The sequence below is a fragment of the Numida meleagris genome, chromosome 6 (assembly GCF_002078875.1).
Source record: "Numida meleagris isolate 19003 breed g44 Domestic line chromosome 6, NumMel1.0, whole genome shotgun sequence".
NCBI lineage: Eukaryota > Metazoa > Chordata > Aves > Galliformes > Numididae > Numida > Numida meleagris.
Window position 1 is genome coordinate 639,008 of NC_034414.1, and position 121,896 is coordinate 760,903.

At 40.1% G+C, this 121,896-nt stretch overlaps 1 protein-coding gene across 2 annotated transcripts; it reads right to left on the bottom strand.

Moving 5' to 3' along the window:
• KIF18A (kinesin family member 18A) lies at positions 64,166 to 107,951 on the bottom strand. Of its 2 annotated transcripts, none has more exons than XM_021401085.1 (17): positions 107,862 to 107,951; positions 106,883 to 107,279; positions 106,073 to 106,230; positions 105,141 to 105,245; positions 104,318 to 104,428; positions 99,600 to 99,797; positions 96,131 to 96,307; positions 95,320 to 95,394; positions 94,952 to 95,061; positions 89,009 to 89,171; positions 86,038 to 86,202; positions 84,781 to 84,902; positions 83,338 to 83,576; positions 69,469 to 69,952; positions 69,070 to 69,174; positions 66,612 to 66,721; positions 64,166 to 65,111 (listed from the first exon to the last, which is right to left on the bottom strand). In XM_021401085.1, the coding sequence occupies exons 2-17, from the start codon at positions 107,208 to 107,210 to the stop codon at positions 64,963 to 64,965; spliced, it is 2,799 nt and encodes a 932-aa protein (XP_021256760.1). In that variant the 5' UTR covers positions 107,211 to 107,279; positions 107,862 to 107,951; the 3' UTR covers positions 64,166 to 64,962. The 2 variants fall into 2 exon arrangements, with proteins under 2 accessions (XP_021256760.1, XP_021256762.1); XM_021401087.1 differs by having other exon boundaries at positions 107,834 to 107,862.

The window sequence follows — 121,896 nt, forward strand, 5'->3', positions numbered from 1 at the left end:
GCTTAAAACGGTCTAACCAAAATCACTCTTAATCAGGTTTTGTTTCCATGGCACCTTTGATGTCATAAGCCTAATAGCTCCCCAGTGATCCATAGAGTCTTCCAGGAAAAAAAAAATGGCTAGACAACCTGAATGCCAAATGTTCAACACACGCTTAAAAATATCCTTTCCGAAAAGTTTTCAGGCCTCCCTTCTCTTTTAAGAATTAAGGGAAACCAAAAATCAAACCAGGAATTTCCCCACGCACACCCGCCCACCCTGCGCATCGCCGGAAATCTGCGCACGGCAGTTTGAGTGCATGGAGCCCTACAAATATATTATTAAACTGCAAAGGAAATGCATAAAAAGGCTGCTATAAAAATAGCTGTAAAACACTTTTTTTTTTTTTTTTCGTTCTACAGATGCAAAATCTCAAGAAACATCTTTCTGTCAAAACTGAAACAGATTGTGGTGTTCAGCAGCACATTTCTCTGCTAGGGAAACATTCTTGGTACACTGTTTTTGCTCTTTGTCTCATGTTTTTTCCAAGGATTTTCTAATTAATCATGGTGCTGATGGATGATAGCCGCCCTGCTATGGCTGCTATTAACACACACAAGTCTCGCCAGAGGTAAAGTAGATGTAATTTGCTTTTATTTAAAAGCTTTTGCTCAATTATATTTTATGGCTTGAGCTGGCATTTGTGGTCAAGCAACATTCCCAGACCCTTCTGCCATCAGGATCCTTATCCGATTCTTTATGAGCTTTTCTTCTTTTCTGGTTGCTGCCCACTGGCTGAGCAGAGATGCGTTACTCTGCGTGGTGCTTTTGGTATGGATAGCAGAGGGTCTGAAGCTTCAGAGGACAAGACTTGTGGAAAATTGCTGCTGGAGAAGTTAAATGTCACGACTCATACTAGAAAAAAGCAAAATCCTAATCCTGATTGGGGTCTTTGTTTCCTCGATGGTTATGAATGTAATGATTTTGCTGTGGTTATAGTAAAATACACAGAAAGGATCCACTGATTTGAATGGAAAGAAGAGCTTAAAAGTTCAACTTCTTTCAAAATAGAGTTTATAAAACTCTTCTTAAGAGATGCCAAACATGAATGTGAAACAATATGGATATAAAATGTAATATGAACAGCAAGAAAATGCTTCTCCAAAATAAAATCCAGTAAACAAATATCCTTTACTTTTGCTAGAATCGAAAAATGAATCAACGCTCTACCTTTACCAGGACTGAACTCTGCAATGTTCGCAGAGTGAATCTGAATGTTGTCACACGAGCCAACATAGTAGCTGACTATAATATTAACCCAATAAGCTTGTCTTGTCAACCTAGTTATCATATTTTTTAAAGGATACTATGGAATAAAATTTCAAGTGTTACTTAAAAACTGTATGTTACCTCACTCTATAAAAGTATTTGCACTAAAATCACTATACTGGTTAATTACTCTGAACTTTCATGATCTAACACAGTGTAACAGAATTTATTGTGCCTTAAATCACCCGTCTGTGTCAGAATTCGGCCCTGTAACAATTTCTCCAAGAAGGAATATAGTGGCTGGTCTATTTTGGTTTGCAATGGGAAGTTAATGAATGAAAACTTTGGTTCCAAATTAAAAACAAAACCAAAGAAAAACTACAAGGCACATATAATTCCAAGTGCAGTAAATACAGATTTGTTTTCCTGTTTGGGTTACTGGCTTGTTTGCCTGGCTTCTTTGTGAATGAGGAAAGGAAACATACTATAATATAATAAAAATCAGGAAAATAATATTTTATTTTTATGACGCTTTTTTCCTGAGTTGTCTTGTGTGTTCTGTATTTTATGCAATGGGACCGATAGAAATGTATATGCTATTAATTGGAATTCCATTTCGTAACAAACTTCAGAAATTTGATCTCTGGGACCTTTCCCAGGTCAAGTTTTCCAGTGAAACACCCAGCCATCCATATGCAGACCCACGTACAAGTTTTAGTATGTTTCTGTTTGTCCTTCTTCAAAGCAAACATCTCCAGACAGAAGAGACTGACAGGCACATGAAAGACCACTTTAATCTGCGTCCCCAGTCAGAGCAGATATATGAAGTGTGTTATAAACTGGAGGTAAGCCTTGGAACGGTGCTTCCCAGAATACTGCTGGATAGGAGAACATTCCTTATAAATGAGTTTAGAAGAGAAGGACGATGAAAAATAATATTAATCTGCGTGGCTGTTGTTGGGAACAATCGATAGCCGAGCTCGGTGGATGCTGGTTGCTGATAGGCTGACAAGCAGTGCTGGGTTTGGCACTTACAGGTCAAAACCAAGCAGAGCACGCCCCACCAGTCAGCTAATATAAGCGCGTATACCATAGATCTTGTGCAGTTATAGTATCTGTCTTTTGTCTGGAAAATGAGTCACTGATCAAAGACAGGGGCTGGGAACTGTAGGGATCCAGATCCATGACTGGAGCAAGTGGGAACCACAAATTCTTCAGAATCTTTAGGAGCATGTTGTTATAATCACTGTTCACACCCACACATGCACACGCTGCCTTGTACTAACATTTAATTTTTTGAGATTGGAAATTGAACGTAATCTTTTAAAAGAAAAAAGTCTCTTACTGAAAGCTGTTAACTTTTCCGTCCTGAAAATATTCTCCTCCTTTCTTCTTATTAGTCATAATTCCTCCTTCCTCAGATTTGTCCCTCTCACTCCCGTGTTCTTTTCCTCTTGTGACTAATGGGCTTCAGGAATGAACTTCAGACAAGCCTGAAAGAAAAAAAAAATCTCTTCCAGACTGGCTATTTTTCTGTTAACTCCTACAGTTATATACTGCAGGCAGTTCAGAAAATTGGTCTAAGATACACACTGCTCCATGTCCACATTACCCTTTCAGCTGCAGCCCCAGGTAGCGATCAGTGTCAGCGCAGCAGCAGACTTCAGTCAGCACCGCTTCCTTCAGGATCCATCCTCAGGACCGGTTTTTGCAGCACGAGTTCACTTTGGCCGAAAGAGGATGTCCTTAGCCGGCTCACCACTCTTCTCCACTCTTTTATCAGTTAGTTGTTTTGATTCTTTTTTTCCTTACCGGAATATTGCTTTCCCTCTTCATTCAAATTCACTCTTGAACTGAGCCCTCCACCCTCTGTGTTCAAAGCCAACGGTAAGACGCCAGCGTCCGTCCTCTCTTTGCATCGCACGTGTAACGGCTCTATTCTCTACCATAGCGTGTTTCTTCTGAAGAGCCCAGCTCAGCATGTGGCAGTAGGTTACCTTCCAAATACCTCTCCCTGCTTTTGCCCGCTCTCCTCCCTTTCCTCCCCTCCATCCAATCAGCAGAGTCATACCAACGTGAAAGACAAGCAATTTTTTCAAACCCACTCAGCATTTCTGTCCAAGTCAGTTAAAGAATCTAGGTTTCCTATTCTCATTTCATTTTTAATTTTACCTTCAAACTATGGTTTAACCGTCTTTCCCTCTCACAAAAAATTTTGGGGACGCAGTTTCTCGCACATATTGTTCTTCTACTCTGAAGTTCAGTATAAGATCAAATATTCAGAGGTACCAAGTAGCTCCCAATTACTCCAGATTTACCTCATGGTAACAGAGAAAAATCTGGACTCAAAATGAAAGGTTTTATGGGCCTGTGGTGTCTGTGTCACTGGTTTTATTGTTATTTGCATGTGCCGTAGTGTCCCCGATGAAAAGCACGTGTCTCTGATTTACCAAACGGCCTCTAACCTCTGAGTCAGCTTTTTATTCCGCAGACCTGTAAAATGTACCTAAGGAGAAAATACGGGCCAGCGCTGACATAAAAGTGAGCTGAACTGGAGCGCCTTTAGGCTCAGCAGCTCCTGACTGTTTTGCTTTGCAGAGGACTGTAAAACACCCCAAGCTGGAAGAGACCCACAGGGATCTTTTTTTTTTTTTTTGGATCTCTCCTTTGCAGGAGATTGGTGGCACAGCGAGAAGCAGGATGGAAGTCAGAACACATTCATACTTATTGCTTATTTGGAAATTAAACATGAAGAATCTAGAAAACCAGCAGAGTGGAAGATACTCAGCTCAGCACACCCTTCATCAAGTAGATGTATACTAAGCACGGTCCAGATCCCACTGCAGCACCTCACTTCATTTAAAAGTTCCCGTCTAAAGAGCCAAGAAGGATGAGCTGTGATCCTTGAGCTGTGCTCCTGGTTCCGCTCGAAATTCCTCCGCATGCACAGAAAAAAAAGAAAAACCAAAGTTTGGGGAGATTTCCAGCAGGGTACGCCACGGCTCCAGGAGCGTGGTGTGATTTATAGGAGCTAGCGCTCTGGCCAGGACACCGCTGCGTCTGCTGTTTCGAAAGCCCTGCTTTATTTACCTTCTGAGTATGAAGAATCTCTGCTCGTGCTCCTTCACTTAAACTTGCTGCTTGGAGCAGAATGGCTGGTTGGCCTCGTGCAGAGAGATTGCGAATGGCCGTGAGTGCGAAGGCAGCCCGTGGCTGTTTTGGAGATGACCACTCCATCCGGTAAAAGAGAGAAAGAAATAAACATCACAGGGCAGTAGACCGTGGCTGCTGCTTTTAAAGTTTCGCTATACGCAGGATTTCAGCCACGTTCTACCCATTTTAATGGCCTTACGTAATAAAAATCCTTTTTCACAAGTTCGAGCCACTTAAAGCGCTGCAAGATATTTGTGGCACAGTTTGTCCATGCAACAGCTTTTCCCAAAAACACGCTCAGAAGGGGTCTGAATGACGAGAGGGAATGGTTTCTCTTGTGATGGCTTTGTGGTTGCTGCCTCTAGCTGTGCTCGGAGCGCCTCTCTGCAGAGGGGACTCTGTCGCTCATGCTGAATGGCCAGCTTGCAACTCAGAGTGCTGAGGAAACCTCTGCTCAGTGCCTCAAGAGAAACTGGAGGCTGGTGGCAGCTGCTGCACGGCGAGATGAGACACCAGCCTGGCATGGGTGGGAAGAAGGGCAGCGTGGACCTCTGCGTGACAAATCACTGTTTCTCACAGCTGAAGTCATCCCAGCTCACCAGTCACAGCCCCTTGGGTCTCAGTTGTCACTGAAACAACACACTTCTGCACAGCCTCAGCAGTACTTGTTAGCTATAAATATGAATTACGGCTGCCGTAAGGCCCCCTTACCTCGCTAGCAAGGTGAAATGAAGTCTACACTGAATAAACGTTACTGAAATCTTTTCAAAGGAACAGGCTTTGGGATTTTTGACAGTAGATAATCTCAATTAAATGTAGGCGCTTGCGTGGTTTTTTTTTTTTAAATCACATTGTTTTCTGCTGCAAGTGGGAAAGGGGTATGCAAAACATGAGTAGGTCAGAGAATAACAGTAGATCCGGCTGTATTGCTTCTTTGGATTGGTGCCTAAGCAGTCTAAATCACGTATACACATGCTGGCATCACTGGATGCGAGATTACAGAAATGGAGAATTACATATGCCTTTTTAGTAATTAAAATTTCCTTTGTATTTGCTGTCTTTATTAGGAGTCCCTGAGCCCTCTTAATTCCCAGTGTTAGAATCCCCGTTGCCTATTTTTAATATTCTCGCAATGTAAATACATTTTTCACTGTGCTTTAAGGACCTTATATGAATAATATCCAAACAAACACAAAACAGTGAATCATATAACTTTTGGATACTTTACGTGCAAGCTGTATGAATTCAGGTCATGCAGTGCAGTGAATTTATGAGGATGCTATACTAGCTCATAAGACCAATTAAACAACAACAAAAAAAAAGGGGGGGGGGGATTTCTTTAGCTGCTTTGCAACAGAACCTTGAATTTGCTTATTTCATTTGCATTTTGCTCACCGGCGGCTCCCAGCTAGCTCCACTCAGCTGCCATCCCCATGAGCTAGTCCCTCCCGTTTGCATTTTAGCACTACCATAATGCTGTGGCTGTGAGAAGCAGCCAGAAGAGGCCATTTGTCTTAAAAGAGCAAAATTCCGTATTGCCTGGGAGAGGTGGGACATCAGCATTCTGTTTGCTCTGCTGCGAGCCAGGCCCTGCAAGCAGTGCTCATCTCCACTGCTGAAGGCAGGAGAAGGCCATAAATGAAATGACTAATGGAAGGGGTGGGCGATGTAAATACCAGTGTATGTTTCTTACACCCTCTTGCTCTAAGACATCTCGCTAAACTCTCTGTGCACCAGACTGGCTTCGTGATCCTAAAGCAAGGCTACGCTGTAGTGTCAGCCTCGGTGCCCGAGACAAGAGTCCCACCGCTCGGGGCTCGGCGGTGACTACACTGGATGCTAGATTTAACATAACTTCTGGATTTCCAACTAATGTAACAACAAACCCTCATAGTGTTATTGAAAATTGGATGTCCGAATAGACAAGAAAGAAGGAGGATCAAAAGAACTTTGTGTAAGCTGCTGTTACATGTGCAACTATGCTTAACGCTGAGTCTAAGTTAGATGCCATTGCTAATTAATGCAAGTGGAGGAGTTTCACTGATTTTTAGTGTTTAATGTTTTGCTTGGAAGGTGCTTGTACTTTCTATCAGACTGACACGAATCCTGTCTTTGACCTGGACCTTCTTGCTAAAAAAGACCAGTAGTTGCCACAATAAACCAGTCTGGCATTATCTCTGGGAAAAGATCAGTGCCAGTTATTAATCACGGAGCTATTTGCATTTGGCGTACCAAAACCGAGAAGTGTCACGTGAGGCAAGGTGCGACCTGAAACCCTTTGCCCCGTGGTTTTAGAAGCAGATGCACTGCTAAGTCTTAGTCTGCAGTTTGCCATATGTCAGAGCAGGCTCCGTAGTTTTTATCAGCTTCAATATATTACAGACACTTTGTCACAATGAACGGGACATATGTGCAAACGAAGATACAACAACTTCATGCTTTGCTCTTTCAGAAAGTCCCCATTCTTGATGTTCAACTCCTTCAGTCTGAACTAGGGAAGAATATTCCCTAGTGCATAGATTCCAGGAAACATGCTGGGATGGAGCATCCTCAACTTCGCTAGGCAACGCACCAACACACCTGCACATATGTATGCCTTTGTTTGCGTACCATACAAATGCTCTTGGGTCAGGTGTGGGCTCTGAAAACAAAAGCGTTTTCCTGAAAGTGACTCCTCTCAGAATTTCTGCCTCACCTGCGCCTTTCTGCTCTCCTGCTTGTATTTATTTAAATGACTGCCAAGACCAGCAGCCCTCTCGGGCTACCTACGCTCTGATTAAGTTTAGGAGATACATTGTCATGTCCCTCCAGCACTCAAGTATAAGTGGAAAAACAAGCTCCTTATCCAGGAGATTGCCATACAACAGCCAGCTGCCAGGCTTTGGTCACTCCCCCTCGTCAGAGCTGTGCTCAGCACAAAGCCAGCAGTGCCACCAAAACCCCGGTGCCCACGGTTGTGGCTGGCTCCCAGCATGACGCTGCGGGGAGCAGAGCCCAGCTGCCTGCCCAGCGCTGCTCAAAGCACCGACAGAGCTGTCACTGCAGAAACAAGCTGTGCTGACCCGGGTCATCAGATGACTAGGCCGTTAAGATGAACGGAAGCAAGCCTGTTTCCTACACAAATTGCATCACCACCTGCTTATTGAGGTTCAGCAGTGGCTTCCCACGTGTTGATCAAATAGGAAAGGTCAGACCTCAAAGGAGCATCTTCTGAACTGTGGTGGAGGAGAATGTTCTCTTCTCCCCTGCAGCTGCAAGGCAGCGGCGTGTTTGCCTCCTTCCATCTCCTTTTCTCTCTTCACCTCCTGTATTTCTTTCCTGGTGAGTGCTGTGGAAGTGAAGCTGCGCATTAAGAGATTGCACTGCACTCTTGAATGCCATACACATCAGACTTCCAATTCTTCAGATCTCTGGCCAAGGAAGTTCCCTTATTTTCAGATGTTTATCCCTCACTTGTCCCCAGGACATCTGACCAGACAACCCAGAGTGCAAATATGACCCCAGCAACACCTTCCTCTTCCGCAACGTGGGATCACAAACACATATATCTGCACTCAAGCTAATTTAAAAACATGAAAGCAAAACATTCTACATGTGGGATCAAGAATCATCATTTTCTAATGTCAAAGGTCACATGAAATACTTCTTACGTTGTCTCAGCCTATTTCCTGGCATAGAGTTGTAATCTCCGAGAACGCATAAATGTTTCAGTATTAGTACTAAGAAGCCACATGAGGGAGCATTTGGAGAATTGAAATGCTTTCCTTGTATCAGTGTAAATAAGTGAGGGAATCAAACTCGATCCCTCTGGGATATATATAGAATTCAGACAAATCTAGATGTTATTATCCATTTCTTGACTCACGCAGGATTCAGAATTCAAGACTCCCACTGAAGACTGAACCAGACAGGTTTTTTTACTTTTGCCCAGGTACACTTTGACCAGCATACCTGGAAGTGGGGCTGGATGAGTGGGTTTACGTTTCAGCTCAAGGAAAGTATGAGGTACTCTGCACGGGTTATTTCAGGCCGACAGTGGTAGTGGTGCCAACTTTCCCAGGTTATCACCAGCCCCAGCAGCGGTGCTGGTAGCAGGAAGCAATAAGGCCCAGTATCTGCACTCTTCTGACCATGCAGATTGCTCAGCCAACACATTTCTAAGCAAGTTTTACAGCTCATGCTTCTATATCTTAGGCTTGGCTAAAGAGAATAAACCATAAACCCCACAGGTACATAAAATGAAAGCAATCTCAATATTTTTGTAAGCTGACTCACAATTTTTCTTTAATGTTTGAGGTTGGCAATACTGAAGCTAACCAAAACAGAAGATAAAAATGTCAGCATGAACCACAATGGGAAACAGGTATACATTTCTGCTCTGCACTGTTGTCTCAGCAAAAAATCAGTGGCAGCTTGGGCTGAATTCATTGACGGAGTCATCCCCATCAAAGAACAAAATCCAATGAGCGTATCAAAAACAGTTTTGCTGGTAGTGTTTAGCAGGTGTTGAGTGAATAAAAAATTGAGCACTCTGCCTCCAAAAGTCAACATCCATTGTACCTGCTGTCAATGAGAATAGCTCATATTAAATGTCATTTTGAAATCAATGGAAAAGGACTTCACCAAGAGCCTTTTTCCTAATAACTGAGCCTCATTTACATCTAAAATTAACTGAAGAACACGTAATGAAGGAACTGTAGGAGAACTGAGTTGTAGCTGTGATATTACAAGCAGACGTCTCTCTGTACATCTGGCTAAGAAATTTGCAACTGCTTTTAATGGGCAGAAGTTCCAGCAACACCTTCTTTTTTCCTGCAGACTACTTCTCATACTCCAGCTGTTGCAGAAAGGTGGAAGGGGGAGAGAGAAAAGAAAGAAAACCCAGACTTTTACAATGACTACGCTTGCTCAGGCTTCATCAAGAGGATCTGGGATGCTCTTTGCAGTACTGGTGGCAGGAGCTTTCGAGCTGCACCAGCCCTGGAGGACGGCTGTCTCTGAGCCTCCGGACTGCCTGCGGGGCAGCCCTGCAAAACACAGCGTGGAATTTATCCACGTTTGAAATAATCTCGGTTTTTCAAAGGATTAAACTGAACCCAGATGGCTCCTGTGAGCTGGTTTACTGCTCGGTTGCTTGCATCATTGTGTCACCGCCACCAAGAGGGGAACAAACTGTGGCACAGGACCTCCACGGGTCTGCTGTGCTGCCAGAGCCAGAAACTGGGTGGCTTACTGGTCTTGTTTGCATGAAATCATCTGACCGTTCTTATTAAACCAAAGAAGGTCTGAAAGACTGGTGTTTGCCATTATCCTCATCTCTAGAGAACAATTCTTTGCAGCTCCAGTAAATAGGACTTAAAAGGTAAATGGTATTATAGTGTTAATTTCAAAGTGAATTATTCAAAAAGCGCTCCATATGTCAGCAAGCATCATTTTGTGGAACTATATTAATGTCTTCCTTAAATACAGTTCTCCCTTTCTAAAAGCTGCTTTATAGATCCAGGAAATACGTCTGGTATGAAGAAGTGCTTATTGTAAAGGATGTTTTAGCAGTTGTGTTCAATTAATGAGGAAGGCAGGATGTAGTCCTATATAAGAAACAGCATAATAGCAACGATTCCTTGGGGCACGGGAATCTTCGCACTTTCAGGTACTGCACAGTTATCAGTTCTTTCAAGATATCGGGACAGATTTGTTTCTTGTTTTGTATTTCTCATTAAAATAAAGTAATACTTCCTTTTGACACAACTCTGTAAAGAATTGAGAAGCAAAAAAATAAACGCTTGCTTTTCAGCAGAGACGACTGAAAGTAAATCACTTCGGACGGACCCCAAAGCTTCCGCCACCAGCGGGAACAAATAGAAAACTCACAATGCTGACAGCAACTGCGATTCAATAACTAAGGGGCCAGACCACAAAACTGTATTTGATTCCGCTGAATCAACCATCAGCTCCCTTCAGACATTCCTCAAATTCGAAAGATAGCAAGAAGATATATGAGCGGTAGAAGACCTCCCTAGATTTCTCCACATTGACATAATATTGGACATTGCCAAGCAAACAGATAAACAGCAGCCTTGATTTAAGAGAGGACGTACGTGCTTTGAAATTGTGAAGCAATGTGGAAGCACTTAGTAACCCGAGCAGCAGATTGAGTTTTCTGGATTTCTCCCGTTCATTTCAAGGGAACACAACTCTCGTTCTTTTACGTTCCGCATCCGTTTCATGAACTCGGTGGGGCTGAGGATTAAAAACAAACACATGCAAATATTAAGAGGATTAAGAATGTCTGTGAGGTGGCTGTGCCCCTATCATCTTTCGTAAATAACGAAATAAATAACGGCTGCATCTATTTCTACTTGTATTACCAAATTGCTTAGGAGCTCAGCCAGGCTTGGGATCCTGCAGCGAGGACCAGCGCAGATAAAGACACGGAGGTGACAGCAGGCAAGAATTATTCCCATCCTTATTGTACAAGGGATAATTAAAGCTTGGGGAGATTACACACAACTGCAGAAGACTCTCAGAAGGTCTGTGACCATGCTGGGAACTGAGCGACTGCTTTCAGTGGAAATACCAGTGCAAGTGACAGGACAGAAAGCTGCAATCGATGTCTCTCTGGACTTTTTTTCACAATGAGTGTGACTTTCCCTGTGTCTAAATTGACCACCGAGTTAAATGTCCACAGTGACAGTTAATATAAATATTTCTTCAATGTTTTGTTTTCAGCGATGACTTCTGAGTTCCATTTCTTGCTCCTATTAGAAAAAGTTGCTCCCATTCAAAAGATACACTGAAGGCAATACATTTTAAATTGTGAAAAAAAGTCTGCTGGCATAGTAAATTGCCTTAAAACAATTACCCGCTTGGTAAGAGTCCAGAAAAGAACACAAGTCTGGGATGTTTTCTTATGTGTAATTAAAGGATGTGAGCTCAAAATCCAGATCCCACCTCACTGCACATGTTGCCTGTATTAAGACAAACTGGCTCTGACAAGGACAGGTGCCACACATTCGCCATTGAGTTACAGTAGCATTATTGTCTCCTGACAACGTTTTAACTGCTGTATTGTCGAAGCCTCGCCCAAAATTATTGCTCCTATTATTGTTACATCACAGCCCACAACCTTTCATCAGGTCCAGACACCGCCGCGGGAAGTGCAGTACAGGAAACATAAAAGGTAACCACAACTCTCTCATTCTGGACCTACAAGGGGAGAAGCATCAGGAGGAGGAGAACACGGCAGCAGCCTATGAGGGAAACCTGGAGGGCAGCCCACCCAGCCCCCTGCTCACACCGACAGACTCTGCTCACACACTGCACCCAGCTCAGGCAAACAGATTTCTCCGGGATTTACAAGTTGGCCGGGTTTCAGAAGGTTTTCATGAAGATGGCTAAAAGCACATCGCTAACATCAGGCTGACAGACCTGCTTACTTCACCCAAATAAGGCTTAGCCAAGTTTTGAATTCCTGCTCTCAATCGCTATAAATGAGCAAAAGCAAGAACGGCAAAACAATGCATTTTCCACTGGCTTGGCTCCCCAGTTTACACTGCGTGTCACACACTTACACAAATCAGCTTGATGCAGCATTCAGCGTGGAAAACGTTACTCCCAGTAACTGCACCCTGACAAAGGTAAAAGCTAGATAAAATGGGATGTTACTGGGCCACCCTCAGCAGCTTTTATGGTGTTGCTGAGAGTGGAGACAAAAATATTTACACATTTAAGCAGTTTATGAGGGACAATCAGCATGAGAAATTTATCTGAGACAAGTCTTAGGGTGAGATTTGAAATAAAAAAATTGCAATGAGTTCTGAAAAGTAAGGCGTGGGGTGAATGACGTTTGGCGTAACCACACCTTTCTTTTCTCCATTGTAATCCACATATGCTTCTTCTTATGAGTTAACGTCTCTGGAATGAACACAGTTCAAACCATCACTCTGTTTGGTTCAGACGTTCGTAAGTGGCTACTGCGCCCGCACTGCCCACCTCATCTGCTGCTGAAGGGAGAAAGTAGGTGGCTGCTTTGTATGGTAACTGTGTAGGTAAGCAATATACACTGAAGTATCATATACAGAAACCAAACACGGAGATTTATGTTAGAAGTTAGGAAATTCTTTACTCAGAGGTGGTCAGGCCCTGGCATAGGTTTCCCAGAGAGGCTGTGGATGCCCCATCCCTGGCGGCATTGGAGGCCGGGTTGGAAGAGGCCCTGGGCGGCCTGATCCGGTGAGCCTCATGGCACAGAGCTGGAACTAGACAATTTGTAAGGTCCCTTCCAACCCAGGCCATTCTACGACTCCATGATTCTAATCTCAGCTAATTTGTACAAAGACAGTCAAAAAGTTAAGGCTTGGTGGCCTTTGTGTCTAGCAGAGAAAGGGGGGACTTTCTGGCACCGAGACAAAATGGCGGGTGCGGCCAGATCCTGTGCGCTCCAGTGCTATCTCATGTGCCGTTAAGCACATCAGGTGCCAGAAAACCTGTTCTGGAAGGAGAATACATTTCTTCTCAGGATTACTAATAGCCTCCCGGCCCAAATGGTAATATCCAAGTTTTTAGTATCAGCTCTTCCGTCATCACTAAGTGAACACTGTACTGGCCTCGTTAGTCTGTGTCAGAGGCTATATCAATTACTCCTATGACAAACTCTTTTGAATTACAAGAGAAAACAGATAAAAGAAAAGCTCTAAGAAGGAAAATGTGCGCTGCAGACTTCAGTTTCCACAGTCTCCCTTTCTCCCTATGAAATGAATGAGTTACTCTGTGGTCTGTTCAACAGATGGGTCAGCAGAGGCACTGTTTGATGTGGACATTCTACGTGAAATGGGGTGGGTGTTCATGATTGCTGCACTTGGGTGTGAACCTTTGTTTTAAGTGGATTCAGCAATGATCGTATTTACAGTACCAACACCAGCAACAAAAAGTGAACTTCCGTCACAACAGACTGAATACCAGTGTCAAACGCATCATTGCAGTTATTTTCTCAGCTTCCCCCATCTCTTCTTCCAATTCAAGAATTGTTTCCGGCAAACATAGCCTTGTGCTGCACCAGCGGCCTTTCCAAATGCATTATCAAGTATTCAAAGCTGTTGCTATGTCAGTTCTAGGTGAATATATTTCTAAGTGAAAGTCCATCATTTTTCTCCTTCATCCCTAAATCATTTCTACTTTAGCAGTCTCCTTACACGTTTGGTGACAAGGAATAAAAATGGCACTTTCAAAAAAAGGGAATGACTAATTTGTGAAACAGAATAATACTTTTATTCTTTTTCCCATATGATGTGTGTACCTCGTTCTTCTCATCCCTGTCAGTTTCTATTCAATACCAAACCGAATTTTACTGAACTGAGAGTGCATTGATATGTGACTTAATACTATGCTGACACAAGTAAGCAGTAGTAGTTGCGGAGTAGTTGCATTAACTCATTAAGTAAGAGGCCAGTTCCTGTGCGCATTTTACCAGCGGTACCTTCCAGTCATCACTCAGTGTTCCTTGCCTTGTTGAGGTTCTGCGTGTCATTCCACTCTCTCCAGCCAGGGAGCCACGGGTCTGACAGGAGTGCAGAGCTCTCTGGGAGCTTCCCAGCAAGTGAAACACCAACTCTTGGCACCTACAGGTATCGATGTGTCTGGAACGGAGACTGGTGCAGTAAATCCGACTGCGTCCGAGCAAGAAAAAGTTTTGAGTCTTGTAGACAACAGAGAACAAACCTCGTTGGACACTTACACTGGAATTTGCTGCTGCTGTGTGAAGGCTGGCTTGATCCTCTGAGCAACAAGCCTTTCCATGGAAAGGAAACCCTCGCATGGAAGTAAAGCCCTCATCACGAATGCAGCTAGAGGGAACGAGCAAGGGCAGTGGGGAGTGCTTGAACTGCAGTGCAGGACTTGGAGACACCACGGTGCTTCCCTTCTGGGGGAGCTGCGCCTGTGCAGACTCAGGCTTACTCAGCCATGAGCCCCCCAGATCTCCCTCTCAATCTCTTTAAGGGTCATTCCACAGCTAGCACTTCGGCGTGCTTAGATTTAGAGCTTCTTCTATTTTCCATCCACTCTCCTCTGGAAACATGATAGAACTTTATCTTCTGTTTCATACCTTGTCTACTTACTTACCAGTCGTTTGTGAATTAAAAATAAAATCAAGATATTTAAAGAGGTACTGTTTCCCTTCTGAGAAAGGCTTGTTTTGCTCTTTCAGTTCATATCCACTGCCAAGAGTTTTAGACATTTACTTATGACTCTCATTTTAACAGGTTTTCCTAGAAGTAATGAACATGAATCTGTAATTCATAGGGGTCATCTTTCCTTTTAGAGGGTACTGAAAAACACCACTTGGTTTCCATTCTAAATTTATCTACTATAGCCACTGTATCTAATACGGATTAGCTACTTCAAGGGGAATGTTTTAAAATTCTACACCAAAAGGCCTCTGGAATCACAATCAAAGTCCTCCACCTTTTCCATAGTCTAACTTCAAGGTGTTTTGTTATCCTTCAGCCGGTCTGTTTCCTGTCTAACGTACTAACGCAGCACTCCAGCCCTACACAGTGCCATCTTTATTGCCCCAAAAAAGAAGGTACCTCCCATCAGCTTCCCTAGAGAACACAGTATACATCCATCAGCTCCTCAGCAGTGTTCGTTAATTACCTCCCATCTTTATTTTCATTAACCAACTTGTCACCCTGTAGCCTTTGTTTTTAACCCAGGAAATTTATTTTATTTATTTTTTTTCCTCCACGTGCAAATACCTGTGAGGGTCAGTTAATAGGTAAATCATTTTATTGTTCATTCTGTCTCACTCTTTCACTTTTTCTGATTATTTTGCATCTTTAGCATTATCGGTGTCTTTATTTCTGACATCTTCAGCTTCTACTTACACTGGAATTCCTGGTTGATGTCCAAGTTATGAAATGTGACCTGTTTTTACCTGTCCCAACGCTCTGTTTCTTCTCACCCTGATTCTTCCCTTCACGTTTTCCAAAGACGCTCAACATCCAACAACAACACGATAGTCCAAACCCTTCCCACATCTGCTGTTTCAGAGATTCAGGTTTCACACCCAGCGATAAAAATCTTCAAAGGGAGATTAACCCCTCATAACAATCGCTGGAGAACAGGCTGGGCCTAGTCTTTGATCCCTCCCTCCCTCACCATAATGAAATCTTTAAAGCAATGCTAAACTTACGCAGGGGATTAAAAATGAGAAAAAGATTATGTTGTGTATGTGTTGGCTGAACGTATTGCTGAATAAAGAGTAGACATATGGGGTATACTCTGTTAAAATCAAAATCACGGAGGTTTTTTTGTTCATCTTCATAAAAGCTCACCCAAAGTTTCTTCAAGGTGAAGGAAAACTTTCTCTACTTTTAAACATAAAGAGCTCACCAAAATTGATATTGTATCTGAAAAATGAAGGAGTTCCCAAAATACGTTCCAGCCACTATGAATATCCGGTTCTATTCAATGTACATCATAAACAAAAATAATGCCTCAAGATAGACGGAGATGTTGCTGGCTTCCTAAATGTTTTTATCACACAACATTACTAAAAGTGTTCACATCAGACCCAGTAAGAGAGGCCCCAGAATTTAAGATGCATCACTACAGTGAAAGACAATCCAAAATCAGAGTTTGTTTTGTCATCAGGCCAGCCCCAAACTAGCAGAATCGTTTTAGTGCTTTGGCAGTTTCCCCTAACATAATATGATCCATAGGAACTTCTGCAGAGTAAATTGCGTAGGAGGAAGAGTAAATGATCACGCTAATTAAGGGAGACGGGGACACTGAATTGTATCGGCTGCGTCGCCCATCCTAGAGCTGTGTGCAGCCCCTAAAGCACCCACAGCTACCAATAGGTGGCAGAATGTTAAAAAAAAAAAAAAAAAAAAAAAAAACCCTCACCTTTCAGCAGAGATTCAAACACAAGCATCATTGCCTTGTCTCTCGCACATCTGCATGGAATTAGATGCAAAGAGGAAAATATTTGTGAAGGTGACGGATTACTTGCGAGGATTTCCCTTATTTTTTAATAATTTCAGCAATTTCCCCAGAGCGTGTGAAAGCCCACAGTGCAAATTATTTGATCCTTGTCACTGTTTATATAACAAGCCATAAATGCTTCTGACCTATTGGAGGATTTAGTTCACTCTGGGCTCTGAGGACCCTGCTCCCAGACAATAAAGCTCCATTTCGCACGTCCAGAGGTGAGCAAAGCCTGTAAACCTCGAGCTGCTAGCTAAAGAGAGCTGCTCTAGATGGGACAATCAGACGGACAGTGCATTTCTTTAAGATAAAGAGATTCTTAATGTTTCTCAAGAAGGTAAACTTAGATAAAAAAAAAAAATCTGTAGTTAATCAACGTGGATCCCTTAGCATTTATAATGTGTCTGCTTCCCAGAGAGTAATTAGTCACCCCATTCTTCATTTCATTAATGGTATGTCAAAGAAAGTTACTGAAGCTTGTATGGAGGTATTTGATTTGCACAAAAGAGGCAGAGCCAGACGTGCTAGTGAGACTGGCCTGGGATATCCGTTTTCAGATAAAAATGGAAATGCAACCTTTTTAGCAGGAAAATACACACACGAAAGTTCTTTGTGCACCTTTCAGCCTCTTCCCAGCCCAGTGAAATGGACAGAGTTCAAAAGATAAAGAGATTAGAGTTGTGAGTTGAACACTCAAAGCATCATCTAGAAAAGCTGAAAAAATTTACATCCACAAGTATAGCTTTGGGGGTTTGTTTGTGTTCTCTTTCTTTCTTTCTTTTCCTCTCTTTCTGTTTTTTCTTCTCTTTCGTTTTTCCCCAAAGAAAAGATCATTCTGAATTCTACTTAAATTCCCAGTACCTCCTATTTATGGGCAGAAATCAACTCTATGTCTGCATCAGCCAAGGGAAATCTCACTACAGATCCATAAGCTAACACTGGAACGAGGACTGTTCTGGACAAAGTACTCAATACCCTCTGGACTTAGTGTCCAGGATATGAATGAGGCTTTATATTCACTCGGAGGTAATTTGGGTGACTTCACGCTAAGCCATTTTGGGCCGAACAGATCTTCCCTATAGGAGAGCCTGGACTCCAGTATTCCAAACATCTGCAAAGTGCATATCCAGTTATATCTGTGGAAAACTTACCGCTGGAACAGCTCAGAAACCACTGCCTTCATCGTGGGCCCCTTCCTACGTAGCAGCTCAGGGAACTTGTGTTGTGGTAGTAATTTCTTATTACAACTGCTGTGAATGAGCTATGAAATGGAAAAACGTGATTCAGCAGCTGGCCGAGAGGAAGAAAAAGAAGAATTTTTGCATTAAAGAAATTAAAATATTATTTCGTTTCATTCTCAAAATGGTGTAAGAACCCTTTGGTTGGCTAGCTCCTTCCACTCCCAAAGCTGTTCCCACTTCCTACCTAACTGCTCAGCAGCTGACCTGGGAGACGTGGCAGCTGTTAAGGGAACAATGTTTTCGATCCTGCCCCTAAAGCTGCTTTTTAAATATTATTTAACATAGAGTGAGTTTGCTTGCCAGGACTATTTTTCTAAACTCTTGCTGCTCTATTACTCATATGAAAAAGAAAATAAATAGGATAATCTATAACATCACCACGTCTACGATGAAATTATGCCAGAAGGTTTTTCCCTGCCTGGCTTCATGCTCGTTCTAAGACTCAAAGCCAAGTAAATGTCAGGCAGTTAGGACTAAATAACCCCTTAGGAGCAGAGGGGATGAAAGACATGCAGACAGCATCCAAAAGTCTCCAGTGATCACGGAAAGAAGGAAACTAAGAAGGAGAACGCTGCTCAGCTCCAAAAATCTCATAAGCCCCTGCACAGAGACACTGTGATTTTAGATCAGAGCAGAGCCACTCCCCACAGCATGCCACCCCTTTGCCTTCCCTTTCTGAACTTAGCACTGGGCATCCCCCCCAACTGGATTTCTCTGGGAAGCCCTCCCCCTTCAGCACCCAGGCTCTGGCACAACCTGGGCAAAGAGCAGAGCTTAATAGATCTGAGTCAAAACACGACTGTGGCCTCTGTCACCCCCTGCACCCGGGTCCTCTTCTTCCTCAGGGCTGGTTTTGGCCACTCGGGATACCCAGAAAGCTTTCACCAACAGCTTGGGGTGGGAGGTAAACATCTGGGGAACAGCTGGGGGTGGCTGACGTCAGCGCAGGCAGTGCTCACCGAAATGCAGGTGGGGGGAAACATGATACCAGCCAGGTGCCAACATTCTCAGTTCTTAAAATTTCTCTTCAGGCCAGCGGGTGAAGGTAACAATAATTTGTGAATGGACGTATCACAGTTTTACCCTAGGACCTACAGCTTTTCCACCGCTGGAGTTTCCCAAGACGTGCAGAGCTGTTTGGCTATACAGAATTTCTTTGGATATGCTCAGCTGCTTAACCCAGTTCAACAGACTGGGGCATCAGGCATTTCTTACTCATTATTGTCTGAACAGGGTGGTCTTGGGTGGGGGAAAACAGCATCTGCAATCTGCCATGCTAGTAATAGCCGTATTCCTGGGCAGATTCTGAGGCAAAGTGCAGACACACAACACGGCTCTGACGGGAATGAAAGATGAAGGGTGCTGTGGTGCAGCCGCTAACAGCTCTCCACGCATTCGCAATATTAAATTTCCAGATTGTCTTTTTGAGATGTCGTTTTAACTGACAAATCTTTAAACGCACCTAAATTGGATAGGAAAAAAAAAAAAGGAACAACGCACAAGGCAGACTTTTAGCAGCGTTAATAGGAAGTGCATGATCAGTGCACGATCATTTTAGAGAATAAGGTTAAAGCTGCCACAAATGACAACAAGAGGCTGGGAAGAGCTAAATCGGTGTGCTTGATAAAACAACATTGTACCTTGAGGAAGGACATTAATATACTGCATGTAACTTTTTTCTTCTCGAGTTTCTAAAGTTCTACCCCCCAGCTCCTGATGTTCTCATCTAATTTCCAAGTCATGCTCCTCAGGCCTTAGCATCCTTTTGCAAATGTCAGTGTCAGATCTGTCTGCAGAGAAAAAATCCACTGAAACTCTTCCTACCTGCACGCATATTAGTTTCCTGTTTCTTCCTGAGAGCTTGAAGGCAGTGTAATGCATTTTGCTAGTACCCTTGAGGTATGGACTTCATCTGTTGCAGAAAAAGTTACTTTACAGGACCTATAGAACAAAACGTCCATGTATACATGCACCTTACAGTACCAAATCTTTGTTTTGCACTTTTTCAGAGGAGATGACACGTATCCCCAAGGCAATGTTAGGACTGAAGGCAGGAGCACTTAAAATTTAAAACAGGATTTTACAGTGCTCATTACAGTCACCACCATTAAGCGGATCTGGCATATGCAGCCTCTTGTCTGCGCAAAAAAAATTCCGAGATTCTTATCCTTTAACTGGAATTACTGTGCCAGGAGAAGATTCTATTTCACATGTACCTGGTATGTACGAGAAGACACTCGATGTGGCAAGCAGATAGTTGCTAGTCACTGCAGGAAAGCAACAGCAGTGTGTATCCTCTCTGTCTAATCACAACAATAAGCATTCAAGGTCTGCTCACAATATACTTTCTCTTATATTACTCAAAAGCAGTGAGTGGTAGCAACCATTTTATTTCTTTGCAGTGCATAGGCTCGTCTCAGTTTCTGTGTCTATACCCACAAGCTTACACAAAAGTGTCCTAGTTTAATAACAAAAATAAACGTTTCAGGGATCCATTTCCGCAAGTCAGTTTATTTCCCTGTAAAACAAAGAAGCGTAAACAAACATTATCTCACTTCATAACTGACCAACAAAAACACACTGTCTGCAATGCCTCCTTCTCTCTTGGCTACTTGAAATCTGAATTATGACTTTTCTGCTTTGAAATGCGGGGCTCTTTTCTCATCATTCTTCATTGTCATCTGACTTACCATTGAGTATTTAAACCTTGGCTGAAGAAAAAATTAAAATGATCTAGAATTAAGCATGCTAGAATTTTGTCCTTGAATACGGCCTGTCTAAATGGGACAAATAAATAGTTATAGGTGTTCTTTCTTTCTTTTTTTCTTCTTCTTTTTTTTTTTTAAGTCTTAAGCATCGTTTCTCTTATTCGTACAATTTTCTTTCGAGTTCTTTCTCAACCTGCTGTACTGGTGTGATGGCCATCCAGAGAGAAGGATTTCCTACGCAGCAAACGTGGTTGAGTTTCTCTTCCATCCACAGGTCAAAGGGTTGAAAGATAAGAGTAAGACATTTCAAAGCCTCTTCGGCTGGGTCACTGTGTTCTTACCTGACACTTCTGGGAACGATGACTAGCAATGTATCTCCAGGAGCAAGAGGAAAACCCAGACCAAGACAACAGCAAACTTTTCCAGAAGGGGAAAAGAAAATGAAACAAACCACAAAGTAACCTGGAATGCTTAAGTCACAAGGTCCAAATCAAACTCACTTATGTTTAGCACTCCCAAGTTCCTTGAAGACTTGAGAAAATTGGTCAAGTTGTTTTTGAACTGACAGCTTAATCTGCCAGCAGACTAAAACTATATAAACAGGGAAGTCATTAAATAATATGTTTTCATAGTGTATAAACCTCCTTTCCATGCAATTACCACCTCCTATACAGAGTTGTTTAGCAAGTATCATTTATTATTTATATTATGTTACCTGCTTGTTGGCTCTCTTGAACAGCAGCAAGCCTTCGCCGTGCAGAACACCGCACAAATATATATAAATGACACTTCCTGGAGCTACGTGTGGCAGAGACCATCAGTCACAGCACACACATGGACGGGAAATTACAGCCCCACTGAGAGAACAAGGGTTGGTCATCGATTTCAATAGAAGCCGAATTTCACTCACATATTTTAAGCCACATAAAATTAGTTGAGCTGTTTCCCTGAGGTAGGGTAAAAGGAGTCATTCAAAGCGTGGCATTGAGCATTTCATTTTCATTGCTCAAGAAGAGTTTGGTGAACTGTGGATCCGACTAAACCTTTAGTTTTATGTATTCTCCATTTATTGTACAAACACAGAAATTATCCACGTAGGACCAGCGGGTTTTCTACTCAGAAGAAGACGACTCCCTCATATCAGTAGGACACGGAGAACATTTTATGTGCCTACCCTAATTCCACATGTACAAACAAATGCGTACAAAACATAGCTTACGAAATGAACAAATCATTTTTGATGATGAATATATTTATTCTGTATTTGATGGTTGCTAATGAATATATTCATGTTGCCCCTTTGGGATAGCTTTGAAATTCCAACCATTTGATAATTGCATGAAATGTAACTGTGTCACACGCTATATGCTGCACAGCAGCCCAACAAACAAGTCTGATACTACATTAACCCAGTAAATCATATTCTAACATCTGAATAACCTTTGTCTCTTTTTGCTCCGGTGTCCCCTTTCCAGCCCTGTATCTTTATTTCAGTACCTCTCAATTCATGAAAATCAGGATTACCTTCTGCTCTGCCGAGCTGCAGCACCTAGAAGATGGACAACCCACACACTCTACACCGATTATACGAAACTGCTGGTGCGAGCTCAGCCCGCGTTCTCGGTGCCATGCAGGCAGGCAGGAGCAGGGAGCTGAGGTTCAGATTCCTTCCAGGGGATGCTACCAGACAATTAGGCCTGTGGCAGAAGGATCTTAGCGTGTCACTCTGAGTCACAAAGTACAAAGCGTACGTGTAGGAGTCAGTAACCATGCAGCTGGTTCACTACGTTTTGCATCCAGTGCTATGAGACAAATAAGCTTGACAGAAGGGATATGGCCAAGGTTCCACATCCAGAGATCGTGAGAGTTCAGTCTGGGATTCACCTGTGACTGTCGTAGGGGGAAAAAGTGTTACGCTATGAATATTTCATTACGAAAGTGAGAAAATGCTTTCCCCTCGAGCAGATTTCGTTGGTTAGCACTTTTCATCTCTAGCCTTCACAGCAAAATCCCAGGTTGAATTTCATGCTCCCTGAAATATGTGGAAGGAATTCCCCTCTGCTCACCATAAAGGCACTTTCTGTGGTGTAGCATGGAAGGAAGGACGGGAAAAAAAAATCAGAGATAATTAGAAGAGGAAAAAAATGAATAAAATATCACTAAGAAAAGTCCTGCTGTGGTGCATCAGGGAAATCAAGGAGAAAACCAGTACCTCAAAGACCTCTCCTTCAGCCTAGATTTTTTCCTTATGCAGCATATCTAATATGTCGGTTACTGGATGTGTAAGTAAATGACTTTTAGTGCAAAACGTAAATATAAAAATAATATTTAGCCATTCCAACATTCATACCTGAAGACTTCAAATCACCTCCTCGCGTTTTCTCTCCATCTTCCACCTTCACAAAGAGAAGACAACAGCCATTCATGAGATGAATAAATTGTACTGTGTAACTGTGTAAAAATCTTCGTGCACCATTGAGAGCAGATTGAAGACGGTATATAGCCAGTTGCACTCTTCATTTTTGACACACAAATATCCGGTCTTTATGAGCATTAATAATACACATGTGTCCCAGAACAGTTAAAATTCTACACAGAATTCTGTGTAAAAGGAGTGTCTTGAATGCACCAGACTTAAATCTACCATATAATTTATTCTTTGAGACGGTCTTGGCACCTTCGTTTTAAGCACTGAAGTGCACATCAGTTTGCTCATTTTATGTCTGAACTGTGAATTGCTCATATATTTTTTTTTTCCCCAGACACGAGCTTTTTCAATGATCATAAGCCAGCCATTTTTTTTGAAGTTTCATTTGACTTATGTGCAGACCTCAGCTTAGAAAAGTCTTCACGTTGGGAACATAAAATAACTTTATTGGTAGTGAAGGTCAAAACCCCTGAAGGATCTTCTGACTAACTGAAATTAAAAGACTTTTTTTAACTAGAAGAAACAAACGCTCCGAATTATATCTTGAAGTACATAGGGAACATAATGATCTTTGATGTATAGATTTTAGTAATGGACATTGGGATTTATTTTATTTTTTAGCTAAATCCCTGTTTAGATCTTAACACTAAATGCTAAAAATCAATAACATCAAACAGACTAAAATAAAATCGTTCGATTTTAGCGTTTACTAAACAGGAACGAGGTAAGGAGGAACAACAACATTCACGCACTTCAGTTACGATAACCATTGGTGCTTTGTGTAGAACAATAAAATGGATGTAGGTTTTTGGGAGGGGAAACCTCGCTCTGGAAGAGCAGGTGATGTGCAGTCTCACTGCCTGTAATCCCCGTGCGGGAGGAGAGGGAAAGGCTCAGGATGCTCAGACCCAAGGCTGGACCCAGGTTTGCTCCCATCCCTCCCTTCAGCAGCTGTCTGTGCTCTGTCTCTGCCCCAAACGCTGGGGAATCCAGCAAAGGGACTCAGGTGGCAGTAAGAGCATAGAGAATGAATTTAAAAAATAAAAATGAGGACAGCTACTACCATTAAAAATTTTAAAGAGAAAAAAAAATTCAGAAAGGTGTGGCTTCCTTTGAAAATATCCTTATTTAGCTTTCTATATGCATCCTGCATGGGAGAAATAGGAACTCAGAGCTCTCCGTCTTCTAATTTGCAGATGATTATAAAGCTACGGGGAGCTGTCAATTGTTGGAACATCCCTGGTATAATTACATCAACCTCATCTGGTGAAACCTGAGTGTAAATTACTTCTTCACTTAATAAGAAGATTTAATTGAAGCTGTTCTCAGTCACTGTGTGACAGATTTCTTGGGGAGGGTTTGATATTATATATATTTTAACGGTGCTTGAGTTTTGAAAGAATCAATTGAAAAGGAATTTTATATCTCAGTGATTTTTAAGAATGAACTTCAAAGAAAGCAGGAAAAACAACTATTCTTGTTCTCATTGCCTACTATAAATGGCTGCAGCCTTTAGCCACGGTGAGAGCAGGCGCACAGCTTTATGAATTAAGGTATCAGCCAGCCAATTAGCTGTAGAAATAACATCCTTCCCCTCAGGGTGGATTCATCTCTTCCCAGTTACAGCAGCTCAAATGTCAAATGTGTAGTAAATGTTGTGAATGAGAAAGAATCAACACCTCTTTGCTTCGTTTTAAACAAAAGCATTTTTCTTTTTGAGTAATTACAGTATTTGGTCACTCAATGCAATTTCCTGCCTACTCCAGCATTGGTAGAGTTGAGAACAAAGTACTTCCCAAAACAGCTAGAAATTATTTTAATGATTGGATGTTAATTTTTGTCCTATCACATGTTACTTGAGAGAAGAGGCCCGCCCCCTCCTCGCTAGAACCTCCTTCCAGGCCTCAAGTTGCACCAGGGGAGGTTCAGGTTGGATATTAGGAACAAATTATTTCCCGAAAGAATGGCGATGCATTGGCGCAGGCTGCTCAGGGGGGTGGTGGGGTCACCGTCCCCGGAGGTGTTCAAGGAATGTGGGGATGTGGCACAGAGGGATGTGGCCAGTGGGCATGGTGGGGTGGGGTTGGAATGGATGACGTAGGCAGTCTTTTCCAACCTCAGTGATTCTGTGAAAGATGAGAGAGTCAACTGAAACACCAGTTTCTCTAGCTCAGCGTTTGGAAGGCATATCACCTTCTTGATTTATTTTTGAGCTGAACAATGCAGCTCATAACTTTTTTGTGTATTACTTTTTCTCTCTTTTTTTTTTGCTAGAAAATGTGTAACTGTTCTTTTGCATATAAAATATTCTGCCTTTTTTGTTAAATGTTGCAAAGATGAAAGACTTGAGAAGTCACATCTTTTATTGATCTGACTCATAAATAGATAAGCTGTTGATCACGAAAGCCTTCCTCATCTCAGGGAACGCTTCTGATTTTTTTTTTTTCCCCTATCTGTATCAGTTGATCTAGTAAAATATATGACCATACACCGCAGACCTTGTCTCCCTCGTGTCTTTGGAACATCAAAGCTAGATCACCGGCACTATCTTAGAAATTAAATTTTAAAAATCTGTTAATGATTTCAAAATGTTTCCTTACCGTAAAAAGAGGCTTTTGCTGAATGATGAAAAACCATTTCATTGAAAAGACTGATGTTGTTATCTTGAAAATCTTACTGAAGAAAGATTGGTTAATTCCTAGCCCTCTAAATTGAAAATAGCTTTTTGAAAAAAAAAAAAAAAAAACCAACAATGAGATGGTAAGCTATAACTGGAATCTCATGCTAGACACATTTAGGCTAGAAATAAGATGCAAATGCTTAACAGTAAGAGTAATTAACCATGGGAGTAAGTGGTACTAAGAAGAAGACAGGATGTTTCCTAAGAGGTATCTTTTAGTTTTGCCATATTTATGGAACTGGAAGCGGGAATTAATTCAGGGAAGTGCATCCATTAGATGCCACAGATGAGTCAGCAACATCTCAGGGACGGCAGCATCAATCTTTCCATGAAACGATCGTGTAACACTTTGTCTATTACAAGCAGATCGTTGACCACAGACATTAATATCTACCTTGCTCTGTATTGTAAAATGTCCTACAACTAAGCTGATAACAACCTAAGAAATTCAGCTGAAGTCTGAATCATGACACCTTCGCAATCACTTTTCCTAGCTGGGATCACTTATAAAAATCATGTTCCTGACGAGATTGTTAGCATCGGATGATGGTTATATTAACAAGTCTCTCTTATTTACGGGAAGTTTTCTGTTACTCCTCCCAGAGAGAGGGGCATGAGTAATAGCATAGCAAACAAACAAATGAAAATGATGAAAAAAGAGCAACCTCCCCCCCCCTCCCTCCCCCATGTTATACCATCACAAGCAAAGGGCAAACGTTTGTGCACACTGCAGTTTCATGAAGTTTCTGGAGATCATATTTACCCTTCTTGTACCAGAGCAGAGGGAGGGGTGCATCCCAAGTGTAGCAATGTGGAAAGGAGTTTTCCTGATAGAGTTGGAATGTGCTGCCCATGGGACGTGCCATTATTTCCCTCCTGTGCTCTCTCTGTCGATCCAGCTGGTTTTCAGGGCCCACCTGAAATGCAAATACAAATGGTATGGCAGATGTGACCACCACAAGTCGAACTCAGTGAGCTGAAATCTTCAGAAACAGGCACTGACCTCTACCTGATTATCCATGTTGCCATTGCTGGGGGTTTCCTATGATGTATTGCACTGTCACGCTTGCTGGAAACAAATCACTGAAATTTATAAATTAGGGATCTTCAACAAATGAGATGATCAGCTAGACTGCTAGTCTCAATCTGCAAGCACCGAGATTCCTGTAATAGTCATTTATATATCAAGTAACATCTTCCTATCTTTATCTCAGACACTTGGTTGAGCTTGAAGACATGATTGTTGGGGAAATATTGGTGGTAGGTGGATGGTTGGGCTGGACGATCTTGGACATCTTTTCCAACCTTGGTGATTCTGTGATTCTATTATATTGTAAATCAAGACTAAGATGCTATATTCAACTCTAAGCTACTAGTAAGAGAAATCTTGCAGAGCTAATCCTACTATTAAGAATTTAAAATATTTTTCAGCATATACTTCTACATACCAGGATATACTTCTACAAACAGGATGAAATGATTTTCTAGTCTAAACATAAATGACACAGAACAGGTAGTGTCCTCTTTTCCATGTATCCAGGTTCAAGGCCACTGTCTTGCTTCTTAAAGTAGAGGGTAACTTGTTGATGAAAATGTAATGTGGGCTGGTATTCTCAAGCCCGAATCTGAAAGTTCAACTGAGTCAAGAGCTGTCCAGTCATCTACTAGGAAGAGAAATCATCAGACATATATCATTGTTTTTACTGGCCATTGGCACGGAAGCCTGCAAGGCAAGGCTTCATTTTATGGACCCAAATGACAAAAAGTAGAGACAACACCGTAATATGATTCTGTTTTCTCTATATAAGAGTCATTCAGATACAAAAAGTGTCAAATTGAGGCAGTACGTTCAAATTCCTTCTGTTTACTGCACAGAAATTATTCTGATAAAGGAAGCGTACACTCAATATATTCATCTATATCAACAATGCCATTAATTCGGGAATAAAATGACTTTCAGACTTTAGTAATAATATCGATTCTTCCTTTCCGTCTTGTAATCAGACGAGAGTTCTGACTGCAGCAGTATACGTAACTAAGCAAGATTAGGTTTGTCGTCTCTGATGTTATTGATGAGAGTCTGAGTTCCCTTTAGCATGACTCTTGTAACTTTTACTCACATTATTTCATTACCTGTAATGGAGGATAACTGGAAACAGGAACAAATGGTAGATTTTAATTCTTTTTTTGCAACAGACTTTATCATGACAGTCACTTTATTTTAACATCATCTTTTAACATGAAATCATTGTGCTGAACATTACTGAAAAGTGCCTTGTGAAGGAGCAATTACCCAGAGTAAATGGATTTCTAAGCAGATACAAAGAGAAAGATAACAACAAGCAGCAAAATGTACATTAGTGAAATAAAGCCAAATCAAATAAGGATTAGAAGAAGCTGGATGATCTACAAATAACGCAGTATTCTAACTGCTTAATTAAAAAAAGATTTTCATGCCCAGGAGATTGTGTTGTATTATAGCTCAGCCATTGGACACACAAGGTAGCTTAATGGGGTCTTTCTACGTCCAATTCCTCTAGGTGCTACTGTAACACAGATAATGAAGATGAGGGCCATTTCAGCAGCAAGAGAATTTTGCAGGTATAGTCTGTCTGCCAACACTGCCTGGACATGCCGTGGGGGAGCAGGGCCACGCCGGCAGCAGTGCTTGTGGCACTGGGGCGCCAGCCTCGGCACAATCCAGCTAGGGGTTCTGAGCAGGGTTCAAGACCTATCAACTTGGATGTACAGGCTTTTCTTCTAATGAAATCCATCTCCAGACATTATTATCAACTTCAATGTGTTACACAAGTGTCCCAAGCCTTGAAGCTTGATTGGGTGAATTGCAGCTTCAAACAAATGATTGTCAAATTGTCGTACACCTGAGGAAAGGGCTGGAAAGTTTCTTTCAGCCAGTCTAGGACCAGCCTTTCCACTGCACAAGTCATTTCATTTCTTCTCTCCCTCAAAACTGGTCTTACTCCTGATGGAGAGAGCCTTATTTTTGACACTAACCATCATTAGCACACACAGTAACAATATATATACGTTTATGTTTTAAATGGAACAGAAGTGCTTTGTGTAATAGGATCTCCTAAATCCTTTTTATGAGTTTTCATCACACTAGCCCAAAGTGCATAATCCATCTATAATAACCATTGACTCAACTCCAAATCTTGCTTCTGTGCACCACCTGAGAAGCCCCGCTGTCTGAAATGAGAGTAACCTAAGCACTGCACACAGCTTGGGGAGAGAATTATGCTTTGGCAGGGCAGTGAGTGAAATGCAAAGAGGTCAAAATACTGATACCGTGGCTAACTAGATGAGTCTTGTCCCTTTTTGTGCCCCACATATCTGCCCTTCCCTAGCATGGAAAGGTAGAGCTCCAGCCTCCTTTTGCTGTTTTGAAAAAGGGAAAGTTGGGGCGAGGGGTAGGAAGGATTTACAAAGAAAATGGGTCTTATACCATGTAGCATAGTAATACTTTACAGAGTAAATTAATCAGTGTGGGGCAACGAAGATTTATCATTTCTGCGTGAGACTTTTGCCTCACAGGAGAGCGGTGTCTAAGGATTAAGGAGTTCAGTCTCATTAGGCTCGTATCTCAAACACCTACACCTCCCAAAACAAAACATCTGACCAAAGGGCAGGCAGTTGCAAAATTAAGCTCTGACACCAGTAATGAATGAAGCTATAGTTTCTGAGATGTTGTTTTGACTTACCAGCTACTGTAAAAGGTGACGACCAGCTCCCCGGACAGCTCTGTCATGAATTTCTGAAGGAGGTTTTCTTGAAAGACAGCTGGATCTTACTGAAACCACGAGAATCAGCAGAGCACATCATGCCCATGTGACCTCGACCCAAGTTAGCCGAGAAAAAAAATGTCAAGAGACCCCTTACAGACACTTCATTGCAAGATTAAAACAGAGATAGGTATTGGAATCGATGGCCATGAAAGTCCCATTGTGAAGGAGAAGGTTGTGTCCTGAAGGTGAAAGTGGGAAACTGCTAAATGAAAGAACCTCCAGAGATTCATGCAGCTGGCTTAAACTGAGCCAGGTTTTTACACTCGCCATTAAATTACACAAAACAGCTGTTCTACAGTCATAATCAGGAAGTGTTAGTATGTACTTTTTAAATTAGGCTTTGAAATACACTGCAAAGCTTCAGACACTAACACTCAAAACACTAATTATTCAATCACTATGAATTCGTGTTCACTTCCAGCAGAGAACATTTTGTTTGACGTGCCAGCTCTAGGCTTCTGTGTACTTGGCTACGCTGATCCTTGGGAAATTACATACATTGGAGGTTTAAGTAACACACACCAGATTAGCTAGGAATTGGAAAGCATTGTTTGAAAATGAATTTCTGACTACAAAAGGCTGAGCTGCGTTGGCAGGCATCTTTGAATTTGACAAGCGATGTGTGGAGGGTGGAAGCAAAACCATATTTTTTTCTTGGGGAGATTCTCCGAGGGAGCTCCCAAACAGCATTACAAAAATAACAAGAGCAACAAAGAAGTGCGTACAGTTCATTATCAATGTGAAAGCCATAAGACTTTAATTAAAGCCTACTCTCATTGCTGCTTAGGTTACAATGGCTTAAAGACTTCCTTACCAACGTGAATGTATAATGTACGGAGAACTTTTTGCATGTCTGTGGGAAGGAAAGGAGGAAGAGGGTTCGCTGAGGACCTTCTCAGCAGCGCTCAATGTCATGCACGACCAGCTCAACTTATTTACCTGCTTATTGCCTTCCTTCAATAACGTGACGCTCTTTGCTGACTTCTGTATCTCTGACTGCATATACAAGCACTAACGCTAAAATTGCGTTCTAAAATTCATCCATTCATCTGATCAAATTAAATTTTCCATATTGAAATGACATTTCTATAGCTGTTGTGCTAATCGGGAGAAGATGGGAGAGAAAGAGGAAAGGACGATGGGGAACAGGGATAGGTTTGTCTACTGTTACTCAAGATTATTACAACTGTCTTCCTCTTCTCCTTCCCTTACCCCTCCCATAGTACCAATCTAAGTAACTACTCCCCTGAGAGATGAGGATGACTCAGTTGTTTCTGTAACATTTTAAAGGGGTGTATTGAAACCTGCTGAACATCTGAAGTTGAAAACTCAATGAAAGTGCTCTGATCTCCTGAAAGATACTTTCCTCCCTTACTGATCTTCTCAGGTTTTAGCGTAATCATGTCACAAATATGGAGCTTTAACTATTTTTAATTTAGCAGATTGTTGAAACTATAAAGACAGCATTCTGAATTTTTACCTACTTGAATTCTATGCTGAAAATATTTTTTTTCTATACTGTTTCAGGGGACCTTACTAAATTAATCCTTACGTATTCCTTGACATCTCTCTATTGAGCTACTACAGTCAAGTATCACCTCCCGATCAATGGTGCTCACGTGCATGGGCAGTAATTCATCTTCACACCTCATTCCACTACAAAATTTATTCAGAAGTTTGGTAAATAAAGAATTTTTCGAGGTATTAATTCGATACCCTGGTTCTAACAAACTGCGTGAATAAGTTTCAATAAATTCAAACAGAAAACTCCTCTGAAGAAGAGAGTATGAAAGAAATCAATGTTTTAATATGAATAATAAAGGCTTTGCTAGTTATTTGCCATTTAAAAAAAATCTTTTATACATGTATGTCCATTACAGGGACAGGCAATCTGTTCTCCATAGTAAGCTTTAGTAAGCCAGGAAAAATTATTGCCTAGGATAATTCCTCACCGTGTGCCTAACTCATACACAAATAGTAAATTCTGTAATAATATCAGTAGGTAATAATTAAAATAAAAGAAGAAGAGCTCTCAGTTTGGACATTTTAATCCCACTTTAGAATTGTGGATGTTGCTAAACATAAAAAGACAATTCTCAAAAGTCTGATTTTATATCATGAGTGTCAGTCTTTGCCCACTTGTCCTTTTGACTCATTTGTGACTCACAGCTCTGCTTCTGCCTTTCCCCAGAAATACGCTCTTCTGTGTGGAGCTGAGCAGCACCAGCTGAGGAGATGGGGGGCCCTTTCTTGTAAATCTTGACGCTCAGAGCAATCACTGGATGGTAAGGCACGAGAGTAATAGATTTCAGACTATGAATTCCATCCTCTGGGTTCCATGCATTAGCCTAGAGCATCCTCAAAAGGCTGAGAGAGAGCTTCTGTGAAAGAGCAGGATGATCCCTTTCCCTTAAATAAACATGAAGATTACCCGGGAAACAGATTGTACAGGCACAGCTTGGAGCAAAAACTGAGGTGGTCTCAATTCCAGCCATGCTGGAAATAGTTGTTCATGTTATTTTTCCCCTCTGAAAGGTTTTTGTCACTCAAGGGTTGTGTACTATGAAATAGAGGTGGGCTGCTGGGACCCTTCAACAGATTCTGGGCTCCGTCGTTCAGGGAGAAAGTGCCCAGTGTGCTGAACTCCACACATCATTTTTCCAAAGATCTGATATTCAAGGACATCAAAATGGATCCAATGTTGGCATTTTTCATAACGCAAACCATCAGCTGCAGTATTTCTTTTCAAGCATCCTGCCGCTGTTGGTCCTTCTCGAAGTAGTGACTAATAGGCAGCGGCCATCAACATGAATTAACTTGATATTGTGGCAGCTCTCAAGCGGTGCGCCAGAAGGATTCCTTACAGATCGAGCAGCACTAAGAGAAGTCATCCGTTGTTGTAAAGCAGTCTGACATGCCATTTGGACTGCTTATTTACATCACTTTGTGTTGTTTCAGCATACGCCTCTAAATGAGCCAAGAAGAGAAAAAAAAAAAAAAAAAGAGAGAAAGCAATGTTATTTTTAACACAATTTTCTCTGTGCTTCAGAATTTATGTTGGAGATCTTTCTCATGTAACGAGATATTGATTTGCCCTATCAAAAGTCAGTTTCGCAGTCAGATAGAAAACTTGGGGCAAGAGACTTTTCCCTTAAAAGATACCGCTCCAGGAATTTGGGCTGTAGGCATTACATCCCCAAAAATCTTCGTGTTTCTTCGTATGATACTACAGCAATTCCGGACGGGTTTTGCGAACTCTCTGGGTGAAGTGGTATTTTAGTCTTTCTAAAACATAAATACAACTGCTTCAGAGAAATTTACTTTCACAACGTATATCACAACCAAAAAACAGGGCTTTATATTTTATACAATATGAAAGGAATATATTGCCAAAAGCACAGAATCTGCAGTTGGGTTTGATTCCCACCAGAACTCAGTTCTCCATTTGGGTGATGTTTTAAGATCCTTAACACTGTAACTATGTTTTGGCGTCTATTTGGGTTACTGAATGCCCAAGAGCGCAATGCCGAGGAGCAAACACTATGGGACTCGAGTACTGTGTGAAGACAGAGTTGCAGCAGCAGCTGAGTAGAAGAAAGCTCTGTTTAGCTCATTTTTAAGAAGTAAGAACTGATATACATTTTTAGACCGGGCTCGAAGATAAAAAATAGTAACGGGTCAAGAAAAAAATGAAAGCTGAGGCCTACAATCAAAATGATCGTTGTTTGGAGATTGAAAAAACAGAAGAGAGAAGACAGAATGATTAAAGATACGCAAAGAACATTTTAAAAATCATTATTACTTAGAAAAAGATGACATTTCAAAACCAGCAATGGGTCTAAGTTGCGAAATTTCTATTTCATACGGATTGACAGAAGGATCTAAATTAGAGTAGTCAGGAAAACAGCTCCGTAGTTACCTTGCAATGATGCAGTCTGCCTACTTGCATTAGAAAGGCTAAAATGCTTTCGCGTTTCCAATAAATTAGTCCCATGGTCAAGTCCACCTCCAAGCTTCTTTTTCTTTTATACTTTAATATTATTAGAAGTTACATCCCTATCTTAAGCACCTCTCTTTTCAACTAACTTTTGTCTTGGAAAACAGCCATTCAGAGTCAGAGGAGCTGGGAAGAGTTTGGAACTCCTTTGCAGAGTCATCCAGTTTTCTAGAAACGTAGAAGCTTAAAGCTGAGGAGAAAATATGAAAAGGCAGTATTTCCAACAGGATAAATTCCAAAGGTTTTTACATAATTTGGAAATATTCATATTCAAAACAAGAAAAAAGAGATAAGTTGAAGATACAAAGTTAAAGAGATGCCATCTGTTTACTACACAAATGCATAATATTAATACTTTAAAAACATGCATGTCAACAAAACTAAAATAATCTCCCCATGAAAGTTTGTATCAACTATTTAACTGTTCTTTTGCACTACTTTTTATAAATAATTCTGTGATGTAATTATGAAAAACAAATAAGTTTTTCTTCTCCACTGAAAGGAAGCACTGTGAGTCAGAAGATCTGGCTGTGGCCCCAGATATGTCCTATGATTAATTGTCCTGGATTCATTCGTTGTGCATCAGGATACTTTCTTCCTCTAAAATGGGGATATTTATCTAACTCAGAATAGTTTAGGTTTTAGACACCAGTCCAGATTCTTAATGTGCAGTAGCTGAGACATTCCGTGAGCGCTGTTTGGGGGTGCATGGGGGCGAAACCGAATTCATGTATTTTTTTTATATAGCGAGAGATGATTATTGTTAAAACAGTTGTCTCCTTCAAATTAATTCTTTAGGCAGTTTAGTATACATTAGGAGAGTAAGAAAAGAAAGTTTTCAGTTTCCTGCAAATAGAGATGTTAATTTCATTTCCTGAACGCCTCTTGCAGATGCACTTATTGTACATTCAGGTCACAGTTCAGAGCATACCTTTCTGAAAGCCCTTTTTTTCATTATAGCTTTTCACCTGGCTCAAGCCATCAGCGCCCCGCAGCCACCCCTGTACTTCCACCCTCACACATTTGCACCAGGGTGGCTGCAAACTAGACTGCTCCAGGAGGGAATTTGGCTGAGCAGCAGTATTTGTTTTGCTGAGTGTAGTGCAAGGGGAAAGCACTTCACCTCTTTGGCCCAAGAAGCAGGAATGCACCATGCTGCCTCAAAACCATTGCTGCAATGTACCATACCGCCTCAAAACATGCAACTATAGTAAATGCCATTCTTGAAACGTATTTGACCTCTAGAACTTAAGCAAAGTAATATGTAAATGCCAAGTGAGAACTCACCCAGGAGATGATGCGCCCCGGAGCAGGCTGCATGCAAGGAGATGGCCTCTGTGGAGGAGCCAAAGGGCGACCGTGTCTTCTTTTGAAAATTTTCTGGAGCAAAAAAGCAGGTGCTGCATCTGCACAGCCTCCTGTCAGGACAATTGCACAAAGCGGGCACTTTTCACACCTCTACATTAACGGGATTGGTAAGACAGGGGACAGGAACATGCACATTTTATCACAACTTAACTCTGTGGCATAAACAGATTGTTTCTTCAGCAGTGCATTTCTGTTCACGTCCAATGTTAGCTGGCTGCCAGAAAGGAATATATAAAGTCTAGTATTAGTTATTTGAAGACAAGTTTCTTTGTAGGTGTTGAATTAAGTTTCAATTGGAAATTAGAGCTTTTCATAACTATGAGGGAGTTTAATTTAATGTACAGGATATGTATAAAGGTCATAAGAGAAAAAATGAGGCAACTGTAGATTATGTATTATTTATGGGTACGGAGGGGAATAAATATTCATAATTCAAGGAAAACAGGTAACATGGGGCTAAGTTATTGAATGTTGCCTACCAAAAAAAAAAGAAAGAAAATTCCGTTTAAATGAAGAGAGATTATTCCTTCCCGTATGTGTAAAGACAAGTTAGAAAAGTGTGATTTGTTTGACTGTGACTCATCCCTTCAACATTTGACGGATATGAATCAGATGACCTTCCCCTGGGAGCATATGCTGAAAACAAACTGAAGTTCCTGATTGTTTAGAAATCTTCAAAGATAGTTCTGATAGTCAACAGGATCATCTTCATTTAGTGTTCATCTGTTTTTGTTGCTTTTTCCTTTCCTTATCTACCACAGTCAAAAAGTACTTATCCCTTATAATGACTTCTCTCATCTGGAGCGAGCAAAGTACTTAACAGCTGATGCACTGGGCCAGAGGATGGGTACCCAAAGAAGGAGGACGACTCCAGCTGAGCGCGTTGATGGTTGACTTGACACCACTGTGCCAGAAGAGGAACATCCAGGGGCACTGAGTCGGTGCGAGAACACTTGAACAAACCAGTAAATTGCCCCATGAAAAGGTCTGATCGTCAATTCACAGGCAAGTCACTCACCAAGAATATCTCCCTGGAAACCTTTTTTCACTTTTACGAAATGTTCTCCATTCACCTAATGGACGATGACGAAGTTGATTTGTAATCACTCCGGTTCCTCTGAGGCATTTAATTGACCTCGGGATGAGGTCAAAAAGTCAGAGCAAGGAAGCTGCCGACAATGAAAACGTGTTCTTTTTTAATTCCCACAGTTGCTGTTCTGTCTTTTACACTTTCTGAAAGTCAGCCTACCCTAGCTGATAAGTCTGATCGCAAGTCAGCCACAGCAAATTTGGGACTTGACTTAGGATATCCCACAGCAGCGAAGAATGCAGCTGTGGGCTTGAAGAAGTCCGTGAGAAGAGCAATTTCCATTTGACAGACAGCCATTCCTGAGCACTTCTGTGTGATTACTCATCTCTGTCTGCCTCTAGATATGTGTCTTGCAGAGGAGGAACTAAACCCCAACTGTTTTAAGAACTGTAGAAGACTTTCCAGTCCCATCAATGACATTTTATATCCTCTTAGTCATCAGACAGCGTTCAGCCTTAGTTAGCTCGCTTTAAAAATGGAGACCTCCAGAAACTGTAGAAGAACCCAAGCAGACTTTTTGCCACAATAAATGGATCTTAAACAGTAAGTTATGGAAATGCATTTCACTGTGGTTGCAGAAAAGTGAAAAACAGTAACAAACAGACTAAGAGAAACACAGAGAGCTAACGAGAAATCTTCCTTATCTGAGGCATTTAAAATTGAATGGAACAAAATACCAGCAGCGATGCTCTGAGAAACAGCATTCTAACATGAATAAATGGCGGAGTTCCTCACCGAGATTGATGAAAACAGGAGAAAGATGTAAGATTTACCTCTAATAATGACGTGTAAAGGTGCCGGTTAATGAATTATTCCAACAAAACTACAGAGCTTTTCAGAAATGAGAGAAAATACTGTTAGTTATTCATCCACGACAATTCATTCAAGCACAAATCCCAGAGCGTCACTTTGTTAGCTCCATCTCCCCTCCTTTCTGACAGATTCTAGCAATGGTGCCTCAGCACGTTGCTGGAAGCTGATGATGTCTCACAGGAAGCTGAGAAACTGAGCGCAATAAAAGATGGGAGATGCATATAAATAATTTACGACTAGAATAATGTGAGTAAACTCCTTAGACTAGGATTCAGGCAATTCAGAGATAACAAACTGAAAGAAAGGTAATATATTAGATGACCATTTTCCCTTCCTTGTCTTTCAGAACCTTGCATCCGTTTTCTATGCTGTTCACTTTTTGCTGCCTCCCAGTGCATGGCACAGAGAAAGACTAACATTTTTGATAATGAAAAAAACGTCTTCTAATTACCTCCCAAGAGGAGACCGACATCTTACAGATAGTGGGATCTTGCTGAATAGAATATATCGCACGACATTTGTCTTAATGCAAAAACTAACTATAGTTAATTTTTTTTTTTTTTTTGTATTAGGTTAACACAACAGCACCCGTAACTGCACCTTGCAAGTAAAATGTTATCGATACAGAATGTGAAGACTCACTACAGAGGCAAGTTTCTCACAGTTTTTGCTTGCGTTGGGATTATGCGGATACAGGCTCGAGGAGGCAGGCACAAAACGTACTGCAGAGAACATGGAAGTGTTCCCACTTTCACTAAAAAAAAGGAACAAGGGAATACCTTTGTCGAGGACCTCTCTCCAAGCCAGATGACACATCCATACCTTCTTCTCCTCATCTACAGAAGTCTTTATGGTTTAGCCACAGAGCCAGGGCTGGGGAGTGGAGGGACAGCAAAAAAGAAGTAAATTAAAAGCGGACTTCAGCATAAAATTGAAACTTTTCAACAGATTACTACTGGAAGACTGGTTGCTTAATCCTTCCATAATTCTCATTACATTCTCATTGCATATGAACTTCGAAGCATGCAGTGATTACATCAGTGTTGCTGGAGACTACACACTAGCAAAGTTAGCATTATCCTGTGTCTGATACTGTCAATGATTCTATGATTCTAAGTTGTTACCAAACCATAGCAGCTGGCAAGGTTTTGACTTGAAAGGAGATGGCATTCTTCCAGACAATTCCCAGACAGGGGACAGGGTAGAACAGGGACCTCCCAGCTATCTGTTAGTGCAACTGCAGTTCAAGAGCTTGTTCTCCTGATTTTACCAGCAGCAAGAAGGGATGAAAACACGCATCTGCATCTATGCACGTAGCTTTCTTTTACTGCCTACATGCCCAGAAGAAACAATTGACTTTTAGGGCGATAGGTTCAAATCATCTCTTGAGGAAGTCAGTGTGACTGCGTTATCGACCCATGGGGATGAGACAAGAGAACAAGCCCCATGTTTGGCCATTTTGCTCCTTCACTTGCTCTTCTCTTGCTTGTCTATACTCAAGCCCAGCTCCTTACTCATCTGAACACTCAGTAAGGCTGTATTTGTACAAGAGTTTCTGGATCTAGCCTACAACTTGTGATGCAAACCCTCACATTCACACCGAGTACCCAAGAGAGGCAGTCTTCACAGCAAATATTTCCCAGACATCAGCACAAATTGCTGGAATCCATCCTCTTGTTAAGTCCTGTATAGACGGCTCAGTAGTATGGAGGATTATGACTCTCCCATTTATTAGCAGATACTGATAGCCTCACCCACCACTCGGAAAGACTATGCTGAAGCATCTTCCAGAAAAAGAGTAGTGAGAATTATTCCTCTAATTTCTCCTTGGTAACAGACAGATTGTTTCTTTCCCAGGGAAAATTTGCACCGCTCCCAACATCAGTAAGGCACTGCAGCTCACCCCTAGCCCTCAATCAATCACCAGCCTTCAGGCCATTACGTCCCTCCGTGTCACCACTTAAATAGGTCTCTCCATCAGCCACCTGAAGCAGGGTGAGGGGATCAAGTTTATTTCTGCTCCATGAATAAGAAACTCATTAACCTCTCATTTCAATGGGTTGTAAAACTTGACATCTCTACCTCAGAGCAGCGCTGGACAAGCATGACAGCTCTACTACCGCTAAGCAAGGTTCAGCACACAGGCGTTCTCTGTTGGCGTTAGGGTGAAATGTTAAACTGGTTTCCACTAACTCAAGAGATAAATCTCCATTATTTACACGTGACAATGGAGTGGACAGCTCAATTCGTATCTCTCCCAGTCTTTAGCTTACACTTTTCTTTCCTTACTTTGCATTGAATATTAGAACACAAGTAATTAACTGCAATCACAGCTGATAAAAGCTGAAACAAGGGCAATACAAAAGAGAAGGAAACCGACCTTGTTCCTACTTAGTCCTGGAGAGTGGGAAAATTCCTGCACCTCCACCTACCTCTCCATTTGTCAACAAAGCTGAGCAAAATGGTCTCAGCAGGGTCTTTTGCAAGTCAAAAACCTGGTTGGTTGTAGAGTGGAAGACTGCATTTACACAGCTTCTGACAGCGCAGTTAACGCAGCTCACAGGGAGGATCTCCTTGACGACTGACACCCAAATGTCCAACACCGCAAGCACAGGAGTGTAGCTGCTCAACTGTGGGATCTGAAGTTATACCAACAGCCTGCAATTTTGATCCACATCATGAGGGGTCAGGGAGCAATCACTGAAGCCAGTGTCAGGTGGAAATACAGTATTGAAGATAGAAATACTATATTAAGACTATATTAAGCTTGCTTAGAAAGAAGTTTGATGTAAAGTGTATAAACATGATTAATGTTTAATATAGTAAATCTATAACATTTGAAGGTATGAAACAATTGCAAGCTGACTCCAGAGGTCACGAAGTTGGTTTACAGAGCTGAAGCCATGTCTAGATTGTCTGGAAAAGGTGAATTCTTAACCGGAGTAAATTGAGCAAATATTCAACTAAATACAAAGCACTTTGTAGTTTCCTGGTGAATTATTGGGCTGAAGTGAAATTTTGTGTGCTGTGAGGTTTTGACTTGACCTGGTAAACTGTGCAGAGATTACAACATACTTCATTGTTAGTAGGTGGCTTACCTGAAGTTAAAAAAAACCACAGCTTTTCTCAAAGAGAAAACGCTCCGCACGGAAGGCAAGGAAGTATCTCCTGTGAAGATCTGCATGAGTGCTCATCTTCGTTTTTAAACTCTAGAGATTGAGCTGAGTATTTTTAATCAGCTGCAAATGCCCATATGAGTATGTGAGCTCTGTATGGGGCTGGTCCTGGGAAAAAAATCTAGTCTTTATTTTCAGTTCTGTTGCCAGTTCAGAGACCGCCAAGTCATTTACAGATTAAATTTGCAGTACAGATTAAGCAGACCAAACTTCCAGTTAAAACATTTCTTTAAACTTGAAGCATCATAAATGATTCCTATTCTGAAATAACCTGCATTTGTCAGTATAGACAAAATATAGAGAAGAGTAGAAGATGTTCCTACTACCACTTGTAGCTATCTGGCACAGCCATGAAGATACCAAACATTGTTTTGGCGACCTGTAGCCAAGATTAGTATGAAGTATGATAAGATATTTGGCTAGAGAGCAATGATACTGATAGGCTGATCTGCATAAAACTCAAAACAACGGTATTGTCACAAAGCATACTGTCAACAGAAATGCAGCTGCAGCTATCAGGGCTATACAAACAAGTTTGTTCAATGTGAACTGTGTCAGTCCTGAGTATTCAGGAATAGCTACTCAGCAGGAGAAATGAGAGGCGTCACTTAAAAGTTCGAGAGTTCTAGCAAGTAATAACGTTCGGGTCCTACTATTTCACTTCTAATTTCCTGTATGTTTTAGTAATGTTTTCCAACTCATGGAAACCTTGAGTGCCAGGTGGTGTGGTTTTCTTTCTTTTTTTTTTTTTTGCTTTTTTTAAAATTTTAATTACAATTGATATTCTTACAGAATTCCTCAATTCTGGCACCTCATTTGAAACATGAAGCAAAAGCACTCTGAGGCGTGGCACTAAACTGCCTCGCGTCGCGTCAGACCAATTGGTGCACCTCAATGCTGTACAGACATGCTTTTCCAATCTGGGGTCGGAAAAAAAAAAATCTAACTCAGTATAAGATTAATGGTTCCTCCCACGAGGGAACGGCAGCCTCACTCCAACTTCTCATGCCCAGATTATGTCCTAACATCTATCATTTTGCTTTGTGTAAGATCTCTACTCACACAACCAGTGCTTTTATCTCAAGTCGTACCATCCTGAATATTGCAACATCCTACATTCTCACCTTCCCAAGAGCAGCCTCGCCCCACTGATCTCTACCCTGAGCGTTCTACCAAGATAATTTTCCTGCCCTGCCTGCCTATGTCACTTCACCTGTGCGCTGGTCATGCTGTCTACTCCTCTTACCTTGAGCCATTTCAGCAAACCTAAATTGCTCACTTTCAGCTCTAAGGACCCTCTATTTGCCTATCTGCTTTCATTTGCTTAAGATCTCTCTGCTGCCATTTACCACAAGGTATATTCTTTTTCAGGACGCCTACGAAAACAGAAGGTAGGCAGCTGATGTGCTTAACCCCTGCCCCCTGTGCTGCCCAATGCTGGCTTATTTCTTTGTGCATATATCGTAGCATCTTACGTTACAGGCAGCCCTCACACTGGTTTTGGGTTCAGTTCCATGTTTAAAGCTCCTAGGCACTACAATCATAGAAAATATATGTAATAACAATAAATTATTTAAGGGAGTCTACTGTTAAGTAACTGGAGACTTCCAGTATACAAACGGATGCAGAAATGTGATAATAGGGAACACTCTGTCATTTACTGTAGACTAGCACAGAGCGCAACTCTGATACTAATGCTCTAGTGCAGACTAAGAGTGAGTGGCTTTATGCTGTCATGCTTGTAAATCTTCTGAAATCCTGGTAGAGAGGTTTCAGTAAAAGCACAAGATTTTCAGTGCTGGTTCAGAACAGACGCCAGGTGGAAATTCCTAGTTGGGTGCATTTTTATGTCCCGAAATCACCAACCTGTCTAGAATGTCAGATCAGAACGCACGGGGCTGCCCTCCCCCTGAGAAATGCATAAACGTGGCCAAACTCGACATAGCTGTACTTTCTGTTCACTGCATACTAATTTACCAAAACAAATAAACACAGTACTTGAAAAATCATAACGGTTGCTACAAATCTCTCCAGAGGTTTTGACGCTAAGCGATTTTCTAAATGTAAGTATATTTACTGCTTAACTATAATGCTTTCAGCATGCTTGTTGTGTCCAATGCATTCATCTCACCCAATTTTTCTTCAACAGTATTTGTTAAAAAAGCACCTCACCACTTTGGTAGAGGAACGTGTTGTTTTTGTGACTGGAACAAAGCTGAAGGGCACCAAAGCGTTAGATATCTTAATTACAGAAAATCCTTCAGTCTTAAATTTGCTTGTCCAACCAGGGGACAAGTACAACCTCACACTGATTTACCCTTTACCCCCTTTTCATACCGATACTCCTAATATTAACTCCATTGTTTTGAGTGCTCATTTGGTAAAGATAAACGAAAAAACCGTGCAAACCTACAAAAAGCAGAGGCCGAAGGTACCAAATTCTTAAGATTCCGAGCACTCAAACTCATCTTTAGCTTCTCAGCTTACGTTCAGGTTTCAGACATTCACAGTATTTCTCAGATATTTACAACTCAAGGATTATAGTTTGAATTAGAATTCTGCAAGGTATTGGGCTGAGAACAATTTCCCTTTGAAATACATTTACATTGGAGTGCAGTTTCTCTTAGGATGCAACTTCAGTTGAGTTGCCTTCAGCTTTGCCAAACGGGAAACCGAACAATGCAATGATGATGATACTGAGATGATGCTTTACTTAAATCCAGTTAGGGTAAATTAAACTTGAAAGGAGAGAGCTGTAGGATGCTGAGCCAAGTAATTTGCTCAAGGCACCGAGCAGTTAAATGAAGCACCTGTTAGAAGCTCATTCTTGCTAATCTTTGATCGGTCTTTGTGGACGTGCCATTACATCCTCTGCATGCTCTGCATGCTGAGTGCTGGGGATAAGGCAGGGGAGCCATAGCCTTGACTCATGTCACGGAGCAGAAGTGTCACCTATACATACTCGTCTGTATGAAACCACTTCCTCCTACTCATTAGTGTCGGAGCAGAGTTTGGGAATCTCTTTGTGGATACAAATCGGGAGTGCTAAGAGCCCGCGCCCGCTGTGCAATGTGACAGAAGCGCGGAGTACGTGGGCTTGGGGAAATCCTGGCTGCTAGAGAAGACTGTGAGGAGAGGATGTAGGCATCGCAACACATTCACGTGCTACAAGCAGGAGTGGAGCGCTCCGCTCCCTGCCCATCACGCAGCAGACAAAACACAGCGCTGACCAGTAGCTTCCAGTCCCATCAGAAGCACGTTGGGCACAAAGCCAGCGTGAGAGCACAGCTCCTGGTAAACAAGAGATAATTGCGTTTCACAGAAAAGCAGCCAACGCGTAGCCACGCTCCCCTGAAGCTGAGGAATAAAAAGGAATCCCGTGCCTGGAAATAAGCTACAGAAGTTTCTCACTTAGAGTACATCAGGCACAAAAATCCTAGAATAACAGACAGATAACATTACGTACCGTAAGCGACCCTCAGTATCTTGGCTGAAATCCACAAATCCTGCCTATAATTGTCAATAAGTGCAAGTGGGATTTTAAATGAATACTCCATCTAAAAACAGAGCAATAATTGACTTATCAAATGGAAATAAAGATCAGAATGGTAGCAATCATTGTAGCTCCTTACGTCTTTTATTTACATTCCTCTCTATGAGCAGACATATGAGCACATATGCGGATACTCAGCCCCTACATTTCTACGCAGTTATGCTCCAATTCCCATCTAGCCAATGGAACTGCATTTCTAAATGACAAGAGTAAGCCGTTTTAATCGAATCAAGTCTTTCATCTGAGCTGCCAGAGAGGTTATATTGGCACCGTTGAAGGGCCGTGAAAATTTTTCTCCTTTGTCGTAACCTTTTTCCTCCCAATTATCATGGTTCTGCTTACACAAGAGTCCTTTTTCTCCACACACACACAAGATCTGCAGAAGCCCTTTCTGCTTTCCAAGAACAAGTGTTACTGCAGCCATCATCCCTCACGTCCCACACCATAGGCTTAGAGACCCTTCAGAGGATTATGCACTGCAAGCAATTTATTCAGTGCAGTCTACCAAAGTCCTTCCAGTCTTCTGAAGACCTTACACTCTTCTTGTACTCCATGTCACTGAGTGGCTGCTAAATCACGGCCCAGACCTTCCGTGTGGTACTTTGGTTATCCCAAGCCTACAGCGAAATATTTCTGCACACACAGTTTACCCTAGAAGTCCACCAAATAATTGAGTGTCACAGGGGAATCTTTCTCTATTACTGCTTCTTTCATGTTAAATTAACTAACTTATTAAATTATTAGCTTACCGGATCAAGTTTCTCCCACTTTCATTATTTACAAAGGTTCAACCTGGGGGGAAAAAACAACAACATGAAATTTGTTTGAAAAATACAAGGCCCGAATGTGAATGAAGGCATCAGGAGAAGCTACTCTGAGGCCCACCTCACGTTAGTGCCCCTGCAGACTCACCCACAAAGAACTCTAGGAGAGCACTAGAGAGGTGCTAGCAAAAACTGGATCAAGTTTCATTATTCCTTTGATATGCCGTAATTGAGCCATGACAAATGGTACAACGGCAACAGAATTGCAGCTCGTTGCACTCTAGGCTGGACTCGGTTGCGTGGGAAAGGATAACGTACAGCTACACGAATACAGCGGTATGCTGTCATGGTATCAGTCCTGCAAGTCTAACAGCAGGTGTGGTATAAACACATACCTCCTGTCCGACTGATTTATTGTCTCAGAATACAGCGCAAAGGAAAGGGATCACAAGAGCATGCGGAGCACTCCTATCACTGAAATGAACTGCGCTCGAGAGCAGTAAAAAGCATTTGCTGTTTTGAAACAGTACACCGAGAAGCAGCCGTGCCTGCCGTTGTGAGGATAATCAGAGCCTCTTCCCAATAATGGAGACCTTGGCTCACTTTCCCCTGGCTGGAGGAGGGTGACATCTAAAAGCTGGTAAGCAAAGCTATCTCACAAGCCAACTTGCAGGTTCCATGCGGCGCTGGGGTCAGAGCCGATAGCCTCCAACACTTGTGTCCCGCTGCCTGCTCCAGTTACACGCACATCTGAGCTCCGGAGCAGGAGGCAGGGGAGTAAGGGGATTCTGTCAGTGCGAGGCAGACAGACAGGTTATAGGTCACCTGAAAGCATTTCATCAGCTGGATGTCTCATATAAATGAGACTCTGGTGTTGAGAAATATTTGTCCTCTGTTTTTTTTTGAAGACTGACACAGCGATGCTCTGTTGTTGCATATCAGTGCTGTAGGCAAAAGCTTTGCCACAGAGGTCAGGAATGTCATGTCAGACAAATATTTCTAAAGCATGGCCCCGTTTTTCGGTGCCAACGGCTAAAACATCCCTTTCAGCTGTGAGGGGGCAGTGAAAGGGCCCTGCCAGCCCACAGTAGCTGGGCCACATCTGTGCTTCCAACCCGCACGGAAGACCACGCTCCCCATCAGACACATCCTCAAGCAAGGGTGCCCCGGAGCCCTTCCTCTTGGCTTTCCTTTACGAGAATAAGGAAACTTGGGCCAAAACGCTTGCAGTTCACGTACCGGAGTATTGAGAACGGAAACCTTCCTTCAGGCTGCAAAGAGAGGCTCAAATTGGATGTTTGTTAGGATAAATTTATTCTCAGAAAGAGCGGTGAGGCACTGGCACAGGCTGCCCAGGGAGGTGATGGTGTCACCGTCCGCGGAGGTTTTCAAGAGCCGTGTAGACATGGCACTGAGGGACATGGTCAAGAGCGGTCACAGCCATAGGCTGACAGTTGGACTAGACAGTCTTAGAGGTCTTTCCAACCTTAATGATTCTACAATTCTCTGAAGGCCATCCTTCCTGCAGCCAGCCAAGCGCACTGCTCCATCAGACCCTGCCTGACACCAGCAGAGAGCCATCTGTTGGCACTGCAGAAATGCTTCTCCTAGGCTGTAGTACCTACATGTTTGTCCACGAGATTCTGTGCACAATGCTTACATCATGTTAACACAAAGGTTTTATTTTGCCCATCACTTTCTAGAGATTCAGCCCTGGCTCCAGTATCTTGTTAAACATTGCCAGGAGGTTAGCACTACGTCTTCTCCATTGAAACAGAAAATAGATTTGCTGTTGAAGGCTAATCCTAAAAGAAATGAGATAGTGCCTCTTTAGCCACCTTGAGAGTATCAGATGCTAAGGTGTTGTAACTAGCAACCAATACCTGTCATCTGATGAGAGTGAAACTGAATCCACCAACTTCAATCTGATCAATTATTTTTCAATACGAATTAACAAAAAGCAAGAGACTTCGACTAATGCTCTCAGCAAAACGGCTTTGTAAAATGAATATGTTTGTGGAATAAGGCTAAAGCTGAAATGATTTCCGAGAGAGATGAACTCCCATAGATATATATACTCTCTTGGTTAGCACTAGCAAACCTACGCAGCCAACCCTCACCTTGGATGAGCTTTATCTTATTATCCATTCCAGAGCGCTAATAAAATTGTTAAAAAGACGATGTAGGCTTACTAACGTTTTATGTTCTCAATATATACAATTTTGGTTGTATTTTGGAAGCCGCCAGACCCGCTTTAAGATTATTATTTTTTTAATCCATCATACTTCATCTTCGCATCTCATACTTCAGGCTTTCGCTTTGCATCTTTCAAAGAAATAATTCTTCCCTGCCTTAACATTGTTCGTATTCTTTGGGGAGGAGAGCACTGAGGTCCAAAGGCCTCTGAGACGTTCAAGTGTTTTCCACGGAAGTGTGGGGGAGAGGGGGAACATCAAAATGTGCGTATAGACAATATTTCCTAAAGCAAAACAAAACATTCACAAACAAACAAACAAACACACACAAACAAAAAAACAGCAAGAGGGAGGCTTCCCTTGCAGAACAAAACCTACTAATGTTACCTTGAATGTGGAGCAGACTTCTCCAGAAGTCTGCTATAGAGCCTTGGTGGACCACCTCCTTCCATCTGCCTTGCTTTCTGAAGCAGAAAAGAACAGCCGCATTAGCCACAACTGCAAATAATCACCACAGCACGTAGGTTCAGGTTTGGTGTTCAGATTATGCAGACCTCCGCCAACACCGTGGTTACACATTGTTTTCTTTGCTCTCTTCCTCCTCCTCCAGGAAACAGCAAAACCAGTTGGCAAGAACTATCCTGGCAAGAGATAATGGGGCAGTCTGGTGGCAGTTGTATCACTGAAGAGTGTTAGAGAAGGGCTGCCAAGTTTTTTCAGCGCAGCATGTCATTTAGCCATAACAGTATGACACCTAGCCACATAAGCTGAGTTGTAGAAGGATCAGATTTCTACCTTAAAACATAACTATACACTGAAAAGCCCCTGAAATTGTTAGTGCCTACATAAATAAGTATGGCCAGACATTCAGGTGTAAATAATGACTTGGTATGTCTTTCAATTAATGTTAAAAATCTGAATTTGGGACAAAGTTGGAGTAGCTAAATGTAGCTGACGTGACTCAGAGAGGCGATGACTGTGTGCGCTCCTGAAGCAACAGGATAAAGAAATAGCAGTTATTTCTACAATGGCCAGACTAGCGGTATCAATCACTAAACAATAATCATAGAATCGTAGAGTCACCAAGGTTGGAAAAGACCTCCAAGATCATCCAGTCCCACCGTCCATCTACCACCACTACATCCCCACTAAGCCATGTCCCTTAAAAAAAGATCTTCATTTGTGGCCCATGATGATTAACATCCCCTTACACAAACAAAGCAAGAAAGTAAAGCGGCTTATCAAAAGGCACATGAATAGAAAGCTAATTGGAACAGAGTGCATTGATTAAGTTTTAGCAGGAATATATATTGAAAGCAACAAAAGACTTATTTAACTGATTATTATTCCTTTGTTTTTCTCCATTTGATAGATTAATTACTTGTCCATGGTTTCAGTGGGCATATGAGAGTCGCACAGAGAACTGCGATTGTTATTTTAGGGTTGATTGAAACCTGGTCATAGTCCTTCTCAGAGGAACAGGGCTCCAAGTTTCTTTAAAAAGCCTCTTCAGATTTTGTTGTTGCTGTTGTTTTTTTCTAATTTCTGTCGGTAGTTCTGCTGGGAAGAAAACTTCAAATGCTGCAACTGTCCTTCCTTTGTCATTTTACTGACTACAGATAAAACATTCCAGCATTTGGGAAGCTCAGCCTGTAAATGAGGGAGCCGTCTTCCTTCAAGTAAGTATGAGTCTTTATTCAGCCACTGAATCTGACTTAACAGCAAACACGTAGTATACCGGATTAGTCCTTCAGCAAGTTACTTAACTATTTATTAGGATACTAGAAATGAGATGCTCTCCCGTATCATACTTCTACACATACTGCTAGAGACAAAGATCAGGATTTTAATCATCTCTGTGAGATGCATGATAAATTTCAGGGTAACGAGGCATATCCTACCTGTCACATGCACGTTAGTAAGACTGAATTTATTTCTCTTGACCAAAACCAAAGCTTTGTATATCTTTCCCAGCATAAAATAAGCATTGTAAGGAAAAAAGAGTGCGTTTTCTTCAGCTGGGGTGTACCTCATTTTTCTATCCTAATTATCAATTTAACAATACGCTAACTGTAATTGTTCTTAAAAACAATACATGATGTGCCTACTTGTGTAAGACATGTACCTAAAGTACAACATGAGATTTTTTTTTAGAAGCCTACGGCACCTAAGTAGAGTAAGGTGAATTACAATGAGCACCCAAATGCGAGGGTGCCCAGCGCAGTTTGTTTAAAGCTAATTCAGATCTCTGTCCACTATGGTCAGCGCTGTTTACAGATAACAGACTGTTTAAAACACAGAATATATACATTTGCTGTTCTGGAACGTATCCTGAGATTGAGCACGAGTGAAGAGATTACAGTGGTAAAATGAACAATGAATGTGTTGTCAAGATAGCCTTTTCCTCTTCCTGGGATTCATAGGAACTGTCATAACAGCGGGAATCTTTGCTGCACGCTTTAAATTCCATCTGGTATCTGCTTTCCCCTCGTATATCCCATATTCCTACCTTGGCCTTTAGGAAGGGAGCAGAACCCTGTCTCTGGCCATTTGTGAGCAGCTCTTTGCTACGGAGCTCTTCCCACTGCTGGTAGGTGCCTATGTAGCTTTTCTGAGAGGGCTATAACATAAGCCTACAAGAAAACATTGATAGAAGAATAAAAACACCTTGTAGCCCCTTCACGTTCAGGGAGGTGGTTGAGTCACCATCCCTGAACGTGTTTAAAAATCGTGTTTGGTTGTGGTGCTCAGGGACATGGTTTAGCGGTGGGTTGTTAGAGTTAGGGTAGCATGGTTAGGTTGCGGTTGGACTTGATGGTCTTGAAGATCTTTTCCAGCCTGAGAAACTCTATGACTCTACGTTCTGTCAATTTGACAAGAAATCTCTAAACAGAGCTATAAGAAGCACAAGAATGACTTCTGTTTTGTTTCTTTTCCCCTCTAAACTACAAAAATACTTAGGCGGTACATTAAAGGTTTCTTTGAGACAGTCATTACTTCAGCTAGGCCACATCTGCCCTCCAAAAGTAACAGTATAGATATGTCATTTAACATGCATCAAGAGGAATCTCGCAGGTAGGAAACAATGTTCTTATTATTTTGCTAAATCGTTGTAGAACACGATGTACATCAGAACCGAGGTAGAACATATCAGGCTCAGAAACAGGCAGACAACACTCTCGTTCCCTTCCTCTCAAGAACAGGATGAAACAAATCAACACAGCTGCTCAAATAGGGGTATCACTGGGGAAATTTGTGATTTGGGGCCCAAAATCACGCAGGAAAACCATAGAACAGAAACCCCATCAGCTGCTGCCCTGTCCACTGAGGAGAGACCAAATCTTCCAACCACTGGAAAATTTGGAACTTCCAGTTTTAACTAGCAAGATCCAGAATAAAACAGCCCTACAACATCACAGTGGTTTTTGTAGGACCATTGCAGTTTGCTGTGGTGATTATAAACTAATCTCCATAAATTATGCATGAAGAAGCGCATGAGCTGCATCCTTCCGACAGGAGGAAGGGTGTCATCGCACGTGACTTTGGAGGAACTGCATAAATTGTCTCCGTAACAACAGCCACCGCAAAACCCCCTCTGAATCTTAAACTGATTCGTGAACTCCCTTCGAAGTTAAAAACGGCAAGGGCTGACCCAACGCACCGTTAACAGTGTTTGCTCATGAGACTGTAGGGGTACAGATACGGGAAGGTGTTTTATTGACATATTATCCAAAATGTATCGATGATTATCAGATATTTTTATCAGAACAGGTAATAAATGCTATGAGATCAGACAGAAGCAGTGCACTTACACCCTACCAGCCCAGCCATTTATACATTTAATGCAGTGTGAGATTCCCACAAATTCGAAGTAACAGGCATAGTTGGGTCTGGCTGTGATTTTCTGGAGTTAAAATAATGAGACAGAAAAGGCCTTAGAAATTTATGTGGAGGAGAATGGATCACTGAGTCATGGTTAAATTAATCGCATTAAATAAAGCTCATTTTCAGGAAAATAGACCCTCACACCTCATTGTAAAGGCACAAGTGCTGTTAAAACAAAGACTACCGTGCTTACCATTATGGCGGCTAGAACATCTGTCCAGCTGGAGATGAGCTGAAGTCTGCGCTTCACTCTGCCACGGTTCTCATCTATACCACGATCTGAATTTGCTCCTAAGCATTATTGAATATTTGTTGTTTTTCCCGCTTCATCCATCCACGTCCGTCTCATACGTTATCAAGTCTGTTTCTGAACTTAAAAAGAAATAAGAGTTTGAACTTATGGACTTTCCTGAAGGTCCTTTTACTCTCACTGGAATGTCCTAAATGCATTCCTACTTTCAATAACTTATTGAACTGACATCGTGCCAAGAATGTTGTTATAGAGTTTTACATGAGTATCCTATCTTTGAACTAATCACATGTAGCTGAAACTTAAAAACACATGACTCAGTTTATTATACAATTACACCATAATAATACACGCACAACTTCAGAAAAGACAGACCATAAAATCCCGTAACAGTTATTCTGCGTGCATACCAAAGAGCAAGGCAATTCAGAGTAAAGGATTAAAACGCAGCTAATGCAAATTCCTACATTTCGCTTCTACATTCTTTCCTAAAGCTGAACGCGCGGTTTTCGTGCCTACCTGTCCAAGATGACATATTTCCTTGCCTCTAAAAGCATCCCAAGATGTAAATATTATGCTGTATGATTTTTTAGCAATCTATCTTATCAGAAAATTCATGTCACCGTGTGCCCTATTAATCATAGCGCATATTTCAGTTAGTGTAAACAATTCTATTGACTAAAATGCCATTAGTAACACTGGAGATTTCAAAAGGTTCCTGTCTTCGTGCACATGCTTATGGTAAATGCTGCAGGCAATGCACAGTGCTTATTCCTTTATGTGGTTTGGTTGAACAGGGGAGAAAACAATAGTGATTCTGATTTTTGTTTTTTTTTAAACCAAGACATCTGAAGTGTCTGCACTCTATACTGTTTATTTTCTATTCTGTTTTTTATAAAGCTATATCCTTATATGTATTATTTTTAATTAGACGTGACATTGAAAATGTACTTTTTGGCAAATTTAACGTTAAGTTTTCCATTTGAAAAATAATTAAAAAAACTGTTTGAAATATTTACAAATTGGAATGTTACCTTTATTATAATAAAGGAAGAGGCCACTAATGGTTACCCTCCTCCTTTTGTTGTACTTTTTTGAATAGGTCCATATATTATTTAATGGGTTTTGTAGAGATACATTTACATGAGTTATAGATCACATTACAACTGATGAATGCCCAACACACAGGTATGTTATGAAAGGTCATCAGTTACAAGGGAAAATGCATAATGTATGGTTGCTGAATACATTTGCAAGTTTTCTGTGCTCGTGCAGAGTAGCTGCTTGGGCAGCACTGAGCAATACAAGCGTGCACATGAGAGACCTACGAACATTATTTAACTGTGGAATTTCTTGGAGGTCTTTTGACTTGGAGGGTCCATTCAGCAAATGCAGAGTTATGCTCAGCGTTTGTCTGGGCTCTGCTCGAGAAAATCCAGCAAAAATAAGACGCACCTCCTCAGAAAACGTGAGGGAAGTGCTTAATTTTCTGTAATTCATTAAAGATTTTTCCCAACTCCTAAAGCTTTCAGGATTTCTTAAAATAGGAGGAGTAAAATGACACTTCATACGTATTTTAACACAATTTTACACAGGTCGGATATTAGGAAAAATGCCTTCTCATAAAGAGCAGCGGGGCACCGGCACAGGCTGCACAGAGAGATGGTGGAGTCACTGTCCCTGGAAGTGTTCCAGAACCACAGAGATGTGGCACTGAGAGATGTGGTCTAGACCAGTCACAGGCGTGGGTTAGTGGTTGGACTAGATGAACATATGGGTCTTCCCAGCTGAAATGATCCTATGAAGTCCCACAGCTTGCGTTGTCTCACTGGAATTCTGTTCCGTAGCAGTTTTGACATACTCCAGCCACAAGAAGCTCAAAGACAACACATGTCTGGTGGCTTGCTTCTGACATTAATGCCATACTGTCATCAACTGCCCAACTCTGCTCAGAACACAAAGCAATTGTCTATGCCCATGGTTTCCATTGCTTCTTACCTCTACTGGCAATCACATGAGCACCTTCCCATCTGAACTATTATTTCAAAAAGCTCCTGAAATGTTAGAGAATAACCCTTGGAGTTGCAGTCACTCTTATTTCGGTTCAGAATTACTTCCACATGTTAGGAAGCATCAAAATATGCCAGCAAAGCATGCTTGATCTTTCATTAGAAGATCACAGTTGTGCACGATATTTGAAGACTGAAATTAGATTCTGAAACACAGGGCTTTTTCAGAGAATTTTGGACGAGATCAAGGATTGCATAAGCTGCTTTCCATTGCCTCCCTCATCGTGCCGGCATAGGCCTGCACAGAGCTGAGCCTGGAGAGTACAAGTCAGGTCAAGCAGGGCCGAGCGTGCAGGGAGAACGTGAGGCTACAAGGCAGCACCAGCCTGACTGCCCTGCTCATCTTACCTGCGAAATCCAGGGGCCTTGGAGGGTATAGTGCTAGTTGCTCTTTTTCCATCCTTTGCAGGCTTCAATCCCATTAGGACTGTGAAAGTCTACTTCATTATCCAGACATCTATTTCATTATGAATATCCGTCTAGACGTGAGAGAGATCAGAATACAGCGCCGCTCATGGCACAACACACGCTGTGACTGCAGCAAGCAAAGAGCCACGCTGTGGCCTCAGCTCACCTCTGCTAACTTGTATTTGCAGAGAAAACCCACTGAACTGCAGAGCAGCTGAGGATTCTTAATTGCATGCAAGAAGAAACTTCCTCCCAGAGATCGAGATGAAGATTTGACAGTACGCCTTTGATTTATTAGCAAGAGCAGGAATTTAAGATGTGTTGCCCCAGTAACAATTACTCTGTTTTCAAACAAGCCATGAGTTTAATTAAAGAAGAAAGCAGATTCTGCTGCTGTAACACACCAGAGGGTTTCCTGTGAAATTCTGAAGGCAAAAAAAGGAAGAAGCACGGGTTAATAGCTCAGCATATGCCTGAAAGCATTAGCACCATCTTGGAGTGGAATCTGTCAGCAGCAGCACCGGTCAATTTCATTAGCTGATTTTTTTTTCCCCACTACAGATTTCATTAACTTCTGTCATGAGTTTATTAGGTGTTAGAATGCGCGCTTAATTTTTATTTCATGTCTATTTCCATGAATTTACCTATGTAAAGACTATGTTAAAAACAGACTCTGCATAACTTTCAGATATTGGCTTTAGATTTCGGGTGGTCCTGTGCGGAGCCAGGAGTTGGACATGATGGTCCTTGTGGGTCCCTTCCAACTTGGGATACTCTATAATTACTAAGATATCATCTACTACAGAACAAAACCCTACACTGAAACACTAATGAATTATGATGAGAGCAAGGAGATGTCTTGAAAGTTAGTCTGCAGGGGCAGTCTTACACGATTTAATTCTCCTTGTAGAAAAAAACAATTAGGAAGTATTCCCTTTTCTTCCCCAGGTTTCCATCTGTAACGAAAAAACACTGAGAACTTTTTTTTTTTGTCTAGGCTTTTTTTCTAAGATGGTTTAGTAAAAATTAACTTATTTAAAATCCAAATTTAAGCCCCCAACAAGGAATTTAAATTGCAAACTCACTTCAGCTCTCGATTTTACTCATTTGAACCTCTAGCCAGTGGTGGGTATTGGCAAGGATGCATTGCACAACTATTATTCTTGTTGAGTGTACAATTCATAATAAAACATAGTTTGTGTTCATTAGATGCTTAAATCCATGAGAAATAAATAGTGCAACAACAAGAAGCTTCCCTTAGTTTCAAGTTCCTCTTCCCCATCGCAACACCAGACATTCCCATTTTTGGAATTTTAGAGATGCAAATATCACCTATAAATTTTTTCACCTCAAACATGAAAAATCCATTTGCTTCGCCCATGACATAGCACTGCCCACCCAAGATCACCTCGTATTTCTTCTGGTCCGCATCTTGTCTTATTCTGTCTTGAGCCATCTCTGTGGGCTGCTATCATCTGACCTCAAGGCAGCAAACAAGCAAACATCCTGCCATGAGCCATGATGTCGTGGCTCACTGGAGCCAGTGCTGGCCATGTTTCCCACAGAGATTTGCCTTTGCCCAGTTGCTCTTATCGCAGGAGTTTCTGCAGTGCTATTCCTTCAGCCACAGAAATGCATCGGCCTCCTGTCTTAATAACAGCTGCCACCTTCCATTTATTTTAACATCAGCTTTTGTTCTTTATTATTTAAAATTACACCTCTAGAGGAGAGGTTGAATAAGGTTAGACCAACCGTACTGCTTTGTTTCATCCACCTCTAGATTCCTCTCAGCCTTTTGACTTCATCTCTCATTATAACAGTGTTCTGATTTCATTTCAGCTGTTATCAGTTGGAGTTCCTGCATAAGCATTTATGGCTCTTAAAGCACTGAAGGATTTGAACCATTTCAGATTTTTTTTTTTAACAATTTTTCAGATTTTTTTTTTTTAATTCCATGAAGAAGAGGAGGTTTTTTTTTTTCAAATCACCAGATCTTCAGATCAGATGATCTAACAGGACACTCAGGTTCATTACAACAATTTTAATGCATCTGACTTCCTCTTACCTCACATTGTGACACACGTGTAAAGCTCTCTGGTAGATATTGGAAATACAGTGTTAAGTTGAAGAAGCGTAGTTTGAGATGGACAGCCCTTAAGATCATACAACTCACCAGGATTCTCTCAGTGGATCATTAAACAGCTTCATGTATGTTTCAGTCGCTTGACAAATTAACAACGTGAACTAAATTTTGTACTAACTGAACATCTGCAAGTCAGTTCTCTATTTTATCTATTCTCAATGTATCAACTTTTTACGCAAGAATATTTAAGATTCAAGCCAAAATGTTCAGAAGCATGAGGTAATGTTTTTAGCCCGTTTTGCACATTGAGGACCAATGTTTTCCAAAAGCTAACATTTCTTAAAGCTTTTTCAGGTGTTCAGAGCTAAGAGCCTGATTGCATCAGTCCCTGCTGTGAATGCCAAACTTTGCACAGGTTCAGCATTTCTTGAATCAAACCTCAGTTGTCTCAAATTGACAGCTCAGAAAATGAAGCTACTTGAGAAATTTGTTTTCAATGAGTTGCCCACTGCCTTACAGGAACCACACGGCTTCAATTATTTTATTCTCTCAGGCCTAAATCACAACAGTGTCCTTTTCCTTTGTGTCATTCACTTCCATCTCAGACAAGAAATGAAATATCTTGTAGTGCTCTGTTGTCTTCACTGAGTGAAGACTGCATTAGCTGCCTCTGTGCAAGAGGCAAAAGGTATAGTGACACAAAGCATCCTGTGTTCATGATCTGATTATCGCTGAGAAGTCTCAGATTGAGGGAAAGATACAGATACATCGGTGTCAGAGAGGAGCTGCCAGTCAGAATTAAGAGCGTAACTGCAAACATTCTGACCACTTTTTCCCCAAAATCATTCATCCTATCCGTAAAGCTGTTCCATTGCAAGAGACTTCACCAACGCCTAAATTCCAGAAGTGAAATAATTGCCACAGGCATATACAACATACAAACGAAGCAAAACACATCTGCCAGGCCCAAGTGAAAAAAACCCTCTTAGCATAGCTCTCTATGGCTGATCATAATAGTCAGGAACCAGTAACAGATGTATATTTACTGAGACATGAATTAAGTGATGCTGTCTTAAGAAGCCATCACCTGAAAGCGTGGACCGAAAAACTTTGGTCCCTAAAAACATAGGAGGGTTTTCTATCCCCTGCAGCGGGACTTGGATTTCAACGTAATTCTGTGTTGTACATGCAGTAACAATGAGAGAAAACATACTGAAGTTGGTGCATTTGCTGATTTTTCTCCTCCAGCACAGCTTTCAGCTTGTCCTCCATGCTGCAAATCTCTTCTGCCCTCCGGCAATTATGGGAGCAGTCTATCTGTAGCAGGTCACAGCATCCGCACCTTCACTTTCCCTGTCAGTTTTTTTCTGGAGGCAAGCAGCCTCAATTCCTGTTGCTCAAAGCTTCCCTGAAATCCTTTTTGCAAATACCCATCAGGTACCACATCTGGCCTTATTAACACTTACGCCTATAACCAAAAAGCCGAATTGCTTTGTGTGTGTTGTGTCACTTCTCTCGTCATGGTTTTTCCTATCTGGAAAATGGAGATACACTGGAATTCATCCCTAAAAAATATTGAGTTCCACATCAGTTCAGGCTGCGAATTTAAACATTTGCAAGAGTCAAAGGCAAAACTTTCCCTTCAGTGGCCAATCTAACAAGTTAAATAACACTCTTCTCAAACCAAGACAGTTGGCATTATGTTTATCCATTACTCCTTAAAAAAAAAACAGTCAAAACCAAACACACAAACAACAGTGAAACAAGACAATTTGGGCTGTACAAAATTTTTGAACTAAAAGAAATATTTCACTTCACAAGTCCTTCCCTGTTCTATCATCAAAAATGGTGAGTTGTATGTTCAGTCCAGATTTGCAATTTCTACTCAATACTTCAGTTATCAATGCTATCAACCTTAAAGCCAAGCTCAATCTTTGCCATCTCCAATTGATCCAAAGCTTACTTTCCAATAAATTAAATGCCACGCACAACACCTCTCATCCCTCCAAAATCCAACCCAAACACAAATCAGACTCAAACAGAATCACCTGTAACGTTATCACAGCAGAAAACTACATTAACACAAGGCCTCGCTTTGACTGCCATGCCCCCATCCTGCACCACCGGGAAATGGAAAGTGAAGAGATGAACTGGGCTAGGGAATAAAAGCAATCCTGATTATGCAGGAAAAGAGAGAGCTAATTTGTGTTCTGCATAGATGCATCGTGACTGAGCAAGAGAGGGGTGTAAGAATCACCTCTAAGCAACACAACACACACGCGTGCATGCTGAGTGTTAACATTGCAGACACGGAAGAGCTCTGCTGTGTAACACCAGATGTGTTATTTTTTGGATAGTTTCTACTTCTACACAGTTCTTCTTTACAAATAAATCCATCAGGATTATCAAGCAGCGTTGGGAATATGCTCTTACTGTTTTACACCTACGATAGGAAGAAAAACCAGTTTTGGAGTTAGAAGTCCAGTGAGATCAGTTTTTTCTCTCAGGCAGTGCCCAAACATACTTGAAGATGCTGTACTTGCCCTCCTACCTTCCTGTCTGCCCCTTGCTCTACGCATCTGCTCTGTAGCTCCTGATAACCATTTCTTCCGTCTAATCGCGTTAACTTGTTCAAACTCAAAGCTTTTGGCACCCACCAGTTTTAAATTACAGACCTTGCCGTCAGGAAGCATGCTATGCAGGGAAGAACTTTCACATCTTTTGAATTTGCCCTTTAATTCTCGTACAGTGAGAAAGAGTGAATAATTTTTGCTAGTCCGTTTTCTCATGACTCATTATTTCAAACATCTTTATCATAACTCCTCAACCGCCTATTTTCCAGGCGGAAGTATCCCTAACTATTTAATCATTCCTGGCTTTCAGTTTGCCGTATACTTCTCTCATCCTTCTTTATAACCACACTTCAAATGTGCAGGACAACACTGTTCAGAATACGCAGGCATGCCGTGGACTTACACAATGACTTGTTCTCCATCTCTTCTCTTGCTATTTTGACTACAGAGCTGATGTTTTCGTGGTATTTTTACACCAACTTCAAGGTCTCTTTCCTGAGTCATAGCATCTATTTGAGAACCCATAGTCATGTATGTACAGTTTGGGTTGTTTTCTTTCCTGTGCATTATTTTGCATTCATTGACATTCAATTTCATCTGTTATTTTATCGCCCAGGCCCTCAGTAGCTGAGATGCTCCTGCAACTCTTTATAGCTAGCTTTTGTCTTAACTTTCTGAATAATTCAGTATCAATACATTTGTCAGTTTTCCATACCCTTCTTGAAATTATTTATGAATATATTCAACCATATGGAGCTAGTGAAGTTTTACCAGTCATCTGTTCTGACAACTGCCCATTTATTCCCACTCTCTTTCCTGACCTTTGAACACTTAAGAACTGAACTCCCCCTTTGCCTAAAGGCCACTTGGTTTCTTTAACAGCCTTCCGCGAGGTACCTGATGACAGCCTCTCCAAGTTTAAGTGAACTACACAAAGCAGTTCTGTCTTAATTATTAGCTCAGAGCCTGTAAACTAACATAATAGATCTGTGAGACACGTCTTTTCCCTACAGAAGGATACTAGAGCATCGTGCCTGCCCATAGGCCTAGTTATTTCATATCTTGTCTGTAGTGCACTATGACAAATCGCTTATTACATTCACTAAACTTGTGAAGATCCCCAGAGCTCCTGCGAAGTACAAGCTGCATTTGCCTGTTTCCAATTCATTCATTCTAAGGACAATCAAAGTGAAAGATCTCATGTCACAAATCTAGCTTTCCATATTTGATCCTCAGTGTTTTTGGCTAGAAGAATAAGTCTCCAAGCACGGCTTTAAATACTTGCTTGTGATGTACTCACCATTGGCTCTTTGCTTTAAGACAATCGATCCTTGTCCCTCAAGTTATAGCATCATCTAAGTTGGAAGGGAACTTGAAAGCTCATTACTCGAGCCACCTGCTCAAAACAGGGTCAACACTGGCTTCACGCAGTCACTCAGGGCTTCGTCAAACTGCCAAGGACATGGATCCCCTAGCCAACTGGACAGCTGTGCCAACTGTTTTGACAGATGCCTCAGAGGAACAGCTTCAGCATTTACCAGCCCCCTCCACTTCATTTTTAAACCTTCCTCAGTTAGATGCTACAGTAACTACTCTAGACATTCTTCCTTTTAAAAGGATGTCGCAAGTGAGCATACCACAGAGCAACGTATCAACTTAGCAACATCTCATATGCACTGCTCAGGTCTAGGGCAAGCTTTTGTTTCATGCGTCTAGAAGCGTCATCTGCATCACAGACCCTCCCGACACATGCATATAATTAAGTCTAATTACTACTGTGTTTTCTGCTCTTTACAGGCTGTTTTTTTTTTTCTTATGCCGTTGTCACAATGCAAGTCGGATGAACAAGAGGAAATTAACTATGGAATTTCAGTGAAAGAATATTCCACGTTAACCACATCATTCATTATTAGTATTTAATTCTCTTTCAGCATCCAACTTGAGATATTCTACGATTCTGTAGTTTAGATTAAGTAACTTGGCTCTTATAAAAATCTTTTAACACATCTTCAAGTAAATGAACCAACTGCTTCAATGAAAAGCACAGTAGAGTAGTAGCCTGTAAACACATTTGCTAGATAGCTGTGTAAACAGTGCTTTTATGATTTGCTATAATACTCTGTAAACTATAACTCCAAGTATCCAGTTAAACATAGTGTCAGCAACAGCAGAACACTAAAATTCCTACTACAGTGTGAAAATTCTTTTAGACAGGCTTTTAAAGCTTGATTTGCTCCACTTCTGATATTGAATTTTATACATATTCAATTCACTCCCTTGTACAATTTAGATGTGTAATAGTCACGCTACATAAAACCTTAATACCCAATATGTATAGCACAATTAAGCTTAGAGCAATGGGGAAATCAGGAATAATTTCCCCAGGAGCACTACACAGCAGAGAAATAAAACGGGCCATTTACCTTTACACATCGACTCTCTATTAATAAGGTTGTTAGAATTTCCTGAAGGGAAGAACACATATTTTACAGTTTTAGCAGATGTAATTTCTAAGAACATCTACTTTGTCTAAGTTGCTAAAACCAATCTTCTCGTGTCTATTTACAGGAATTTTAAAAAAGCCAAACCAACTGAAACACAGCTACTAAGGAGTCCAAATGATTTTCAAGGCAGACCACTTTGCTAACTTACAAGTCTGTTTTTGCATTGTTAGGCTTCTAAATACTACCTGTTATCTTCCACTGCTGGAGTACTGAATCTTACAGGTGAAAGAGACTCAGTTTCCTCAGAAGAGGATAGAGTCTTTAACCGTAGAACTCACTCTCAAAGGTACTTCGTCAGGATGAACAGTTGTCTCATAACCTTCAGGCTCATACGGAAAGTTCTCCCACTACTGCAAGAGCGACTTTCCCTAATAATCCAACCAAGCTTCTGTACTTTGTCAATTTGACAGGCTGGGCAGATTTAAGACAAAAATAAAATTTGGGCGCTCGATCTTAAGATTTGAAATAACCTGTAAAAACCTACAGCTGTGGTTGGATCTAAATTTAATGAAGTCTCTTTTTGTTATCAGGATAACAAATCTTGTTCTAACTCTGTGAAAATCAATGGACACGATTGGCTTTCAGCATGCCCAGGAGCCTTGCACAAGTATGCTCAAGCACGGCAGGGTAGGTCCATAGGCCTGATAAAGGTAGTTATTAAAACAAGAATAACCATAAAAATGAATGACCAAATGGCCTGTAAATTCTCCATTATGAGAACTGCTTTGGGTATGAAGTTGTAGCGAGTCCATTACAAACGGTCCAGCACTTTCTATCGCCTCACCGACAACAATTTTGTTCTCATTCTTCTATGTATGTCTCTAGACTGCAAGCAGCCCCATCCTCGGTAACAAATATTCATAGCTTTCCAAGCCTGGTTAACAAGCGAGATTTGCCATGCTTCAGATAGCTCCTATAAACTTACTGTGCTGCAGTGACAATAAGTAAATGAGTCACAGTACAAACTATACCCTACAGCCTTTGCAAGTTTTCATAAGAATTTCCCAGTGGGACCAGATCATCAACATCCTTTTCACACTTGGAACAAATTGTTTTTCAGAAACATCTCAGCCCATTTGGTCATGGGAAATATTCACCTCTTGGTAAAACAAACTGCAACAAGCTTTCTGAGTAACTGCTAATCGCAAGCCATCCTTAAAGCCTGGCCGAGGCCCAGAAAGAGGTTACTAGGCCTCCCAGTTTATACTACCAGGGACTCTGCTAAACACACACGGTGCTAGATGTAAAACACTGATGTTAACATTGATTGCAATCATATACAGGAAGAAGAAACCAAGCATTCTGGAGTATCACAGATGTAGACAACGTGATTTTTTTTTTTTTTTGAAAAGATAGCCTGGAAAACATACTTCTGGGTGCACAGGAGTATTTTTATGCATTTAGGGTGCTTAACAACTTCTTTACTTTGATGAAAAGGCCAATCATTATTTTAAAACTGAATATTTCACAGGCACAGTATTTTGATACTTCTCTTGGAGCCGTGCAAGAGGATTTTTAACGCTACCATGAAGACTACCATACTATAGGCAACACTATTAACCTCTTACTACAACCATGGAAGGTATGATGGCAAGAAATATTTTTAACAGAAAAACCTCTACGGAGAACTAATGCTACAAAACATTTTTCTTCTTGCCCTTCTCTGAAATCAACTGCAACAATGCAGTACATCTACAGATCTTCTGACAGTTGTATGTTCCTATAATTTATCAAAACCTTTTAGAAACACTAATATAAGACATTTGTGGAATGCCCTCATAATTATTTGCTACACTAAAGTCACAAACGATCCAATACATAAGACAGTACCATGAATTTTAGACGTAAATATCTAAGATTTTAAATGAACTAGGCATCTGTACTAATTAAGAAAGCAAGATGATCCAAGATCGGTACTAGTATTGCTAGGTACGTATGTCCAAGCACACAAAAATCATCAGGTAAGTCATGAAGTAAGATGATTCACTTTTTACCTGAGGATTATTTGGTGTTTAAGATGTCAGGAGCACATTTTCAAGTTAATTTATTTAAAACTATTATTGTGTTTAAACACACAACTAGATTAAACTGACCCAAATCATTTGAATTTTCGCATCAGTCTGAGTCACGTTATGTTGTACAATATTCCCTTACATCCCATCTGGCATAATTTAAACACTGCACGGTATATCAGCGTGAGAATAATTATATCTCAGACAAACGTCACCTAGACAGCTATTACTCAATTCAGTTTGTAAATGCAGGCCAACAGGTAACAGGTAATGCGGACAGGCAAGGAAATATCATGAGTTATATGATAGCTTCTCTGTTCTCCAAATACCGTTTGGTTTCTACTTAAGTAGAAACTGGCAATCTGACAGAAAACTTAAGTGCTGAGAAGTCCCACACCAGATACTTGCATGGAATGTGCTCTGAAGCTCCTTACGAAGTCTGGATGCGCTCACAGAATGCAATAATATACTAATTTAATAATATTAAATTAGTTTAATTTAATATTCTGCTACTAATATAGCAGAATACATATCAACAACAATCTGAACTGTGAAAATCCTTCAACCTTATCATTTCTGGAAACCATTTTGCTAGCTATCGACTATAAATGCATACCTAGCTAACAAGCCTGTCGTCAACATAGCTCCAATTTCTGCTACCTGCTAACCAGCGATCTCACGTGTGCTCATTTTCACAGCATACTGGATTTTTTTTTTTTTTAGTCTCTCAAAGCATTTTATGTTGATCAAATCAATTTGACTCAGGAGCATACAAAACACAGTAAGAGAAAAGATCTCATCAGTTCTATGATTTGACGGAGCATAAAAATGTTGCATGCACAAGCTTGTCTAAAAACCTTTCAAAATATCTATTCTGAGCCTTGCGTGCCACAAAAGCCATGTCTATCACAACTGTAAGCAAAATGTGTAAGCAAAATATGTAAGCAAAGCCCAACATGTCTCCTGCAGATGCGAAGCAGAATAAACGTCTCTCATGGACATTTTGAATTAAACAGCTTGCAAAAAAAAGTCTCAAATCAAAACCAAACGTCTCTACAATTTCAGCTGTACCTGGTACCAGGTTTAAATTAATCCCCAAAGCATGTTGTTCTTCATGGTAGAGAAGTATTAAAATTACTTCCTCCCCATCCCCACTCATTTCATTCTATTTATTATATCATCTGACTGGGATGTAGTCAAGTCCCAAACTTTTAATGCTTTCCTTACATTTAGGACCCTGTTCGTAACAACCTTTTCAACAGCCGGTATTTTCTCAGTCCTTACTATGGTACCAGCATCAACCTGTGCTCTCCACAATGACTATACCACATATTTATTTAACTCTTTTAGAATGTCAATAAGGTGATTTGATTTCTCTCCTTCATTTTTAACTATCGATGCCTATTTTAAGGAGTTGTTGCTTCTTCAAACTTTGCTGATGAAGAAAGACCCTGATATGTTGTCAGCTCCTCCCACAGGTGGTACTTGAAGTTTATACAGGTAGTTACTATTTCCTTCTTCCTAAGTGCCCTTAAAACTCTCCTCAAAGGGATCAACAACAGACATCAACAAGACAGCTAGAGAGATCAACTGCAAAAGTCTGCATTAGTTTGCCTAAATACCAGAGGCTACAGAGAACAAAAATACACGTATAAACCTATCAACTTTTGGTAATACTTGCAATACTTCTTAGGAACAAATTTGATAAAACTATTAGATGATGTAATACAGTTCACTGCTATTGCAAGGAAACTTGTTGCTCTTTCATCACAACAACCACGTGTGAAACCCTTAAGCCCGTTAGAATTGCTGAAAGCCAGAACACTGATTTGCAGCATACTTTATGTCACTTAACTTACCAAATCGCAAGTTGCTTTCTGAATTCAGACAGGTATTTGATACCAGTGTAACTGATTACTAGACCTGCTCCTCTAGTTCATTAGTTTGGGGAAGTTCACGCATACACTTACCACTTTATTTGCACAGGCCAAAGACACCGGCACAAAATTGCTAAGGGTGAGCGGGCTGCCAGGATTACAGCGTAACTATCAAACTGTCTCTGAATATTAATAATTTATCAAAACACACAGTATGAACTAGTAGATCTTATGATAATTTCTAAAATTAATTCTGACTCTTTCACTGGTAAACAAGTAATTTTTCTTCAAGCTCATTCACCTACCGCTCTCATTTACAGCTAAAAATTTATTCAAAGTTATTAACATAACTATCCTATTTACAAATCAATTAAGAACACGTGAGTTAGAAACATTTACAGGTAAAGAAAAGATTAAAAACAGCTTAAAAATTTTAGACATAACACATAGAAAAAGTAAAACCTCCCTGTAAGTATTCTTCCTTCCCCCCCAGTATACTGCATTAGTATTACCTACCCAAAATTGGGATGTTATCGAAGAATAAACTGGTGTCCCAATGCTCAACATAAATACACTAAACAAATTGCACAGTATTAATACTACAAAATTTCAGTGAAAGATATTTAGCAGGACACATTACTTCTTCTAACTTCTGTATCATGAAATTATTAGAAAATTGAGTGTAGGTAAACAGTGTAGATTAACTTTAAAAATCACATCACCACTAATTCCGTTTCAAGTCTTGCATCATATCAAGTCTTAATCTGCTAGCCATACTTAAAGGGAGAAGCTCACAAAAATTACTGTGTAAGGTAGACCATGCACTTCTAAATTCACAACTTCAAATAACATTCCATAGTCATTTGCTATTACATTGAGGACATTTGTAACCTTTAAATAGGAAACAAAAGAAGTTTATTTTATTTCAAAATTTGACAAAATACACATATTTCCAGTAACTGGGTCTTATAAAATACTGCATTACTGAGAGAGACATCTTTAACACAAAATAATTTACAAGAAGAAAACAAAAGTCACTCTGTTCTCGCTTGCTTTCCATCAATCCCATGTGAAACACAGATGAAGTCAGAACCTAAATCCTACTTTTTTTCTTGCAAACATGAAGTAAAAGGCTTCTGGATGTCCGTGATTTAACACCCACTGCTACATTTCCTTCAGAAAAGCTTCTGACAAGGTTTCTCGGCACATCCTGTTCTCGCTTCAAGCTCTTTGTTCTAATTCCTAACAAAGAAAGACATATTATTGCAAACAGAAGACATCCATCCAATAATATGCAAAAAGCGTAATCACTCCAAGCTCAGTACACCAGGGTTTGCTATTTACTTGGCAAGTCTAACAATACGACCCTCCATTTACGCACAGGATGTTACAAAAAGAAAAAGGCACAGCGATCATGAAAAACATGTCACTTTTTTTGATCCTTAGCATGTATATAGCAATACTGAAAAATCAGCGTTTCATTTTTTGGGAAACTTTTTTATATTCAATTGGAATTATTTCAAATTGGATTCAATTTTGGAATTCTTTTTATCTTCAGTTTGAATTCCCCTTCTTGCTAGGGATTTAACGGTGCTTCATTCTTTTCCTGTAACGCATATTCTTGGCTGTAAGGTGTACTTTAAATGTTCTGGTAAACCTTGAAAATCGAAAACGTATTGTCCATTTCCAGATTTGCTCCTTCATTACACAGCTTCTTAATCACGTCAGTGTACCGACTGATTTTGCTATATTTAGCGAAATACTAACAACAAATTAGTACTGACACAACTGTGTACGCTCATAGCCAAATATCTAACTATTGGCTAGGCAATGCTTAGCCTCAGATTTGAACTTATTAGAAAGCTTACTCTAATATAGCCATAATATTTTTTATGAATTGACAGGAATACATATTCATATTTAATTTTTCCTCCCAAATCAGTTCTTACCTAAAAAGAAATTATATGCTGTCAAACTGGAGTACTGCCAGTGAGAAAAGCTACATAACTGGCCTATTGCAGGTGTTAAAAAACTGAGTGTCATGAACTCAGAAAGGCAGAAATTTTTGGAACGTTAAAATAAGACGACCTTCGTACACCTCAGCTGAAAAGATTATTTACAATTCATTTTGTTACAGTGGATGTATATGCCTCAGACAAGCTGAGGTTATTGTAGTAGACTTTCACAGAATACCATCTCATAGTATTATAAACCATGTCTGGAGCAAAGTGACTCCTAAACAGCGCTTCCATTTTTCTCCTTAACTACTGCACCGATCCAAAATAGTGCTTAAGAATGCATTATAGAATTCTTAAGGTAAAAACCACCGATCTCTTTAAAAACAGTGCAGAGTCAAATGAAGCAAACAGTAAAGAACCAGTATCAAATTTAGAAATTTTTGTTTTTGATAAACTACAATTGGCAAAAAAAGCTTAAATTGGTAGTAGATTTCAAACAAACCAACACACAAAGTTTTTGGTGCCAGCCCTTAACTTTTGTGACAAGGTTTTCTTTGCCAACCTTGCAATATTGTTGAGTTTTCATTAAATATTATCCAGTTAACTGTTAAAAAATGCTAAGAATTTCATTTATTACCGAATAATGTATCACGCATTTAAATCAATAGCGTAGCATACCGATCCAAGAAGCACACACTGTTAAATCACCCAAACTACCATCCTTAACCTTAATTTCGAACTACTTATAAAAACTTTATTTCCAACACAGTGTTTTGATGCTTACCTGGCATTTTGGGTACTCTCAATACTCTGTTGTTTAACATGATCTCTTGTCGAACACGTTTTGGAGAAACTGGGTCTTGCAGACTACCTAAGCCAGCATTTGACGTGGAACTGGAAAAATAGCCAGAAAAGATTTTGCTCTCAGTCAAGCGATTAAGCTATATTACATTAACTTTGTCCTTGCGATATGGAAAATATATTAAACCGTATTATCTAGTATTGGCAGTTCACAACCAAATGCAACGAATGAACTAATTTCTCTATGATGTGTATACATGGAAACAATTCCCCTTTTCTTCCTCTTTTAAAAAACTTAAGAATGTTTCAGCTGTGAGAATAAGACTTCATGTTGCCACTTAATTTTGAAATGAAGACCATACGATATCACCTTTTGGAAAACCATACAAGTCAGTTTGACAGTCACTGCACATCACGTGATTACACCAAGAAACAACTGTAATGCAGATATGATACTCCTGAAGTGACTAGTTTAATGAATTCATCTTGCTTTTTATTGCTACAGTAGCTGTTCCACAGGCTCCAACAGCATTGGAGGGGGTGGCTTCTCTACTGTTCAGCTACGCTGCGACAATCATCTCATAGCTTCAAACTCACCGAGAAAAAAACCCCTGCATTTCATGCCTTTTTATACGACGGAATTAAGGTCTACAGAGAAAAATACGAACCGATCTGTAATCTCAGCTTTACACGGTTACCTCACTCGCGTCCCTGGTTTCACTCTTTTATGACAGCCTCAAAAACAAGGTTATTCTATTTATGTCAAAGGTTCTGCGCTTTCCCCATCCCTCTAATGGGATTGTATTATCTCTATTTATAGTCGTCTAACTTGTAGTAGCTCATTTAATAATTTTCTGAAAATATATAGCAAGCAGTGAAGACCAAGGTCGGCCCTGTACCAGTCCTAAGATCAAGTCACGTGACTGCTTCCTGGAACAGCATTGCAATCTTATTAGCCTAAGCTCTATTTAGTAAAAACAGGCTCTGTACCCTGACTGACTTATCTTCTAACAATAGGACCATTTCTAATTATATTTACACATGGAGAATGTCTGAAACCTATATTCTTATTTTTCACGTTAGTAGAAGATGAGCAACTAGAGCGAACAAATGAAAACAGGTAAAGCATGAAAGACCAGAGAAGGGGAAAAGTAACAAAGAGGAATTGAATAGAGAGGCCCTCTGCAAAGAAAGGAATGTCTTTTTTTTCATAACAAATAAAGTAGCCTTCATTCCTTCTCTTCATAAACACAAAGAAAAAGCCATAAAGAATCTTAGTTTACAGTGAAGAACACTCCTAGAGCCCATTTTAGAACATTCACCTTAAGATCAGATAAAGCTGGCTCCAGAAGTTCTGTTACTCTTCCTTAAAGAGAATTGAGGCAATAAGCTCAGGTTCAGAGAGCAACTGATTTATTTTGTTAAGCTCATAATCATTTGAAAAATTGGAAGTGCATGACATGCCTCCTTTCTTATCCCAGAAAGAAAGCATTTAACGAAGTAGTAACAATTAGAACAAGAATATGAGATTGTATTATATTCTTCCAGGGAGATTTTCTATTACAAAGATGCTAGTAAACAGAGAGTGCTGTTATGTTTCTTCCATGACCTGAGATACAGCTGTAGAACTTGTTTGTAATGGTCTTGAAACATTCTTTAGAAGATCTATTTAGCGGCAGCTCCACTGGCTGCATAGCAGAAAGTGACTTACACTATGATCTAAGAAAAAGTTGCATCATGTTTTCATCTTTTGAGGAAAGAAAAGGGAGCTGTTTCATCAGTACATAACTGACAGGTGACCCTCAAATACATTAACAAACTTTAAACAAAAAACAACAAGCAGGCAGTACAATTCCACTTAGTTTTTACTCAGTTGCAGCTTTTCTCCTAGAGAACCTCCTTCCGGGTCTAAATAGAGAACTGATGATGTGTTTTTTTTTTCTTTTCCAGAACAGACCACAAGAATGAAGTCGTAATAACTCAGAGTAGAAGTGAATTATTAGAAAAACAAAGGAAATGGCCACATGAGTATTGTCAAACACTCCCTGCACTTTCCATTTTGGCAGTCTTATGTCTTCTAGCGAAAGCACAACATTTCCAAATAAATTAGATTTTTGGATGATGACGGAATTTCCTTTTTTCAGAATTACATGGTATTTTTCTATTCTGAGTTGACAGCAGATATGGAAGATATGTTGGTTTGTACTTGTTCTACTAAAATAACAGAAGCCTCTAAACTAAAAGTTAAAAACCATTCTCTTCAATTTATCAAGAAAAGCAATTTGGATCATCAATGATTTGAGTCAGAACATCTCAAATGCAGATTCAGATGACTTATAAGATGCTTTGAAGTTCAAAATAACACCAAGACCGTATTAAGGACAAGAGAAATGAATACAAACTCGGTTAAATGGAATTAGAGGAGTTAACTTTAACCTTACCTTAGTACCTTTCGTTTTCTCTCAGCGGCAGAAGTCATTGCCATATACGAGGGCTTCTCAAGTACTGAAGTAGGATTTTTGTTTTTCAAGGAAGAAAGACGGAGTCTGAAATCAAATGATTATACTTTATGAAATCTATTCTGGATAAAAGGCACACAAAACTGCCTGAGTTAACCTCATTTCTTATGACTAACATATCATTGATTTCAAATAATAGCAGAATTGCATCTGATACTAATTAAAACTGAAGGTTTGATTTTCAAAGCATTAGTTAATTTTGCTCCTAACATTTACAACAATGACAAAAGACAGGTTCTTCGAAATAAATAGTATTGAAGTGTATGGGAAATAGAAAAAACCAACTGGTAACATTCTTTGCCCGAATAAATGGAAAAATACCTTCGAAGAATGCTATTGCTGCAAGGTTGTGACTCCTTTGCAGATGAGTCAATAGAAATCCCATCTGCTTCACCTGTCGCTTCATAGATAATTACTGTTGAGTCCATCCCATTTTCATCGCACTCTGGGATAGCGTCACACATAGAGTCCACAGTAGTGTGCTTTCTCAGCTGACCACCTGTATTGCATTCATTTGTTTCCCGAAGGCCTGCTAGGTGTAATGCTTGCTTTACCACAGTCTGTGAACAGCTGCTTTGTATTGTTTTTGTGCAAGATTCTGGTGTATACACAATAGGGCGAACGTCCTTGCTGAGAGAATCCTCCAGATGACAGAGGCTGTAGCGCTTGGATGCAGCAGGACTCGGAGTTTTGACTGGAGAGTCCATTAGCTTCCTCCTAGTTTGTTTCTGTGGTGGTACTGCAAATTCCACTAGCTGTTGTGTATTTCTCTTGATTTCTTGCAATGGCGTACCAGAATTGGAACCTGTGCAACGGTCAGCAGTTGGTTAGCACATTCACCTACATTTAGCACCTAAGTAATGCTTTTTCCCTCCTATTCCCTTCTGAAATGCGTATTAGCAGAATATATCAGCATAAGTTATCAAAAATACTATTTATTTCATCTACATGTTAATTAGATCATGTAACTTATATTACTTCTAATGCAGCATTGTCCAGATGGCAGCATTTGTTCTGTGGCACTCCAAGTATTATAAATATGCATAGACCGATATAGTTAATCCCAGAGATATTACAAGTAATCACAAGCAAGAGATGAGACATTACAACAGGGAACGGAAGAGTAAGAGTATTGAAAACGATAGCATTACCATGACAACTCTTAAATTAAGAGGGTATCATCACAGTAATCTACAGCTGTCTCCTAAACACGGCCATTTTTTCCTAGCAAGTATCATGCAGGGGAATGAGAGATTATTATACAAGAATGAGATACAATTAGGAGAAAGAAATCCTTTAACACTGCAAATGAGGCAGTAGTGTTTTGGAAAACGGCAAAGATAGCAGTTGCCTGAATTTCGTTAATCTTGATATATCTACTCCAGAAAACTGAACTATTGAACAACCAACTAATCAAAACACACCTCGAAATAGAAAAGCTAAGCAATACAGCACCAATTGGCCATAGCTGTGATTCATCCTGATTTGTAGCATTTTTCACAAAGTGTCACAATATTTTTGTTTTCAAGTAGGTGGCAATAAAAGCAATCCTCCAAGTAAAAGAGAAAAGGCCCTTCTTTTATTCAAGTTTTCCGTGAAAGAGACTGATTTCAAGACAGAGCACTGTTCAAACAGCTAGGCTAGTGGAGACTTAAGTCAACCACATGTAGTTAAAAGCAGAAAATGAAGCGGCAGGGAGGGAGGAAGTGAGACAGACACACAAATCAAGGGTTGAAGAGATCTTCAAGAATCAGAAAGCAAAGAGCTTCTATATACAACTTAGCATGAGTAGAAAACCATCCTTAAACAAATCCAAAAGAGAAAGGCCACCAGCCTTAAACACTTGCATGGACTGGCCTCACTTCAGCCTGTAGCCACCACATCATACGGAGGTCGGCAGCCCCACCTGAGGCAGGGGGGTTGGAGCTCGATGATCCTTGAGGTCCCTTCCAACCCAAGCCATTCTATGCTATCAATCAGTTCCCCTTTCTGCAATGCCTGCTACATTCCTATGAGAAACTGAACTGCAAAAAACACTCAATTTTAATTGCTCAAAGTTACTCATGAATTCACTACAGCTTTCCTTTAACAGTGTTAAAAATATTTATTTCTCCTACAACTCCGTACTCTTTTTGCCCCAGAAGGAGTGTTATTTTGAACTCCTCTGAATGCCTAACTTCAGTTACATCATTCATTAATGTGCTATTTCAGTAGATCAATAACAATTCTTTGAAGAGGAGGAAAATTGATTCAAGATATTGCATCTTCCTCCTACCGGCCCAAGTTTGATGTCTTACAGAAGACAAGTGTGAATGAATGTTTCTCTCACTGTTGACCACTTCTCATCGCTGGTTTAAGCCACAGTTAAAATCCAACCTATTATGGGCAAGAAGCCTTAAGAATACCATTTAAATCATATTTGGGCCTTTTCCCTAGTATATAAGAGCCGCACTGAAGAAAAGCATTCAAAACAAGGATTATCTCAGCACCTTCTTTTATTAAAGAAATAAAGACATTTCCCAGGCAATCACTACTTGCTTCGGAACTCGGCACAGCACGTGATAGGCTCTTCATGACCAGCTAGAGACAAAAGCCAATTAGAAGATATAAAATCAGAGTTGTGAGGAAGTGGAGGAGGATTTAAAAACTACTATGAAGCCTAGACTTCTTCAGCGAAGACGGAATGGGCAGTACCAAAGCGTGTCAAAGCAGCAAGTAAATTAGATGCAACGTATATGGCACGAATCTACTCTATATCACCAACATGTAACAGTGAAACCAAGTAGAAGTAAAATAAGCATTTATCCCACGCTCAAGGGTTCATTTTCAGTGAAAACGTTTAAATACAGAACATAATCTTAACCAACAATTCCTCAACAATTAAGTAGGTTAAGCGAAGCTAAGCTACTTACGAGATAAGTCTCACGGACAATTACATGAAGAGCTACAATTCTGTTATGATGTTTTCAGCTTTAACAAAACAAGGAAAAATCAAGACTGAGAAAATAGCTTGGCATGATATAAATGAAATTTGAATGTTTATGCATACGTGCATTTCTGTGTGCACCCATTAGTTCCTTTTGTTATATACAATGTATGCAAGGGATTTCTTATTAAAAAGCAAAAAAGACATTTTTTAATATCACACATAATCTTAGCTTAATGCATTGTCAATATTCACCAGATGAAGTGCAGCAAAACATTGAGACAGTAGCTTGACTGTAATTTGTGACACTATCGACAATGTTATGCTTCATTAATTTGCTTGCTTAATCAACAGTTCTATGCCTTCTTTAATTTGCTCTCTTAAATTTTGGTTTTCTGAAAGAGTACAGTATTCTTCTCCATAAAAGATGCTCAATACTAACATTCCTCTTCCCAAATTTTTTTTCTGGTCACCACAAACAGAAATTTATAACAGAAGATCTTAAAGTCGTAAATACAAAAAAACCCCATTCTATAAAGATTGCGAAGATTGTAAAGATTTGTAAAGATTGTAAAGATTTGAAATAACTATCTATTAGATGTTTCAAGATACATTTTCACATATTAATTTATTAGGTTTTCCTCCTGCTCATATGCATCTGAAAGTGTACGTTACGGGAAAAAGAATGGTTAGAATTGTATTTTTCCACTGTTGCATTATGACAGTTTCCAGTTTCAGAAAGTTTGCTTACTGTAAGACAGTGAGGTTTTGCTAATGTCCTAAAGGTACTAGGAAGGAAGTCTGATGGGGAAACATTTTGGTGAGAGCGCCAAGTTTTAGAAGCTTCTTCAGGACTGAATACTGGAAGCATTTCTAATACTGGAAGCGTTTTTAAATTAACCGTAAATGCAAGCATTTAAACCATGAACGAGATAGGTAAAGAACACAGAAGTACTGCCAACATTAATAATTTCTTGAATTTCATCGCAGTAAACTGTAATTCACACTGTAATACTTCTACATTAATAGACAATTGCAACAATTCCACATAGGGCAAATATGAGCTGTTAGTCAAAATCCAGACGTATTTTTATAATCTAATTATTTCTGGAATTAAACTCAGAGTAAGAAGTCGTTTTAAAAAAAATAAAAGCCCTCGGCCTTTCTTGCCAGTTAAGTAGCGGAAAGCATATAAAATATTCAAGACAAGTCCTTTCTCAGAGCTTCTTGTGAAGGCATTAAGTTGTTTCTAACAAAGTAAACAAAAACATTACTAGCAACACCATATTTAACTTGGTATCACTTAAACCCATAAGCATGTCATTATTGTTCAAAAATATTCCTTGTTTCCTAGCTGTTTTACAGTAACTCCAGAAATTACGATCAAGTAAAAATGAATAAAGAAAAACATTCAACACCACTAAGTAAACGAATGCCAGTGTTTTCATTTCTACTTTAATAAGGAAAGAAGATATCAAAGTTAGTAATTAATTTTATGACGTGCTTTGAATATCCGCCATTGAGAAGTTTAAATAAAATGGGCTCTGACAACAATAGCTGCCACCAAGACAGTCGTACAGATTTCAGACTACTTCAGATAGTCATAATGCCAGAAGTTTTCCTCCTTTAGAAAAAACAAAAATAGTGACACCTTTTTTCTTCAGTGAGATTCCATTTCCAAATGCCTCAAAGGTTACTCAGTATTATTAAAAACTCAATATTCAGAGGCAAACTTAAAGATTTATAGTCATAAAAATTCTTATTGAGAGGGACAGTTTAGTGCTGCAAGCTGACTAAAAATAGCACGTCTCAAAACAACACATTTGAGCTCCAAAGCAAGTCTCCAAATCTTCTTTGTAAGACAGGGAAAGTGTAACATTTACGGTTTGCTTGAAACACGGAAATAAATATTTTCCATCAGATGATCATGATTCAGTGATACTAAGATCACTTAATATAGTTAAGCAAATTGCTATATGCTTTGTAGAAACAGCTGCAGTTAACCTAAAGAAGCAGCTTAAAAGATGAACTTACAAGTTGTATTTTCTTAGCTAGTACGTTCAGTACACGTACAGATGACATATTTAACAACCTTTGATTTCAGGTTAATTATTACAAAAGGTAACCTAGAAAGGCTTAGGTTGACAGGGACCTTAAAGCCCATCCACTTCCAGCCCCCTTGAATAGGGGTGCAGGGTTGCCAACCGCTATATCAAGTTGCGCAGGGCCAACCTCCAACCCGGCCTTGAATACCTCTAGGAACGAGGCATCCACAGCTACTGTGGACAGTCTGTTCCAGTACCCCACCGCTCTGACTGAGGAATAATTTTTTTTTTTTTTTAAACTAACATCTAACATAAATCTCTCCTCATTTCGTTTAAATCCATTGCCCCAAGCCCACTCTCTCAGCCTTCCTTCACGTAAGAAGTGCTGTAGATCTCTGATCATCTTTGTGGCTTGTGGCCCTCCTCTGGACATGCTTCAACAGCTCTACATCCTTTGTTTCTTGACACTCCCAGATCCAGTTCTCCAGATGGGGCCTCACAACGGCAGAGTAGAGGGGGACAGTCATCCCCCTCACCCTGCAGGCTGCATCTTTTGATGCTGCCCAGGATACTGTCGGTCTTCTGCAGGTGCACGCTGCTAGCTCATGTCCAGCCTTCGGCCCGCTACGACTCCCAGGTCCTTCTCTGCAGGGCTGCTCTCAGTGAGTTCTTTTCCTAGTCTGTACACGTAGCTGGGATTATCCAGACCAAGCAATCCGAAGTACAGCACCTTGCACTTACCCTTGTTGAACCTCACTAGGTTCACATGGCCTCACTTTCCAGGCCTGCCCAGCTCCTTTCTTGTCTTTCTCAGCTTAACCAGCAGATGCCTGTTCAGCCATGCCACTTTCCTGCCTCCTCTGCAGGATTTCTTATACAGGGGGCTGCAGAGCTCTTCTGCTATCAGAAAGGAGTCCGTAAAGAGCTGCCAGCTCTGTTCCATTCCTGTCCCAAGGGACAGCTTCCCAGGGATCCCACCCAATAATTCCTTAATCAGCTTGAAGTTCACTCCTCTTGCATTCAGGATCCTTACTCTGTTCTTCGCCAGGCCCATCTTCCTTGAGATCACAAACTCAACTCAAGCACAGTCACTATGGCCCAGACTACCTTCAGTCTAAACCTCTTTAACGATCTCCTCTGCATCTGTGAGCAGATCCCAGGAGGCATCCAAATGGTTCAAATCCCCCCCTCAGGATGAGAGCCTGCGAACATGCTTCTTGTAGTTGAAGCAAGAAGGCCTCATCCACAAGCTCCCTGTGATCAAGTGACCTACTGTAGAGCCCAACCACCAGATGTCCTTCATTCATCTGGTCCCAACCTGTTTGTGACTGTTTCTCAAAGGCAGCTCTTTGTAATCTGCCCATTTCTCAACACATAGGCATTGCCTGGGGTGGGGTTCTTGTCCTATTTGTTCAAAAAATCTTGTAGCTCTCTATCACAATGTTCCAGTTGTACAATTCATCCCACCACATTTCTGCAATTGCTATTAGGTCGTTGATTTCTAATTCCACTGTGGTTTCCCAGCCCTCCTGCTTACTTCTCATGACGTTTGCATTGGTGTAGAAGCACTTCAGCTGTGCTACTGGTTGACATTACCGTCTTAGAGGAGCCCTTCCACATTCCTCTGGGACAAATCTGAGATTTTTCCCAGCTGCCTTCCTAAGTTTACAGTGTTCTCCGGCCTGCCTCTGTCACTTAGATGTATATCACAGAATCCTTAGAGTCGTAGTGGACCTTTGCAGGTCATCTAGTCCAACTCCCCTGCAACAAACAGGGATGCCTACAGCTCAATCAGGTGCTCAGAGCCCAGTCCAGCATGACTTCGAACATCTCCAAGGATGGGACAGTCACTACCTCTCTGGTCAACCTGTTCCAGTGCTTTACTGCCCTAATCCTAAAAACCTTTCACATGCAAACTAAATTGCCCTGTTCTAGTTTCAAACCATCTCTCCTTTTCCTAGCACAACAGATCCTGCTGAAGAACCTGTCCCCCTTCTTGCTTATAACCCCCTTCAGGTACTGAAAACCCACTGTTAGGTCTCTCCAAAGCCTTCTCATCTCCAGGGTGATCGGCCCCCAACTCTGTCTGTCCTCAAAGGGGAGGGGAGGTGTTCCATCCCTTGGACCGCTTTTGAGGCCCACCTCTGGATGCGCTCCAACAGGTCCATGCCTCTTCTGTACTGAGGACTCCACATCTGGATGAAGTACTCCAGAATGAGGTCTCACCAGTGCGGAGTAGATGTGCTCACCCTTCCCCCACTGAAATCTAATTTAAAGGTAACTGTCACATTTCTTGGTATGTATTGTTTTTCTTACCAGATTCATTCAGTTTAAAAATAAAAGTCATCCTCCACTGAGCAACAACCACCCAAACAGTACGAGGTGGCTTCTGTCATTCGCTTCTTTTACTACCTGTTTCAGATGACTACTTAGAAGAACAGATTCATCAGAGGAAAACAAAGCTGTATTAGATATTTGCAGAAATGCATGCTAATATGAAGCACAGAATGCAATATTTACAGAACATGAGTCACAACGAAAGCAAGTAGAATTAATGACAAGAGAACTGATAAATTGGGCTAGATGTAATTGATGTAGAGGACAAAAGTAATGGCCAAGACCCGTCTTCTGGAACTGATGTTGATACATGCATATAAGGAGAATATTTCTGGAAACATTCTAAATTAAGTCTGCCAGGTTGTTCTGCTAAAGCAAAATCTAATATTAATGTATTCATTTCAATAAGCATTTCTGAGCAACCAATGATTGATCCAATTACTACACTAATCATACATTTTGATTCTTTTAACAACTGACTAGTGGAATTCCGCATTGCAAATGAGGCCTAGTGAATGAATTTCGTTTATTTCATTTTCTTGTGACCCAAAGGCACCTTCCTGCGAAGGTGAGTTTAACAACAGTTTCGCAGAAATACAAAGAAAACAGCCCCAGAAAACAGAACAGCTATGAACTAAAAGGTTAAAACTCAGGCTGCATTGTTTTGGGTCCCAGCGGTCAGGAACACTATTTCACATAGCATGAGAAAAACAGTCACACAAGACAGTGTGAAAAAGCTGTTCAATATACAAAGGATCCTTCCTATATACAATAAAGCATGCTTTTTGAATTTTTAATGATTCTCCTACTACATACAACTACATCCCAATTTTTCCTGCCATTCCAAATAATAAATAGACTTCACTTTTGGATGTTTGTCACTGCGGGAAGTAATGGATACTTCTTTTCTCCTTCTGTAAATCAATTTAATTCTCTCATTGCTAATGTACAGTAAGGCTTCCGGAAATGGGATGCCTGAAACAATGCCAAGAACTTTGCTATTCACAGAAATAACTGCAAACACCGATCATAGCTTTCCAGCCATCAGTTTATGCTCTCCGAATCCCGTATGGCTCTCTATTAAACAGCCAAAAACAGAGCCTAAATCCATTTTTAAGTGAGGTTACATGGTTTTCCTAGTGGGTAATTTGATGCAAATGGTTGAGTTGCTCATAACGTCGCACATTTTAGATTCACAGGAAACAATGTATAATTAAGGTTAAAATTAATCGGACTGAGAACTTAGGGATACACATTCATAAATTAATTGTTTTTAGAACATCTCACCTATTAATAGAGTATACTAGTAGCGTTAAGATGTTATGGAAACACCATGTTAAGCTTCAAAACGAACGTAAGAGTAGACGTTTTGAAATTAGTCAACTTTCAGTCATAGAATAGAATCATAATCATTAAGGTTGGAAAAGGCCTCTAAGATCATCTAGTCCAACCATCAACCCATCCCCCCACTATGCCACTAAACCAGTCATGTTACAGGAATGTAGCTTTTTACTTGTGAAAACAGAAATTAAACTACCAAGGACGTATACTCATCAAGTAACATATAAAATGAATAAACTCCACAGGATAAATACTTGTACGTATTCTTAAATTATTTCAATAGCACTATCTGCAATTAAAACAAAATGTTTCATTTCAGAGTACAGTTGAAGGTATTTAACACTATACTCAGAAATCATGGAGCAGTAAAAGAAGGAAAAGTAGTGTAAATTAGAGACGGATTCTTTCTTACACCCCCTACAAAACATTCCTTGAAACATTATACATACAACGCATTACCATGAAACGCTACATTAAGCTTGTAGGCTTTGCCAAAGTTCAATTAGCTTTTGCTGAATATTTGTTGTCTTGATAATTTGACCATAGAAACATATTGAAAGCATAGCTAGGCTTTTCATCTTGTTTTTCCCACTACACCTTTACGGTATTTAAAACATAGAAGAGGTTTTCCATATAAGAAAATCCTTATTACTTTAAGTTCGATGAGTAACGGGAAGTTTTATACATTAATAGATTTCAGCTTCAATTCTATGTCATTTTTGAACTCCTGATAGAGAGAAGGATCTTTTAAGAAGATCATATCAAAAACATGTTAGACAATCAAGTATTTCTGTGAAAGACTTTCAACAAGATCTAGAATAAAAATCCATACTTCGACCTTTAGCATCAATCCCATTCTTTTTTGTTTGTTTTCTTAAGTCATTTACTAACTTGACTTCCTTTTTTTTTAGAATCTGATAACAGAACATAGTTAATAAAATAACCCATAAATACTTCAAGTCCTACTTCCACAACTTTTCTTGATTTACAGAACTGATTCAGCTGCACTGGATTTCTGGAGACAGCACTGATAATCCGATAAGTTATTTAACCTAAAGCATTCCAATTTATGAGAAAACACTCATCAACAACTAATTTGCATTTCAAAAATGTCACAGTTCCCTCTGGAATAGCTGTCAGCAAAAGATAAATGTATCACTAAAAATTGAGTTCCTGCAATCAGTGCCTCATGTTTTATGATATGCAGAATTAAGCGGTTTCCTTTAAGCACAGATGTTTGTGTGCAGTATTATTTTGAAAATGAACTTGCAATGTGTAAATACGGATAATGCACGAAATTGCATATACCCTTGGATACTTCCACAAGTACGTAGTTGACTCCATAAGCTTATACTGAAGATAAATTTATGTTTTCCACAAATATTGGACACCACATACTTCAACGTTAGTCGCATCTTTTTAACATTTTCTCCAAAAACCTTTGTGCTAATGTAGGTTCAAGAACTATTCATCGTATTTGTTATCAGATGACCTCGCACAAACTCTTCCTCTGCTATAAGCCCTTCCCTTCTGCTATAGAAGCAGGTTTCACTGGGACAAATCATTTAATTGCCACCTAGAAACTTGTCTAACCTTTTCTGAACAATTACTGACTTGGAGAAGGAACTTCTGAAATACTCCAAGTAAAGCATTTATTCAAAACAGAAGAGAAAAATAAAAATCGCTACTCCCAACTTAAACTGTGGAAAATAAGAATAAAATAAAAAAAATGAACTGTTTTGGTCCTTCCTCCTGACAAGCTGAAGCATGCGTAGTTATGTTATAGACAAAATATGGATTTTTATACAAGAAAAAGTAGCCACAGCATAACGCAGCCACAGAGATATATTCGTGCAAAAACACTACTTCCTCCCCAACATATTTAATTGGAAATACTAAAAATATTGCTGTGCTAAAGGTGTGGGGGCTATCTGTAAAAATCTTCGTTTTTATTTGTTGACTAAGATCTGAGGTCGGCTCCTGCTAACATTTGCCAAGCATACTTCTGAAATGACTTAAGGGAGAAGGAGTTGGATTCTTGAATAATTTATTTCATCTTTAAAGGAAAAAAGAAATTACTACATCCTTCCCACTTCTGATTGGGATGCTGCCCTTTTAACTACTTCACATTTTCCCATGCTAATGTATTTTTTCTGATTTATGGTGTTTTTTTCTTAATAGTTTTATTAGTTTCTTTCTGTGAAAGAGAAATGGATTTCCATAGCATAATATCGGGTAATACTTCCAAGTATTTTTCAAGTGAATTGAAACAAACAATTGAAGAAGAGCTGTTTCATTGCATTTATTTTGTGCTCCACTCAAAGTTTTTAAGTCTCTTTTATTTCCAGCTCAAATGGATTACTTTTTTTTCCACTCTCACCATCCAACATATAAGAAATGACTGTGTAAACACTGGTGATATCTTACAAGTGAACAGAAAGATTATAATAATGGTAGAATTGCAAATATGTTAATAAGCTTCTTTTTCATTGTTCTTATTAACTCTTTACATCATTGCTCTACAGTAACTTAATGCCCTATTAATCCATTTTAGAACTTAAAAAAAATTCCATTATGCTAAATCAATTGTCAATTCCTTTTCCAATGCCAAGTTCTCAATACAGCGGTACCTGGTAGAAATTTTTATCCTGTACAGTTATGCCTAGAAATTTTTGTAGAATAACGGCTATCTGCTGAACAGTAAATTTTACAGTAAGAACTACCCCTGAGGAAAAAGCTGCTCGAGAAAACTTATTTCAGGATAGCTCACCAACCTAACCTGCCAACGAGACAGAGTGCAAGAGAGGTAGACTCTTCATGATGAGTATCGAGTATTGGCGATTTATGATATAACTCAAGGAGTACCGTAACACATTGCTGCAAGTTCAAAGCAAACAGGAAGAGCACATAATTAGATTAAGAGACGAGAAACATAATCTGTCTGGTTAGAATTTATCATATCCTTTTATGTTACGTAACCTCCACTTGAAAGAGGGTTCTTCCTAACTCGTCTTCTCCTGCTTGTATTATAAGCAGGAAAGGAAAAATGCATTTTTTTTCCATTTCCTTCCACGCAGAATAACAAACATACAGTAAAAATTTCCACGAACACCTTTAGGCAAAGGCACCATTTACACAGCTGGAAAGAGAAATCAATCTTCCTCAAAAATATCGGGACCATTTACTTACAAAGCCATACAGTTCAACATTCAGAACCAAAGAACCTCTACTTCAGATCTGCAAGACAATCCTTCAACTTACGTCTACTGATTCTACAAGAATGAGTAGTTTGTGACTTAAAAGCTCCTGTAAAATTCATACAGTGATTTGACCAAAGGCGGAACAGAAACAGAACTACACAGGGAAGCTTGCACTAGTGTGAATAAGCTGCAGAAATCAAAATTTATGACAATATCCCACACATGACAAGACAATCTTTGCAATCAGTATTTAGTTAGAAATTATAGAGTTCACAGGATCTGTATTTGGATGCATCTACACATCCTCCCCTAACACTCAAGCAAAAAGAAGAGCCCCAGTCAGTCTTGGACCTTAGTGGATCAGTAATATACCCATAACATAAATACTAGGTAGCAGCACGGCTTCTTGTTTGCCTTGCACATTAACAGGACAGATAGGCAAGGGAAAACTGATCCTGTACGGGTTCTTATTATATAAAAGGTTTAAAGCACTTGACATTTTTCCTTCTACAAACCCACCATTAACATTCTAAATGCTATTAATAAAATTGAAATTACGCTAAACATGCAAATTTCAGGTAGATAATCACAACAAAAGTTATAAATGAAAATATAGTCTCTTCCATTCTCTCCACAAGCACACTTATCTAGATGCACACACAAAACATGAGCTGAAGTGAGTTTTTTTGAGAGCTAAACTGCTAGCACTGGAAATTTTAGCTCTAGCACCGGAATCAAGATATTACAGTGGTTGAATTCTCAGAGGAGTTTTGACTAAAACAGAAAAACACCTTTAAGTCCTTCACTAAACAAATCTGCTTTGTTGTGACAGAATAAACAGACTATAAAAATAACTTTTAACTGTATTCTTTGTTTGTAAATAGATAGCTAGAACTAGAAAGCAACTTTTTTTTTATTCATCTCAAAGCTTTGCAAAATAGATTTTCATTAGTATCTTGTCACAGATGCAACACATATACTATCCCTTATTACTACCGTAATTCTCCAAAAGGTTGCTAGCAACCCATGATAATATATCCAATTCCTTTCTGTATCCGAAATGTGATTGGAGCAGAGTGAAAGAATGCTGCCTCCCACTGAGATCTGCCGCCCTCACTGTAGGAAGGACAAACAAGCAAGCCTCTAACTGCTTTCAGCCTTGCTGAGCCTCTGACCAGCACGGGCAGAGCGTCAAGTGTAACTTGTTAACATGTCATCCCTTTCCTTCTCAAGTGCTAAAATGTACAATTCCATGCCTTAAAGAAACAGCCCACACAACACAGTCTGACCTTCCACTGCAGACAGCCAAATAAAGAAGGTCAGCGCTCTGGTTATGATCAACAGCAGTACTGATGTGTCAACATCATGCATGCATTTGATGAGAACTGAGCAAAAAAAGGGTTTTGGCAGAACAATTCTCAATCCCAGAGCAGGCTGAATAACAGAAGAAAGCAGGGAACTAATTGCACAGTTCTCCAGGGCTTACTGCTTTTCCACATCGACCAGCTTTCGAGAAGCACAACTATTACTAAAAGCTTCTTTTTTGTTACCTATACATATCTTTCACTATTATGGATTATTAGCTTTACTCAGAAAGCTCCCGTGTGAGGAGTGCTGCCTATCCAGAATAGAAGATTCAAGCATTGCACTGCAGCAGCTCTGAGTTTTCATTCATCATCCCTCAGGACAAATACTCCAGTGCGACTCGTTTAGATTTTTTCCCAGCTAGCAAGCAAGAAGAAACAGCTGTCTAGAGTTATGGGGAAGTCACAGGGCCATCACCACGCAGCAAAACCGTCAATTTTACAATAGAAACACCGAACCCTTTGAACCTTTGAGAAATAAACTTAGAAAATTTCGTACTAAATTAATTCCAGGTCAATTCATAATTAACAGGAAAGCTCATTCTACTGAAAGTTATTACTTCAAACCGAGTAACCGTGGTAGCTGCTTAATTTTTAGAATTGCTTTGAAATAATTATAATGCAACTGACACTATGATTATTTTTCCACAGTCACGTGAGAGACAGAAATAGATTAGTAATGCTACAAAGTACCTACGAACATTGCTGTATGGGCCATGTTACTAGATAAAAAGGGATTTATCTGTTAGAGCTGAGCTACTGAAAATGTCTTGCTACTAAAAGAGTAAGCTTATTCCTCATGTCTAATGAAGAATGGTATTCACTTTTTTTTTTTTACATAAAGTGGCCCTGAATCTCAGGTTTACATTCATCCTCAACACTATCAGAAGCATGTGTCCACCATTGTATTAATGAGACACAGCTTTCTCATGAGATAAAAATATTTCCAACCGAGAAAAGCTTAGTTGTATACTTACAGCATGGAGTGTTTTGTTTGTTCGCCAGTTGTGGGAATGCAAAGATAGCTGACACGTCTAGCTCTCTGTTTTCTTTCTGTTCCTCCTCTGCAGTCTGGTCAGCCCAAACTACCGATTTTTGTCTTTGAATCAGCTGTTCTACCTCCCCAAATTCAGTCTCAGTTACAGTATCTGCCAACCCAGCTTCTTTCAAAATCAGGTACTGCTTGCGAAAAACTGGAAGCAAAGCATTTAGAACTCTGTAAAACAAGAAGATAAACGCGACTAAATCACAACTTATCTGGTCTCTGCTAGCACTGCTGCCAACACTAATAATTCAAGGGTTTTTCCTTGCCCTCCTCTACTCCTGCGATCTGCTGTATAGTGTTGTACCATCCCACAAAATTAAACTAAGAGAAAACATTCTTGACTAAGCTGAGTAACGTTCGTCTTCAGCAAAATCATGTGTTTCACTATAAGCATTTTCTAAATATAGTTATTCCTCGGCGTCTAAGATCTTCAGTTTTCGCTCACCGTGTCTAAGATCCCTTGAACAGCATAAAAATAGTCATTATATCCTGATGGAATTTTGACTTTCTGAAACTAATTATAAGATGCACGCACAACCGCAAAACAAATTCAAGTGACAGAAATATCGGAATTCTATCGGAATCAAGCAATTTGTTAGCTGTTGCCTCCGTTGCAAGACTAAACTACAGGTTCAAACAATAGCTGAGGGAATGCGTATACAAAAGACAAAAGGCCAGTTTTGAAATTACGGACATGGAATGTTAAGTATTTAGCTTTCAATTTCGAAGGTTGGTGTATTTGTTTTTGTAAAGCTCATGCTAAATAAGCTTTCTCCAAACGATGACTAGAAGCCGGTTATTTCATTTTGGCATTCTTGTATACATTTTATGTAGATTTACTTAAGACATTTGTGATTACTTCTCATTGTTTATCTCATACCCTGAAGGCTTGTATTCAACACTTTCAAGAGACTGATGACAGAACTGATATTTACCCGCAAATTCAGCTTTTTTGCTGACCACATATTTACCAGTTTAACTGTAACGTTCTTAGTACAGATCGTAGTATTTAATTCCCTGCACTGTAGACATGAATATGAATGCAAACACTTAAGTCAGTACTGTTCAACATAGAAGTGGAGAAAAGATGACCTATTAACAAGATCTATAAACTATGCGGAGAAGGAAATGAAGTAGAAACAGCAAGTGCTGAACAGCGCTCGTAGTTTCCGATGAACGAAGATAGACAGAGATCAAGATTTACCAAGTCATTATTTTCTTTATCTTTCTGTACAAGAAAAGAATTCTAATCTAGAGATAGAAGTTTGAGAAAAATCCTGCTTCTAACTAAATAACAATTCTGTAGATAAGTATTCCAAAGTTACAAATACCAAAATTCAAGTTTTTAAGAGGCCTCCTGGGAAACCGTACTTACTTTTCTGTCTGTTTATAGTGCTGATCTTGAAGGGATAGTAGAGATAACATGTGCTCAATCTGGGTTTTCAGGTCCTTAACTTCTAGGTTTAAATGGCAACACTGAAGATCTTGACGCAGTTCCTTGGGAAATTAGCAAGGAGAGAAGAACAACTGTACATCAAATTTGAAGTGAGAAACTGAACAAATGAAATATAATCTCACTAACAGGTTATCTATGGAAAATTAAAGCTAAAATGGATCGACAGTATTGTAATAAATGCATTGCAGAAGACAGGTGTGAATTGTTCGATTTTAAGTTACATGCATATTGTTTTGTTAATTTCCTTTGACTATAAGATGAGTGTGCTCTAATAAGCTTTAGGAGTCCAATAGGCACACATGTATTCACGTGGCCAAAGTAACACTTGCTTCTTCTCCTGTGTACTTGCCCCATATTTGGATTTCAGTGACATTGACCAGAACAAGTCTTCGCCGTATTCAGTCATCTACCTGCATTGCCAGTATTTTATTTGAAATACTTTCAAATTCACTTCTTTTACAGTATCAAAAAATGTTAGTCATCCCAATACAATTACAGATACTTAAATATAAATATCCCATTGTCTGAGTTACACAAGTTTTCATTACATATTGTAATTTGAGGCAACCTAATTGCCAGCTGAAATCAAAAGGCAGGGAAGAAAAAGAAAAACCTCTTTTCCTCATCTTTTTCTTCCTGTACACGCTTTCATCCCTTCCCTTCTGCCAGCTTTGGTGTTCATCTGGGACTGCACCAAACTCTAGTTGCTAAAACTTGGAAGAGAACTTAACACAATTTCTTCGCTGCTTCCCACCTCTCCCGCAACCTTGAAAAGAACGTGTTTTTTTTCTTGCCCAAGCTAAAAATTAGGTTAGACATGCTTAAACAAGCATTAAGACCTACTGTGAAGGCAAGAACAGAAGCATAGGGCAAGAAGCAGGATCGACTCTGTTGCAGCTTTCTGAAGTGCTCAGCCATACCATACTTTATTTACCCTTAGAATCCATTTCTGCAGGTAATTATATACTTTTACAAGGAATACTTGTACAAACTATGAAGTACTTTCAGGGTAGGAAAACTAAAATAGTCAACACTAGATTTTGAAACCGCTCTCAAAGAGTTAGTTACCGTAAAAATCGTTAAGTGAGATGGAGATAGATGAAAAATACATCTATTCTTGAATCTGACGTTGCCTACAGCACATGAAATCCACCCTTGAAGTGAAAGGCCTTTTACCTTTGGAATACAGCCGTCTTGATCCAGGAGGCGCATTTCGTTTTCAACGCGATGCAGCCAATTGGTATTTTCTTCAAAGTGTTCCATCTTCTCGTCTTTCTTCTTCTGCACATGTGCACAGTAGGTTCTAAGCCTTGCAAGCACATGATCCCGCTTGCAAGTGGCCTACAAATCAAAAAGACAAACACTGTTTCAAAAGGCAACTTTCATATGATGTTTTCCAGCATCTCTCTGTAACATAATTCCATACTCTTAACAGTACACAGCAAATATTTTGGATTTGTGGATAGATCAGTAAAAGTGAAAAAGCTCATCCTCCTTATGAGCATTACTGAATCATGCATAAACATTCCCATACTTATTTGCTACCTTTACAACATGCTTATTTCAACACTTGGTGTGCAGAACACAGAACCAGCACGGCAAAGACACGTGAACTGTGTGTGTGCTCCAGGCAAAGACCAGACTGGCCAGAGCTTCACTTAGCAGGTAAGAGAACTGAAGGAAAAAGCAGAGAGATCAAAGAATCCAGAAGCTTAAAGTCAGCTCCTCAGGGCAAGTACCAAGAATTAAGTGTCAGACCACAGTTTCATTGACTGTTGGTTCCCTCTGTCCAGTAAGGCTAGGGCAAAGCTTTAAAGACTGCCGAAGTAGAGAAAAACCAGATGTGTTACTGTGCATTCTGGTCTTCATTTTTACATGGTACAGGATAGGCATTTCACATGAAGATGGCACTGACAACATCCTGCCATTTGATGAACCCTTCTAATAGGTTCCTAGGAAGAAAAGGCATGTGAACTTACTACACTGAAATAAAAAAAATCAATTAAGCATGCTAGCTATATGACTGAACCAGAGCACGACCTCTGAAACACATCTCCTGGCCAAGACACTTGGCTCCCAGCCTGTTTTATGATTGCCTAAGTCACATGAGATGGAGAAGAAATCGTCCCTCCCAGACTGAAGAACTGGGATGTACCCAACAAGTAGATTCAACATGGGCAATTGCGGTAAGCAGAAAAACTGAAGCCAAGATAGACTGCTTTCCAGGAACGCGCTCCTTTTGAAGGCGGTAAAAACCACAGTGAACATCCAAAGCGGAGGATTTCGTAGCTGATGCACCTTTTACAAGCCTATGAGAGTAGCAGCATTTGGTGTATCTTAAAACAAACAAAACACTGGAAAGTACAGATTGCAAGGCTGATGAAGAAAGCTTCAAGATAAATTAGGTCAAAACTGCATAAAGACTTGCTTATAACTTAGGTTGACACTACTGTAGGAACAGAAAGACAGAAACAGGGTACGAAGTGGAAGAACAAGAATAAGGCACGAGTACGTAAAGAGGACTTTTGAACACGCAAAGCTCAAATTCTAGAAGTGCTGGAACTATAAGTTAGGTGGAAAACAGGGTGATCATTCATGATTGACCTAATTTCACCAACTGAACTGTGACAAAGTTTTTACAATAAAAAAGCATTTGCAATAACAGAGATAAAGGGAACAAACTCAAACAATTTTTTGCTTGTTTATGAAGGTTTTGTTTTGAATTGAAGTTTTCAAATTGAGGTTTTTCAAGTACAGAAAACACGTTAATATTAACTTGTCTAAAATGATTATATATAGTTGCTGAGCAGGAACAATTAAGTGCAAGTTACTTTTAATTTCAGAAGACTCTTCCTTTAAAATTATTATTTCAGAAATACAACTGTAGACTCACAGTGCATTTCACAGAGAGAAAGCCTGGAGACTAAAATCTGTAAAAATACTCATAAGAACAGAAGCATTGTAGTGAGCAGTGAGCAAGCAATCACTCAATCAAATATCTGGGTTCCAAATTAAAATCCAATTTGTTCCAATCAAAGTAGTCTCATTTAATTTTACCATTAATATGACCTAATCTTGTTATTAACTTTGGCATTGTACTTAGAGAATCAGTGATGCTTGACTCTTACTAAGTCACATCTGTAAATTCTCTAATGACAAAGACAACATTTGAACATTTGAGTGCAATACTGCGAAGATCCAACAAAGAAGTCAGCTCATAAGAAACATGTATATGAAATTGTGTGAGAACACACAACCCTCATTATGAACATACAACTGTGCCCCATCAGACAAAAGCATTACTTGAGAGTTTCTGTGACATGAAAGATAATTCTAGAATGCATTAGTCACTTGAAATGTCTTAATGACAAGCAAAAACTTGTGACCTGTTTTTCCCAGTTGGACCAAGTTTCTTGTGAATTACCAAAAAAAGTCACATAGCAAATTATCATCTTCAACTCAACACAGGCTGCTACCATTACCAAGCAAATTCAGCCCCACCCTCAGTTTCATAAGTACATAAAGCATTTATGTCAAATGGTATCAGAAAATTTAAAATAATAGCTATTACCTTGACCTTCTAGAAAGATGTGAGCATTCGGTGCAACAACATCAATTGTTAATACTTAGCCTCCCGCCTTGAGTTTAAGTTCAAGGCAACAAAACGCAATTTTGGCTCACGTGTCTTAGCCCGTAAACAGCTATTCAGAGACCTTCCTGATGACTACTGGAAACAGTAAGTATCTGTCTTGTTTAGCACAAGGCCAATGTTTTCCCTTATGAAAAGGAGTAGTAATGACACAGCATTTCTCAGCTTTGTGACAGCTTCTGTGGCTGTACCATCCATACATTAATACACTGCTTTTAGACAAGAGCACCATTGATCTCCCAAGGGATTAAGTAACTATGACGCTCCCACCTGCAGAAGGTTAAGGTGAAAAAAGTTTTCACAACTAGCAGTAGTAAGCAGAAACATGTTTTATGTGACATGGGGAAAAATACTGACTGGCATTAAAATTTCTTTTTCTGTATTAACATTAGAAATATTACTTGAGTGTCAGTGCCCCATATCAACATTTTAAATAATGAAGCATTGGCTGATTGTTTAAGTTACGTAAGCACTTCACTATAGATTTAGACAGCTCACCTTCTCTATTCTTTCTTCAGAGCACATCAGCTGAATTTGTTCATGATACTGTTTCTGGTAGTAAGTCTTCAGTGTATTGACTTTCAGTTGCATCTCCAGCTTTAGGTATTCTTTTCTGATTTCCTCACGGTTTGCAAACACATTTTTGAGAATTTCTTTGTATCTATTATAAGTGAAATATCACAATAAACGTAAGTGAATTAGCTACTAATACTTTTTATTATTACATTCTTATTTATGAAAGGCCATCCTTTACTTAGGTAAAGTCTCCAATTCAAGCTATTATAATACATAAAATAAAAATGAAGAGAAAAAAGTAAAACCTGCTACAGATGAGCAATAACGAGTTTCTGTGAATCACTAAAGGCTCAAACTCAAAAAGGGATGCAAAACTTTCAAGGCTGTCACTAAAATTAAGCCTTATATTTACGAAGATAACAGTGGGATTCAAAACAAAGACATCTAGAAACTCTTCACAGAAGTCTTGGCTCTATATCCTAAAGATTCTCATTACCTACGGTCTCTGCTTTGTGTAGCAATTTATTATATATCAGACTACTGTTGCCATAGACACACGAAGTCTCCTTCAAAAGAAGGAACATGCTAACTAGCTCTCAAGAAAAGGAAAAACGCACAGGAGTCCTCACTTGCTCACTTTTGCTGGAGTTCTGTTGTATATTTTTAATCACAGGCACTGTAGATCAGAATATCCATCGTACTTTAACACTTAATAGGCTAACAGGGAAAACACCAGTGACAGTGGATACTTAGAAGTTACTCCAACTAGACTGATGTCTCAATGGTCTCAAAATCTGCTCATCTCAAGTCTGCAACGCAAATTAGAGTAACAAGCATAAGGAAAGAGCCTACAAGGATTACCACATTGCACTATAAGTTTCCGTGGTGGTACTTTTTCCCTTCTCTCCCTAATACTGCAAGTGCAGTCCAGAATAGCCAAAAAGACGCCATATGAGTCAATTATGACACCAAAATAATTATCACGTTAAGACAGTAGTTTAAAACGCAAGTGTTCTAAAGATGTGCAAAATTAGAGAGTGTTATACACTGTTTAGTACAGAGCACCATGAAATGCTGTACAATTACTATAAAATCAAGCATAGGCTGAAGTAGAGAACAAGCTGAAGAGACATTCTTGCCATATACCTAACTTCTAGTCAACGCATTTCAGAAGTCATCATTTCATCATCTCAAGTCTGAACAACCTGAAGTGTTTCATTCCATTTTATTACTCGCATTTTAAGAACAGAGTAACTCTTCTCTACAGTTTCAGAAATTCAGGAGTCTTGCCCACAGTTCTCCAGACAGTGCTATTGTATCACTGTAGAAGTCTGTACAGATACACCATGAATTCAGAAATATTTCTTTAAGGAATAAGATGCTGTACTGCAGATCATGACAGTTTTCACTTTACACTGTTGCTATCTATACAAACAGTCACCCTGTGAGTGAATGTTTGCACAAGTGGCTGGACATTTTTTTTCCTCCCTCTACAGTATCCATAGAAACATGGTTCCTCCCACCTGCTTTGGAAATACAGCAGCAGGGAAGTGATGGCAAATTCTAGCCATTTCAACGACAGTAAGACTCCACAAATAGCTTAAGAGAAGCTGTGGAATAGTACCTCCTTCTCTACTCTAATTATTAGGAACTATTACCAGAAACTGCCTGTAAATGAACCCTTCGTGTAGTTAAAAAAAAATCAGTGTCCCAACTACAGCATCAAGCAGAGAAGCCTTCGCAAAACTCCTGCTTTGAGCTGGATTTCTCAGTAAGCAGACTTTTCTTTTTATGAAGTAATCTTCCTTACTCTTCACTTAAAAATTTTAGAGCGATCCTGTGAGCACATGCAGGGTTCCATTACCTCTGGACCGCCCAGTTTCAGAGCTCACGGACCTACTTATGGGAGGCAGTACCAAAGCCAGTATCCACTGTCAGCCTCAATAGGATGAAGACTTGAAAGTTTGGTAGACAACACGTCTCCTGGCTTTAGTCAACAGAAAGCACAGGAACGACCTCTAGGTTTGCAGAAGCAAGCAGAACGATCAGATGAACCTCTTCCGGATCACGATGGAAGACGCCATAGAAAGCTTACTGAACATTAGATTATGGTTACTGCTTTCTACTCTGTGTCAAACAGGAGGGAAAAAGTAGAGGACTACAAACAGAACCTGTACATCTACATGCAAGAACTGATCATCCAACATCATGAGTAGAATCAGTGTGAAAAGACCCTCACGAGGAAGAATGCTAAATCTACTTTATCATTCATTTCTACAGAGAAAGGAAATAGGCTTGTGTGCATCTCCATGAATATTTCAGAACATTAAAAATAATTCACTTACCAGCAAGTCCTGGCATCGAATATATCTGGCACATGAAGAAACAGTTTATAGACCTCGCTTTTGACTAATTATTGTCACACAGAATGAAATCAAGGGCAAATCATAGGAAGCTAAATCAACACTAAAGGTTAGTGCAAAAGGAAAAAAATGAGCTGGAAAACAGTCCAAAGTATCAACATCACTTGGAAATATGAAAGATAAATAACCCGAAAGTTTACTGAAACCTTGGGACTGCCAGTAGAACGGACCTCAGCTATACTGTGTTTCGTACAGAAAAGAACTGACGCAAAACGAAGTTATCTGACACTTCGAGAAGTGACTTCAATCTCCTCCTGCTCCAGCCTGAATTACTAGAATGTAAGTAGTTACAAAAATGCTATCTTAAAAGTATTTTAGCCTTTTGAACATTAACTTTGTTTGGCTCAATCTCAAAATCCTCATCATGCGATACCATTACTTAGTAGGCTCTAATAAAATTTTTCAAATGCACTCAATTTGAGGATATGCGAGTTGATGTAGCCATAGCAGTCAAAACCCTAATTTAGATAGGAGGGAGAAGAATTTAGATAAACAAGGAATGTTTTTCACAGAACCAATGGTATATATGCCACGCTAGAAAAGTGTTAATATTTAGACAGGATAAAGTAATCCATTCAATGATCTCTTAAACTTACAGTTAAATAAGGAACTTGTCCAAACTGCTAAGTTTTTGCAGATAAGAAAGACACTTTGCCATCTCCTTCCAATAAAATATCAAACTTACTCTATGATGAATTAAGAGATAACCAGCGTCCAGTAAGTGAAAGCATTTCCCCCTACACGATCTCTTAACTATTTTCTGAAGAGGTTTCACAAGCACAGCTAGAGATATCTCACAGCTTTAATTTTTTTGGTTTTGGTCCAGACATTTGATGGTAACGATACATCTTTAAACAATATATATTAAGTTTCTTCTCCTTCAGTAGATAAAAATCACATATACAATGAACCTCAACAAGCTTAAGTTTAGCCAAACAAATCTAACGAAGATTACCTCCTTTCCTTGAAAAATCTCCAAGATCCTAATCTGTTGCTAAACAGTCAATTCTGCCCGAGAGTATGGCACATTTTATACTAGCTCCATTTCAATGAAATCTTGTTGGGTACTATTCCAGTAAACGTTTGTTTTCTCTAAGCTGTAATTTGGAGAAATTGCTTTTTACTTATATCTCAGGGGCTTTCCCAGATAGAAAACACATTCAAGAGGCCAGCTAAACTGTTAACTGAACTAAGTAGGTGGATAAATATCAGAAATATATGATGAGATATGAAGGGAGATATCAAGACCCAGTAGGACTTTCAAACCAAAGCCTAACCTTCTTACGGAATATATTGACTTGTGTAACAAATACATGCAAACATCTTAAGTATTCTCTTGAGTCAATGTCACATCAGAAAGATAGCTAGGAACATCAGAAAGTCATCATGGAGGTTGAGAAATTTAAAAGCAATAGGAACTGAAAGTCTACTGATGTGATGAAGTTTTATGCGAAAAAGTAACTGAAGATCCTGCCATTCAAATCTCACAGGAAGGATACTACTGATGAAGTATTTGTCAGCCATAGCAGTATCTACGCATATAGAGCATTTATGCACTCTACATTGTCAGCCCACAAAAACAAACTGTTAAGTGGCTTTGCTGAAAGCTGGCATTCATGTGTCCCTGTGCTCCCCACCCTGAAAGGTTACTGGGTAAAATAGTTAACCAGATTGTGAGCAGAAACAACAGCATTACAACTTAGTATATACATTTGAAAAGTTTATTACGCAGTAGAGTGTCAATCTCCATTTGAAAGCACGTTCCTGGAATTACCAAATGGAGCCTTACACAAACTCTACCGTGCCACTCCCAGAAACATACTACCCCTGTAAGTCTAAACTTAACCAGTTTATTGATATCTTAAAAGCTATAGTAACTTTATCTTACTTCTAAGATATTTTCCCCCCCTTTTCAGGTTATGAAGATTCATTTCCCATTAACAACAAAAAAATAACAATTGTTTTCTGTTATTCAATGACTCTGTCTAGTTTTTCAAGTCCCATGGAATGGCCTTGCATCACCCTGCAAGATTTTACCACAGAGATACCCCTCAGGAAGCCTTTCTATCATGCTTTCCCCTTTTCTTCAATGTTTTGTATTATTTTATTACATAGCACTCAAATGTAACACTAATCTATATTGTTACATTTATCATTCTCTTTCTATCCTCAGCTTACTGTGCAGCCTACATGTACTTAACACTTGTTTGATTAATTCCTCCCCCGGCCCATCCCTCCCCCCAGCTTTTTTTTCAGTTGATTATCTGACTGGCAGTTGTTAGTCGTATCTTATTAGCAGACTTAGCAATTTTTCAATGTTAATAATAACACCTTAGTGAACAACTCTAGACCAGCTCTGTGCTACCAACGTAAACACAAACAAGATCTGCCCTGAGTATTTTTGTTTGTATTTCACTAACATCTCATTTTTGTATAGTAGGACGCTGCCAGGTCTGCAAACATGTATATATTTAATATGCATGTGCACACAAGTTCTACCAAGTTCTCCCGTAGCAAGACATGGTTTGCAGGTGTGGATCACTAATACAAGAACAAGAAAACAACATCTGAACTAAAGGCAAGTTCAAATAACTTCATAGCAATATTGCTAAGTATTGGCTCAGAGTAAGACTTCAGATACAATGAAATGTAAATTTTATCTCGAAACTTAGGTTATAATATGATAGTCAATACAATACAGTAGTTTGTACATCTGAGATTGAAAAAGGCTGTTATTTTTCCTCGAAGCCTTTAGGTTTTGGTACTCAGAACAAACTCGTTACTCCTACAGAGTAACAGGAGCTTCCAAGCAGACCATTTGTCATGAAAATCTTTTGTATTGTCAATGGAAGAATTTCATACACACAGTTATACAGAACAATACTGGTAGCCGTGGGACAAAAGTAACCACCTTCTCCATGAAATAGCTTCATTTCTATGTTGAAGGCACAGATAAGCTTAGAAAATCCCATCGCATAAGCATTTTCACAGTCATACGCTTACTTCTTGAAGTTCATTACTTCAATAAGATTGCATCTCCTATCACATATCCAAATCTTCTTGAAACCAGTAGTTAAACAAAAATTCGATGGGAATAAATATAATCCACGCCATAAAATCTACATGACAGGAGTATAACGTTGTCAGTAAGTGCTTCACAAGAAGGTAGTTACAGATGTAAGACCTTCACCGTAGATGTAATTCATGATGTCAGTAAGTCATATCAGCTTCTGTACAGTCAGAGTACATGATTATCTCGCAATATTTTATTCAATAGTTTGCATACTAAGTTAAAGTACTTCCTCAAACACACTGTATTTGTTTCATTTTTAATCCACCTTTTCAGTTTTTCTGAGCAGGAGTGTCAGTAATGCACTGCTCTATGTAAAACAAAGTTAGAAGTTGCAAAATGAATACTGAAAGAGTGACTTCATTCTACAAATACTTGTATAAATCAGGCAAACTCCAGTACTGAAGGAAAATCTTAATGCGATCAATTTACCTTTGTATTTCCGCTTGCTGATGGTTTGAAATTACAGAAGAATCCTGGCTTTGATGAATGCTTGCTTTCTTTTCTTCGTACGTTCTCAGTTTCTCCTTCAACATCATGATCTTAAACAAGAGAGGTAGCTTTTAGCTGGATTTTTTACCCTCTACTTTTGAAACCATCTTTCTGTACGTTTGTCTCAGAACACTTTACAAATAGCAGTAAGTGATATCCTCTTTGTAAAAATGAACATTTCTTGAGTCTACTCAGAATTATTAGGACAATACTTGCCCTATAGGTTCAATTACATTAAGCTTCTTGTTTTTTCAACTCAAACTTGTAACTATTACATGTCAGTGTTTTAACAATACATTTTGACATACCTCTTTCTTCTGTTCATTGCAAATTTTAACATATTGGCTTATGTGGCTGTCCAAACTAACAACGTTACTCTTCAGCTGTTAAAGAAAGGAAACAAATTATAATTCACGAAGGAGATTTTTTATTTCCCTGAATAGATTTTTTTAAGTACTACATAATTACATTTGCACTATACTCCGAGGAAAGGGATGAATACATTTCCGGCTTGGACAACGAAAGCGAGCTTTTTAGCTTTTGCAGTCATCTGCTGCATGCACACAGCCATATAGTTTTCCTCTGACCAACAGTAAAAAATAACAATAAAAAACTATGCAACAAATGTAAATTGTAGTAAAACCCCATGGTAAGTAAAAGAAATTTTGGTATTACAGTACCAAGTATTATAAAAAAAGTCAAAACAATCTGGATACTCCAGAGTAGAACACAGGAATCCCTAGAAGCTTGCCACTTGTCAATATAATCTCATTCAGATTCTTAGCTCCAGCTGAATTCTAATTGTGACAGAGCTGCACCTGGCTCTTGTGCAACCGTTCAGACACTTCTTTCATGTGCTTTACTGATCCCTGAGAACACAACGGTAAGATACCAAAACTGGTTGCGGATTCCAAGAGTTGAAGATTATTTCTAACTCTGAGGCTCGCAAGACAAAATCTTTTCAGCTAGCAGCACAGTTTCAGTAACAAACACCCAGATGAACAAAGAAGAGATAACAAAAATTTGAGGAACAAAATTAAATTGATAATAGTCTTCTGAAAGAAATAACCCTTAACATATTACTATACTTTGACAGAAGATGAATACCAGTATACTCACAGAAGACTTAATATCCTTTGCTCTGTTTGCATATTTCAGAGTATTATACGTATCATCATAAAACATAGAAGATGGACTAACAGCGGCTATCATTATTGTTCGGCAATTTCCTCCAAGGGAATCTTTCAACAAACGAGTGAGCTTGCTGTTTCGATAAGGAATGTGCTGTTTCTTGCTCTAGAAAGAAAACACGATTATGGATTAAGCAGCTGTATTTTAAATACGCTTGAATGTTTGCTTACGGTTTCAGGAATATCACTAAACATGACAAACAGCCTTAGAACTTTTCTTTTACATAAATGAACTTCCCCAAACATCACATTTATAACTCGAACAATCTGCTGTAAATCTCTTGGAATTGTTTAATACCTCTAAGAGAATTATGGGTCAGATTACTTCCCAATATCAGTATGTGTAACAAAAGTTTTGGTGATGCGAGCAACCAACATAAAAAGTAGGCTATGCTAAAACACTTCAGTTCAAAGTCTTTGAGATTGTGAAGACCTTTCTTCCAAGAACCCTCTGCTCAAAGCATTATCAGCCACGGCAAGCTGCCAAGAACTATGTCCAGTTGAGTTTTGATGATCTGCAATGATACTGACTCCACAACCTCTCCAGGCAACTCAGCTGCCTGAGTTTGCTCAGTAAAGCTTCCTTCATTACATGTACTATGAAATGGAGATTCTGTATGAGAGTCACTAGTACCCGAATTCCATACCAAATAAGCCAACGTGAATTATCTTACCTATATAAAATGGTACAGGTTCTAGATTCTGCCTTTCACCCCAAAAATATGGTGATGACAATCTGCAGCTTTGCCTCAGAGCATAAAAGGAAATAAAGCCTTTGATCAGTTTCCCCATTTGAAAGGAGAAATTGCCAGCTGACCAAGAGGTGCAAGCTAAGGACTTGAGTTTGGCAAAAATTCACGATGTTTTGTCCCTCTCCCACACAATTGTTTGTGCTCCTTCCCTTGAGCCAGATCAAAAGACTAATTTACTGCTGCAAACAAGGTGGGTGGAAGAGCAAAGAAGACCAATCAATTCCATAACGCGCAGCCTGTCTCCCCCTTGAAAATAAGCACTGGCAAATAGAACCCAAAACAAAAATGACATTTCCTGATCTGGGAAACATGACCCTACTGCCAGCAAGGAAGGAAGCATAAGTAGCTGAATGCAGAAAGGCCTGACGCGGTTACCCCTTTGACTAGTCAGTTGAGATTTAACAATCCGCTATCGCCTAGGGCATACTACCCTGCCCTTCAAACCTCTGCTAACCGTCCTCACACTAAATGAAACCAGCAGGCACTTAACAGGGTGAAAAAAAGCTTCGTTAAACCTCTTGAAATTTTTAAGTAATTCCGCACACGAAGTGAAGTTGTATTTTTGGAAGCCATTCCTGAAGAGGAAAGAAAGCTTTCCTGTACATATATGAAAATTTCAATATGGGATATTATTCTGGAGGGGAAAAAGAGACGAAGAAAAATAATAAAGAGAGAGGATGTTTTCTGGAAAATCTGTCATGTTGACTAGACAACAGATTTGTTCCCCATCCCTAGAAGCAATGAAGACATACTCTGATTCTTGTTTCTCGTTCTGTGTGACTGTAATGGAAAGCAACTAAAGGGAAGTATAGTAGCCACCTCAACTACATTCATTATAATCCAGCTGAGACTTATAAGTATCTTATAACTGTTTTATCAAATATCTATGTTATTTTCTACTGAACATTTGTACCAGTTAACATATTCCACATTGATTTTCTTCACCTTCAAGCAGATACTCTACTTCACAGATCCTGCCCAACAAAATATTGAAATAGGTACAATGCTTAAAAAAATTGATTGTTGTAACAGGATCATACTTTGAAAAGACCCAAGGAAATACAAGGATTCTGACTGGCCTATTTGAAAGTCAGTTTATAGCCAGAAGATAGAAGAAAAACAAAGATTAAAAAAACATAGTATTTGATGCAGTAAAAAAAGTACACAGCAACATTCCTAAGAGATTTAATGACAAGACAGCTTTGGACATAGACAAGGGTAAAATGACAACACTGGAAAGAAAGATACACTTAAAGACAGGTGAGAACATTAACAACAGTATGAAAACATACTTCAGGGAACTAACCTTGGGAAAAAATTAGAGGAGGGAAATGTATTACAGTAACCAAGTCAAGTATACAGAAAGACAAAAGATAAGTAATTACAGAACAAACAAGGAAACAAGCGTGTCTATGGAAGCTTTTCCTGATACTCTAAAAAAGTATCTTGTTGAAAAGCAGTTCACAAACAATTGTATCATTTCAACACTGCTTTTCAGCATTTATTTCAAGTTCCTAAGCTACTGACAATACAACACACATTTAATCAAATGATGCCTACAAGTTTAACCACAAATTGAGGTGGAAAGAAATGAAATAAGTTTCTCCAAAAATACATTTCCATAAGTCCCAAGAAGCTCTTTTTCCTCTTCTGTAAAAGGATTCTTCCGATTTTTCATTTTAGAAGTTCAAGATTACTAATTTAACTTCCATGCGCGAAACATACCACACTTTTGCCAATAAAAAGAATCCTCAAATGTATCTTTAGTACATTGATAAACTTGTTAGAAAGCTATCCATTAATTTCTATTCCTGTGCAAACGGTGTGTTTTACAAAACGGAAAGAATTAGGAGGTAAGAAAAAAAGAACAAGAAACTGTTTTATTGCCAGCAGTCGGACAAGAGAGATTACACAAGAGAAGCTTCCAGAGATCAAGAGACAGTGGCAATTTTCTCTTAAGGAGTTCTTCTCCCATTCTGTACACATCTGGCATTGCCCCAGATCTGGAGCAATGAACTTGTACCAGCTCCTTCAGGACCCTAGGATGCATGTCCTCAGGCCCAATAGACTTATACACGGTTGATAACAGGCAGAATCCAGAGTAGTTTAAGCAGTGGTAACAGTTTAAAGCCTTAGTATTTCTGCTCTGAGTTTAGGCAACAAAGAATAGGACATCTTCATCCAATACTCTTTTATGCGAAGGAAAAAAACCTAACCCTGTAGTTTAGCCAAACAAGCCTTTGACTTGAGGCAATCCAAGGGATGCTGGTTCCAATCATCAATATAAAATGGATATGAAATATAACGATACTTAAAACACATTCTTTCTCTTTCATGTGGAAATTACTGTCAGCATCAAAGCTCACGTGGTTAAAATTAAGCTACATCAGATGATTCAGTAACTAAGAAGTTTATAAAACAACTCCCTCCCTATCTCATACCTCAGCGGAGTCTACAGAGGCTCTATTCTTAAGAGAATCAAGACCCTAACATGCACATTTTCCGATATACTCCACAGTGACATGCTATGAAGAAATTATAAAGATACAGTAAGAGTCAAAAAGATGCAGCACTTCATGCTCAGTACGTTTGAGAACATCTCCACGAGACTAGAAGTCGAAGACAGCTTGGGAAATCGGCACATACCTTTGGATCTGCCAAGGCATTAATGATATTTCCAAGAGCTAGCAGGGAGCGGTTAATATTTGCTCCTTCTCGGAAACGAGCCCCCTTAGCATTTGTAGCACTGGCGCGTTCAGATCCTGCGAGGTCAATGAGGGACATTTTGGCGATCCGAACATTTTGACTAATGCTAGCTATTTTGTCTTGTTGTCTTAAGTAAATCTACAAGGCAAAAAAAAAAGTTAGTTAACCACTATCCAGTCTCTTATTACTCTAAGCACCGAGTTAACTTCACAGCGCAACAACTATTTTCAGAAATTCTCACTGGAATCCTTTTGGGATTCTAAGTTAAACCTTTTCATACTCATCAACAGGCAGTTTGTCCTAATGGAACATAAAATCATTTCTGACACCTCAAATCCACCTGCTTCAGGCAGGAAAAAGAAGTTGAGTATGGTTGTACTGTGTTTGGCTGGAGAGTAGTTAGTTTTCTTTGTAGAAGCTCATAGGTTGCTGTCTTTCAAGTTTAGGACAGTTCAACTGTGACAGTGTTGATAACACTAATGTTTTCACTGTCGCTGAACAGTACTTAAAAAGTATCAAAGCCTTCTCCATTCCTAAGTCAGCCCCCGCTCCACCCCAGCAAGTCAGCTTGAGTGGGCAAGTAGCTAGGAGAGGACAACTCTGAAAGCAGACCTGATCTGAATAGCAATATTTTGCACTTGAGATCTCGCTCAGTGATAAAACTGGTTGCGTTTTTCGAAAGCAGTCACTGCACAAAGACTGGCTAGGCATCACTCTGCTAGTGGTACCTGACTACTTTAGTCTCACTTTTTGTGTCCTCTTTAAACCGCCTGTATTTCAAACCACACGGTTTCCCCACCCACCCCTTTTTGCCCTTCCTATTTTCTCTCATATTTCACTGGGGGGGAGTAAGCAAGTCTATACCAAATGTAAATGTTTCTGCAGCAAACATACAGTAAAGACCCACTGTACTATTTCTGATAGGGTCAATATACAAGAAGAGAGAATAACTACTCTGTATTTATCTTGATCAAGGAGCTATCTCAGGCTGGTAACGCTCTACCAAAATCCAGTAACAACCATTAGTCAACTAGAAAAAGGCGGAGTGAGAGTCAAATCATGTTCTATGACACAAGCATTTGTAAAAACTAAAAAACGTACAGGAAATGCCCCAAAGCACGCTGCTTCCCATTTCTTCGTCCACCAGCAGAACCCTTTCAATGTTATGTAAACAAAGGAAATAGATGCAATAAACTGACATAAGCAGCTACTTACAGTACTAGCTGACGAGTTTGTAATTATTCCTTAGAGATGCCAATGCTGCTAATAAGGGCATCAGGTAGATAGTACATCTAAATGCCCCCTTTAAGAAGCGTACGGTTGCGAGTTTACTTAGCTTAAACCAGTACGCGATAGTTTATATATGAACCTTCCACTTACACTGGATCAATGTAGCTTGCGACAGCATTATTCCATTTCAGCATCACGTGCAGATGCAGTATTTACATAAGACAATTATTTCACATACACGCTTCTGTATATATGACATATTCCCATCATAACCCAAGTATCAAGTCACTTCTGTGAAAAAGGCTTGACACCCATTCGTTGTTAATTTAACTGTCATTCCAACGCTGCCATGACTTGCTTTTCTCTTTGAAAACAAACATCATTAGTAGATACTTAAATCATAGAGTCGAGATAAACAATTATCTACCGAAACAAAGAATGACTTTTAGCAGTTAGGTAAGAGATTTTCTAGTAAGCAATTGCATATCTTTAGTGATAGCTAGCAAAATTTCAGGATTACCTCATTACAGAAAAGCAGCATATTAGGAATATCACAAAGAACAAACACAAAAGAAGTGTTAATCTACAATAGTCTGTTGACACCATCCTTGAAATAGAATCCAGCTGTTTTGTGGAAGAATTGTGCCTCTGATGAAATGCTGATTACACTGCTGAACATGCTCTTAGAGCCATGACAGGGCAATGTCAAGTCTTCATATTGAGATTTACTTTGCGATTAAGTTAAACTATCCAGACATTTGTCCATGAATACTAAATTCTAGCACGCATGCTATCTAACCAACTGCAGTGCCTTATGGGAACTGACTGAGAGACAACCAGTGCATCTAATGCAATCATAGCTACTCTGCCAGCCACTACTACCACCAGGACACAGGAAAAAAAAACCAAACAAAAAAAGAGGAGGAACCTAGAGAGATTAGTTCAACTATAAATCTGTCCCTTTTCTCAAGTTCAAAGCAACACCTGTAGTAGTTTTAGAAGTCGTACGAAAGCTGTTAACAGTGAGCAGCAGAAGCTTACACTACTATTTATTTTTCAAGTCAGATGCTTTAAGTATTTTGTAAACAATCCTTTCAACTTTATTTGAACTCTTTGATGCATCATACAATTTTTGGGTATATCCATATGCATAGACAACAGAAGTTATTTTCAAACCCCTTAATGGTACCTACACGAGTCAATGACCATGGTGCTTTCGTTCAATACTTTACAAACAAGCTGCATCCTAAATTCCTTTTCATGTATACTGTAATGCTGTAATGCTATAGTGTGATGGGAAGTACAGCAATAAGACTGGAGTGGCACAAACCAAGGCTGCAGCAAACGAGAACACGACCAAATGCAGCAGCTGTGGCTGCAGAAACAAGAAAAAGAAAAAGCTGCTTACCTTTAGAAGGCCTCAGGTCAGCAGGGATCTCCAGCAAGAGACACCCCCACCTCCCCTGCCAACCCTTAAATGAGGGCTGGGAAGGGGTGGATCCTGGCTCCACCCTTTCCAGTCACTCAAGAGCATTGCATGCACCCGACCTCCCCTGGGTTGGCCCTGCCTTCCCACCAGGTGCTCAATGACTGGTTCAGGCCATGACTTAGAATTGCTGCTACGTATACATCCACAGAAATTGAGTTTACAGTTCCCACAACATTTAGATTCAATGGGATCTTTCAGTTCATTAAGTTTTTACTTCATTCCCAACAATGACAACCCATTCACCTTTAAACACTTCTATTTTATTCCAGTCGGCTCTCTAAGCAGAAATAGATTGCAACAATGCATTTAAAGAAAGATCAAGTCTGCTCAATATGTTTCTTTTGCTCATACATCCCAACGAAACTGCAATAAAATACAAACATACTCGTTCTGTCAATATAGTTGATTTCATCATCTGGTGCTTAAGCAATTTTTGCTAATGAGTAAACATACCTACACTGAGATCAATTTGCCAGAGTAAACAAACAACACAGGCTGGAGAAGATGAACTCTCCAACATCTCTATTCACTTAATTGCTTGCCTTCCTGTTAAAAATACCACTACACTGCAACAGCTACCTAATTTACTTAATTGCCTGCCATTTTTAGAAATGGACTGAGATGAATGCAAAGCCTGCCAGATAAAACAAATCTGAACTTTCTGCTGTCAAGTAAAGGTGAACAAGATGAGACACTCCAGCCCCAAGTAAACAAGGAAATCGGCCATTTGTGCTCTGAGCTCCATCTGTGGTGCTGCACTTCGTGCCTTGTTAAAGATGGCATGCATAGGTGACATCGCAGCAGTCAAGCCACACAATTTGCTAAGAAAGCATTGCTTTGAATTTATGACCATTGGCAAGAACTCCGAGGAAATCGGAAAGGACGATTTCAAACAGAAGCCTAAGGTATAGGAAAACCAACACTTTTAGTGAGGGGATTTCCCTGTTAGGTACTTCAGAAATACGTAAATACGTAAGACATTTACTGTCTATTATTAATATTAATGACTGAAATTTAGATCTAGAGTGCTTACTTTACAGTTATTTGTATTTGAGTAATCCACATGATCATATGTACTTTTGACTACCATTATTAAGCATTGCTTCAGTTCGCAAGCACAGTTAACATCTGCCTAACAGTTAAATAATGACTGAGCTGTAATGCAAGGACAAGAGCTCAAGTTGCTTTGTAATATTTTGCAACACCCAGAATAGCAACATAAAAAGATGATGTGATTTGCCATAGGCAGTAGCCATTGTATCATGAAGTTTTAGCTAACATTTTTTATTCCAGTTTGTATTCAAGAGCAGTTGGAAGGACATTGTGATGGTCTACAAAGAGCAATAATCTTTAGAGAAATCTTTAACACTAGCACATTTGTACAACATATGTAAAACCCTTATTCTACAGAAACTAGAAACATGCATTTTGCTTTCTTGGTTCAAGTACGTATCAGTTTAAATACTGGTATAATTGCTTTAAAACTGGCTATATACTAAAATACAAGAAATCCTGAATCAACGTAAAACCAAATAAACAACACACAGAAAAGTAGTGCTTGGAATGTTCAGATCATAGCAAGATGAATAATGACACTCTGTAAAGTATTTCTTGTGCAAGAATGCTGAGTGGCATAAGAGCAACATAAAAGCAGAAAGCATTAAAAGCCCTTCTAAAGTTTAAGTCTACAATATCAAAGCATATTTTTAACTCAAAAACACAGTTTTAGAGAAAAGATATTTCTAAGAACTACAATTGGAATTAGAAAGCTTTTCATTGTCTTTGCTTCTATTCAGTATGAACAGTGAACTGGAACACGTTTAGCTCTGTGCACTGAAATTAAGGTTTGATATATATATATTTAAAAGCTTCCATTGTATTCAAGTTTAGGCAACAAGTAAAACAGAAATGCTGGTGTACACCTGCTATATCATCTTACCTGGAAGACGGCATGGGAACGAGAAGAGGAGGCATTGACATCTGTGGGATGTTGTGTCCTATTTTTATTTCCGTAATCCAACATTTGAAGGATTTCCTCTGCTGATTTAGGCTTTAAAAGTAGAGCACAGGGTAAGTACACTTTTCTTCCCCCCTCTTTCTCATAAGCTGTACAAGATTTTTAAGTGGTTCTAATATATACATATAAATAGATCAAAACAGATAAAAATGAACATTCACCTTTAAAGACAAATGTACTTCAAAATAGAGTTATTAGGAAGTGCTGTTTTGGAATTGAGGCCCTTCAAATGAACTCAGCTGAAATCATTAAAGCACGTAAACGAAGTACTTAATAGCTTCAGAAATTGAAAACACTTCTTCTTGAGAACAAAAAATACAAAGAAAACATTAACCCCCCCCCCAAACCTTAAATCTGCAAGTACTACCCACAGTTCGAAAGCAGTCTTAAGAACTCCTTAATCTTTTTTTTTGTACTAACGCTTCAAACATTAATATATTACTGTTGTTGTCCAAGACCCAGTCACAACAGCAATTCTTCCAAAACCGAAGCAGCAAGCCAACAGTGCCCGTTTGATAATAAAGATGATTTTTTTAATCCATTTCTGCTGAAGAATACCAGTAGCTTTTTCATAACATGTATTTTAATTATTAGGTTTACAGATCACTAAGTTACTCATGATGATTGCTAAAAAAAAGCCCACAAGGTAGTTCCTATGTTGCAAACAACTTCCACTGTGCAATCAGAACTTAATTAGACCTCAAATATTTTGAGGCCTCCTGAGTTTCAGTATCTACTTACATACCTGATGTAACGTTAGCCCTTGAACCACCACCCCTTTCTGGGCATCTTCCCGGACAGCTAGCGGTCCCGAGTTCACCAGAAGATCACGGATCTGTTCATTGTACACCTTTAAAAAGGAATTTAATATCTCTTTAGGAAAGTGACCCTACCATAGCTGGCAGGATTGGATATGAATGGCAATCTCAGTTTTACAACTATTTTAAGAATAAGTGTTAAATTTTTCAATTATCTTCAATCTTGGCCTGTGGAAGCACTTGAAATAACTTCATTCCTCTTCTTTACTCTCCTCCCCTAACACTAATGACTATTCCACTATGACTTGGTGGGGGCTAGAATATAACAGTAACTTTGCTACTACTGCTTTGCAGCAATGCCAAGATAGGTACTCGTAAGAACAGAAACGTGATGTCAAAAAGGTGGAGGTAAGAGAGGCCAGCAGCAAAGACCAAAACAAATATTTGTAGTGGGCTAATCAGTACCACAGCAGCTCTCACCAAAGTACTTTATTAACCTGAGATACAGTAAAACTGAACTGAATGTTATTGAAAAGGCATTAACTATCTTGTAGTTGTGCAATTTCACAGCGTTTACAGGAAATTATTGCTAACATCCCTGACCAAGTATTTTCTTCTACTCTTCAACAGCTGTTCAAAGGAACTTAACTAATCTGCAGGACAGGAATCACTCAAACGTGAAATCAATGTGTTAGAAGAGATTGGCCTTTTTGGGAAGGTAGGAAGACAAAAACAGGTGCCTATCAATAACATCAAATTTCTTGAGCACAATTCAGTTACAGTCCCAGCAGGGATACATTTCATAAAGTCCCAGAATAGTTCATAGTGGGTAGGAGAACAGAGGAAATAAAAAGAAATAAAACTTGATTTATAAAAATAGGCCTTAAAAGCAGCATACCGAATCCAAGAGCTGGCTTACCTCTAAATAAGACACAGCGATATTGCATATTTTTTCTTCTTTTATTTGATCCATGCAATTGTAAAGTGCCATCATGGTTAAATACATGACTCCAGGATCTTCAGGGGAACCTAACATTGTGTGAGTCTTTCCAGCCCCCGTTGCACCATACGCAAGCACTGCATTAAGGAAAAAAAAGGCACAAATATACACTTTTTATCAGTAAGCGAAATCAAGAATGAACTTCAAATGGACATTCCTGTCCCCCTGTCATGCTGTACCACTGTTTCCATCAACTAACTTTCTTAGTCTTCTTACAACTGTAATCAGGAAGTTATTTCCAAGTCACATGTATTTTGAATTTTTTAGTTCAAGTTAATTCACAAGCAAATGAAGTGAAAAATATTATTTCCTTACTCTCGTAACCCTGAACCATCAACTTATTGCAGATACATATTGCATTTCCTCACCACGTTCTATCTGACACTAAAAAAACAAGCCCTTGAAAAGTTAAATTGACAAAATAGATCAGCACACTCAATGAAGCTACTTCTGGCTGAATAACTCTTCCTTGAGGACTCTTGTCATAAGTACATGTATTTCCCACCAAGTTCTGAAGCCTTCTACAACCCTATCACAAACTCTTCCTCAAAACAAAACGTAGCTACTCTGCCTTCCAGACGCAATGAGTCAGATGCTCATAAATACAAATTACAACAAAATGTTCAAATGTAGGTCCCCAAGGGCCCCTGCAGCACCCAGACACAAGGGTAGATTCTCCAAAGAATTTAGTGAAACTTTTGAAGGGAAAGAGCTTAATAGCAAGTTTACCTGTGCAGTTATATCCATTTAAGAAGCCATCTAGTACACCTTTTGTTGTATGCTCAAAAACTTCCAGCTGGGTTGAATTTTCAGCAAAAACAGCATCAAAAACAAATTTAAGGTCTTTCTTTGTTCTTTTATTAATATCCCTGTGGGTCAGTTTCTTTCCATGAAAAAAGCTAAATTCTTCTTCCTTCGGATCAAAGACCAATATGTGCTGGTCAACAACGTGAACAACTTTGGCAAAGTTGCCATCTTTTTCCTTTTGAGTTTCTGGACGGACACGGACTACCACTTTCATATGGCTACAGACATCATCTTCCTCAGCAGCAGACATAACAGTGCTCTTTGCTCTCTCTTCTTTGCTTCCAAGACTCCTTCAGATCTTGAAGGAGCTGAATCTTTCCTGCAATCGACAACAGCAGTAAAAGGACATACATCTGAAATGCAACCTTCCCTTCAGTTCGCACTTTAACTTAGGGCTTAAGCATGCATCTGCACTAGCCCTGCCCCACACTCAGTTGGCTCTATGGACTGCTACAACCGTCACAAAACTCTCAGAACTACTGTGACCGGCCTGAAAACGTGACCTAACCCTGCACAGCTTTAAGAAAGCTAAGCAGTCCTTCCCTAGCAAAGTCAGAAGCTGATTTCTCCCACTTCAGCTACTGATCCACCTGCAGTTTTCATTTACTTCAGAGCAGACTCGCACGGCAGCTGCCAGCTTTTTGCTGACCACAGCAGGCAGCTCTCCTGTCCCGCCGGGGGCTTCCGAGCAGCCTCTGGATTGTAGGCCTCACAACACGGCACGCAGATTTAAACAGAAGGACCGCTCAGAGACCGACGAGGAGCCGCCCTCCAGGCTTCGTTCTTCACCCCAGAAAAGACAGCAGTGCCCCAAGGCTCGCCGCCAAGCACAGACCACGAACACAAGACCCCACGCTAAGCCCCGAGCCCTACCCGCCATCCCGCTAAAGTCGCCACTCACCTCAGCGCCGCGGCCGAGTAAACCGCCACCCCGCCCAGCCGCCGAATTCAAATACCAGCGGCCGCCCTCCCCCGCCTCCTCATTGGTCGCTGCGTCCGTGACGTCATCAGGGCGACGGCGCAGAGCGGTAAGCGCGAGGCGACGGGTGCTTGAGTCGCGCGCGCTCGGGGCTGGCGGCTTTTCCCGGGTTTGCGCGCGGGGCGTCTCGCGGGGTCAGCGGGCGGGAACTGTCGTGAGGGGAGAGCGCGGAGAGCCGCCGTCCCCGCGGCCTGCTCAATACGTGCAGACGTTGATAAGATCCTCCCTTCGTCTTCTCCAGCCTCAGCAGCCCCAGCTTTTTCAGCTTTTCCGTGTAAGAGCAATGCTTTAGGCCCCTGATCACCTTTGTAGTCTTCTGGTGCGACCTTAAACGCACAAAAAATGTTTCCAGTTGTATAGGTAAATGATTGCGAGCTGTGCCGTGGGCAGGAATGATACCTTTTGGGGTCCCAGCACGAGGAAGCGTGAGTTAGATTATTATTGTTCTTCTCCCCATCCCTTTATTAGCTTCTGTAGAGGTGTTGAGTTCTGTTGTAAAGGGCTGGAAGTTGTCCACTCAAGGTTATAGGGTGATACATGCTAACAAATGCAGTTGTAAAAATGTAGGGATAGCCCATATTCCAAGGGTCTTTGGTCAAAGTATGCAGTCTTCTGTGGGGCAAGAGAGAGTGTGAAATATGATACAACAAAAGGTGCGAGCTCATAAAAATATAATTAAAGCTTTTTTATTACTTAAGTTAACCCTGCTTTTTGCTGAGATGGCGTTTCTGTAATACCTCCTATCTTGTGAAATGTATTGCTTTACTTACAGCAGTTGCGCTCTTTGTTTTTTTTGTTAAACACTTGATGTTTTAAGCATTTGTCAAAGTAATTCCCAACGTCTGTTTTTCTAGGTTGATCAACTCCAAAATGTTATCTCGGTGTCTGTGCCGAGTTAATAAACGTCCGCTTCCATGCAACTTAAAACCGAATCCAATCAAATTAGCTGCTTTGGCCAGAAGAATCCATTCTTCAGTAAAACAGCTTTCTGAATATGAGTTAACGGAGCAAACTACACAGAAACTCGAAACTGAAGGGTTGCCTCATAGTACAGAAAACAAAAGTTTTGGAAGATTGCACGTACCGGTGATGGTGGAGGAGGTTGTTAATTGTTTATCCCCCCAGTCAGGCCAGGTGAGTTAAATAATTGGCTAACACCTATGATTTACTGTCAATCCAGCAGAAAAGTTTGTGCAATGTGGTAATAACTCTCCTTTAGAGAAATAAGGCGTGTTCTTTAAGACTATTCCACCTTTTAAAACTTAAAAATTATTTTGCCATCCAAATGAATGTTTTTTATTTAAAGTCGTAGAAATCTGGTGATCTGTATGCCCGATGTTAACAAATCCTGTGAAATATTCTGTGTTTGTTAAAACTGTAGCATTCAAGTAATCCCTTGCTTTTGTGCTTGTTTTTCTAGACTGCTCTTGTGCATTTGTAGGGGAGCGTTAATTACTAACAGTAGCAGGGAGTTCTTCTGTGTGGTTATGTCATCAATTTGTGAAGAGCTCTTTTGTGTAAGAGGTAGTATGTAAAAAAAAAAATAATAATAATTGTAGAATCAGTTATGTTAGAAAAGACGTTCATGATCATCAAATCCAGCTGTCAGCCTGACCTACTGAGTCCAGTCTCTAAACCGTGTCCCTTAGTGCCACGTCCGTGTGTCTCAAGTAACTTAGGGATGTGGACTCCACTGCATCACTGGACAGCCTGTTCCAATGCTTGACCAGCCTCTGAAGAAATTCTTCCTTATGTTCAGTCTAAACCTCCTCACCCTTATACCTTCTTCTGAGATGCTTGTTGTTTCAGTGGGTCTGCCGCACCGTTTCCTTGGGATGTGCTGATACTGCGTGAAGTGGTGTAGAGGTACTGTGGTTACAAAATGGTAATTTGTAGCACCAGAAAGTTTTGTATCAATACCAGGCGAGTATTACAAGCTGCCTACTTTGGCCGAGGTACTGTGGAAAGATTCCTTTTGGTGTCTGGGTTTGCTCACATCTGCCTGTGCTGTAGCATGGCTGTGTCTACACAGCAGGTGTTACGTGCAGTTTAGGTATAGTTTCACACTCCCTTTACAAAACTTAAGTGGTGAAATCGTTTGCGTCTGGGGGATCTTAAATATGATAATAAATAGAAAGAATATCACATGCAACTTAAATGGCCTCACCTGTCAGATGCTTTTCTCTGTGAACTCTGTGCTTGAACTCTTACTCTATTAGGTTGATCAATGCTAAGTTTTAGTTAAAACAATGAAATTGTACATGAAGTTCTAAGTTGAAAATATCTAGCTACTTCTATCTACTTGAAATGGTGTTATCTGACAGTGCAAAGGGATATAGCACGTTTGAGATGGATTCAGGGAGATCAAAATGATGTAGTCTAGTTTTATTGCGTTGCCTTATGAGAACTTCCTTAGTTTGGAAGTCACTGTATTATTTTAAATTTCTTGAAAGCCTGTGAGAATCAGAGTAGCCGTAATTATTGTAACACTTTTTTTTCCCTGATGTTGAAAATACCTAAATAATGAAGTGCACGTTCATAAAATACAATCATAGAATTAGCTAGATTGGAAAAGACCTACAAGATCATCCAGTCCAACCATCCACCTACCACCAACAACCCCACTAAACCATGTCTCTCAACGCTAGATCTAAATGTTTCTTGAACACCTCCAGGGACGGTGACTCCACCACCTCCCTGGGCAGCCCATTCCAGCGCCTGACCACTCTTTCAGAAGAGCAGAATTCCCTAATGTCCAGCCTAAATCTCCCCTGGCGCAACTTGAGGCCATTCCCCCTCGTCCTGTCACTAGCTACAAGAGAGAAGAGGCCGACCCCAGTTCACTACAACCTCCCTTCAGGTAGTTATAGAGAGCGATGAGGTCTCCCCTGAGCCTCCTCTTCTCCAGACTGAACAATCCCAGCTCCCTCAGCCGCTCCTCATAAGCCCTGTGCTCCATTCCCCTCACAGCTCCGTGCCCTCCTCTGAACACGCTCCAGGGCCTCAATGTCTTTCTTGCAGTGAGGGGCCCAAAACTGGACACAGTACTCGAGGTGCGGCCCCACCATGGCTGAGTACAGAGGAACAATGAATTCCCTACTCCTACTGGCAACACTATTTCTGATACAAGCAATGCTGAACTTAAAGTTCAGATTTCATCCGCATTTCAGAACTATCGGGATGTTTTTGTACAAGAGGTGAACGTATAAATTGTGAGACTGTATTTAAAGGTTTTTTTCAGTTGTGTAAGTTTCTACTTAATTAAGAATTAAGGCTGGTGTGGGGGGCTGTTTATTAAACATTTGTTTTTTGGGCAGAACTCGCAAAAGAAACTATTCCTGGTTCTAAGCGGCGGAGAGTAACTCTGGTCTCTGAAGGCTTTAAGTATGTTTTTCAATTTTTAAGTATTTTTTTAAGTATTTAGATATTTATGAATGTAAAGCAGCATATTATTGGGGAGTGATTTTTTTCACATCCGTATAGATTGTTTTGCAGTGATTCTTGCTCTAGTGGTCAACCACTAATGTCAGACACGAGAGAATGAGTGTTATCTTGAGCAGAAGCATTTATGATGTGTGTAAACTATTCAACGTAACTGTAAACAACTGTTTTTTTTAAAGACAGTAAATGATGTACTTGCAGCACTTTATGAAGATTGAAGATTTGAAAATAAGTGTGCTAAAGGGTGTGGTGTGTCAACTAAGTTTTATTAGAGTAAGCGTAATTGGTGAAATTTTGAACTAAAATTGAGACTGATTGTTGCATGATACGGTTTTTGTTAAAATGGCTATAGAACTAGGAAGACCATGTGGTTTTTTTTGTTTCTTTTTAAATTATTTTTGGGAACAGGGAATGTAAATTCTCATCTTGGATTTTGTTTTTCTACCTTCTCTCCTGCTTACACAAAGTTTTCCTTTACTCAGTTTTAACACAGTTATGTTCCTTGTTATTAAATAAAATAACAAGGGGGCCTTTATTTCTTGTAGTGTCCCAAGACAGTGAATTGCCAATATATCGAAAATCCAGTTAGAAAGACAACATTCTCTTGATGATTTTGGTCAGTGCGTGAGGTTGCTGAGAACATAAATGTTACTTTAAGAGTGAATCGAAGCTGAGATCAAGGTGTTAGTAACCTCTCACTGAATATTTTTGTTGATTGACGTCTCTATGGAATTTGTCAGGGATTTAAGCAATAACAGTTCTGCTTATCTTTGAGTCTCCTTTTATTCCTTTTAGAACTTATTTCTACAAAGTCCCTTTGGTAGTCCTTTTTTGAAAACACATTGTACAACTTAGTTTTTAGTGATCTCCTTTACTTTTCCTCAATGAAAAGTCTGTTGCACTAAATCCACGCAGCAGTGATTTCCCCTTGAAGTTTACCATATTGACTAAACCACATTTTAGCTTTCTCAGTCTGCTAGTGTTCCTCATGCATACTCGACTGCTGTTTTTGCAGTTCTTGGGGCAGTTAGAGTTTTCCACCTTCTCTTGAGCTTTAAAAGTAGCGAAAGAACCGAGCGTGCCTTTTGAAAAGTAATGTCTTCAGACATTCCCAAGGGTGTTTTTCCTCATTTTCACTCTTTTTCCTTATTTTTTTCTGCGTCAGTCGCTTGCCTTTTTGCTAGTCCTTTGTGTTATACAGTGATAGAAAAAGAAACTTCACCAACATTGAGTTCTATGAAACTTTGACGTTTTAACCGTTCCTGTGAGGATCTCCTAACAAAGGTTCTTACAAGTTGTGGAGCTCTAGGAGTCTATTTTGATAGTGCTCCAGAACAAACAGCAGGTTTTTATGTATAATATTTAAACTCGGCTAGAACCAGGACATGTATATGCTCAAATTTTGATGATGAAACTTGTTATCTGGTTTTGCATTAAATATGGCTGTCTAGTATAGACAGGAATGTAGATAAACTAAGTTCTGGGAGTAGTATTGGATTTATGGTAGTTCTGGAAGTTTTCCTTTTTAATGTCTGTAAATGGTAGGTGATCGGGGTGGTGGTGAGAACGGATGAATGGGACTATTTATTCCCTTTTCTCCAGTCTTTAAGCAACTGACCTAAAAATAGTTAATATCAGATGATCTTTTTTTTATCAAATTATGCTAATTTTTGCTTTAAAAAGAAGATAATTTTCCTCTGATAGATTTTGTCTCTCATCTTGTATTAGCTGACATTTCTTGCCTGTTGTGCACCCTTGGATTTAATACGCTGCTTGCATCAAGGGAGTATCTTTGTTTTGGAAATAACGTGATAGGGATATCTAGCTTCTAGAAAGAAACGTATTTCTTAAAAACATCCAGTTTTGCCGTAAGCTTTCAGTCTTTTGGGTCAGTATTCATTTTTCTTTTAAGAACTGCTATTTTCGTGCACGCACATGTCAAATTAAAGATTCATTTTCAGCAGAAAGCGAGTATGAGCACGGCCTTCCAATGTAGCAGAAGGAAACATCAGATATTGCTGACAGTCTGACGTTGGTCTTTTGTGACTGAAGTGCTGCTTGAGCAATTGGTTTGAAGACAGTAGCCTTTCACTTCCTGAAGTTCTGTTGCTGCTGCTATGTGGTGTTGATCCAGAGCATAAATGTTTCCTTCTTGTTGCGTGGAGCTCGTTAGTCCAGGTGACAATCAATCACATGAAGCTGAGATGGGCTGCTGGTGTTCAAAAGCGTAAGTCTATTGTGAAGATATTGTCTTGGTTTCCTTATATCTTTGTTTATGTGTCAGTATTTCTTTTCTTTTTCTGTCTTATACTGAATGTAAGCTCTTAAGGATAAAAATAGCCTTCCTCTCTACAGCGCCCTGCAGCGTGGACTTCTGTTTTGTGAGAAGGGTTTCCAAGTATCATAGTATATAAATAGTTATGTGGCTGTGTTGGTGGCCAGTGTGCTTGTCATGGTGCTTCCAAAGCCATCTGCAAATGATTTGAGTGGTACAATACATTTACAGTAAAGGCTCTCAAAATTGAAGTGTTCCACGGTGTCTCCAAGATAAATAGGAATTTGAAAAGGGACCTGGAAAAATGTATTGAGTTCTCAAGTTGTATGAGGCGTTTTGTAGGATGCAGCCAAAATACGAAGCTCAGCACAGAATATTAGTTATGTAACAAGATAAATATTGAAACCATAGAGTCACAGAATATCCCGAGTTGCGAGGGACGTGCAAGGATCATCAGGTCCAACCCCTGGCTCCACGAAGGACCACCGAAATGCAAATGGGCCATCAGCTGCGGCAGCTCGGGGCCGTGCCCACTGCCCTGGGCAAGGCTGTTCCATGTCCCCTACTCTCTGGTGCAGACCCTTTCCCTAACCCCCACCTGATCCTCCCCTGACGCAACTCCATGCCTTTCCCTCAGGCCCTGGGTTGCTGTCACCGGAGAGCAGAGCTCAGCGCTGCCCTCCGCTCCCCGCAGCCTACTCTGCTCTGGGAGCAACAAATGTAAGGCCCTCAGCCACTCCTCCAGCGTCTTGTCCTCCAGACCCTTAACCATCTTAACCAGACCCTTAACCATCAGTGCTGGGCCTGATGCACCCCAGGGTACGGTTGGCCCTTCCGGCTGCCAGGGCGTGCTGCCAACTCAGATTCAATTTGCCACTGACCAGAATGCTCAGATTCCTTTGTGTGGGGCTGCTCTCCAGCCTCTCTCCCCCCAGTCTGTACGTACAGCCAGGGCTGCCCCATTCCAGGTGCAGAACCCAGCACTTGCTCTTCTTCGTGCCGATGGGGACCACTCTTGAATTTGTCCAGATCTTGCTGCAAGGCCTCTCTACTGTCAAGGGAGTCAACGCTCCTCCCAGCTTAGTGTCATCCACAAATTTACTTAACACCACTTCCAGATCATCATGCTTGCCCGGAGATGTCGCTATATCCATTGGCAGCGCAGCAGGGGCCCTCGATTTCCATCTCGGCGTTGAAGAGTCACCACCTGCCAGAGAGCCCCTGGGCCAGTTGCTGCTCTCTAGAACCCCTTCTTTCCTGTCCCCCATTCTCATCCTTCCCCAAGACCTCTCACCTCTTCTTTCCCGAGCTCTGAGGAAAAGGGAAGGATTGGGACTGGCGTCCTCTAAGCTTCTGCATTAGGACGACAGGAGGAGCCCAGCAGATGGCTCCGAGCTCCCTGCGGCCTCCAGGCAGGCTCTGGGGAAGAGGTCAGGTCTGGGACTGGTGCCCTCTATGCTTCTGCACCGGGACAATGGGAGGAGTCCAGTGGACAGCCTCAAGCTCCCCGTGGCCTCCAGGTGAGCCCTCAAGAACAGGACAGGACCAGGACTGCTGTCCTCTAAGCTTCTGCACTGGGACAACAGGAGTCCAGCGGATGGCCTCAAGCTCCGTGCAGCCTTCAGGCAAGTCCTGAAGAAGAGGGCAGGACTGGGACTGGTGTCTTCTGAGCTGCTGTGCTGGGACAATGGGAATAGTCCAGCGGACAGTCCCAAGCTCCTTGTGGCCTACAGGTGAGCCCTGAAGAAGAGGGCAGGACCGGGTCTGGCGTCCTCTAGGCTGCTGTGTTGGGACAAAGGAAGGAGTCCAGAGGACGATCTCAAGCTCCCTGCGGCCTACAGGTGAGCTCCGAAGAAGAGGGCAGGACTGAGACCAGTCTACTCAGCTGCTGTGTTGGGAGGAATCCAGTGGACAGCCCCAAGCTCCCTGCGGCCTCCAGGCTGCGTCAGAGAAGGTACAGAGGCAGCTTTCTATTGGAGAAGTGGAAGTCTTTGGTTTGAACAGGAAGAAGGACTCAAGTTCAGCATGAAGGTCCGTTCCAGTTGCTCCATTAGGACTTTTCTTTCAAAACTGGACAATAAACAATTTGAAACAACAATACAAAATAATTACGATACCAAAAACCTAAGGTATTTTCTAAAGCAAAACCAGTATGTGCCTCTCCATTTTCGGTACTTTAGAGTCTGCCCTGGGCCTCCTGGGTCCTGTCCCCTCTCCCCAGAGGGAACGACTCTGCCCTGCGAGGTGAAGCCCAGACCAGGCCTCAGAGCTGGGGAGGGACCCGGGCACACGGCGACCCAGCAGGCTGCAGGCACAGCCTTTGCTCGGCGCTGGGCACAGAGGGCCGAGGAAGGACGGAGGGCTGCGGAGGTGCCCCCTCGTCTTGCTGCAGGGCGCTGTTAAAAATATTTGACTAAAATCACATTTGAAGAAGTAAAAATCCTTGAAAATGTTGTTTTTGCCTAAAAACCATTTTGAAGGTAGTATATGAAAAAGAGAAATATTTTTTTAAAAACGTTTCAGCTAGTATGTGCGCAAGGTTCTCGAATAACTATTCTTACTGAGTAATGATATGATTTTATAGAGGTTCCGTCATGAAATGAGAGTGGGAAAATGGAGACAGGGAAGAAAATATGACAGAAGATGGTATTTGAGCAGCTTGTTAATTGAGGGGGTGGACCAAGTCCAGTCATACTTTTATTTTGGAGTATCTTGCTTTGCTGTCTTCTGTAGTGGGTCCTGAAAAATAAAGGGATTATAAATTCCCTAATGACAGGCAAATTAAAATGCCTATGATTTATTTAAGAGCACTGCACATCTGTTCTGTTTTGAAGCTGATACTGCTATGTGCTTAGACCCTTGGTAGCAGGAAATGATAAATAGTGTCATATATTGGATCTCAAAAATGGCAAGATACGAACAAGGCATGGTCAAGATTCCCTTAGAAGTTCAGTTTTTATGGAACTTCGACATTTTTGCACCGCAGAGAGATAGTAATTCAAAAACTTGAAGGAGTTGGGGTGGGAAGAGTAGGCTGACGGCTACAGCTGCACAGGGAAGAATGTTTTGGTTATAATTCTTGGGTGTCCGCCCAACCACCTCTTCTTCCCACCTGCAGCATGGCTCTCAGCGGGCAGATCTGAATGTTATCATCAGCCACAACAACAAGACAGCCCTCAGCAACTTTATTCTGCATCTTTCTCTATTGCAGTAGGGGAAGGGAAGCCTGCAGCTGCTATCTCCGAAGAGACCAGCAAGGGAACTTGGTCTGCCTATTGAGAACGACTCTGCAGATGCGCCAGATTTCATTTTATTGTAATACCAAGTTAGCTTGCTGTTATCACTCTATCGCATAACAAATGATAGTGTTTCAGGAGACTGTTTAAGAGTCTGTGTTATAATAAAGCAAGATTCAATGCTGTTGGGTGACTCAGCTTGTAATGACGCTGTATATGCTCTCCTTTTCTGTTGTGACAGCATTAGTCTTTGCACCTCTTGGGGAAAACTAATAAAATTCACCAGAAAGTAATCTAAGCCCTTTAAATTTTAACTTGAGTGAGCCTGTGATCCCAGAAAGGGTGATAATTAATATATGTAGCTACTCATTTCCTTCCCATCTAGTACTGCGTGCCTTATTTAGTCAGCCTTTTGGCTAAACTTTCTTATTAAATATTTGAATGCTGGTTTGCAAACAGGAGTACAGACTTTGAGCCGCGAAATATTACTAGGGGTTCAAGGTGGTAATGGTAGTATGGGAAATATCCGCACGTTTTTCTTACTGTCTTGTATTCTGTTTGAGGTAATCCTGTTTTGAGCAGCTTTATGCAGGCTTGTTCTGCGTAAAGAAATAATTGAGATATAAACTACCAAATCTGATGTCTAAAATTAATGGGTATCTGAAATCATCCAAGCGTACCCTCTGTTTTTTATTATTTTTTTCTTCTTCCCGGAGTTTGAGCACATATCATTCTGATGGTGTTTACTGGTGGCTCAGCACTTCGGGAGAATACTTTTAAAAGTAGTTTGAAAGTGTTAACATGGGTATTTAAAATCACTGAAATAATATTGCCTCAGGCTCTCTTTGTAAAATGTTGATTTAGTTAAGATGTCTGTTGCTCTGAAAATAATGCCTCCTATTTATTTCCGTGGAAATTACAACAGATACAAAGCTCACAATAACACTGTTTGATAGAGCAAGAGCAAGGCCCTGCGTGCTGCGCTTGTAAAAACTGGTGAATGGCAGTGGCTACAATTGTTCCTGCGTGGAGGAATTCAGTGACACACCTTTGCTTCGTACACGCTTCCATGTCAAATGCCATTTTGCCCCTCTGCTGCCATCTGTCTCATGGCAACAACACGTAACGGGATATTAGTGGGAAGGTTCGGCCTCTACTGCCGTATCGTCAATATCTGCTCTGATGTTGTGGGCCAGCAGAATAAAACAGAAGGCGTTACTTCTGGGGCAGTCCTCATATTATTTATTGTAAAATTACTGTAGGTCCCTGGCAGCTTAGACTTACCAAGTATGCGTACGTGTCTTGGGTTTGCTGACCGTGAATATGTAAGAAAAGATTAGATTTGCAGTTCAGACTCTGTAAAATTTTTATTGCATCTTAAATATCTTCTCTGTAATAATTGAGGAAATATGACTTTTTTTTTTTTTTTTAGATGTAGCTGAGGAAATCAACTATCTTTCTAAGTCTGGTGATTAGCTGAAGTCATTCGGAGATTGAAATTTTAATTTCATACGGAAGTGTTAATAATTATGTGCTTGAGTCATAATATCATTAAATTTCATTCCAGACACTATCACTCTTAGGAAAATGAGTTAAGTAAATAATGCATACTGAAGGGAGGCCTCGCTGAACTCTCTAAAAGCAGGTTGCAAGGGCAGGTGGTGGCGGTTCTCGTTTGCTTGGCATCTCTCTGATTTGAAACGGAAGGGCTCGTTTATGGTTTGTTGCACTGACAAATTTTGCTACCGGTAGTCGTAGAATGGTTTGGGTACGAAGGGACCTTAAAGATCATCTAGCTTGAAGAGCCCTGCCGTGGCTGGGAGTACCTTCTGCTAGACTACGTTGCTCGTAGTTCTGGATGTGCCACTTAGTTACAAGAAATGTAGAATTTTGTATTTTATCTTTATTTTAACTGTCAAGTTTAGCTCTTCTATATTTGAGCATGGTTTGGCTTAAATGGAATTTGCGCCTGTGTACGTCTGTGGCTTAGGGTATGCAGTGAAGGAGTCGATACATTTCATATCAATATCGTCAGCATCACTTTCTTGGTAGTACACGCAAAGATTTGGAAAGCTTGATTTTGCTTGCATGTTTTTTCAGTGTTTTGAAGTGTTGCTGTAGGGAAGATTGGAATGACAGCTTCAGAGGGTGAATTTGACCCCTTTTTGTCATGGATGTTTTTATTCTTCAGCAGCTCTTTTTTCAGTTTTCATTGTAAAATAACTTTATATTAAAACATGACGTTATTTTGTTTCTTATTTAAGTTGAGATGACATTAGAACCTATGCTTTAATACCGGGTGTATGGGAACTGCTGAGTCATGGCCTGAACCACTGATTGAGCACCTGGAGGAAAGACCCAGTCAGCCCTGGGAGCACAGGTGAAGGCAATTCACCTGTGCAACCAGAAGGGGTGGAGCCAGGCTCCACCCCTCTTAGGCCTCATTTAAGGGCTGACTGCCGCTGAGGAAGGATCTCTTCCTGGAGATCCCTCCTTGGTGGGAGCCTTTTCCTGCGAGCCCCAAATCTTCCAATCCGGGTGAGCGCTGTATTTTCCTTCCACCTCTTGTAACGCTGTTTCTATTGCATTAGTCTTGCTTATCGCTACACCAGGTTATGTTTCGTTTTTGGAGTTCCTCATAGGGGTAACAGACTGCAAAGTGCAGCTTTTTCAGAATTGTGGCTAGGGCTTTCAGATTATCTAAGTGTCTGTATAACATATGTGGTTCTCTAGGTTTGTAATAATATTCTCCTTCATGTGGGGCAATATTCTCTTAGGTTTGTAACGAAAATTAAGAATCAAAATAGATACTCTGGATTAGAGTATCTCTCTTTTGTATTCACATAAGAGGGAAGAAATATTTGCATACTAAAGATGAAATAATAATTCCTATTAAATTGCAGTGTTACAAAAAAGATTCTGATTACGAATGCTGGAGTATCTTTGACCTCTCATTTCCTTTGTTCTTGGATGATTTTTCTTAATTGCATGTGGGTAAGAGCAAAGTATGTTATAATATTTTTTTCAGTTGTGGTTTTAAGTGTGTGCATTTTCTTAATCTATTTAGAGAAGTTCTAAAACCCTTCCAGCATTTCTCCAAAAGTAAATGTCTCTACTGACAAATCTTTATGATCCCACGAATAACTTTTATTGCATGTCTCGCTGTGCCAACATTTTGTTAACAATCAGTTTTATTTAAAATAATGTTAAAAGCCCTGTCTTTTGGCAGTCATATTAAACAAGTATGCCTCTTGAATTTCTGTATGCTTAACAGGAATCGAAGGGATAAGACAGGTTCTTAGATAGTTGTGCAAAAACAGAGATAATCTTTGCACTACATGGTTTGTCTGTGTGTGTTTTAGGTAGTGGTAGGTAAAGTAAACAGATTCGGGATAAACTGGGAGGAGGGAGGAGCCTTATCCATCTCAAGCCAGAATTTGGAGCAGCTGAAGAGTAGTTTTCTCTGTAGAACTGGGAAAATTCATCAATAAAATGTACAGATATTTGCTTGCAATTCATCGGGGCAGGCAGCTAGAGTTTAGGACTTGGACTTCAGACTCATCTTGAAAAGCCTTGTTAAATGGCTGTAGGAAGCTGCACGTCTTTTGGCTTACGTGAGGTACGTTCTTTCAACGGATGTCGCTCTAGTAGTAAGAGAAGAGGGGAAAGATTCATAGTAGTCTTATGTTTTCTCATGGGTAATTGTTATCTTCTAGTACTTTGGTGAGTGAAGGGCTAACATCACAGAGAAAAATCTCAAACTCACAGAACTTTTTAATCAATATTTTTGCTTCCTAACAAAAATAGTTCTAGATCTCTGACAGTTCCAGAAGTATGATCTGATTAAACACTTTGTAAATTTTGACAGATGCTGTTCTCTGAAACCAGACAGATTACTGCTGTGAAGCCTAAAATGAGCAAAGATGGTCTGTGTGTTGTTTGAGTAGAGAATATTTGTTTGTTGTCAGTGCAGAACGAAGTGACTGAATACAAACTGCTTTGGTGGTCTTGAATTTATAAGCAAGCATTTATCTAGGGAAGTCATCAAAATGACCAAGTGACCTCTTCTAAGTGGGAAATTGTATCTTATCGATAAGGTCTCATTAGTAGAATATAAGCATTCCGTTTCTCAAGTAGTGAACTCTTGATCAGAACTCCTGTTAGTTACTTGTATTTTTTTATTCGTTCTGAATAATACAGTACTTTTTAGGGAGTTTTCTAATATACACGTATTTTATAACACTAGTGCGATTCCTTTATATTGCACAGATCATTCGGGATAATGTCCAAGATGTGACTCATTGATATGTTTTAAGGCATTATAAAATATTTGCAAACTCATCTAGATGATTTTCTTGCGGTGACATGATCAGTCTGTATTTTCCCGTCTTGAGGAGTTTTGCAAACATTGTAGATAATTAAGATTTGCTGTACTTCTTTACTTCTTGGTAAGACGTATTACCAGTTTACCTTAGTTTTTATAAATAATTCTTGTTACGGATTCCTTCAGCTGTTTTGAGCATGTCTTAGTCTATGTTATATGGTTACTGACAGAAGACAGATTGGATCTAGAATACTAAAGACATAAAAACTATACTAGATTTCTAAAACAAAACTATTTAAGTTTTTTTGGCTTATAGAAAGAAGCATAGCACTTGCAGAGAAAATGCTAAGTCATGGCTTGAAGCAGTGATTGAGCACCTGGTGGGAAGTTAGGGCCAACCCAGGGGAGCTCAGATGCATACAATGAGAGGAGCCAGGATCCACCCCTTCCTAGCTCTCATTTAAGGGTTGGCAGGGGAGGCAAGGCTATTATGCTGGAGATCGCTGTGTACCTGAGGCCTTCTGAAGGTAAGCAGCTTCTTTATTTCTGTGCCCCTGGCTGTTGTGTTGGAGCAGATCAGCGCTTGCTGTAGCCTGGGACTTTGCTGCTCTGCTGTTGCTGCTCTGCTTCCCATCACATTACTAAGATGACTTCTTGCAGTGTTTTGGGGTTTCTGTGCAT

Coding starts and splice junctions, on each gene's coding strand:
- KIF18A (XM_021401085.1), bottom strand. CDS start 107,210: ATGTCTGCTGCTGAGGAAGATGATGTCTGTAGCCATATGAAAGTGGTA. Junction 69,175..69,468: donor AGCAATAGCATTCTTCGAAG/GTATTTTTCCAT, acceptor ATTTGATTTCAG/ACTCCGTCTTTCTTCCTTGA. Junction 65,112..66,611: donor GAGAGTACCCAAAATGCCAG/GTAAGCATCAAA, acceptor TTTCTTTGTTAG/GAATTAGAACAAAGAGCTTG.